Source organism: Sparus aurata, chromosome 15, assembly GCF_900880675.1.
Source record: "Sparus aurata chromosome 15, fSpaAur1.1, whole genome shotgun sequence".
In the NCBI taxonomy this organism is placed as follows: Eukaryota; Metazoa; Chordata; class Actinopteri; order Spariformes; family Sparidae; genus Sparus; species Sparus aurata.
In genome coordinates, this window is record NC_044201.1 from 16,769,920 (window position 1) to 16,914,098 (window position 144,179).

The 144,179-nt window shown below is 40.4% G+C and overlaps 1 protein-coding gene across 3 annotated transcripts; it reads left to right on the forward strand.

The window, feature by feature from the left end:
- Window positions 1-38,641: 38,641 nt before the first annotated feature.
- cfap46 (cilia and flagella associated protein 46) lies at window positions 38,642-97,849 on the forward strand. Of its 3 annotated transcripts, none has more exons than XM_030442692.1 (59): window positions 38,642-38,992; window positions 39,081-39,193; window positions 40,701-40,832; window positions 41,122-41,186; window positions 42,106-42,270; window positions 42,995-43,118; window positions 44,047-44,141; window positions 45,046-45,192; window positions 45,374-45,473; window positions 45,794-45,892; window positions 46,345-46,535; window positions 47,203-47,428; window positions 47,809-47,926; window positions 49,919-50,048; window positions 50,621-50,745; window positions 50,999-51,117; window positions 53,902-54,017; window positions 56,076-56,288; window positions 56,996-57,197; window positions 60,173-60,322; window positions 63,797-63,907; window positions 64,674-64,855; window positions 65,210-65,341; window positions 65,472-65,637; window positions 67,097-67,169; window positions 67,515-67,650; window positions 67,745-67,928; window positions 68,491-68,644; window positions 69,348-69,571; window positions 69,675-69,797; window positions 70,161-70,322; window positions 70,778-70,926; window positions 71,313-71,411; window positions 71,486-71,546; window positions 72,164-72,316; window positions 72,581-72,781; window positions 72,881-72,987; window positions 73,498-73,677; window positions 75,136-75,274; window positions 76,709-76,906; window positions 78,218-78,406; window positions 79,330-79,449; window positions 79,966-80,145; window positions 81,055-81,228; window positions 82,286-82,383; window positions 82,675-82,748; window positions 83,353-83,531; window positions 83,776-83,870; window positions 84,184-84,257; window positions 84,696-84,869; window positions 91,140-91,219; window positions 91,613-91,661; window positions 91,797-91,829; window positions 92,237-92,339; window positions 92,501-92,613; window positions 95,774-95,855; window positions 96,078-96,214; window positions 97,108-97,206; window positions 97,465-97,849. In XM_030442692.1, exons 1-59 carry the CDS (start codon window positions 38,944-38,946, stop codon window positions 97,575-97,577), a joined length of 7,779 nt encoding a protein of 2,592 aa, XP_030298552.1. In that variant the 5' UTR covers window positions 38,642-38,943; the 3' UTR covers window positions 97,578-97,849. The 3 variants fall into 3 exon arrangements, with proteins under 3 accessions (XP_030298552.1, XP_030298554.1, XP_030298553.1); XM_030442694.1 differs by having other exon boundaries at window positions 67,581-67,650; XM_030442693.1 differs by having other exon boundaries at window positions 45,049-45,192.
- The last annotated feature ends 46,330 nt before the right edge of the window (window positions 97,850-144,179 follow it).

Genomic DNA, 144,179 nt, shown 5'->3' on the forward strand with positions numbered 1-144,179 from the left:
ACAGTATGCTTGTTAAAGTCTTTTTTTTTTCTTTTTTTTCTCGCCTGCTTTTTTAGTTCCCTACAGTTAAATTAGGTGGTGATTATCCTCAGGCGTTTGTTCTGATGTTCCTAACTTTCTGGCTTGTTGCCTGTTAAAACAACGTTTAGCCAAAGAGTAATTTTCCCTCTCGGGTTCTTTCATTCCGATATTTAGTGGAGGACAGGCAGTGAGGCCTGTGTGGTGATTGTTATTTCACTTGCATGCCTGATGATCTGAGAAAGCTTTGATTTGTTTTTTTAACAGAAAGAAAGTCGTACTGAGATGAGAAATTGAAAGCGAGGGCCGACTCAGTAGACTGCTATTAAAATGTATGAAGTGACTGCTCCAGTATTGCAAAACTGCGATCTTGCATACCGATTTCTTTGTAGGCTCAGCACAACAGAAGTCAATGTTGATTAAACCGTGGATCACTTTTCGTTGCTTTCACACAAATTGCATTCAATTGCCACTTTTCCCCCAGCCCATTCAACAGGATTCAATGTTAGGCGTCAACCTTTGTGCGAACCACTTATACGTTCACATTTCTGCGTATCACAGGCAACATATCATACTGAGCGGGGTGTCAGGAGGTGGAGGGGATGGCGGTTTACTTACAGGTGAGAACGTTTGTCAGCCAGAAATCACAGTTCGTAAACCTGACACGGCAGGATATTTTTCAGGAAAATTTTGGACATCTTCAGTAGTGTTTCTGGTGCAAAAACAGGTATTTAAAGCCAAACCATGATGATTCCCTGACCCTGACCAAGTGTTTTGTGCCTAAACCTTACAAAAGCAACTACAGCAAGCAGAGAAAGTTAAAATTTTTCTGTAGTTTTACATTTATTCTGGTGTTTGGGTTGTCTCCTTCAACCTTACCGTTCATTCGACAACCCAATACAGGAAATCTTCTCTTCATTGAGGGGGGATGGTCTATAATCACCAGCCACGTGATCATTTGTCTTTCCTGGACACAGTGAAAGTTAGATGTCTGCTTAAATCTGAAGATGATTTCCAGAAAAGGATTCTTATTGCAAGACAGGACAAAAGGTGTGATGGTAATGAGAACTTGTAGCCAAATCCAAATACAGATTTATTTCTATATCTGTAGCTTTCCTATACATGTGTGTATAGTGAATATGTGTAGTTTTGTATCACACAACTGTTATTGCTTTAGTTTTATTTAATGCACGTGGAATTCTGTGCAAAAGTGTCAAACCAACAATAATTGCTGTTTTTATAATTGTTGCATTTTGCCTTTCTTATTGTTGTTGTATTCTTGTTGTTGGTGTTGTTGTCATGAATTCTTGGTTTATGCTAAATAAATAAATAATTCTTCAAAGACAATGGTGATACAAACTGCAACCTGTTGTTGGGGATTCAAGGTTTATTTGTGGTAATTATGTAATGAGTGACAAATGTGAGTCAGCACTTTTTTGTATGTAACATGTCTGTTATTTGGTTAGGTCTCAATCAAAGGGACAGTAGATTACCATAAAGAGACGCAAAGCAACCACAAAGAGAAGCAAAACAACTACAAAGAGACACAAAAGAACCACAAAGAGATGCAAAACAGCCATAAAGAGATACAAAACAACTGCAAAAAGACGCAAAATAGCAACAAAGAAAGAAAAACAAACACAAAGAGGCCAAACAAAGAGAAAGGGAGGCAAAACAAACAAAATGGATGCAAAATTAACCTTAAGAGAAGTAAAACAAAAAGGGACACTAAACAACTACAAAGAGATGCGAAATTACCACAAAGAAATGCAAAACTAACATAAAGAGCGGCAAAACAAACACAAAGAGTGTTGTGCTATAGAGAAATGTAAAATAAACATAAAGAGAAGTAAAAAAAAAAAAGAAGATATTTCAGCTTACACGTACGTGTGAAGGAGTCAGTTGTTTTCTCTTCATGGCTGTAGGCTATTTGGAGCTACAAATAGCAGCTATTTATGTACATTATTTTAATGATTAGTTTAATTCTGCTCAGAACCAAGATTTTAAAGTCTAACCCTAACCCTAACCCTAACCGTTCTTTAAAACTGCCCCCCAGTCATCCAAAGATGGCTGCCATATTGATGATCTTTAATCCAGCAAGATCATTTAGCTGTTAGTCACACCCGCCAGAGTTATTGATAGGCTGAAGCCTCTGACTGACAGCCAGAGAAACCACAACATTAAACTTTAATTATGTCCAATTCGCTACGTGCACATTGTTTGGCTCGTGCCATGGAAACCAGACACAGAAATATCGACTAGTGGCGTGCAGTCAAGATGTTCTCCGGGCCACCACTCTTTTTACAAATCCAAAAAGAGATGAAGCATCTGGGTACAGATTGGCGGAATTAGATCTTTAGACATCGCCTCCGTTAAACGTTGCATCCATTTTAGCATTTGAGGTTTTTTCATCCTCATTACGCAGCGCCTTCTGAGAATGACTTGGAAACCTCATGATATCAAAGCCACGTTATGTCTGGCTTCACAGGAGCGACTGTGCACCCTCATTAGACAGATGCTGCTGCCAGAGGGGACTGCGGTATCTGGGGTAAACTGTTAGTGGCGTCCTTGCTTTCCTTTCACGGGAACAGATGTCAGTTTGAGCAAGACTGCCTTGTCATTCCACCTGAGGTTTCCATCCTTTCATTTTTCTGGTCTATTCATATTAGATTGTTGTTGTTTGTTTTTTTGCGTCTAGTACCTCCTGACATTGGAGCCGTGATAACCGGAATAACCCCCTCTGCACAAGGCAGAATGATGTGTCACAACAGCCGCCTTGCCAGGGTGATGAATAAATCAAAACACGCATGTTGCAATGGTGTGTCATTAGCCAGGAAAAGTAATTATGAAGCTAAAAAATCATGTCACTCTCCGGCAGAATAACGTCATTTACTTTGCATAGCTGGAAGGGATTCTCGGGTCATTAAAAGTGTGCGCAAGTGTTTTACTTGCAAATTCTTTTTAAAGAAAGTCGTTTTAAACAGTATAATAAGTGGGGGGGACCATTTTTTTGTAAAAGACACTACCAATTCACGAGTTGTGGTGCAGGTAGAAGCACGCCAAGTTTAATTGGTTCCCAAAACACATTTTCCTGCTTTCTCCCTTCGTGTCACAATCTTTATGTCTCACTCGTCTCTGTAAATAATTCCCCCATTTGATCCTTGGTTCATTCAACCACGCTCTTCTGTCTTTGTCTTTCTCTCTGTTGTTCTCTGGTTCAGCTCACACATATAAGCCCACACGTACCCAGGAAAAGCTTGCCATTGCTTATCGAGCAGAAAGAGAAGCCAGGAATGTTTCTTTCTTTTTTTTTAGACTAGCATGAGTCAAGTAAGAATTTGCTACTAATAGACACATCTACACGGAGAAAAGAATAACTTTCTTTTGTCTTTCAAAAGCATCATCTTTTTTGTATAATTAATTTATTTCCTGTCAAAATAGCCAAGAGGTTACATCACCTGTCAGTCTTTCCGCTTTTTCATTTGATCGACTGGATGTTTTTGTCCTCAAATCAAAATTGACACAAATCTAAAAATCCATCAAGACATGACAACACGCTACTGTAGTTTGACAAACCCACAAGACATGACCTCTCCGAGACGGAGGTAAACAAAACACTATAAAAAGATGAGATGAGAACAAGCATAACACCTACAATGGATTTGTGATTGTATTAAATGTTTTCAGTGACTCATCTGGAGACAATCCCACTGTAAGCACTTGTACGTTTTGTTTGTTTCTCTCTGCTCCAAGTGATTATAGAAACATTTGGTCTGCCGAAAGCTGCTCTGTTACAGATGGCTTGCAAAAAAAACAGGTACTCACAAGTAGTGTGAGGAGCAGTGACTTGTTGTCCCCCTCAGGTTAGATTTTGTCAGTGAGAGCATGCCGGGGCGAATGCATCGCAGTTGATGCAATTCCACCTGGGGATTACGGTCTTTTCCGGGCTCTTCTTCTCTGGCGTTCCCACTGGTTAAGAATGCATTGAAAAGCGGTCGAACATGAATGTCAGCTCAGGCTCAAGAGTTGTACGTTTTAAGACGTCAAGACCAACTCCTTCACATTTTTCATGGGAACTTCTTCGAGTTCCCTTGAAGATATTCTTCAACATTTCTCTCCTCTCTTTCGAAGAGTTAGATCAGAAGATCTTTGAAGATGTCTGTGCATTAAGTGCAGAGCCAGGGGGCGATTAGCATAGCTTGGCATACCTTATTGGATCCTTGTTTTCACTGAAAGGTTGTCAGACGACTTAAAGCAATGCCGCACAAATGCTCTGCAAATTTTTTGTTCTTACAATTCTGGATGTGTGCAGATGAAGGTTCATTGTGCTTGTCAGTGTTTATAGTCATTTTTTTATGTCAGCTACATCTTCCCCCTTCACTTACATTCACAAGCATAACCAACTCCTGGCTTCAGTTCTATACCTAAAGAGGATGTAATCACTATTGTGACAAGAATGTATGAACAGTAAAACAATGTGATCATTCTAATGATGAACTCACTGAGAATTATTATCTGAATGTTGTGTTCATAACTTGGTTTCACTGCCTCCAAAGGGCCAAAAAACAACAACAAAAAAAACTGGCTTTAATCTTCTCATTAACTCTTCGCAAGAAAGTAAACCTTTTTACTACATTTTACAAAAAAGCTCTGAAAATGATGGAGCAGCAGCCGACAGACTGGCGCCATTGTATTCATTTTTTGTGAAAAAATAAGAATTTATTTAGCTTTGAGTATTATCAATACATTTCGCATTTATAGTCTGTCTATAAATGTCTATTTTAAAGTACGTGGATAGGGTTCCCCAAGAGCAAGTCAATTGATTAAACTCAAGACACAATATCAATAACATTCAGTCTTTCATGACCATCAGAAATAAAAACATTAACTTTTTATTGTATTATTTCTTTAATTCCAAAGCATTCTATACCAAAACAAAATAATGGCTTTATCAAAATCAAATCTATAAACACTGAGATGCATGTTTGTTTGTTTTTTTTTAACATACATACTTTTTTCACTTGAGTTCTTAATTGTCATTATCAGTCAATGTTGTTTCATTTACTTTTTGTGGTGTTTTTTGCAGCATTTGCATACATTGTGTTGTATAGTCAGGTTTTATTTAAATGTAGCAATGTCTACATGTACACTATAAGCACCATCCATGTCAAATAACGCCCTACACTGTAAAATAGATGCTTTTGTGCGTGTCATTATATTTGAAATCCAAATATTCACATTATATTCTGCAAAACTAGTTCAGGATTCAGCACAGCTGGATCTGAAGAAAAGCAAACTGTATTTGTGCTGAAATCTTCAGTGTTTGCTGCAGCCAGATGGATGGGAGAATGGTGCGGAAGCTAAAGAGATAACCTTGAAGAAAAAAAACTACTTTGAAGTCTAGGCTTGCATCCTGTTGAGGCGTCTTTGAGCAATATATGCCAATGTTTGCATGTGCAGTATGAGAAAAACAATTGGATACATAATGTGCGATAGAATTACTGACCTGTAATGGAGTAAATTTGATATATGACCCCCATAGATTACATTTCAGAAAGTGGCTTGGTTTATTCTCAGTTTGGAAACTTTCTCAACACGACACCGAGCATGTTGACTTTCACATTAGCTCCCTTTTCACCACAGTAAGCACACAAATATCCGATACAATGTCCTCAGCTAGCTCAGAGGGAAAAACAAATAGTTTAGCTGCACAATATTAGCGAGCACTCTCGCGATGTGTTTGCTTTTGTTTGACAAATAGACTAATTAAACACCGTAATGTACCGAGGCAAATGTACAATTTTGCTGTTGGTCCATGTAGGGTATGTTTTGTTTCCATGGTAACATCTTGAATATGCTGCTGTGTTTTCATGTCTGCAGGGAGATCGATGAATAGAATATGAAGAAAGGCTTTAAAAGCAACATATCCCAGCTCTGACCCCTGAACACGCTGGAGCTCCAACCCAGTGTGCAGGATGAGCCGATGCCAGCTTCATTCCGCTCTGCCTGGACCGTTGTTTGCTTTTTTCGAGCTGATTTTGGCACCTCGGTAGCGTTTGCGTTGCAGAGTGGAACTGTTTGGCTCCTCTTCGTATGTAGATCCACTTCCTCCCCATCTGTCTCTCTCTCTTCTTTTTACTTTTTCTTCGTCATTCCCACTCCCTCCCTCTGAGTACTCTCATGTTCGCCAAAAGAAGTTCAAATATAGTCTGAAAAACAAAGATATGTAGGACCACCGCATGTATTATTTAGAGGCTGCAAATCAATCACACACTCCGGGGCCACTCGGCTGTAAGTAAATAACAAGCTCCCAACAAAAACTTAAATATAAAAGTTATTCTCTCATACTGTAACTGTAAAGATGCTAAATATTTCAAACCCCCAGCTCAGAGAAGAAAGGAATGACGCTCGGCCTGATCGGGGGCCTTACTGTAAATAACTCTATTCTTGGTAACAGCCGACTTGAACCCGCAGGTTCAAACGGCCTCTGTAAATATTCATATTTCCGTCACAGAAAAAGTTTGCCGCATTAATAATAATCTCCCGGGAGAGAAATAACTTTGTGTCCTGCTGCCAGTTGCTTCAGTTTTTCATGAGATTCCCGGATGCTGAAATAAACAGCAAGAGGGCACCGAGAGAAATGTGTAAAGTAAACAGCAGTCAGCTAAGGGTCAGACACACACACATACACACACACACACGAGGGCTGTATCACACATTCGCCAGACATTGTTACAGTTTTTTGGACAGCAACATGGAAAGGTCAGGTCGTGTCAGAATAACAAGAAGCTGCTGCGGGACTTGTTATGGCAGACAAAGTATTTGTGTGTGTATACTGATGTGCCTGTCATGGAGATAAAAAAAAACAAAAAAAAAACGTAATGCAATGTTTTACAACCAAGTCGAGAAACACCAGTCTCAACGAAAATCATACATGTGTCATGTTTCAGTGGCATACCAATTGTTTTGGGTTGCATCATACTACAGTGTGAAAAAAATGTCTTGCCTCTGTCCAACAAGTGAGTGTGTATTTCAGCCTGAAGCCATCCAGAAGCCAGAGGCATTACAACCCCTACTTACAGTATAACCCCCATCCTCATCACTCTCCACTTGCACCCCATCGCCTTATTAGTTTAATCATGTAATTAAGTCCAGTCTTTATTTCTCCAGTCACCTATTGTGTTTGCCTGATCCTGCTGTTCAGTTATCCTGTTGCTGTGGTTTATTTTGAATAAACCATCTGCAACTGACCTGTTATTGATCACAATAAAAACCTGCTATTAGTTAAGGGAGTCTGAAGATGTTGTGATTATTCAAGGGTAAGTTGAAGCAGACGGCGTGTTCACAAACATCTGCTGCTGACAGGTTGACCGGCAGATTCCAGTGGGGACGTCTATGTTGCTTAACGCCACCTACTTACTTCGCCTGAGTGATCAGATCTTGAATGCATCCTCAATGCAACTTGGGGGCGTTCGCACCTGTACTTAAAGCTTTCTACTTGTGATCACAAGGAACGCATGCTGATACCGGGTCTGAACAAGGCCGTACACTGATAAAAATGATTCTTTAAAAATTATCCCTGAAAATATTACCCTGGTTTTGTGATCAAATTCTACAAGAAATTACTATATTTAAGCTTTTAGCTAAAATATCGCCTCAAAATGTTACTTGGTGTTGGTATGTAATTTTGAATTGTCATTTTGAAATGTAAAGTAGAACTATAGCACAAAGCAGAGTCCTGCACTGGTCTTATTTTGCGAACCCGCACCCACCCGTACCCACCATACTTAAAACACATCCAACCTGTTTTCCAACAGTAGCACAAATTACATTCTGCACCTGAGCCGACCCACTATAAATTGATGCAGCGTCACTAATAATGATTTTTATTTTTTTTTTGCACATGAGACCTTGAAAATGGCAATCGCAAAATCTGACCCGCGCTCTTCAGGTGTCCCACCCAATCCGCACCCGTGTCTAACACAGCACAATTATTTGTCACCAGTTTCATCCAAATTGTGCGGGTCACCCATCGGGTGCCGGTACCCGAACTCGTGCAGGACTCTGGCACAAAGTAATATTTAATAAAGTAATGTACTGGAGAATTTACACTCAGTAGGCCAGGATCTGTACCAGGATGGCTGACTTTGGCCAGATGAGGGCTTGGACACTAATTTTATGTAAATATTTGTGAAAGTGGACTCATGCTAGTGTGTTTATGTGCTTGGAATTTCTTCTCCAAAACTACATAGTGCCCCATTTAAATTTAAGAGAGAAGAGCCTTGATTCATATTACAAAAACATCAAATTGAGCACAGGACTGCCCAGGCTGGAGAGCCTTTACACTGGCACACTCGACTGCATTACTGTGTTAAACTTCATGGCTTTCAGGAGAAGGCAGATGATTTTTGCAAATGTGTTGATGAAAAGACACATCTGATTATGTTTTTCTCTCCCTCCATTATTCAATTTTATTTTATAACAAGATCCTATGTTTTCACATGGGAGTGAAATGTTGATAAAACTAATTAATCATGAGTTAAACTGAGTGATTGTGTCACATCAGCCTCCAGGGGGACACAGGGCCTCCTGGCCTTCAGTAACAAATGTGCTGGGATTAGCTCTGCTCTCTGGGCTTGTGACCTGAGGAAATGACAGAATGCAATCTGAATGAAATTACCAATAAACCACAAAGGATCTGGGCATAATGAAGGAGTAGTTTCGCATTGACTGATGGATGATAGATGATGATGGATGACGGTTGAGGTTACACTGGAATTTTTTACATGCCTTCCGCAGTCTGCTACGTCTAGCGTTGGGGGACTTCCCGCTCCACATTTGTAATTAGGACACAGTTTTTGCATAGTGCCACCATGAGGGAGAATCCATCAAAAACCCATACCATCTCTGTCAGCATGCTGTCAACACAAATGCATCATGAGACAGAGGGAAAGGCAGAAAGAACATAGCATGTATTTACACTACTGTGGGCAAGCATTCGTGAGCAAATGAATTAATTGTATGTGTCACAAACACATGCCAAATTTAGCAAATACAGTCCAGTGTGTACATTTGCATCTATGAGTAACACAGACATTCGCACACGTGAATAATAACTCAGTGAGGTTTGACTAAAGCACTGAAAATAAATAGACGATAACCTCAAGACTCACAGCATGAATTACTTCTCCAGAGTACAAGAAGTCTTAGAGTGCCGTGTTTTTGAAGTTGCTTTTCAAAGTGGCTAAAAATGTTCAAAGTTACCTAAAATAGGGTGTGAAAGGATATAAATATGCTCAAAGCAAATGTGAACAATTAAAGTCTCGTCGTCAAAAGCCTTTTGACTTTAATAAGGTAGAACGGCCTGCGAGAGTCTCTCCCAGTACAGGAACCCAAGAGAGAGTGGTCCGGTTGCAAGGACGCATTTAGAGGAAGGCAATAGCCTATATGTCTGTGCGGGTGATTAATAACCCAAATGTTCACGGAATGAGCGGGAGAGAGTCTTTATTGAGGGTATCATTGGAAGTAATTACACAACAAGCATCAATACACTCTTCAGCAGCTCCTTGTACTGTAAAGGGAGTAGATGTTATCAGTAAATGGGATTTCCACGCAGCAACAAAGAACTGGTATTGATTAATGAACACAGAAATCAATAAACCTTAGCTAGTTGCAAACTCTAGCAATTCAGTACGTGTTTATATGTAGAGACTGTGGATGCGTGACTTGGACACACACTGCTTTGAATGAATCCATGTTGACCTTCTCGGGTACATTGAACAAAGACTCTCACACAGTACAAGCAGCACTTGAAGATGAATGAGCCTGTGACAGTTTTATCTTGCAGCCTCCCCCGTGAATCCCCCACCTCTCCTCTCCTTTACATATGACAGCTCCAATTAAACAGATGATCAATTCAACTCAGTGGTAATTTAGGTTATCATGTTAAATGACATTTAATTAAGGCTACAATTAAGTGTAAAGTCGTGAGATTTGCTGCAATACAAACACAATCGCCGCTGACGCTGATGGAATTTCACTTCAGAGGCGGAAAGAAAGAAAGAAAGAAAGAAAGAAAGAAAGAAAGAAAGAAGTGTCGTGCCATCTGAGAAAACTTTTAAAAAACTAAATTTTGTATCATTTTGTCTCGTCTCCTCTATCCTGAGGGGGCTTTGAGAGAAACAGAGGAATGAATTCTTCTTAAAATCCTATTTTGCTTTTTGTAAGTTTCGTAAATGATCCAGACATTGTCTTTGCTGCACATTTCTTGCTGCAATACACTGGAGATGGATTGAGAACTTCATCTTCTCATTAAATGAATGACTGAATAACGGACTGCGTCATGTCTCCTCTGCTTCATGACGGTGCAGCTCATCTCAGATTTGAGCTTGTTTGTAGAGCCAAATCATGTTACAATGCAATTAAAAGGGCTTTAGAAACACATAAGAACATTTTGCAGTAAGTTTTAAGACTGAGTTTAACAACTGCATAATCATGTCACATCTACAAGTAGCTGAATGGTTTCCATTTCTAGCAGAAAGTTTTAAGATATTGACAAGCTCTTTAAATACCTTCCAGGTTAAAGATAAACTGCATATTAAACTTTTAGTCAGGATAAAGGATCTGTCAGCATGCTAACCTACTCAAAATGATGAAGCTAATTCTGTGTGCTGATGTTTAGAATGTGCTTTGTTAGTTTACCATGTTAGCTTGCCTGCCCAAAACACAAAGTATGAGACTGACGCCTTTATTTTTAAAGGTATTTGGTACCTAACGAAAGTTTTATACGAATTAAAGTTTGGCTCCGATGTGACTAAAAGTCATAAAGCCAACAAAGCTGTTACTGTCTATCCTGTGAGGACATGAAAATCTGTCTACATTTTATGGCAAACCATACAATTGTTTTTGATACGTTTAACTCAATCATCAGGGGATTGCCAGTCTCCATCCAATAGTTATTGATATTTCCACCATGGGCCAACAATGCTATCCCTAGAGACACACTGCTAGTGTGGAGTCTCACATCGTTTGGTGTCCGTGATCTTTTTGTGGTTATTTTGAGTTATAAGCCAGATATTTTCTCCTGAGTGGGACAATTATTCCCTTTGTCTCACTGTAATGTTGAAACAAATGCCACGGTGTGACAAGTGAAGGGTATAAATATAAGATCTATTTCCTTTAGACTGTTTTTCGTATGGAGTGTAACCTCGGCACAGGGCAAAAACATAGTTATATAAGACCTTTAAAACTTTCCAACCTGATTGCTTTGGAAAAAAGGTCACAGAACATTTGAGATTTTATATCTCGCAGTATGAAGTATTAAAGGCCTGATACAGCTTTCTCACTGCATTACTATATGTACATGGCATATATTCCAATGTCAGCTCTGAGGGTCTACTGGGATAACAATTCTATATTCTACACACATTGCTTTAGATTCAGTCTTAATGAACCAAAGAGGATGCGATAGGCAAAAAAAGATCTGTAAGCAAATGTATTCACAGAGGGGGGTGAGGCAGTAAGTGCCCTCAGTCTGACCTATCTTATGTTATGCACTTCAAACACATTTAAATAAGACCCGTCCTCAGCACATGATGTCTTTATCTGTGAAAGCAGAACAGAGTAGCAACTATGCAAACTGGGTTACAAAACAGCTTACTGTAGCAGCTGGGTTCCAATGTAAAAGTACAGTTTTTCCGGCATAATAAAAGTATATTAGATTTTCATATCTTAATTGGTCATTATAACACTATGTCAGGGTCTTAGTTAAATGGATTAAGAACAAAAGGATTAACCAATTAAACACCAAATCTGTATAATATACTGAAAGGCCACCATGATAATCTCTTATACTGACATTACTCTATACATTACCTCTGATCGTATATCGTTCTGGAGACACTCGTTGTAGCTGTGATTGCTGCTGTTCAGATTGCCAAGGCTGTGGAACATAAGCTTTTAATGGGTGTAAATAACATGTAGGAGGTGTGCAGGTGTAGTGAATTGGCACAGTGGAGTTAGCTGTGCTATAAATAGCTTCAGGCACAGCCTTATTAAGCCTTAGCATAGCAAAAGAAACACCCTAAGGTTTAGCTTTAGCCTCAACCGAGCCATAACCATAGGGCTATACCTGCAGCCAGTTAGGGATTTGTTTATTTTGAACAAGAGGGATGTTCAATGGAAGAATTCCCCTGCTCCCTTATTAATACACACACACTCTCTCTCACACACACACACATACACCTCCCAGACTGCATTGTTGCAGGATGCCTTAGTATCTGTAGTCCTGATGCCTTATGTCTGCTCTAAAATATCATGTTCAAGACCTGTCTTAGCCTGTCTTAGGGGGTGTATTTTTTCGCCACACAGTCACTGCTGCTGAATGTTAATAAAAATATAACTGGAATATTTCATTTTTATTTAACCTTTATTCAACCGGTAATGAAGTCTCACTGAGAATAACAATCCTTTTCAAGAGAGTCAAGGCCAAGACCGGCAGCAGCGTAGTCCCAAGGTTGCTGACAACAAATTTGAATCATTAGTTGAATCATAAAATATTAGAACAGCCATCAACATTCAAAACATCTGCAGCCAGATGGCCTTTCACTCAAGTTGTTTAGAGTCACTTTAAATGTGTCCAGTGAGACTATCTTCTGAAGATTGAGGAAATTTTGTAGCTGATTCCAAACAGAAGGAGGCAGCATACTCAATTGCCCTTTTTCAAAGTTCAATATGGACTTTATGGGCAGTTTGTTGAAATTGAAAACTTCCCGTATGATTTTGAAGGATGTTGTTCTGCAGGCAGAATGGAAGCATGCCATGTATGGCCTTGTAAATAAGAATACACCTCTACGAGTAGACAAAGGAGACTGGTGGTACTGGAGGAATACTTCAGGCAGCAGTGTGTCTCTATATTCCTCTCACCCATCTTCGACAGCACGTTGTCTCTTTGATCATGAAGGTGACACTACACTATGGACTACAGGCTACAAGAAATGAATATCTATAGTGTATCATTTATAGAATACAGGTCCTGTTGCTTTTAGTACTGTTTGCACACAGTTTGTTCCCGTTTGCTGCTGTGTCAAATTGAATTTCTCCTATGGGGCATCAATAAAGATACACCTTGTCTTATCGTATCTTATCTTACCATAGCCATAGAAGCAGACATTGCTACAACTTTATCCTTAGCCATACAACTTTGCTACAACTTTATCCTTAGCCATGGCACTATACACTGCCACAACTAAATACTAACGAGGATGCCAGGTAAACAAGGGGGATGCATTTTGGTCATTTTGCTCACAAGGGGGGATGGTTTCCTTCCCCATTCACCCTTTAAATTTCCCACAACCACACGTATAACTATAGCCATATCCATAGAAACAACCTTAGCTACGGCTTTAGCCTCAGCCAAAGCACTAGACATTGCCACAACTACAACTAGCAGGAATTGAAGGTCAACAGGGGTGAAAGCATTCTGGTCATTTTGCTAACAAGAGGGGCTGTACCCCCACTCATTCCCCCTCAAACTGCCTACTCCTACAACCACATCTATAACCACAACCATAGCCACAGAAACAGCCTAAGCTACAGCTTTAGCCTAGGGCATGCCACAGGAAAGTGCCACAACTGCGACTTCAGCTACCGACACAACCACAGCTGTTATTTTATATAGAGACAGTAGACACATTCACATTCACTAGCTATAGCATAGCACAGCTATTGGCATGGTCACTGTATAGCCCCACCATAGAAACAACCCTAGCCGGCTACAGGTGTAGCTATAGCTATAGTCTGTGGTCGGGCTAATGAATAATAAAGTTAACACAAAAACATAGCTCAGGAAAATATGTCATACAGCAACCTTTCAATGACTCCATTGTACCCTTACAGTAAGCAGTAAATGATCAGATATATGTTTTCTGTTGGCGGAAACTGGGTTTCAGTGTTTCCAGGAACGAGCACAATGAATAGAAATTCTCTATACGCTGCACCTATCTATGGTTGTCATTATCAATCATCTCCTCGAGCCCAGAATTTAAAAATAGAAAAACTTCCCTCTGTGCTTGGCAGACTCTGCCTTGCAATACATGCTGTATATAAAGTTTATGAGTGCTTGTAACTGGAGTTAAACATATGGCTTATCAATTCAGTGCAATGGGCAAGTTTTGTGTCTAAGCCAGCACACAATATAAAATGTATTGCCTCGCATCGCTCATCTATCATACATGCGCCATCTGTCTGGGGATTCATTCCATTCCTTCCCTCTCGCCTCATTTGTATTGTGCCTCTTTCACCGTCTGTCCCCCTCACATTGAGAAGCCGTCTTTTTAATATCAGGATCCCGCCAGTGATCAGGTGACAGGGTTGTACACCATGTCAGATTAGCAAGTCTGCCATATTATCCAGAAATGTGTGGGAGACTACAAAACCCTGTCAAGTGCCAGAGAGGCTCACTGTATAATCTCTCAGTACAAACTCTGCCGCAGGACACAGCGGCTGTTTTTTTTTTTTTTCCCCTCCTGCAGTGCCACAAAAAAGGAGAATAAGGGAGAGGGACTACTCTTTACTCCCAGATCAAGTTTGGCCGCTGTGGGTTTTTGATTTTTAACGGATAAAGTGTTACATATGTGAGGATGTGACCGGAGTGATTGCAGATGACTAGGCATAAGAAGGAGAGGGAAATATCATGAGGAGACGACAGATTCAAATGTGTCTCAGCCTCATCGAGCTGGTGCTGCTGCTAATAGACAAATCCCTCCTGTGGGAGGGGAGTACAGATCTGGTGTCGACTACTGCAGCATTGCATAATTTCTTTTTCTTTTCTTTTTTTCCAGCTAAACATGTCGGCAAATTATTGACGCTGTGGGCTATCCCACACCGAAGACAGTAAGCTATTTCCTCACAACATCTTTCAAGTAATATCCATCCATGTTGCTGGGAGTCCATTCTCCATAGAGATTTGTGCACTTGATGTTTCTTCCACACCACGAACACCATTGCACAGACTCTCCTTTCAAAAACATGGCCCTAATCAAAGCCAAAGACGGAGCGGGAGAACATCTAGAAAGTTCACGATGAAGAGGAGCTAGTTTTCACGGCTCCAAAACACCATAAATTGACTCTTCAAAGCTCAATGGGTGACCTACTTTTGTGCAGCCAATTATATTATGTCTCCCTCTCGCATCTTTCTTAAGTGGGTCAAGAAACACGAGAAATCTGAAAACAAAGTCTGCGCGCTGTGTACACAGAAGGTGTGGATTTGTGTTCTTCTCTTTCTGACTGATGATTAATAAATGTCTTGGGTTGTCAGGATCAATTAAACATGAATAAGTTAGACAAACAGAAAGCTGTTGGCATAAGTGGAAATGTTTAGGAAGAAGACATACTAAGAAATAACATAAAAGAACAATGTTATGAAAGGATGATGGGAGCTTCTGGCATGCTATGGGTCCTTGCATAGTTACCTTCAGCTCACAGGATTAGTTTTGTGTTTCCATAAAGGTCTATCAGTTGTTAGAATTTCTAAACGTTAAGGAGTCTGTAAAATAAGACAGTTCCTCTCTGAGTAACTACAGAAAGAACTATTAGCATTGTGAGCACTTCAGACTGAATGACAAAGACGGATTACTTCTCGGTACATGAGCATCCACGATAGCAGAAAAACTGGCAACCCCCAGAACAATCTGCTACTAAACAGTTGTCCGGAAATGATTAATGGAAGTCGAACAGCCGGCAGTCACCACCCAGCGTACTTTCTATGTACCTGTATGAGTCACATCGTAAGAAAAACAGCAGATTTAGCTTTCTGTTGATTAAATCCCAATGTTAGTGTTACAGTACAATAGATGTGGTGTTTGTCTGGATTCCATATTGCATAATACATATTGTTGCCTGTTATATCTATAGCTAGCAGTGAAGAGCAGCAGTGAATATGTAGAAAGAAAACAGGGAGATGTAACAGTCTCTGGACTCAGAGCACTCCAGCTACATGGTATGCTTCAAACCAGGTAAAATTACCAGATTATAATTAGCACAGTTCTTCTTTTGCACCCAGAACACCATCATCTGATGCATGTAAAGTGTGTGAAATGGTAAACAACTGGCGAATAAATGAAGGACCCCAAGAAGAACCAGAATCTTAAATTGAAGTTTTTAAGATCTGTAGATGTATGGCATTCGTCACAAAGTTTCAGAGGTTCACTGTTAAAACCTTTATTATTTGTTGCAAATTAATGTTCTCAGGGCAAGATGACATACAATGACATTTGTTGAAATGTTAAAGCCGTGTTAATTGACTTTATTGTTTCTTGTTTCTGACCCTCCGGGGCAGTGAAACAAGCTGTAAACAAAACACAGGCCTTTTATCACCATGTGCAATAAAGTTGATTCAGTGAACATGCTGTTTTTTCCTACTGTGCCTCTGTTTGATTGCCATTGTAGATTTAGGCTGTTGCTTTTAAACATGAGGAGTGAGACTGGTTAGTGTTAAAGTAAGAATGCCAGGGTACACCAATCTGGACAGAGTAGGGCGGTTCTTGGCAAGATAAGCACTGGGATCTGTACTAACACCCTCTTAAAGCAGCTGGCTGCTTTACTATCTCCGACTAAACGTACTCTGAGCTAAAACCAAGCACCACCCAACGTTACCAATCAGCAGGAGCGTTTATTTCTCTAGTGCCACGCAGTGCATTCTGGCTGTTGTTCGGTTTTCCACCCTTTAAGCAAAATGACTGATAACAGCGCCTCTTCTCTGTTTTCTCTGGCCATCTGGCATCAATTTAGAAAAATATATGTGTCTTTTCACTGCATAGGCAGCCTGGTTTATGCAGGGGCCATTTTTCCAGCGATGAAATGCATCCTTAGGATTTTAATTGCTCAACAATGTCCACCAGTTAATAGATCACTTTGTTTGTCCATGTGCACAGTGTATGAAACATTCTCATACAGATGCCGCCGTTTTCATATCGTCAACAAATTTAAGTGGTTTATGCTTAGAGTATGTAAGGCATCAGGAATTCACAATAACATTAGTTTTACACACCCGTAATGCAGTAAGTTAAAAAAAAAAAAAAAAGCAGCAGTGATCGTAAACCTTCACAAGTGGACTCTCACTGAGACTGATTCTTTTCACACCTCAATATGTGTGCTGTGCAGGTACGGGCATTATCTATCCAAATGGCATTAGACACGGGCTATCAATCCCCAGAAGAGTGTTGTCTTTTCTTTGTTACTATCAAGAATATTGTTTGCCCATCAGCCAAATGGAGATGCGTGTGTGTATTGCATAAGTGGCATGAGTGTCTCACTTTGCAGCACATGCACACAGAATACTGACAACACCTTCCTCTCTCGCTGCCTCTCTCAAACTCAACAAGTAAAGCACTGGTGAGCACACGAGACTCGCTGAGACTGAAAACTTGGCGGCGAAGCAGTCAAGTTCGCAAGTTTCGCAACTTTTTTGCTGTCCAAAGGCCCGACAAGACAGAAGACAAACAGAGGTCTTAGTAGAATTTCAAATACCGATGCGAGGCGTGAACCACGGGATAAATCCACTTAACAGCTCGTACCAGTTTCTATCTTGCTGAAAAAGCAAACCGCTTACACCTCCTCCACAGCAAAGCATCTGTCTTCTCTAGTCCATGAGTTAACAAGGCATGAAGTCTCTGTTCCAGCTGATATCTTACCTTCCGCTCTGTTGTCTCGCCTCTCTCTGACTGGATTTCCAACGTTATCTCATTCGACTGAGACAGGCTGATGGATGGGTGAATATTTGTTTAGAGGCTTGCACCAGCACTTTGTGGACTAAAGGTGCTGAAGGTTTGGACCAGCACTAAGTACAAGGAAAAACGTAACATTTTCAGGCAAAATCCTTCCTAAAAATAACAGTTTTTGCTTATTTGCCCACAAGTTTTGTTCACATTAAGTTTGAGGCTCTGTAAAATGAAATCAACATATGATGAAACAAATTAATCACAGCCACAGTATTACAGGTCCAGGCTTTAATAAAAATGCAAAACAATCTGTCAGCAAATGCAAATGGTCCAGAGTATCAGTCTAGCTCCAGTAACTGCGTGTCTTTGTGTGTTGTGTAACACAAAAGCATGCCCATGAGCAAAGATGGTCTCCAGTAATAGGCAAGCACTCAAGGCAAATTGGGAGGAATGCACAGCAGAACCCGAGGAGAGGAAAGAAGTGGATGAAGGCAAAACGCCAGCGGACACCCTGAAATAATCACTCCGTCCCCCATCACCCACACACTGAGTTCTGTCAGCACAAATGCAGCCACCCACTCGCTCTGTCCGAAGTCCTCCAAGCACTGCGGAGCCAAACCGACACAGTTCAGCAGGTTTTTGGAAAACACATATGCCTGGTAATCACAGCGGGATCCAGACAACGGCGGACTCCTCTGCATAGGCCGAGCAGGTCACACAATGTCGAGAAAGTAAACAACAGTTGCTCTCAAATGTTTAATGAGAATGCCTGAGTTACAGCTTGGGGAGAAATGCTGGCTTGAAGGTTGATGCTGTGACTTTAGTTATTAATGTTGATGTCGTGCCTTTAAATGTGACAACTGATTTATTATGACTAGACTTCAAGCACAAGAAACCCTGCTTTCAAAATCAAGAGTTTCCTTTTAAAATAAATATTTGTGAGTGAATGAGTAAAATAAAAAAAAGAAATTAAAGTTGGAAAGAAAGTATTTGTTTAATAATTAAATTTGCTTCTTCAAGACTGCGCGTGCAGTTTGATCAGGTTTGACTGACGGTGGCATCCCTCTGCCAAAAAAGTAAACACCCAACGACTGTCTTCAAATTCTGACTGCGATTCTCGGATTGCAACATTGCTTGTTGTCATCTACGTTTTCCAAAGGCTCACTTCAAACCTTAATGTCAGACAAGAATAATAATGTTATATAGTGGACTATTTTGTAGTTGCCATGCACTGATATAACAGAATATCAGTGCATGATCAGATGTGGTTGCTCAAAAATTTTAATTTTGTTGAGCTAAACTTAACTTATCAACATTCGGGGATGGACAGCTGGGTTAAGGACGATCATCCAGGAGAGCACTGTTTGTGTCAGAGAGATCAGTGAGTTATTTTAACTTACTAACTAACCCATAATGTATTATAAGTTACTTAATGTAGGTACATTTGTAACAGAAGCTACACAAGTAACGGAGTGATTTATTTCAAAAACCTAACCACCCTGCGTCCGTATGATTAAGGTCTGATTTGTGTGTCACTGTGTCGTGTTGAGTTTGGGGTGATATATGTCATTTTGGGAGAAACTGGCAATCGACCTTTTCAGTCATTTAGGGATAAGGATGTGTTGTTGTTGTTGTTGTTGTTGTCAGTTGTTGTTCTGATGCTATCTGGCAGTACAGAAGTATCCACTGCTATACTACAGAGCAGCTTCTTTTCTCAGGCTATGAGACTCCTCAATACATCCTCAGCACTCCTCCATAACATTTTCTTTTATTATTTTGGGAATAGAGAATATATATAGCCACTCTTCTCACTGATGGTCTTGTTTGCTTATTTAGAAAATATACAGTAGAGGAAACAATATTAAATTTATAATGATTTGGAAATAAACACTTCATTAAAGATAAGGAAATACTGACCTCACATCAGCCTCACAGTGATGATAGGAGAACAGCAGAGGAAATAGTCTGGCATTAACACATGTGGATGTGGTTCCTAGAAATACCATGCTGGGTGAAATAAACATATTTACAGGAACTCTAGTAATATTCTAACTTCCACATGTAATATTCAGTTCAAGTGGGACCCTTGTTTGTTCGCTCAGCTTAAGAAGCTTAAGGAAAAATAAGCTTTCAAGGCCTTTAATATGGAAAACATCATGGCTATGGCTAAGTGGTAACTGTTGCTTTATATGGAATGTCCGTGTTTTCCAGCCCAGTTGATCTCTGATGCTTTGAAGTAGTGACAACAGAACTAGACGGGAAAAACTTTACTGTCAGATCTACTTCGAAGTTACACGCTACCCCACCTATGGAGGGATGTTTCAATTAAAACACTGACAGGGTTCGAAATGCAATATGTTTTTGAGGGATTGTTTCTCTCCATCCCATTCCTGTGTGCATTGAGTGATTGACAGCAAACAGAGTGCAGAGTATTGCAGCACTGCACACAAGAAATGTGATGAAAATGAACATGATATGAAAACACTCAACTGAGAGATGTTGAAATGAGATTAAATAGAAACTTTGACAAAATCAAAGTAAAAGTAGATGCTTACTGTTGAAGTCTTGCTCTGCTTGAAGTTGTTGTCAGACTGCGGGAGAATGAATGACAAGCCATTCTAGGACGAAATTAAGTCCTGATATCTGATGATCTCACATATGATCAAGCACAGTGGTTTCGTTTAGAAAGATCACATCCTGTCTAAATGAAGACAGCCATGGGGCTTTATTTTTTTAGATAAACTGTGCTGAGAGCAGCTTTATGATTAGATTCTATGTAAAAATGTACCTACAATGCATGTCCTGAAAATACAGGTTAGAAAATAATCTTGCCTTGCAGCTATCCAATATGGGCATATATTAATATTACATTTATCTTAACTATTTTGTGTGTGATTGAGAAGGCGGGAGGGTGATGATGTGTGTGTGTGAGAGAACAAATGTGAGTGTAACAGGCTCCAGCAGGAGGCTGAGATTCACTGATCATTTTGGGATGCATATGGTAGGAGGACAGAGAGGGTGGGTGGAGAGAGTGGAGAGGAAGAGAGCGAGAAATTTTAATTTGCTCAGGGTTGCATGGCAAATATTTTGTGCTGATATGTTTACATAAAAACAGGCTGGCAAAAGACTTGCTGCTGTTTATGCAGCATTCACCAGTGTATTGTGTCACCAGGAGAATGTGTCACAATGCATAATGCTGCCACTCTAACTGTGGCTGAGGCATTTTTTTCTTACCGTACAGAAATGTCAGCTTTTGAGCAATTGTAATTTGAAGCATTTTCTTCACAAAAGATACTGAAGGACTTGGAGGTCGTCCCTTTGTGGCTAACTTTGACATGATAGCTGATGCACCACTACTGTCTGGAGGTTTGTGTCACACATCGTGCTCCACTGTACCATGGACGACTCAAACAAGTGTAGCACTTCAAGAAAAACACTAATGTCAGTTTGCTGCTGTGTGATGGCAGCTGCCATGAAAAGCGATGGTGGGGGAAGGGCATTTTTACAGAGCGTTGTCCAAGGATGATTCATGTCATATATGATAGTATCTGGTCTAGAAACACTGTGAAAAAATTAAGAGAAAAAAAAAATTTATAATAACAGTCAAAGTTGCCAAACAGTAAGACTACAGTAAAATACGCTAAAATAAATCATAATGCATTTCAGTAAAATTACAGTGTATACCTGTAAACATTATTTTTTGTTTTTACATTTAAATTTTTATACAGTTTCAAATTTGCGTCACATAAAAAATAAAGTCTATAATTTGAAGGTTTCTATCTTTTAAAATACAAAACTGAAATGTTATTTTACAGAACTGTTCAATCTACAACATGCATCTGTCAAAGTGCAATTATTTCAGAGGGTAATTCCACCACTTTCACCAAAAGTGTGTTTACAGTGTGTCTTGTGGAGCACTACTGCATACCTGAATAAAGTAGTACAAAATATTCAGTGATTCTAGAGAAAGCTGTATGTAATCTGATAAACTGCCTCCAGTGATGTCACTCAGTAGTTTTGTGGTTCAGTTGCACTATGGGTAAGGTAGGCACCAGGTTTTGAAAAGCAGTCCACTGGTCTGCATTGCAGTCCTAATGTTGGATTCGTTATGGACAGTATAAAAACTAATTTTTCTTTCTGTTCAAAACCTGGTGCCCACTTTACACATAATGCAACTCAGCCACTGGCAATTTATCAGACTGGAGGTAATTTATCAGATTACATGCAGCTTCCTTTGAGGCAATGCCAGTTGCATTTGTTGACAAATTTTTAACAACAGAAATGACATCTCTGTTATTACAGAAAGAGTAAATATAAAGAAAAAAGCCACTGTTATGTACCGGTACCAATAATTGTTCAAATGTCGAAATCCAACCCTAATGTAAACACAAGGGGCTCTAACTTAGGCCTGCTTCAAAGTCGAGCACAGCGTGATGCAAGTGTCATTGCCAGACCAACGCAGGTCCCATGTTGCATAAATAGCTAATTTACATGCGCCCACCTGTGCACATGTTTGTCTTAAAGTGAGGTGTGATCAGTCCCATTGATGCTGCATTGCTATATTTAGGCAAAGGATAACGACTATGCCATCGACCAGCAAAAAGCTGCTCTAAAGTCAATAGCACAGTATTTTTCCAGCTATTTAAAGAAGCATTATTCAGATAATAGATTTGCAGGTTCACAACACTCAAGTATTCTGATTTAATGATTAGAGAGGTTGCTTTTAATCATTTTAAATGTTTCCATGCATTCAGCAAAGTCACTTTAACAAATATGTTACATGTTTAAGCAAAAAAACTGAAAGCTGTAGTTGATGTGACAGGAAAGAGAAAACTCAGGCGACAGAATTAAAGACAGAATTAACCTCTGAAATAAATATTTTAGACAGCTCTGGTGGAGCTTGGGATTTATAGGAAGGTTGCTCATTTTGAATTGTTGTTGAACCATGTGTGTGACCATTTGATGTGTTGAATGAAATAGAACATTAATTAACATGAATTTCTGACAAATCCTCCCAACTGAATGCTGGCTCTCTTGAATGGAAAGACAGTTATCGTTTCTGCGGCAGGAGGATCACTGCAGGTAATACAATTAATATTTCCCTCATTAAAGATGTATTTTACCCACCAGCATCCCATCTGCTATTGATCAGATTGCTAACTTTCATGACCCCTGCTGCCTGATCCACGCATCACTACACATACATGCACAGCATGCTCCTGCTGAGTAAAATGTCAACGTATTTGCTCATTTGTTATCAAATGTAGTTATTGATAGAACAGATGATGAAATGGTAGAAGCAGAGTGACCGGCAGTCACAGAGGACATAACTGATCCTTATAGAAGACAAGTGCTGCTTTTTAAATATCAATGTGCCAGGTCCTAGCTTCCATGGCTTTTAAAGGGAACGGGAGATGACACTCGGTTTGGTTTAATTTATGTTATGAATGCATGACTTGTTTAAAGTCACTTAATAAATATAACCCCTTTGCTCCATGCTCTTCATCGTTTGTCCTGATTGTCTGCCATTTAACTAAATACACTTGCACCATGCACCTCAGACCATGTGTTAATTTAATTTAATTTAAAAAGGGCCTAAGGTGACAGGAAGATCATTGCTTCACTGACACAAAATATTTTTTTCACTGAAGAATACATCAGAAAAATCAAAGGTCAAAGAGTCCAGGAGACACAACTAAAACTTTTCTGATTTTGGTTGCATTCCTATAATCTTTGTCAGCCCAGCATTTGAGAACAAAACATCCCTCTCTCAGTAGTTGAAATGGAGAACATCTGCGATGGCACCTAGCGCAACATAAAAACAAAAGTACACAATGTAAGTTTAATAGGCTATAGCCAGCAGTGTTTTCAGTTTGATGTCTCTGCATCTGCTGTAAGCAGCAGAGAGGCTGTCTGTTCACAGGAGGTGTCTGCAACATCCTTTCACAACATCATACACATCAAGCTGGGATCTGAGCCCCTGGGATCTGTGGGGTTTGGGTGCAAGTTTCTCTGCAAGTTTCACACTCTTGAAAACAGCAGACTCTTTAAAAAACGAAACCTGAATCAGTCGGAACTGGTCCTCTGCAAAAAGACAAATGCTTGGAATGTTTTTCAAGGTCTTTTTTTGAACAGTATCACAATATGAATTGCAAGAATAAATATTCTATAATCCATGATACGAGTCTGGCTAACTACCAGTTGTTGATTTTTTTTTTTGTTGCTGTCAAGCCTTTGGATGCTCTGACCAAAGCCTGTCAAGAAACTGTTGGATGCCTGGTTCATGACTGAACTTCTCTGGCAACGTGAGAGGACCATGAAAGTTTGGCCAGAGTAACCCTGATCCAAAGAAACACTGAATGAAGAAGTAATGGACTGACAGCATGACCCTCAGACATCAATTTGGCAGGGGTCACTGGATGAAACAGGCAGTCAGCGCTCGGCTAGCAAGGTCAGTGTGTCGTAGAAAGAGAAGGAGGATAGTGGAATATGAGGGAAGTCTCTTTGTATGGCCGTGTGTGTCTCAGAACACTCACTCCCTGCAGGCTCCTCAGAAGAGTCAGATGACCGACAGAGTTACGGTCTGATGTGGACATGAAAGAGAGAGAGAGAGAGAGAGAGAGAGAAACAGAGAGAGACAGAGAGAGACAGAAAAGGACAGAAAGAGACAAGAGGGTTGGAGAGAGGGGGTGCGGATTGCCTGCATAAGGCTGAATTTAATGTCTTGGCTCACAGGGATACATTTTCAGGAGCAAAACAGCCCATCTGTGCCCTTACATAAAGTGGTTCCCTCAAGTTGCATTGTGAATTGAGAGGGAAATGCCCTAATCTGAGCCACTCAGTCTGCTGAAAGAAAAGCCATGTGAACCGTAAAAAAGCTGGGACCATCCTAAAGGGCATGTGATGACAGGGAGGTATCACACACTCCAAGCTCTGCTGTTCTCCTTTTTCTATTCCCTCGCTCTCATCCTTTACAAGGCTATAGTCGTGACCCTACTGTAAACACAGAGTACAACTGACTGTTCGATGACCATTAAAAGCTCCATTCATGAAAAGCACATCCAGTGTGGTTTTTTTCTCCACACTGGTGGAAGTCGTCTAAGATTTTACTTAAAGAAACAGCAGTGTTGGGTATAGTTACTTTGGAAAGTAGTTTATTAGGTAACAACGTTACCATCAATTAAAAGTAATCAGTTACGTTACTATGAATAAAAGTAACGCGTTAGAGTACTCATGCGTTACCAAAAATTAAAAGCCGCAACTTAACTGAAACACACACAGCCTCCTTTAAATGCACCACTGTTGTCGCCTTCTCCTCAGCAGGCTTTGCTACCAGGGTGATAGAGTGGTGCTTGGATACAAGATGTTTTTTTTAATTTAAAGTGGAATTTTTTGCGGTCGACAGAGGATTTTCACTAGAGTTTTCAACGGGTCGGCCCGGCCCGACAAACCCAACCGGACCCGCAGGTTCAGGCCGGTTTTGGGCCGAAAAAGTACGAGTAAGTCTGGCTGCCTGCTTCATGGGGAGGGGCAGACGCAGACCTGACGCCGCTGCATAAAGTTACGAACAAGTGTATGAGGAAAACAATGCAGGCGCGCGGGGAGTCGGGTTCCGACCGGGTCCAGGCCGGGTTCGGGCAGACAATTCATGCTGGTGTGTCGGGCGGCGTCGGGTTCGGGCTTAAAAAACCCGCGGGCCGGGTCGGGTTGGGTTGTAATTTTCAGGCCCGTTGAGAACTCTACTTTTCACCAACGCAGAGTGTGCATTTTACCGTTATGTTGTTCTTGTCCTTTTCGCTGGCGAATTGAAAATAATGTGCGTACTTCCACGATGCAAAAGCTGTCCTCTCTGCCATCTTGCCGGGGGTTCGAAAACACTCACACACACACACACACAGGTAACGTAGGTCAGCAGCAGGGCACAGACGCATCACAGCGCTGCGCCTCCGCTGACACATCCGCAGGTGGCACAGTACTGTCTGACAAAAAGCAGGCTGCAGTCGGGATTTTCCTCCTTTCCTTATCCGGAGAAATTCTTAAAATAACGGATTACTTTTTGAAAAAAATAACAAAGTTACTGATTGCTTGATGCACAAACGTTGCACATTACACGAAAAAAGTAATTAGAGTACTCTAACGTGTTACTTTGTACAATTCACTATAATGTGTATCGTATTATTGCATTAAGCTCTGGGATTGACTGGGTGCACCCCAACTCTGCTTAATGTCTTCTGGGATTGGCAGCACCCCGATATGACCCTCTGAAGGATGAGCAGGTATGATACATGGATATAATTACTGATGCATTAATGTGTACATTACTTTAGTGTCACACCTAGTAAAGGTAAGTTTACTATGACTTTTACATATATCTGCACAGCCTGTTAGCATTAAGCTTGTATAATGGGTGCAATTAGAAATAGTCACTCTGAGGGAGAGGGAGTATTCTAGCAAAAACAGTTTGGCCATAAATTCGAAGCGATGCTGGAAAGAACAACCACAGCCTCAGAGCCGTGGAGCACCAAAAGCAGTCAGTGTTTCATAAACACTTAAAATGGCCGTCTTAACTTTGGAAATATCGCAGCAGTGGTGGGATTGGTGAATTAACCAAAATCATTGAACACGCATGAGCAGAGAATAGTGAACTGTTTGTGTGCATAACTGCCAACTAGTAGCTTGTGTTTCTGACTTGTTGGCAAAGGGCATCTATTACAGCAGTATGTCTATATGTATCTTATATTGTCAGCCGCCCATCGACAAGATCTTGCACAAGAGATACTAGGCAACACTTTGTATTTTACAGCTGTCTTTATGGTCTGACAGGGTTCTTGTTCTCAAACGACTCAGCCGGTAACATTTAAAAGACAACTGGAAATTTTTATAACACTGAAGAAGCCTGCATTGGCAAAATTAGCTAGCTAGCTAGCAGAAACTGATAAAATAGTCGAGCAGCAGTTGCCATTCCGACAGTTTTCTTTCCCTCCACCTGAAATAAAAAAAACATAGTAACCATGATGCCACTGTTATATCACCTGTGTGAGAAAGAAATGCTTTGGGATATCAGCTCTATGGTAGACTTTGTTGTTTTAGCTAAATGTAGTGTTTAGGAAGACTACATTTGACTTATAATTCCACCATCCCACTCTTTTATTAGAAAAATTTATTTTAAAATGAAGTGTACCATAAAGACAGTGTAACATTTTTATATGAGGAAAACATGATTTAAAATACAAAGGAATGGAGAAGGCTGATTTATTCAGGCCTACTTTCAACATTCTTGCTATTCTATTGTGAGTTGCTCTTGCTTCAATAATCCGTGTCATAAGGGGCATTAAGATGCCTTATTTTGGCATGTGTCCTGAGGCAAGAGCCAATCTGTTGGGCAAACAGCCAAAGAGTAACAGAGAAAACACAGAGCACCAGGCAAATGTGTAAATATAATTTATGACTGACCCAAATTAGTTTCGCCTTAACTTTTTTCTTTGATGCATCTAAAATTTTTCTTTTTTTCAATTACATTGTGACAGTATTGTATTATTACATTTTTTTCAAGCACATGTCATCAAAGAGAATGAATGGAGAAAGAGTGACAAGTGAGATCAGGAGCAGGAGCAGGAGGGCGGCAGGGAGCTGCTCCCTCAGAAATTGATTTCATAATGCGACCGGGACGTGAACTTTGTCATCAGCATAGGGTGACAACCACACTCCGGCAAATATGTGTACTGTAAAATCATCAGTCTGATATGATTTGATAACCAGTTGCTTGCTGCCGCATGTTTACACATTTTTGGATGGATGTTAGAACACAGTTTGCTTTAAAGTATGGGAATAGGAGAATAGAGGACAGGAAGATAAAATTGGAATGTGTGAGAGGGCGGAGGGAGTTTTGGGCTGTTACCATGGTACCTGAGCTCAGCGATGTTGCAGACGTATTAAATATCACTGAGGGTCCTTTTTGCTTTAGATCCAACTCTTCCAGACGCAGCCTGCTCCCCCCTCCACATCCTGGCAAGACCAACACCTGGCTGGAGAAACACATCAGCCGCCTGAGAAGAGAGATATAATATTCACACAAATTAGTGCATACACACAAGCTGACACAGCGCTTAGCCTATAACAGCATGATGAAATACAGCTTTTCATTAGCAAAGTACGTCTTTCTGTGAATGACAGGTTCCTCCTGAAATATTCACAGAATGTATAGCTTTCATCTCTTTTTGAAAAGATGGTGTCAGACTTTGTAACAGCTGATAAAGTCAAGTCAGATAGGCTATCTCTGGAATTTGGAAATGGGATTTCCTTGACACTTTGTATGAGTCCACATTTCTTGCCTTTCACAATTGCTTACAATGTATATAACATTACTGGCCTGGCCATAACAGGACCAAGGAATATGTCTGACATGTCAAACTCTGAGAAATGTGCATGCAAGATAGACTCACAGTTCTTAGCCCACCAAAATAAATAGGAGGAATGAATATGTAGAGGTGACATAAAAGGTGACATCTGGTTGTCCAGGCAGGTTAAAGCCTGGTGCATCAAATCATACAAAAACCTATGTACTGAAAGCAGAGAACAGATCATTTCAAAAGCAACACCTGTATCATCGTGCATCACTCCTGTCCACATCAAACATATTTCCACATTTGGAAACACACATCGCACATGTCTGGAAATTCTGACATGAAACCACATGAAACATAATTGACGTATAAGTCAGCTGCCGTTGTCTTGTTTAGACACTCAGGCAAAATATATATATGAGCTAATTCTAAACTAGACAAGCGCATACCTCACACAGTCCCCTTTTATACTTACTCACAGAAACCAGCTACCTAAATCTGGCAGATCAGATCATTTTATCAAGATCCATGCATTCTTCCCCGCAAAAAAGAATGTTTGAAAACACCCTATCACGCAAAGTTAAAGAAAGAAAATCGTTTTTCTACTCCAAAAGTTACTAGGGTCTATTTGTGTTTTTGACCTATCCTTAATTCAAGTTTTGTGAAAATCTGTTCTGTAGTTTTTGTACGAACATGTTGACAAACCAACCGACAAGACTAAGGTGAAAACACAACCTCCTTGATGGAGGTGACAACAGCAACAAACCCATTAATGTATCAGCGAACACGTCACAGATAAATTACCATGCTTGCAATGCTCAGCCTTTTTTCTCTTGGAGGGCCAAAAATTAAACTTGGACCACGGCCCAAAAACAACCACTGATTGTTTTGTATTGGCTCCAAAATGGTACTGTATGGAGGCCCTGATGGCAAGTTGGAAAAAAAGAAATGATGATGGTGATCCATTTTATAAGTCTGATCTGAACTGTTTTCTCTCCTGTGTTTATGACTCAGGAACAGAATGTTCTGCAAGGATAATCTTTTGAAGTTCCTTTTTTTCACATGCCTCGCAGGGCTTCCGTAGCACTAGGACTCCAAGTTTCCATAATTGACTGACTTCCTACACAAATTGTCGCCTGCTGTGCTCAGATTGTGGAAAAAAATTAATTTAAGGATCCTTCACAAGCCTATTTAAAGAGCATTTCAACTCATAAAACATAAATCAGCATGAACAGTATTAGATATTCTAATTCCCTTTTCATTTCAAGGGCAAACAACCCATCCTGTCAGCATGCTAAAAGGTCAAACTACCACCAAACATACTAATAAACGGTTTACCTGTAACACTATCAAACAGTAATGTTAGCAAGGAAGTGGTTGAATGCTCACGTTAGCTGATGTCTAACAGAAGCTCATGCGTCATCAAATATGTTGTTCTACCTTGAAAAATGGCCCGATGTACCTCTGGATTTTCACCATCCATGGGATTCCCATCCCAGCATTATGTCAGATGAAAATGCTGTGTGAACACTTGTAAAATGTTGGCATTATACTTTTCTGCACATTACAGATACAATGAATTTGAACGCCAAAACGGGATCATTACCTAACCTTGACAAAGTGTTTTTTGTGCCTAAACTTAACCAGACCATTAGCACAGCATTGTCACAACATAAAACTGGACAAAGAACACAAAGAAACGTTGCACGGTTGCCAAACATTTATTCTGGTGATGGGGTTACATTATTGTACTTGAGCTGAGAGGAAATCAGGAAACCAATAGGCTGTGGAGAGATACAAGTGTTAAATCATGATGAGGAGATGCTATTTCCTATGGGCAGTAAATGCACAAGCTTTGATATATTTAGGTCAATGAGCATGAATGATAATCCCCTCGGTGAAGTGACTCAAGGTGCAGTTATGCTTATGAATATGAGTTATGGTTTATGTGCAGGTCAAGCTGCACTGACGCACTGTCAGGCGACACAAGATGGGAGCTAAAAAGTGCAACCAGCATGTGTCTTTAAGTGGTTTATTGAAGCCGGTCAACGGGGAACCAGAGTGTGGATAATCACAACTGACATACTGTCTCTCTGCTGAGGGGATGACTGAGAGATGGAGGTGTTGGAACCTCTTAACAAGATCAATCAGCCCTGGCTTATCCTTCCAGCAATCGTGATGGAAACATGACTTCAAGTCTACAGGCATGCTGCAGCGCTTTGGGGCTGTAATGATCATAACACATACGAAAAGTTGTTGGATGAAAAGTGTAGAGATGGCTTTGCTATTCTTAGATTGCCACCAATAGCGGGTTAAAAGTTTAAAGACAAAGGAGTTCATTTTGTTGCCACGGTTACCATTAGCTTCGAAATGTTACTCACATCTATTCAATATCCAAGTTTTCATCCAGATTTAACCACATTTCAAGAACATCTGTCAAAATAAATGCAAAATAAGGACATGTTTTCTTAGGGGGCAGGGTCAGCTAACTCTACAAGCAGGTGTTAATAAACCCCTGCGGAGCAACAGGATGTAATGAGATGACATAATTAGAAGTGCACCAGTAAAACATCAGACAGTGAAAAGCCATTTATGTTTTTGTCGTGTATTTATCTCCTCATTGGTCCACACATATCTGCTGCTGTCTCTCCAGTGCAGCTTCAATCATGTTTAAATCACACGCTTCATGCACATTATGATTTCTTTGCCCGCTCTGTTTCCACAGCATTTTGACACTCTTTTTTTTTAGCTCCATAAAACAGCTGGATGGAAACATGCTTACTGAGTGAGACTTTTTCGAGTGGTTTTGAACAGTTAAGCAGTCCTCAGACTCACTGTACCTCCAAAAGTAGGCTACGTACAAAATAAAACATACACATCTAAATTTCCCAACTCTGCGAAACTGAGTTTCTTAGCCTACTTTTGGAGGTACAGTGAGTCTGGGTGGCCGACCCAGCCAACAATCCCAAAGCATCAGTATTTGACGAGTTGGGAATAAAGCTCAAAAAACAACTTTTGTAAAAGTGGACCTTTTGAAAATACTTATCAAACAGTCGGTTCAAGTTAAGTTCCCACCTCTCACTTTGCAGATGCCAATTATACCTTACAATAATGGGCTTGCACATGGTGTGGCCAATCAGATCAGACCCCAATCAGGGGTGGCCAGTGCCACCATCTTCTGGAACTGTCTCTGTGAACTGGACACCTGCTGCCACCAACAGAAATACTAAAAAAAATTGGATGCGGAAAGCAATTTACAGGATCATCAAGCTTGTGTTGATTAGAGGACACAAAGTGAAATTGTTAGACTAGGGTGTGCTATATCAAACCTCACCACATCTTCAAGTATGGATTCGAGGATGAGTTTAGCTCTATATCGCCAGACTGGGCTCGTTAACTTTCATTAAGTGTAATAGTATTATTATCTTTAGCTACTGATCTTCACCATGCTAACATGCTAATGAAAGCACCTAAAAGATATTCCGTAGAGGTCAGCTGAAGTGTTTGGCAAGTAAAAGCTTGACCACTGTGTGGTAAGTAGTCTCGGTCTTGGTCGCGAACAAATCAGTTCGAAGGAATGACTCTGTAACGCGAACGAACTGACCTGATGCCTGTTTCACTTCTCTCTCCTTTGTTCATTCATTCTCACAGACTTGTCGCTGTGTTGTTCACTGTTTAGTTAGAGTGGTGTGGAGGACTGAGAGCCAGCCAATCGTATGCTGAGTCTAGGACACTGTTGTCGAATTTTAGCCAATGAGAAACAGGAAAGCATAGCAACCGTTTACATGAAAAATAAAGATTCTCATTCAGTCACTCACTCGTTCTTGGCTAGCAGGCTTGCTGTTAACTGTTGTGTTGTCTAAATTTACACATACGCTGCGTCCGAAATTCAATACTAACATGCTATTGAGTAGGCTAAAACAGTATGTCAGATTTTTTAGTATGTCCGAAACCTTAGTATGTAAGGTGCATACTATTTCTGGTAAAATTACAATATGCAAGCACTGGACACTACACCGGCATAAATATCCCACAACGCAATGCAGCAGTAACGACAACAACAACACAACAGACAATGGCTGACAGCGACCAATGCAGCTCTGGTGTAACGTCTAACGTTATAACACTTCAATTTAAGTTTCTAACAGTAGCCGTTTAATTAACGTTAGCTCCTCAGTTAACTCAGTTAATTACAACCACAACAGTGTGTAATCATAAGTGAAACCTTACACTTAAGTAAAAGCCAAATAAAACTAGAGTATTATTGCAGATTGCCGGTAGAGGTGAGGTTGACACGAGTTACCACAGTTACGCGTCTCCAATCCAACCGGCAAGAGGCTCTCAGGAAGTGCGTCACTTCCGCGCTAAGCAGTGCATCTGAAAAGATGCATACTACTGTTATTCACTCAAAAGTATGTTGAACGATAGTACACATATTGAGGATGTAGTGTATAGTATGGAATTTTGGACGCAACCATAATCATGAAGTTGCAGCTATGTATTTGCCTTGAACTACAGTGTTATGTTGACTGTTAGCACAATCGTTTGAGAACGAGGAGCTGAGAACTGTGCATTACTTGATTTACCGCTGAACGACGTTGTACCAGAAGTGCGAATGAACGAACAAACGGACGAACGACATGAACAATTCTTCCAGCCAAACTGACTGACGGGAACTGAATCTCGACATCGAACGATGAAATCCACCTCTAGTGGTAAGGTGATGACCTACCTGGATACTCCTACTGGAATTCATCCGTAAATAGACCAAATTTGATGGCAATCCATCCAATAGTTATGCAAATGGGTTGACTCTGGTCCAATCCTTTTGAGATTTCACTGAGATGACTGACAGGCCAACAAAGATGGCAGTCCTCCTGAAACGTATACCTCTTCTGTGGCTAAAAATATATCTGGTGAATGAAAGATGTGATTTATCTTCCATGCACTTGAGGGTACAACTGATTAATGACTCCTCAATGGATCGTGAACCTCGCTCAGATACATTAGGGCTTTTTAATCAGTCTGTTGAGCAATCACAGTAAAATGAAATGCTCAAACTGTCGAGTGATGATTTAAGTGTATCGGAGAAGACCTTGCCAGAGAGCAGATTATTTTTGATTGGGTACAAGATAATAACACCATAAACAATAAGATAACCAGTGAGCAAAGTGTAGTTTGCATTCATCTGCAGTGCTTATGGAATTTTGTATAGAATTTTTAGAACATAATATGCTTTTTGAATTATTTTATCCTTCTTTTACAACACTAAGTCTGTCCATAGAATATGCAATCAGCTTACATACATTAAATCTGACGTGAATATGACCTACAGCATACATGTAGAATATATCCAGCCATACAGCTCAAGAGAGATGCTTTCAACTTGATATTACTGACTAATCTCTGTGGAGTGCAACCAAATCAGCAAATACATGCTGTGAAGGATTGGGCATGGTGTCAGGTTTTGCTAAGTACGCATCCAGGGTGCCATCAAATCCAATCCCCACGCTGATGATGTTTAAACAAATCAGTAACATCCGTCAGCTCCAATGAGAGCGTGAGCAGTGAGTCAATACCCTCATTAGTTGTTTGAACACATGCTTGCCTAGATAAGAAACTGCGTGTCTGATGGTCCAGCTCTGACAGGCCAGATTATCTTCTAATGCTGAATTGTTCGAGTTAGATGATTGGGAAACTGCATCATCCTAAAAGTGCGTATGCCTATTGTGCATAAAGTAGGACGTTTGAGGAGAGCAGGACGGAGGAAATGCAACTTTGACACATTTGGTGGAACAAGATCAGATGCCAAGAGCTTTGAGGGAATCAAATGTCCAAGCAGAGAAACTTTAAATTATTTATGCTCACTGGTGACTCAACATTTCTTGGGAATTCTGCGCCAAATCTGCCTTTAGGGGTAAAAAAAATAAAAATACATGCAATGCTCCACAGCATGATTCACATCACTAATTACCCCTGTCTAAAAGAAAACCTCATTCCTAAGGAGAACTGAATGTTAATGTTTACTGATATATGAATGAATAGAGGTATTGTATTTTGCCACATTTCTGTGATTTCTGATTTCACATTAATAACCACTTGATTCATTGCCTGAAAGGATTTGAAATGGGCACCAGGGAAGAGCTTAGAATTTAGCCCGAGGTTCCTTATCCAATCAATGGTGGCTGTTACTGTACGTCTCTTTTAAAAACTGAGAGCTTTGGTTCATGAGAAACTAATTATACCCAGCTCAACGTGGGCTTTCTCATCAAATGCGCTGTGCATTTGAATGCATGCATTTTAAATCGCTAACACCTACGTCTGTTTGAAATTCTATGCAGATTGAGTTGTATCTTAAATGTGGGTGGTCCTGATGATTAGCTGCAGGAACTCGATTGTGCAGAAAAACAGGTCTTGTAGTTAAACTCTTTCTGTATGTGCATATGTTTCAATCGTGGTCAATCGTACATTTTTAAGTTCCAATATCCCAGCAACTGACGTGATGGCTAATAAGTCATCAAATGTGTCAGAGATTCGATGTCTTCATTATTCGGCAAATGTCTTTCAATGTCCGACTCGTATGCTGCTAAACTGCCCTGCTGCTTGACCTAAATTAGCATTATGGTGATTACTGTTGTTACTGTTGTCTTGTTTCTCATAATTGTCTCTGCTCACGGCTGTCTTGGCTCTAGCCTGTCCTTGCTTATGTCTGCTTTTGTAAAGTTGTTCTGTAACTGATGTGTCATGTTTGTACTTGTGTTTCCTTGTTGTGCTATTTGTTACATTCTGCTGCCCATGCCCATAACCCTTAAATCATGATTGTTGCGCCACCAGAAGGTTGAAATTCTGAGCTTTTAGAAAAAGGTCTTCACAACTAAATTCATTACAGCCTAACAGAGCCTGAAGTATGGGTGTAGATGCTTAGTGTTCTTTAAATTTCTCAGAGATGACACAAACCCTGATTCCCAACTGTGTAAACAAAAATTAAAACAGAATGCAATAATTTGCAAACGAACTGTGTTTACAGAAAACGTTTACGAAGTGTTCCTGAGCCCTTCATATCCTACACTGATGTCTTCCCCAAAGTGGTGAACCTCACCACATCCTTTCCCTAAGATCGCCCCTTTCATACCCAATCATAATACTATCACCTGTTACCAATGAACCTGTCTACCTGCAGAATGTTCAGGTGTTTTTGAAGCATTCAACAACTTTCACAGTCTTTTGTTGCACCTGTCCTAACTTTTTGAAACTCGTTGCTGCCATCAAATTCACAACGGGCAGATGTTTCCATAAAATAAATCAAGTTTATGAGGTAAAATATTGTCGTTGTACTGTTTTCAATTGAAAAAGGGATTCACACATTATCTCATCAAGTTTTACTACTTTTACAGAATGTTCCAACTTTTATGGAATCAGGGTTGTAGTAAGGTGATGTGCAATTGGGCAATGAAACTGACTAAGGAATGTGTTTTAATTCAGATCAGTATTAACCTTTGCATTAAATACAGGTGATACAACTGACCCTGTCAAACAAAACTTTAAAAAAAAAACTTTGTTTCAATGAAAGGCTATTTCTATGTATTTCTCACTATTGCAGTACGTTCTGCCATCAAAGACTGGCAGGGTTTGTAAGCATGCAGATAAAGATGAAGTGTTTTGTCTCTGAGGCCAAAGGCAACACAATCAGAAACTATGTGCATCTGAATAGTAAAAAATAGTAAAGGGACTTGCATGTGTGTATATGAAGAACCACTTTCGTACTGATGTAACCACAGGTTGGCTGCTGCCATTCTTGTGTATGTGAGCTTCACATGCGCAAAATGCTCAATAATTGATAACAATTTGAGAGCTGATCAATAATTTACTTGATCCTGCTGATTTAACATCTTAAGGATATGCCGGCATTGTGGGGATAGAGATGTAGAAATGTATCCCATCAGGGTGCCAGAGAATGCAAAAGACTTTACTGCACACACTGGCTTTGATTCATTATGAATGAGAGGTGAACTCTGCGTGAGTAGAACTTCACGCAAACAAATACATTTATGGAAGGTTTCATAATTGCTTGATATAAAAAACACACCCACCCACTCTCGGTGGCTGTAGATCTTGATTAATGACAGTGCAATATGTCGTCATTTCACAGCTTGTAGCTCTTTAAGAGTTTCTCGTTGATCAAAAACACTGGGCAGATTAGTCCTGGTTATGGAATTCAACACATTCACCACAGTGTGAGATACCGGCTAGCTGCCATAAAACTTGATTTTTTTTGTTAGCGCTATCAGCATGCTCCTTTTAATTCTTCTTTTTGAGACAACAGTCTCGTCATAACTTCTAAAAACCTACAAGGAAATTAAAAACAGCTAACAAATCTGCTCCACCTCATCCTGTTTATCTGAAACATGAGCTTCCTGGTGTGGAACAAGGGAGAAACAGCCTTGCGGGTATTTGTTTCTATTCATCTCAGGAAAACGGCTGGGGATGATTAATGTAATTTCACTACTGGTGGGGCATTGTTTATCTTTGTTTTCCACCTTTGTGTGTGTCAGTACTGCTGACAAGACTGTGACATGTTGTTATATCCTCATTAAATGTGGCTAGCGTCTGTGCACTGGCCCAAAGATAACTCACAGACACAGCTCATGGATTATCTCCTAATGGCATTTCAATTTCCCCTCTCATTTTATAAGAGAGCATGACCAAACACGCCACATCTCAGCAAAAAAGTATTTATGATGGTGTGTACACTGAGGCTAAATGGAAGTAAAATTATGCTATTGAGGCCCATCTGAAGCTTATCTTTTTTTCCATTGGATTGAACTTCAACTCATTCTTCAGTGCCTTAAATTAAATTCTGAAAAGAGTCCAGACTTGTTATTAATGTAATCCGCGACAGTTAAGTCTTTCTTTGTGAATATGAGCCATTCCTGGAGCTGTTCCACTGACAGTGAATTAAAGTCAAATATTGTGGAAAGACTAAAGTTGCAGTGGTTGTTTTTCCACAGGATATTGGCACACACTCCGCCTCATAACTGTTATTACTTCCATTTGAAAAAGATGATTTTGATAAACATTTCTGCTGTCAATAAAGCTTTGCTTTGACATTACAAGCCTTTATCCTCGAATGTAGATTTTCATCATGTATCTCATATACAGATAATGCCAGGATTATATGTGATTATAGCCATATGATATATTGTGGAAATTAAATTTTATACAAAGACGCTGCAGTTAAAAATATTGTAAGCTACACAGCAGGCAAGTGCATTGTTGTTGCCAGCCTGAGCAAACACATTAAGCATTGTACAAGGCCATTCATCATCATATAGCAGCATCTGGGTTGGCTATATTGCCTGGCAACTGGCTTTGTGAAGCCATCTACACCATCTTCCAATACACATTGATTATATCACTAACATAAAATGATTGGGATTACATCTCTGTCACAGAGCATTAAACACTTAGGTGTTACAATACAATGCCCATATTTGTCTCACTGATATCTGGACTCTTACTTTACACTTATGAGACATAATTTAGAATATATCTGTTATAAGGCCCACTCATAATGATTTGTTGATCACCTCTCTGAAATGTTAAGTGAAGCATGCAAAGAGGAGAATTTCTCTGCAGTGAGTATATAGTAAGAGTCAAATTAACTCACATTTATCAGCAAAAGCACTGTTGTTGCAGTGACAGAAAAAAAGCACCACTCAACTCCAACCAATAAGTAGGTCAAGTGACAGAAGAAAAATCTCTTCCAGAAAATAATTATATATTTTACATTTGAAGCCATTCCAAAGGGTGAATATTCTCTTTGAGTGTATATTTAGACAGATCCCACGATGAACCGCTTAACAAATTTGCTTTAGGGCCACTGAAGTGCTAGCCTTCTGTATTTACGCTGCTTTGAAATACTGGCAGGTATACATGATTCTGTCAATTAAACCTCAAACTAGGAACTCCATTATAGGGAGAGCCACAGCAGTTTGCCTTGACTCGCTTTTTTGTCCCCCTGTCACATCAATAGTGCTATGTGGTTTGACCAAGTAAATTATATTTGCACACTGAGTGGTCTGATTTCTAATGATGCACTTTGAAGTGAGGAAGCATTGGGACCGCAAGCATGAAGAGGTGCTTTTTTTTTTTTTTGTACCCACATCTGTGTGTGTGTCTGTGTGTGTAGGAGTAGAGAGAAGGCAGAGAGAGAGAGAGAGAGAGTGGGTGAGAGTGAAAGAGAGAGAACTCATCTTTCTTTTTTGTGATGTGTAGTCTTTAAAAAAAAATGTTCTTTTACTCATAGGCTGTGTATTTTCTCATGAAAATGCATTATGAAATGTGCCTGCAACATCAATACTAATGCCAGTAAAGCTAATTTGATTTAATTTTAGGGATTTTTGTTAAACTCCAGCTTGTTGACAGTGTAGAGAAATTGAGATGGCCAATAACTAGCCTCGAGATGTTTTTATTCATGGTCTTGGCTCGAGCACAATTCAACCAAAAGCCTCAAGCCTTTTGGTCCCTTTCGCTTACCGTAGTTCAAGCCCAGTCTCTGGTTGCCCAGTAACGCACCCTAACATCAAACACAGGTGGTGGTATAGTAAAGTTAACGTTAGCTTTTCCGTTGACACTGGGCTAGTTTCTTTTTACAGTAACTAATAAGTGGCATATTTACGTTAACACAATATCGCATTATTATTTACTGGCTAGTTTCACACACCTGCAATGATAGTTTTACTTGGGTTGTAGTGGCTGAAGTTTTACCGTAGCTAGCTAACGTTAGCCAACAATTTATGATTAACGTTAGCTTAAACGGCGCTAGCTTAAACGTAATAGCTTACGCTTGTTAACTTTCGCCCGACATGGACCTGGATATTCGTCAGTATCTATCCAAGGCAGATGGGCAACGAGGTTTGTAATGTATCAACTGAGGAACAATTACACTTGTGACGACGTTTAAATATGACCTACTGTGTTTAATGTCGTGTAATGTGTGTAGACCGTGAATCTCTGCAGTCAGCCTACCGCTTAATTAAGGACAAGGCAGCCGCTAGAACAGGCGGACGCATTGCCCCAGAGTTGTACGTCGTCTGTGCAGAAACAGCTCTACAGGTGAGACTGAGGCATGGATAAATCACTGTAGATGTGGTCAGCAGGGCCAAAGCATAGATTTTTAGACGTAAGATAAAAGGCTCTGAATTCTGTTGAGCGTGTGCCTGCTGAGGATGGATGCTAGAGGACATACTGTATTGTCTGATACAGCAATTTCCTGGGAACTAATGTGAATCCTATTATCCCAGATAAAAAAATAATCACAGTAGTACTCTTGAGGCATAAAATGCACACACAGCTTTTATGGAGAGGGGAAGATTTTGTTTGGTCTGTTAAAGAAACAACCAACTAGTGCTCACTAGATTAAAGATTACATTAAAGAGGAAATTAAATGACTACATATCATGCAATATAAGTTAAACATGCGTACAGAATCATGCTTAAACCCACACTGATGACGGCCAGTGTATGTGTATACATTTGCGAACAGTCAGCATTAGATTCTTATGCTGAAACTCGCTGTATGAAAGATTGATGTGAGAAAACACATGCTCTGAATGTGCCTGCAACTCTGCCTTCCAAGAGCTGTGAGGAGGGTTTCATGTTGTGAGGAGTTCACGACTGCCGAGATGTCGCATAAGACATGATGCTTCAAGCAGCCTCCAAGAATGAAAGATTTGCATCTGACTGTGGGAAAATGTAGACCACATTTATATTAGTAAATGGCTGCTACTGTAATGATATGTAAGCATCTTCTTTTATGAAAGCTCTTGGATTATAACTGGCATTATTGGCATATAGAGAAGATTCACTTGGTTCACTTGGACTAAATAAAGAATATCCTTTTGGAGTCTACAGGTACCGCTATGTAAAGTCATGTAAATAGAAACCTCTGCAGCCCCCCTCTGCTAGAAGAGTCTAATCACATATTTCATTACGCCACTGTTTTCATACAGTTACTTTAGTTTGCTAAATCTAGCTATTCTCCCAGAAAGGGATAACAAATACATATAGAAGAAAGAGTATTCACTAATGTAGAGTGAATTGTCCTAGGGCAAAGGAAACATATTTGAATAATGAAACAGTGATATTCCATGATGTGATTTGCAAGTATCACAAGGGAAAGTGCAGCTTGCCTTGAAGTCTCAGGCTTAAGTGACTCCACAGCAGATTTAGATCACAATTTTCTTTAGTTTTCTAGACAAGCATGAATATTCCTGAAGCATAAAGACATTTCTAATGCACTGATCCAATGTTCATTACTGCCGAGCTTCATTTTATGATCTTCCAACATGGGAGAAAATAAATACTTAATCATAACACAATTAAAAGCTTACAGTATACAGTTGAAACTTCTGTCACTGGATTATCTCCCCTGTCTCAAGGGCAACAGCCTGCAATTAAAATGATTGTTTGTCATGTGAAAAATTATTAATCACACAAACAGGAAGCCATTTCTGAATAGTTTCAATAATTTATCACATGTAGGAAAAAGCTGTTGGCACAATAAAACTGCAGATACATTTTAAATCTTTATTTTGTTTGCCCTCTTTCTCTGTGTTTTCAGCTGGGTTGTTTGGAGATAAGCGCAGCATGTCTAAAGATGTACTTTGAAGGAAATCCTCCGGCTAATCAATTTCTGTGTCGAGCCTACCTCTGCCAGGGCCAGCTGAAGCCTCTGCCGGCCACATGCACTGTGGTGAGGACAGTAAATTAGACACATCTCCTCAGGGGGTTGTGTTTATGTCTGTGTGTCTGTGCCAGTGAGGTACAAACACACACTCAGCTACTGTAGAGCTATACTGTATGGTGTGATTCTTTAAGGCATGTTTCCCTTTGTTTCTTCACAGTCAAGTGCAGTTTCAAGTTTGTTCTTGGTGTTTTCTCAAACTGTGGTCTTTATTGAATGGTTTGTTTGTCTGATCTTTGTATGTTTGTATGATCTGACAAGTTCTTACTTCCCCTTTTTGCATTTTTTTCTATTCTAGGAAGACTTTGAAGAGGCCGTGCAGTATTTTCTGAAAGCAATTGAAATCTCAAAACGTGAACCAAGGTATGTTACCTCTCTGAAGTGTGCTTGGCTTTCTTCTCTATCAAGAGAGTTGAACCATTTTTATGTCGTGTATTATTTATCATCTCTGATATTGTTCGGAAAATGCCACTATAGTACTGTCGTGCAGCTGGTAAAATATGTAATAAAAGTGAGATATTCACAATAGGGAATGTTTTTTTTTTTTTTTTTTTTAGCTCTGACAGGTTATGAGAGTTCAGTTTGCAGCACAGAATTATTCTGGGAGATGAAGGTTTGAATCGCAAAGAGCATTGTTGAAATATAACATGATCATTCATGCTTCACCCTGAACTCTTATTCACAAGTATATGATACGCAGCATGTATTCTTCTAAAATGTAACAGCTGACTGGAAGTATCTGTGAGCAGGTTAAAAAGGATGATAAATATAGATGTTTTAATGGAAACTGTGAAAGTTCCCTTGTTCCCTGCTCTGACAGATGTATTTGGAGATAGCAGCTTAGACTTTGTGAGAAATGAGCACTGTTTCTGTCTGCAAATTAACTCATAACCTGTCAATAAAGAAGCTGAATGAGCAATCCCAATTAAAACCAAAGGGAATACATATCTAATACATCCAACCCAGACTAATGCACAACGTACTCTCTGGTGAATAAATTAGCAGTGCTCAAACAGTCTGTTCACACGATTTCCTCTAAAGCAGCGCCTTGAATTCATAAATTTCACTTATTCCACATAGAAAGGCTCCTGCAGGGTGCTCTCTTGAGGCTCATTGGACGATGGTTAGTCCACACATTTGCAATTCACAGGACTTCTGTGAATTGCAAACCGTGTTGACACTTGGTCTGTATTGAGTTGTACAAGGAGATGAAATGCTTGCATCATATAGATAATTCAGCGTTCTCTGTTTGCTCCTTTTGCATGTCGTTTGTTTCTTTCAGATACTACTTCATAGTCTTCAATGCTTCGGTGCTGTACTTCCAGACAACGCGTCCTCTCCTGCGACCAGGGCAGTGCCTCTACTTGGTCCCTTCCCTCAGGCAGGTGATCCAGAGCCTGGAGGAGGTGGCAGACCAGGACCACAGCTGGAGGGCTGAACTCATGATGCAAGTGACCCTGCAATACTCTCTCAGTTGTCTTTCATGAATAAGTCCAGTCCTGATTATGTCCAGTCTCACGCTGGAGTCATGGGGATGATGCACAGAGCTAATTAACTTTTGTCCACAGATTCCCCGTTCCCTAGTTAATATGTTGCATTATTCTTCTCTATGTAATGGAGAATCAGTTCTAATGTAAGCTGTTTTATCATGTTCTCTTCTGACACCACAGGCGCAGATGTAAGTTATCTTTGTTCAGAGGACATAATGTACCATTCATGTAGAGTCTAATGTAAATACCAGGGTATTAATAGGATTTGGTAAAGTATGTCTGAAATCCATAGCTTAGTTTATCCATATAAAATAGGATTGGCAATCACACATGGCTTCTGTTCAAAACTCACTGTGTGGCTATTAAAATTCACTGCATGGCCTTTGAAATGTTGTGTTCCCACTGACCACCACCTTTTAGTAGAATACAGTGTGATTCTATAACACCACAGTGTCACCCACAATAGAATATTACAAGCTTTATAAAGTAAGCGATATTTTATTGGATTGTATTACATTGGATGTACACATGAGGTATACATGCACACCTTGTTGTAGGGCTTTGGAAATTGCTGTAGTAAAAGTCACATCATGGCCAATGTCGATATGTTGTGGAAATATCCCAGTAACCCTTTCCAAACAGACATCCAGAAAGCCTCATTTGCTCTCTGTTTTCATCCAGGCACCTGATCAAATGTCTGGTGGACTCTGAGAAAATGGAGGAAGCTACAAGTTTTGCCAGAACTGCAGAAGAATTCATCAAGTCACATACGCCACATCTTTATCCAAAACTCTTCACTTTAATGGTAAACAGTATTTCTTTGATACTTGGGGGCTCACGTGGAGTGTTTTTTAGGCTCAAACATTAGACAATTGACAATCTTTTGTTATAAACTGATACAATACACCAGATACAATGTCAATACAATACATATTAAAGATATATATCAATAAACTTAACAATCAAGTTAATTGGACATTGTTAATGCTACAGTATTATGGGTAATACATGGTATAGTCACCTGGTTGTTGACTAAATGTCAGTGTTTATTAAATTGTCTTATCTGTCTCTTTGATGGTTTCATAGATTATCTAACTGCAGTCTTAACTCTGTATTTATGTTAACCATGATCCGATGTTAACCCATGCCTTACCTGACCCTTTTTTATAAAACTTACCCCTGTCCTGCACAGTATTAATGTTTAACTGTTCATTCAGTTAATTGAGTTTAATTCGATTGTATATAAGTATTTTTATTAAATGTTAATTTTCCATCTAATTTTATCACATAAGTTCAATGTACATTTTCTATCTAATGCAAGGTTTTTCTAACAGGTTGATTCAATGTAAAACCATTTAAAATACTTACTCTGATTAAATTGAATTAATGCAGATTTACAAATAAAGTATATATGTTTATTAATTTTTTGCATGTAAAGTTGAGGGGGACTTCTCGATAAAAATAATGTGTTTTTCATATGTTTATATTTCAGTGTATAAACACATGAAAGTAATGCATTTCAAAAGGATAATTCTGTCTCCTAAATAAAGCACAGCTCATCTACACACGACCATTAATTTATACAGATGGTCTAAACGTGATAGAAAAACATTGAGTTAAATATGACCCTTTACATTGAACTTAAGTGAATAAGTTGGAAAATCTACATGAAATAAAAACTGCATAAATATTTTGCATACATTATTTTTAATACATCTGCTCTTCTCTTCTAGGTACATCGCAAGCTGACAGAGGGCGATGTACTCATTGAAATGAGCAGGCAGTGCTCTACCTTAGCAGTCATTTACAGAATACAGGAACTGAAAAAGTAAGGAAAGTTTCTGTGCTATATTTAAGAAAAACTTTATTTGTTCTGCTCTGATATTGCTGGAGGATTTGTTTTGCAAAAAGCATTGTTTTTGTGCTTTCATAGTGTCATGATGAAAGCCTATTCCATCTGTCTGCAGCTAAGATAAACAAGTTTTACAGTAGCAGTCATTGTCAAAGGAGAGAAGTGTTTTATCTGCTTTAATATTGTTTGCTCTTTAACAATTGTGGAGGAAACATTGTGTTTGAAAGAATATGTTTTATTGATTGATTGCATGTTGCCTTTTTTAGAATGCCTCCTGCTAATGATAGGGGCAAGTTCAGTTGTAAACGTTGTAATTTATGACCTTATTAATGGTCATACAGATGTCTGATTTATGCATTCTGTATTTGTAACCCGCAATGTGTATTTGTCTTAAACACCGTGTTTTCTTAAGCTGTAGAGCTTACAGGGGGATATTGATGTGTTTTTGATCCTGAAGCTTTAACACCTTCAGCTAACTTGGAAGCCCTTTAAACACTGACCCACCGGCCCCTCAGCTTATCCTGAAGCATCCTATAGCGGGTGGTTTTATCTCTCTGCCTGTGTACATGAATAGTATAGTACCATAGTTTCTAGTGTGGCATGGTACAAACCCAGCCCCAGCCCCCACCCGCTTTCTGCAGGCTGTACTCAACATGTCACAGCTCCTTATGGTTCTTGAGCTCAGCTATAAACGTTGACAGCATGACGCAGTCTGACCCAGCCATCATTGGCATCATATAGGTTATTTTGCCCAAGGTTTACGCATCAGTTAGTGTGAGTATATTAGGGGAAGGAATGAAAATGCAGATGCATGCATACTCTTGAATGCATAAGTGTACATGTATGCATATACGCAGGAAGGTTTTAATGTGGTTTGTAGCAGGTTGGAAGAAATGAAGGAGGATGAGTCAGCAAAAGAAGAGCTAGAGCATATTTTCCATCTCCTGGTGGACTGTGCTAAAGAATCCACTACGCTTGTGAACTCCAGCCCTCTTCAGAGCCCAACACCCATGCAACCAGCTGACAGGTCTGTGACCTAAAGTGCCCTCAAAAAATCTCCTCCTCTTACCTTTGTTGCTCTCTTTCCTCTTCCTAGACCTCACGCTACACTAAAACCACATATAGATATACCAAGGGCATTACATGGCTCAGATTACTGTGCTGAGTGTTGTGAACTGTATAAATTATGTTTTATCTGGGATTTGCAGAGTTGCCTTGCTTCTGGAGTTGGCACTGCTGGCCTTGCAAGTGAAGCAACAGAAAGTAGCTGCCGACTGCTTGAAAGAGCTGAAGTCGATGGGAGAGGCTGTGAGTGTCCGATATTCTGTTGAACCTCAGGCAGTAGCGTGGCTCCATACTGTAACTGTCCATATTAATGGAACACATGCAAATTTATGCATGGCATTTGACATCCCTTATTAAGCGGGCACTTGACAACGATGAGATTAATTAGGTGAGCTCATGCCCAAAAGCCTAAGAGGTTGGTGCAACGTGTTTTTTTTTAGAAATGTTCCATCTTCATTCCTGCATACTGAAGTAAAATGATAACATATCTATAAAGGATACATGTCATCCTCTCTCTAATGCACTGTTGACTCTTAAAATCACATGTGTTTATGTCTTTTTAGACTACTGGCCAGCGCATAATGATGGAATGTGTCAGCTGTGAAATCAACCTTCTGAAGAGAGAGGCGAAGATGAATGACTACTCCAAAGCCAGTGTTGAGGTACTCAATCATATGTCTGAATTATCAGTCAAGTGTTTCTGCTGCATTTTTTTCTTGCAAGCACTGGACCCATTGAAAGAGGCTTGACTATCAGTTCAATAATATTTTCCCCTTTCTTATTCTTTGTTTAAGGGTTTCAATCACGTGGTGTCCGTGCCTTAAGTAACCACTAACCCATCTAAGCACTTCATCAGTTGGAGTTTCAGTGGAGAATCTGAATTATCATATATTCATTGTAGTATATTTTTCCAATTTTACATGTAAAAAATCCTGAGGGAAGTAGGTTCATGTAATCTCATTTTGTACCATATTTTGCTATGAAAGCTGTCACATTTAAATTTGGCATTCACAAATTCAATCGAATTCAATCCAAGTACACTTGCCAAGTGGCAGAAGTGTTGTGCTGTCGTTGCTACCAGAGAGATTTTCAATCTGTAGTTGTTGTCCCACAGGCCCGGCTGAAGGAGATAGGCAAGCTGGATCAGTGGCTGCAGACTGCAGTTAGGGAAGGGGACCCTCAGGCCATGCAGGCAGTGTGTGTTACCCAGTGGAGCTTCTGTCTGCCCCTTTTGCAGCACAACCTCAGGAAACACATCAAGGCACCTCTGCTCAGTGTGGCCCAAGTTCTGGAAGACATGCAAAGGTTTCCAGCTTCTTTAAATTCACCATGATACATGATTATGTGTGTATATCTTAGGGCTTCTTGGTTTGTTTTATAGATGCACTTCCCTGCACATATTTTTGGCTGAGCTTGTTAGTTTTACACAGAAATGTTTTAAAGAAAAACAGGTTGCGGTCTTATTTAACATTCAAGAAGTCTACATTTAACAAGATTAAGGGTAGCTTATCTGGGCCTATATTCAGCATTTTCCGAATATTGATGGCAGTGATTTTTCTGTGAGATTGCCGATGAAATAAACTGAATAAAAAATGTGCTACTTTGGCTCTAATGCAACATCTTCTCACACAAAGTCGCGCCTACAACAGTATTTAACTGGTAACATGTTAAAATTGATAGCCTATAAATACTGAATAATCTGAGTCTGCAAAGTAACTAGTAACATTTCAATTTTTACAATTATTAACCTTAAAGCTTTATGGAAAAACGCATTTTACATTTGGATCAAGAAATTTTGTGATTTGCGGTATAATTAATTTTTGTCAGACCAACATTTAGATATTTAGGTATTTTAAGATGACAGACGCATCAATAGTATTTCCGAATTCAAAAATTTGGTATCAGATGCATTAATTTTTGTTCCTTTCTAGTATGTTAGTGATATTGAAACATCTGTGTGTTATTTTCACAGTACGTTGCTGGAGATGCGCTGTCAAGTCCACTCAGAGCTGGCGGTGATTGAAGAGGAGGAGGGACGCCTTGAGGCTTCTTTGACTCACCTCCAGAAAGCCCTGCTGCTGGATAACGGGACACAACGAGAACAGCTTTTGTCAGCTCTCCGCCTACTGCAGATCAGAGGGACCCTCTACCAAACGCCCTCCCGGACAGAGGATAAAGCCGCCATGCTTATGCAGCAGGTTCTCAGCCCATCTGTGTCAGACAGTCAAACATTATAAAACGTAACAAGTCTTTGAAGCTGAACACAGCAAGATTTTAATGCATGAACAGCAATCATACACAGCTACAGTGAAGGATAAGAGCCTCTTATGCCCCCAGAACTTAGTTGTTGCAAATCAGTCTAGCAGTTAACATGCTGTGTGCTGGTTTGATCAGACAAGAGTAAGTGTAATTTGTATGCCATGAGATAAAAAAAAAAAAAGAAATCTGCATGTTTTGATTTTTCTTGTTGTACTTAAAGTCACAGAGGACAACATAGCTGGTCTTAGGACTATAAGTAAACTGCATGACTACATCTTAATATCCAGTATGACATCCAACCCTTCCCTCTCTATCGCAGGTCAGGGAAATGAAGCCCCAAGATAAGACAGACATTCGTCCCATCCTGGTCACTGTGGGACTCCTTTTGGCCCCTGATGATTTCCAGATGATCCTAGATGCAGACAACACCCCTGAAAGTACAGAACCTTTTCTCACTCCTCACAGTTTCACACACAAAAAAGGATTCCCCTTATGCATCTGATTTACAAGATCTTCTCTTATAGGGATTAAGTAGGTTGAAATGCAAGTCCTTTATTACTATTAATTACTTTTGCCCCTTGTATCGGCAGTATGAATCACACATTTCATTAAAATTTTGTGAAAGGACAGTTTACTGGCCAGGAGGAATATACACCAGAAAACTATCTGGGGTACATTCTGCAGGGAATAAGGTGCATTTTTTTTCTATTATGCATGTATTAATTAAGAAAGGATTGAGAAAATATGATAAGTAAGCAACTATTTTATAGCATCAAACAATATGGCTGTAGGGATTGGTGGTTTTGTGCTCATAATAGTAACATCAATATAGACTTTGTAATATTGTTTCATTGATGAGACATTAATGGTGTGTGTTTTCTCCCCCCTCCACCTGTTCTGAGCGTCTGATGAACCTGCTGCTCACTCCCATACGTAGCTCTCTCTCTTCTCACTTTCTTAGCTTTCTCTGTTCTAATTGTGGTGGCTTCAGTACCACATGTTTTTGTGGGAGGGGGTTTTTATTTTCTTTGAAGATAATTTAATGAGTCCTGTTGCATTAATGATACAAATCGGCCTACGGATCAGGAGATTTCATAGATTATTAAGTAATAAAACATTTATGTCAGGTGTTGAACTGCACCTTGGGTAAATGTTTTGGGATCTTCTTCATTGAAGAAATACCGTTGATAGGACTGAGCTCTCCCTCACTCGCAGGATGCACCTGGAAGGCAGTCCTCTGCAGTGACTGTGTAATGACTGACTTTTTCAGTAGAGTAGGTACTGTCTCGGAGTAAAATAGGTATGCGCTGTCTTGTATGTAGATTTGTCCAGAATGTTCAAATCAGGACAGAAGCTCTTTCAGTAGCAGCATTAAACTTTGTCTCTTTGTCTAGGTTGTGTATTCTCAAAGAGTCGGCCTGTATTCAGTGCAGCTCACACATCGACTGTGTGCAGTGTATCATGGAGCAGAAGGGCCTGAGCTCAGGGAGAGTCTTTGATCTCAGACTCATTCCAGGCTCCTTGGTCCACGGCATCAAATGAACATTCAGCGGTCCTAATGACCCAGTGAAAAACTCCCCTCTGACAGCTAATCAAAGGGCTTCTTTTGCAGGCATGGGTTAAAAGCTACGGTCCCTGGAGACACCTCTTGTTTTTGTCCATTATCCTCAATCATGCTGTAGTTGACAGCACTTAAGCATTGTGTTCTTAGCTTCAAAGCCTACACAGAAAGTAGCTCTTGAGACTCGAAGAACTAATTAATTGTAGCAGGTCGCATTGCCACTTTTTAGTGTAGTACCTTTGATGTTTATCAATGAGAGGTTTGTGCATGAATAGAGAATGTGTAAGTATGTGTTTGACTTCTAACACAGGCACTGAAGCATTTTGCTTCTTTGAAACACTCCAGTGAAAGTCACAGACCTCTATTTACATTTCAGCCAATGAAACAAATGCTTGAATAACTGCGTAGCTGCCGAATGGCCTGAAAAACTCTGGAATGTGCTTCTGTGCTGTTTTTTGTTTTGTTTTGTTTTGTTTTACGTTTTTAGTCGTACATGTCGAGTCAGATTGCAGTCAGTATCATATCTGTTTGAAAGAGTTGGCATTGTTGGAAATAGGCCATTTACTCTTGTGAGTTTCTTAGTTGTGTTCCCTCTTGCTCACATGAAAATGGCATAATAAGGATACATTACGTAACTTCCTCAGAAGGATACCAAGCTTACTATGCATATGAGGGCACAGTTCCATGTTCCTTGAGTTTTAGACGATCATTTAGGCATAAGGAGTTGTGCAACAGAATGACTAGACAATTTGTTATGCAAACCAGCCGGGAATTTATATTGATTTATTATGTAGAGAAAATGCAGAAGCTTTTCCAACAGCATTAATAAAGTTTGACTCACGTATTCAGCGCTCCAACAATTGTCTAGTTCCCGTAGGCAGTCCTGGATCTGGACCAGCGGCTCAGCTCTCTGCTAAGGCTCAGCATCACTCTACGTCTGTGGGGAAGGTGGATGGACACCTGGCCCGACAAGGAGATGACACAGACAACACAGAAAGGTGTGTGTTTTTGGACATTTACATTTATTTTTTATGACTACACATACAGTATGTGAAAACAAGTCAGAGATTTTCTTCTTTCTGTCTTCTTGCCAGTGTTAACTTTTCTTCATAATTATTTTGAGCTGACAGGCTTTCCAGTAACCCAGTTGTAATATCGGCCATATAATCAGCCTTTTATGCCTTGTTGAATGTATTACTCCTTGCTGTTATTGAACATTAGATAGATAAATGCGTGATGTATTGGGCTTCTCTGCAGTTGAACTTGTGTGACTATAGGAATCTGCAGCCCTCTGTTACAGCTCCTTATTCAAAGCACATAATTGAGTTCCCCCACTCCAGCAATATCATTACAGTATAAAATGCGCACATCAGGAACGGCAGGCGTAATGGTCAGGAGAGAGCAGAGCCATCAGGACTTGAAGATTCCCCAAAAGAAGGACTTGTTATTCATGGCCCTGCAAACAAACAACTTTAGATCATACAGTATGCAGTTTGCCGCTGTGCCCTTGCCCTGATCTCCACCTTTGCAGAGAGGAATCTTCTCTGTCTTTATTTCTTGGCTGTTCCAGGGTGAAGTTGTGGGCGACACTGGTGAAGACAGCCAGGAAACAGGAAGTTTGGGACGTGTGCCGAGCTGCTTGTCGATTCTGTTTGCTGTACGATGACGGGAGGTGGGAAGTTGCCAACACTGACAGTAAGATGATGAATGATCTATAGACTGATGGTAAAATAAGAGAGGAATTCCTAAAACTGAGAGAGAGGCTATTAGAAAATTAGAATGATTTGAAGACTACAGACTTAGATATAGCCCCACTGATATAGAACTTTACTGTTATCATTGCATTATTATAAAATTATCTCAGCTCATTGTTCATGTGTAAATCACATTCATTATGATTATGGATCTGATTTTTATGAAGTTTAATTTTGTTAATGGTCTGATCCAGAGTGTCGATGCTCAGAGGAAGAGAGCTGTGCAGAATGTTTTCACGGTTGCAATGGAAGTCAAACCTGTGTAAGAGACTTGCTGCGCCTTTTGGCTGAAATCCATTTCATCAGCGCTGAGGTGAGTGCTTACTGAGTGCCTCCTAATACAGACATATGCACACTTTTCATATTTCTATTTGATAGTAATCCACAAAAAAAAAAATACATTTGATATTGATCCATCCTAAAAATTTACAGTATTGGTTTGTTTGGCAACACCTGGTGTGACAGTAGAAAAAGTGAATGCTGTGCAATACGAGACAAAACGCTTGTTGAGCAGTTATTTTGTTAAAAATACAACAGAAGAGTGACCAGTGTATGTATTTACAGTGAAACCAAACAAAGTGACATTGTTTTAAGTAGAAATAGACAACTTTTCAAGTTTCCCTCTCCTAGCATCTGCCTCTGATAATACTGTTTGCGCTGCTGCTGCAAAGATAGCATGAGCAGTATGGCCATTCCTAACAGTTTGGCTACTGTCCAAAGTAAAAAACAACCATAAGACTCACAAGTTGACCTAGAAACCGATCCGAGCGCCAAGAGAAGGCAGAGTAAAACACTCAATTGTATTAAAGTATATAGGTTTTGCTTCTCACTGACATTTTAGAAAAATTGCTGGGTTTGAACCGTCTTGATTCCGACTGGACTGCAGGGGAAACGCATCTCACAAGGGAACAGACTTCTAGACAACATGCTCTTCAATAAGTGAATTACTTTTCATTCACTATTGTTTTACCTCGGTTTCTATCACTCTCTCTGCGCACCATCTTTGCTTATGCCATCAGTGGTATTCTTTTTATTTTATAATGTAGAGTTTCCGCAGTTACTCCAGTTCTATCACCATTACCTGGGGATAGTGACCAGGGAAAACAATTCCTCCTCTTGTATTGTTGTGTAACTGCAGATGTGCTTCCTTTCTGCTATAATTCTTTCTTTTTTTTTTGCGGGAAAATCCAGCAAAAAGTTGTTTATTACCAGTTTTGTAAAGAAGTCAGTAATAAATGGGACTGTGAAAGGTGTCCAGCTTGTTGCTTGCAGCGCTTCATTTAAAGGCTGCTACTTCTTGTTCATTTACAACCTTCAGTTGTGTTTTATGGACTCTTTTAAAGAATGATTGTGGTTTGCACCAACAGCGGCTCGTGTTATGCCAAGGGAACGCATTAATGTGAAGCAACGGCAGTAAGATGGGCATTAACAATAACTCTAGACAGCTCTGATACATTGTAAAGAGAGAACACTGATTGTTATCAATGAAGTATGCTGAATTACATGCATACATGCACATTTCCTCCGAAGACACAGTCAGCCACTAAAAATAAAAACTACATTTTAGAGAGGTGATTACGGAAAGTCAATATATTGAATGACTATCGTTGATGCTGCCCCTCAATAACAAAAACAAATTTCTCAGAGTCACTCACACCTGCTCAAAAATAATTGGCCTTCCAACTCCAAGTTTGCCAGCCCTCATTAACACTGCCACCATCCGCAAATCGCTGCACATAGCCCATGACCCCCACCACCCATTACATCCATACCTTATCCTCCTCCCCTCTGGTCGAAGGTTCAGACAATTGTCCTGCAGAACAACCCGCTTCTGCAAAAGCTTCATCCCCTCTGCCATTACAGCTCTAAACAGCAGGCGGTAGATGTCGTGGTCTTTTTTTTTGTTTATCTGTATATGTATGTATGTATTTTTATGGTGTTGCACATGTGCTGGTGTTGCACGTGTGCTGGTGTTGGACGTGTGCTGGTGTCTTTGGAACAGAACTGTGAAAATGAATTTCCCCTCGGGGACAATAAATCATGAATCTGAATCTGAATCTGAAGAAACACTAAGTTGGTTCAAAATGGGGTTTGAGTTTATCAAAATCTAAAGACTTAGAACTTTAAAAGGGTTATGACGAACAAACATATATTCAGTGGTGTCTCTTCAAGGGATGTGAACACCTTTTTAATGTTTTTTATAATGATAGAAAGTTACACTTAGTTGCAATTCTTTGATTTTATTCTACAGATCAAACATCAAAACATTCAATCTGTCTGTTCTTTGAAACTCATCTACAGAATTTACCAAGAGCAGTGGAAATAGTACATTCACATTGTCTTGTCTATATCTGCTTTTTATTTCAGTATCTTTATGGCTGCAGAAGTTTTTGTACTTAGGCGTTCATGTTCTCAGAAACTACGTGAGCTTTCTTAGATCATAGGAATATTATATTTGATTTTTTTTAGCAGCTTTTTCTTTTGAGATATTAGATTAGGAACAAAGACTGCTTGCAGTAGTAAACATGCATTCTGGGATTTTTAACAAGCCCGTGAGGTAGATGTTGATTGGTTGGAGTCAGAGTCTGTTGTGCTTCTCATATGAGTTTGTCTTATTGTGTAATCCCAATTCCCATCAAGCCTGCAGCTCCAAGTTTTTATTAAGTCCATAGAGATGTTAACTTGAAGACACTTTGAAGAAAATGGAGACGACTATCCACAGAAACTAGATGACCCTGCCAAAAACTGACTCACACTGTAGCCTCGCTGCTTGTATCTCTGCCTTTGTTCCATGACACATGGGTATTATATTTTGAGAATACCGGTAATTCATTAATTTAAAAGATACCTGTGTCTCAGTCTGATGATGAAGACATGTTGCTTGTGTCTTACTTGAGTTGTCCTCCACTGGAGTAAAATGCTCACCAGTCATTTCCTTTTCTTTGATCTGCTTCAGCTGAGCCTTAACAGCTCTAGAGAAGCTGTCATCCAATAGTGGGAGGTCTTCTCTTATCCTTTTATTATGAAGTTGTCAAAACAGTAAGTCAACTTTAATATTATCTCTTGAGGTTGAGGAAATGTATCCTGTCTTGCTTAGGCTACAATCCAAAAGCTGCGAACAGAGGGGGTGCAGCTGAACAGCCCTGCTGTCCCTGTTCCTGTGGGAAAAGAGGTGTGTGTGTCTGAAGATGATCCACACTGGGTAATTTACAGGTAAAAACACAATATCAATAAACTAGAATATTTGTGTCTGTTTTGCATAACTTATATATATGCACTGTGATTTATTCTTTATTATTAGTTGCATTAACCAGATTTAATACATGTTTTATTCATGTCTAGTCTTATTTTGCATTATTAAATGATTTTCCATCTTGTATGAACATATTAAACAATTTAAATTTAAATTTGAATTTTATGTCTTGTTTATATAATTAACAGCTACCGCAGCAACATAAGCAATGAGAGACCTCAATAGAATCATACTTTCTTTATTGTGTTTACATTTTATTCACTTTTGTTTTGCTATCCCATGTTGCAGCTACAGAATTACAAATACTTGAGATTTGAGAAATCGTGATTTAAAGTGAAATTCTTGCCAAAAAGCAGCCAAGGCTTTATTTGTGATTGAATTAAACTACGGTAAATCTTTAAAATGCCTCTTTCGTCATAATTATGCTTTTACACTAAGGTTTGACTCATATTCAATCACAAATAAAGCCTTGGTTGCTTTTTGGTGAGAATTTCAAATTTTAAAAAATGTCATAAGGCCCCAAAAACTAAGGTCCCAAATAATGTTGGATGTGGGGTTTAAAGCCTGATGTTTGAAAAATTCTTAATCTAAGGCTGGACCTGTCAACAAAATCATAATAAAAATGAGTTGACAGCAAGTAAAAAAAAATATTGTAAAATGTTTTAACAGTTTTTTTATTTTATTTCATGGGACAAAATAGACTAAAAGAGACTTCATGTCACTTGTAATGAAAGTTCAAATTTCAAATGAGGTTGGGGTCACCTTGGCCCACAACAGCTTCTATGCTAATCATTTAGTCAGTGACAGATCATTACAGTAAAGATGTCAAAACAAAGCTCTTGGGCCATAATTCAAACCCGATTGCTGCAGCCACGACCCTGGGATCGGGACTTCAGGCTCCTCTAACCTAACCTCTCCAGCCCCCGCCCCTTTACACAATGCAATTTATTGAATTGACAAAACCTAACATATTACATTCATATTACACTATTATTACACTTTGCCTGGAATTTGCCTGAAACTTGCTTCCAGAACATCATAACATTATGAGGGCTGAGAGCTATCAGTGTGTATCCAGGTGCTTGATAAATGGATGTTGATGCCTCATTGGACATAATTTATTTGACATTGGTAGTAGGGCTGTAGCGATACACAAATCTCACGATACGATACGATACACGATATTCAGCTCACGATATGATATATATATCACGATATTCAGCCAACGATACGATTCGATACACTTACATCATTTTCTGAAAGATTTTAAAAGGGACAGTGTGATTTTGGTGACATCTTGTGAGTGAATACGACAATACAACCATTGAATTAATTGTAGGGCTGGGTATCACCAGGAACCTCGCGATACAATACCATCACAATATTTTGGCCTCGATAACGGTAATATCACGATACAGCGATTCTGCGATAATCAACATATTGCAAGAAATGAATGACAGCCAAGTAAACAAAGAGTATATTGCACAGTGTCTCTTCTTAACACACACAGTGACTACAACTATCCTTAAATATCTATATGTGTGGGTTTCAGAGCTACTTAAACCATTTTTTTAATTTTATTTGGTTGTATACCTATGTTTGAATAAAGATAAAGCTGTCCTCCGAAGTGGGATGGTGGTGGTGGGCCAAAAAAAAAATTATTTATTTTATTTTTATATCGATATTTGGCATCAGTGTATCGATAATGTACCTCAAGACGAAATATCGCGATATATCGTAGTATCGATATTTTGGCACACCCCTAATTGGTAGGGTGCGTTCCAGGCTCTTTTGTGCATCATGGAGAAAAATCTGCCAGAAAAGCATTCCAAGTTTATTCAGCTAATGGAACTATTCATGTAAAAAAAAAAAAAAATCATGCATTATAAGTTTTAACAAGGAACTTTTTAAAAATTAATTAATTGTGACCACTTTACTATCTTTCTCTCTTACACACAACAAAACTCTCTCCCTCTCTGTTCAACTACCCACTGTACCTTTCTGCCTCTATCGCCCAGGGACTGGATCCAGGCTCTGTCAGCCTACGCCACCTCCAACTTCTTGCGGGCAGCAGAGCTCGGAGCAGAGATCAGAGAGACGTGGGTGGTATCAAATGCAGCCACTTACCTGTGGAACTACAGCAGCTACTTGTTGGCAGCTGGGGAGTATACATGCCTGACTCCTACCTTCCAGATTCTGGTGGAGATGATCCGAAAGACAGAGTACACAGGGTAGGTCAGGTCCCTAAATTAGTATCAGTTTTATTCCAGGGTATTACTTGTTGGACAGAAGTTTGGGTATTTGTCCTGCAGTTTCTTTGGTCCAGCACCAAAAAGGTCCAAGCTGTTCCAAGTACAATGAATTAAAGATTAATTTGTGCAGTTTCGCTGATGTTGCACTTATTCACAAAACATCAACATATCAAGAATAGGAAACATTTTTTAAGCATTTTACCGCTCAGCAGGCATTCACTCAACCCTCTCTGGAATACTATGCAAAACACATCTTTTGATTCTGCTGAAACTTGAAAATGATTACCTTTTCAGCTGATACCAGCAATATGTACGCTTGTCCTTAGAAAAAGCATTTTAGGCATGCTCAAAGTTGACTTTTGAAGAATGTCTGTTTCACTCACTGAGGAGCAGTTTATCTCTACTTTTATTTCTGGCTATGGAAAGAAGCAGTGAATGTTTATGAAAACAGACCAAGCTGCCCTTGAGCACAGTGATAATTATGTGAATGTCAGTGACATTCTTCTGTAATAATGTGACCAAGAAGACAAATGTACACTATAGCATCCAAATTTGTTGTAAGGGTTCTGACTCTCAGGAAGAACATAAACATAAAAACAAAGATGTTTGGCCTTCAAGCCCAACTTTCAGTCCTTGTTTTTCTTGGGAATGTCAGTTTAGAGCATCCTTTGAATTGCATTTCCCAGGAATCGCACTCTGTTTGTGCTACTCTGCGATGCTGTGGCCCGGGGGTTGATCCAGCCTCTGTGTGGACCAGACAGCTTCGAGATAGCCCCTCAAGAAGACAAGGGCAAAAAGAGAGCTGAGAAGGGGATGCAGAAAGCTACAAGTGTCCATGGGATTTCCTTAGACCCTGCTGCCCTGCAGGAAGTCCGCAAGGCACTGGAGGTATGTCTGTGTGTGGCTTATACTAAAGGCGCATTCACACATGGCCCATTTGCATGTTATCTGATGTATTTAAGTATCGGTATCATAGAAGTATTTGTGAAGAATAGTGACTTGACTTTGTTAAGTCTTGATTGCATCACAGTAAAATTAGTCTTTGACCTGATAAAATGTCCTTTTATCGCAACATCATGTAAAATTTCAACCTTAAAAGAACAGCTTCAAAATGATGTTAATGCAAGTATCTTGTAATAAGGTAAATGGTCCCTCTGTCTCAGCCACTTATCATTTGTTACTGCTCTATGGAACTTCAGTGAGAGGATAGAATCACGGTGTTAACCTCCATACATGTTTAATTCAAGTTTTCAACACATAACATTGTTGTCACAATGACCTGGGATTTGTATTCGCCACTGTGGTGTTGCACTACTGTGGGGGGCACGAGGCCAGAGATGACTGTGACCTCACAAACCCATTTTTGGATTCAATGATTCAGAATTATGACATAATTTCAAATAAATATCTGCTAAGATAAAAATGATTACGTGATGACATTTTAGTCAAAGGTCAGCTTCACTGTGACATCGTAACATTCTGTAAAAACATTTTTCTTTGCTATAACTAATACTGTTACTCACATTGATACCAGATTAAAGATGTGTGTGAAGCGTCTTTCTCGTATAATGTAGCTTCTTTGTTTTCTGTCAGAATCAGCTTCATTGGCCTAAAGGTTGCCAAGCATGTAAACACAGAGAATTATGACTGTAATGTGTTTCTCTCAGTGAAATTACACACTGATAGAAAGCAGCACAGCAGTAGTCCACCACATGCTTATTGGTTTTGCTGATATTTTAGCTTCAGGTGATTGTTGTTGTACCATGTGATAAAGCTCTCAATCAGTCCTCTGTACTTCTCTGTAAAAATAGTCTCGATGTGAAAACAGCATGTTTCTCACAGGAGTCAAACATTCCAACTTAGTGATAACTTCGGTTTTAATAAGAACTACACCTATTGCCTTTCATTAAATTATTTCAAAGTCTTCGCCACATACTGTGTATGAGTCGGGACAGACGTGTATGCAAACTGCATAATGACTGGTGCATGGAGGCATCCTACCTCGAGGCAGTAATTCTACTTATGAAATAACCAAACTAAGCATTTTCCTATGTCACAACAAATTTGAGTAAGAGCTGCACACATCGCTATTCATTTAGATTTAATGCCCTATCTCACCATTAATTTATATAAAAATGCCCAACATCACCATGAATTTTGCAAAGCAATTCATTTAGTAATGGTTTTTGCCTACAGATAAAAAAGCCTATAACCACAAACTAATTACAAGGCAGCCATCTGGTAACACTCAACTGGCAACTGCACAGTCACTGATTCTGTCTAAAACTTTTGTAGAAGCTTAAAGAATAATCAACGCTGGCAAAAGATTGTTGAGGTCATAAGTTAGAATACTTTTCCCAAAGTTTAGAAACCTCCAGGTATCATGTAACACAAAATATTGACAACTTAGAACCCAGCTTTCCTGGGACCCAAAAACAAGTACAAGTAATGAAGACATGTTTACTTGGAAAATCTCTTTATTGGTTGTATTTTGTTAAAGCAAACATGGTTGAAGCAATTCTCTCCTTGACTTATTGTGGTGATTTGAGCTGCTCTTTTTTTCAGTTGCTGATCTTTCAACCGTGAAAACAATGACTGAATCTTCAGCATTCAAAGCTTAACAACAGATGAGAATCTCTGAAGAGATTGTGTTGAGACTCTCAATGGAGTTTGTATACAATCCCTGAATAAAGTCCACTGAGTCCTTTCAAAACCTTTTCAGAAACAGTTAGACAATGTAAGTGATTTGGAAGTTTCAAACTGTCAGATTCTATATTTTACTTTTCAAACTACAGCCCACTTTCAGCCTTCCAAATGTTCTCTTTTAATTCTATGCTTTATGATTGGTGAAACAGGTCATTGTCGTACAGATGCTGACCTGTTTTATAGAACAGATGGGAAGCTTTTTCTCATTATTTTGGAGCACACATCATGTCACCCTCCTTAAAATGTGTCTGGCAGGTAAATGTCTAGTACAAATACCCCCTTAAATGTATTTCACAGCTTAGTTGGAGAATTATTTTGTCAGGGAAAGGTATGGAGTTTACCGGAACAGACAAAAACACAAAGAAAAAAGGTTATTTTGGTTTCATACAGTACATGTCTGTGTCTGTAGAAAGCGAATCCTCTTTGACATGATATCATGAGAGATGTAAGAGCATCACAGATGAAAAGTTGAAGCTCTCTCAGGACATACTTTTTTTTTTATCTTGTTCTTACTTTGAAACCCATTATTCATCCAACCATGCATGCACACACACACATGCCTTCACACTCAAATGTAGATTTCATGACTGGCTTTCTTTGTGCCGTTGAAGGTTGATATCTCTGTTCTCTGTGCCGCACTTGTCAATTAAATTCTGTTTCCTTTCTCCTTTCTATTTAGAGGATCCTCCATGAGTATCAGCTCTAACTCCAGATGAAAGGCACTTTATCAGTGAATTATTAACTCAATTTCATCGTGTCTGTTTCCTTTTTGAAGGAAAGATACAAAATAATCCTTTTCAGTGCATTTTTTATAAATAGTCTACAGTACAGAAGGGTCAGATACAGTATCTAACTTGAACAAAGTCTCACTGAATTTTGAGTTTGTTGTGTATGTCCGTCGTGTCTGCAGCTGACAGGCCTTGGGCTATAGAAAGTCCAGGGTTTGCACAGTCTTACAGATATGCACCTTAATGAATGGTATTTGATTTACACTTAAATCCACATTAACATTTTAAACATCGTGTAGGATTATGTATAATCCTGACTATGTTAATGTCATGGTCTACTCATAGAGCTTCTCCGGCTTTTAATATCATATAAAATAATTCTAGCTGATAGAATGCAAGCTCAGTGTTTTTTTCTACACTTCCTCCTAGCTGTGTGACTATGCCCTGCACATATCCAACTGCAACATCCCAGGGGAGACCGTCCCTATCGCAGCGAGGAGGCAGGTGGTGGCAACATGGGTGCAAATAAAGAGGCTCCAGCAACAACAGATTGGTCCAAAGATGGACACAAAAGATGAGGTACCATTCTCCACATCAGCCAAAACTGTCGTTGACCCTCTATCGTAGGTTGATAATCCATGTTTAGGGCATAATCAACTTTTTTCTTTTTAGGACATAATCAACATTTTTTCATTGTTCTTACAAAATTATATCCTAGTCTAGCATTGGGTTGCACCAGGTATTCATGAAGACATACGTTTGAACGTGAAGTCCTTCTATGTCAGTAACTACAGAAACATATTGAATCACCCAAACCTTTCAGAAATTGTTCAATTTGTTGTCTTATTTTCGTGACATATAATTCAAAATATTTAAGATTTACAAACAGCATTTGTATATGACCATGTTGCCTGTCATATCTTGGCAAGCTAACGTTTATTTTATCAACAGTCTTGAGATGTGAAATGATCTGTTCACATATTTAGGCAAAAATGTGTTCTAATCTCTACCATCATGTCACTATGGTCCATAGCAGCACTTGTGTTTCTTGAGCTTCATGAACCTAGAGGTCCACAGACAATAGCAAATTCAAATTGTATTGTCCAACAGGACTGAAAAGTCCTGCTACATTTGCTTGCTGTGTTTTATACACATTGTTTTTTGTACAGTTTTCTGTTAATGCAGATTAATTGTTATGCTTGTTTAAACTACTATCACTAATGTAATTTAGTAAATTGTAACAATGTGAAATCATATTTATTCATAAATATAATATTTAACAAGTATTTTAGGTGCCCAAGCTGGCGAGCATGTCATGCCAACCCTTGGTGGTGTATACAGGCACAAGTTAGAGATCCAGTTAAAATCATAATGGGATGTGACATGAGTATGAGATCTTATTTTCAGAAATAACAAGCTGTATTTTATATGTTTGTTGTTTGTCGACTGTCCTGGCTAATTAAGTAGTATATTTTTAGAAGCAGTACTTGGAAGCTTTTTATTCTGGGCAGTTTTTGTCATTTATATAGTCATGTCTCCCCCGACATATGTTTTTTACAGAGATGGCTTTGTCTGGGGGTGTATTTTCAGCAGCACAGATTTGACTGAATGATCCTAGAAATATTGCAGGAATACCATAGGCAACAGTGTGTCATTATGATCCTCTCGCTCTTCCACGACCAAACATTGCCACTTGTCACCTTGGTCATGAAGGTGACGCTACACTACAAAATGGTAAAGAATTACATTTTTGCAGTGAATAGTTTAGTGAATATTTTAGATCAGAAACTAAGCTGAAGGTCCATGGTTCTGTCCATGGTGCTGCTACTTCAGCACCATGGACATAACGATGAATATATTCAACAACAAAAAAAACCTCTGCACTCTCTGCTACTCTGAGAGAGGGGTGTATAGCAGATTAACAAGGAGGATGCATTTTGGTCATTTTGCTAAAAAGGAGGGTGATGTTCCCTTTCAGACGCCCTCAAATAGCCTGCTGATTATTCGTCAAGCACAATGACTAATTGACTTACTTGAGACACTGACCAGAAGTAACTGCAGCAGCATTTGCTTTAAGTTTTTCTCTCTTGTTTTGGTGCATTGTAGTAACAAAACCCCTGTTTATACAACATAAAAACAAGAATATTGTCTTACCATTTGGATATTGGCAAATGCTTGCTCCACATGATGTTGTGTTCTCAAAAATCCTCCTACAATCCACAAAATCACACATTGGTGTCTAAGAATAAACACTGCATACTTTTTTCTACACACCACATCACCATTTAGTGGTGATAAACAAACTGAAGTGGAAATAACAAAATCATTTAGGCAGTATATCTTGGGTTTCAATCAGGCCATCCAACTTTGTCTTAACTAAGGTGGGTAAGCCCATGACCTCAGAGAGAGGTGCTTAACACCTCTCAAATTGAATGATGAAGAGGCCTTTGGCTTGCAAGCTCAAACATTTAAATTCTATACTGCAGAATCATGAATACTTAGATTATTGCTTACCCCTTGGTAACATGGGATGACCAACATTCCACAACTGACACAAAGTAGCCACCAAGAGAAAAGCGATTAAATCCATGAAATGTATTAGCATAAAGACAGCCAAGACACTAAATGAAGATTAACTGCCTCTACTAGGCCAGGTGAACCTTATTGAGCAATGAACCTTTTTCACAGCAGCCATAGTTACTTAAAAAAAGAAGGTAAACACAGGTTTAATTAATGAATATGAATTAAGGTTCCATTCCTTTTGCATCCCACACCTCACTGCTGCTTTTTCTGTTAAGTACCTGTGCATGTCCATGGGCACAGTGAATGAGCCAACACCATGGAAACAAGTTCACTCTTGAACTATGTCAAGTCACTGAGATGAAGAATGATAATTTTGTCAGAAGACAAACAAGTGGAATCTGAAACCAGTGTGTGCACTGAGGCTTATTTCTACAAATCAGGATTTTTTTGTCAAGGAAAGTAAAAAGACCTGAGTGGAAAGAACCAAAAATAGTTCAAAGTTTAGGAGAATGCATTTGAAATTGTAATCTCTCAACACTGCATTTGCAGTTTGAGAACACAGTTGGCAGAAGAAGTAGCAGAACAATGAAGGAAAACAAACAAAATTGGTTGTGGGTAACAGTCATACAACAACAAAAACCCTTTAGTATTGAAATTTTGATTTTGACATTTGATATGACAAGGATAATGCTTTTGTACTTTACTATTTCACTTAGAGGGCTGGTATCCTCTTGTGTAATGTATCTAAGATAAAAAAGGCTGCTTTGCATTTTTGTTTTATTGCGCCATGAAAATGTGTAATGTGAAGGAGGATGAGTACTCCCTGAGACAACTATATAGCTTATTGTCACAACATAGCCATGTCACATTCATTATGTATCCTGTATTGTGGTCTCCTCGCGGTCCTTCTTAAATGTGCTTATAATATTGTAGGTTTGTGATGTCTGACATTTTTATTAATCTTTTTGATGTGATACGTGTTGCTTCCGCCATATCCATATTTCAGCAATGTATCCGCTGCTCTGTGATCATCTCCGGATGTCATATTTCCCAATTGTGCTGCTTTACAGTGGGATAGAAATGTGGGCATTGCACTTATACAATTTGTCATTTAGAGGGGCTTTTTGATTAGTCACCGTAATCCTACGACCATTTGTCAGCCAAGATTTCTCCTGCCCTACATTAGTCCCATCAGCCTGATGTGCTTTTAGTCACAGCTAAATGAGGTTTGTTTCTTGCCATGCAAATTAAGAAATGCACTGTTAATATAAATGGGGAGTTTATCTCTAATCTCAATAAATCATTCATCAACTCATTTTCCACACAATAGGAAGTCATGCATTATCAACAAGGTCATCACTGCAGTAGTTGGGACATACAATATGATAATCATACTGCAGGTCCATGTATAATTTATAAACAAATAGTAATACATGTACTTGTCTTTTCTATAATTAAACTTAAGGGATTGGTGTACGTTTAGCAGAGGACTGCACTGAAGTGCTCAGTGTGCATTGTTCTCTTTCACAGTGTGAGAACGAGGAAGTGTTGGCGATGACGCGTGTGCTGGTTGCAGTGGAGATGCTCCAGTGCAATAGGAACCCGAGGCATATGGAGTTCTCGGTTCCCAGTCTCTCCACAGTATGTGCTCTCCTCTCTTCATGTTTTAATACGGTAGCTGTTGCCCTGATGGCAACAACAGATGCTAATATGACCCTGTCGTCATCTCATCATGTGTCATTTTCTTCTTAATTACTGTAGCTGCCTCAATTATCTCGCTGTGGTCAGATTATCAGAAACTTATTTGACATGAGGTGTGCTGTGCATTTTATCTGTAGAGAATCACTTTTTTGACACTTAAGGTACTTTGGCTTCTTTTTCACATATACTGTATATCGTTTTCTACTCTCTGTCATCCTTCTATCTCTCCTTGGCTGTCTTTTCTCCTTCTTTCTTTCTTCCCATTTTCATTCACTACTCCCTCTCCTAAATTCCTTCCATCGCTCCCCTCTCCCTTTCTTCCACTCCTGCTTAATCCTTCTCACATTTCATTTTCTGTGTACCTCCTTTCACTCTTCTCATTCCTTTGTGTCCGTCCTTAACTTTTTTTACTCTACCTACCACCTTGTCATGTCCCTCTCATATCCTTTCTTCATTTCCATCCCTTCCTTTTTCTCCTCCTTCCACTCCCATCACCATCTAATTTTCTCCAACTCCCTGCTTACAAGCCCCCCCTCCTCCATATTTTTCCTCCCTTGTTTTCATTGCCTTCCTGCTTGCCTCCCCTCAATTATCCTCCTCCCTCTTCTCATCTTTGTTCTTAATCCCCTCCCCACCCCTTCTCCTTTTCTTTTCCCTCACCATCTCCATTTTCCTCCTCTCAACTCATCTCTCTACTCACCTAAAGCTGGTGAGCATGGCGTCTGAATGCAGCTGGACTGATGCTGGGTTGGAGCTGCAGGTGTGGTGCCAGCTGGCTGCCTTCTGCCACGATGCCAAGGACCACAGTCTGGTGTTGTGCTGCACCAACAGTGCTCTGCAGCTGGAGGAAAGAGCAGCTAAAGGCCTCCACACTATGCCCTGTGTTTTGTGAGTGTAGTTGGCTGAATGCAATTTATTTAAACCAATATTTGAGTAGATCAGTTTTTTTCATCTTCTTCTTAAAAATGGACAGGAGAGTGTGTGATTGATATGAATGTTGTGTGCCTTGTTATGGAAAGTGCTTTTGCTTCCAAAGCTCTCCCAGGGCCAGGTGACATCTTGTGATTATTCAAGAGTATTGCAGGGGATATTAATGAGCCAGCATTGCTTTGCATTTTTCAAGTGTCAAAGTTTGTATTTAGTTGTAAGTTTCAGATTCTCCAAGGGTATGTCAGTTACACATTTTGGTTGATTGATTGGTTGATTATGATTGACAGTTAATACATTTCCTCAAATCCCTAGCTATGGCCTGACTGCAGTGAATGAAATGCTGAGTAGTGCAGCTTGTTTGAGGGGTTTGAGTTTGGTCCACGAGTCCAATGGAGACCTACACACCTACACGGAGGCTATGAAGGTGCTTCTTTCCAGTGTCAGGTGCTCTTTACACTCGGTTCATGTATTGATTAATGCCTCAGGCAGCTACAAACAATAAAAATAATATGAGAGAGATTACTAGATTTCTTACCTTATATGTACTTGCTTTCTACTTTTTTCCATACTGTAGCTATGCAGAAAAGGCTGAGAATCCAGCATTGTGTGTTGCAGCTGTCAGGCATTTCTGGAACACCTGTCTCCCCCTGACTAAGACTGCTGAGGGAAGATGGCAGCTCCAAGAGCCCCTGGAGACGATCCTAAATGCTCTGATTCATACCAACACCAGACATCTAAAGGTATGGCCTCCTCGACTAATCCAAAATCTCACTTTACTCAATATAGACTCTGTCAGTATACAGAGACCTTGATGGTCAAAACACAACAGTATTTCAGAAAACACAACATTGCGGGGTGCCGTTTAGCTCAGTGGGTAGAGCAGGCGTCCCATGTGCTGCGTGTCACTCCCCCTCTCTCTCATCCTGTTTCTTGTCATATTGTCAGCTGTCCTGTCAATAAAGCCAAAAGGCCAAAAAAATATATAACAAAAAAAAATTGCGTAAAACGAAAAGACATTTGAGAAAACACTTTTTTTTTCGTATCAAATACAAGAAACATTATCCCACCTTATCCGTTCTCTGTTGTTTTGTTTTGACCCTCTGGCACACCACATCAGAGAAATTACAAAATGTGTGTATAAGTTATTTAAATATTTGATTTTTTTTATTAAGAAAAGGGATACAACATCTTTCAGTTCAGATTTGGAGGCATGGGATCTATTCATTTTCCATTCGCTGAGTCTGTTATTCCTCACCTGGCTGCACTATTAGATGGCAGACAACTAACTTTTGACAACTAAGCATTATAAATAGTGCAAACTAACAGGAGTAATGAAAAGGCCTGGCACCAAGGGAAACCACACAAACTGCCCGTCTGGTATGGGAAATATTCCAGGCTCTCCCCAGCCCCAGCACCACACCAAGTCCTTCCCAAAACTTCTAATTTTAGTCATGCCAACTGCTGACTCCACAAAAGTTCAGCCAAAATGTACTAGCAACAAAATAAACAGCGAGTAAGCAAAACAAAAATTCAGTGACAGAAGTAACCTTTCATGTCAAATTTTTTTATTCTCGTTTCCTATTAGATTTTTTATTAATTTATCATTTTATTTGCATTAAAACAAGGTAAAATGGGGCGCAAACTTCTTTAACTTGCTGGTTATCTTTAATTGATGATAGATTCGATGAAACATTTTCTTGAGGGTGTTATGGGAGAGAACCTGTGGGTGTTCTTGAAAAAACATCTCCTCAGCACTGCCTGTGGACAGCAAACCAGCCAGGGGGATAAACAGTCGTTCAGCTACAGAATAACTTTAAATCCATAATTAAAGACAGCCAATGTGAGAATTCAGAATGATGTTCATCTATGCTGTTCCTTTCCAACATGACACTGTTTTTCAACAGAGGTGCAGCTCTGCTGTTTCTGAACAGAAAACACACGTTACTCAGTGTGAGCATCACAAATGACTACCTTACATGTATAACTGAACCTTGTGATGTTGCAGGCTCTTGATTTACAGATAAGGGGCCAGGGTCAAAACAAGGGCAAGGTCAGATAGCAGTTTTTCATATATTGTACATCAGTGAGCTTGAACTATGTGCGACCATCCACCACTACCAGCAACAGTCATATCACCCTTGAGGCTCAAGTGTTAAGGGTGGTAGTATTAAATATTAATCTTTTCTCATTCTATTTCAGAAACAAGGCAAAGTGGAAGGCTTGCTGACCTTGACAACAATGCCTTATGGGAGTTATAAACATGAAGCAACAGGTGAGTGATAAAAGGTTCCTGAAAAAGATCATCTGTGAAATATATTTTTGAATTTTGAGACTATACCCTTTGAAATTGACTATATCTGTTTTTTCTTCCTGTTATGAATCTGATTGATTGTTTTGCACCTCAGGACTACAAATAATGCATGGCACCGAAAGTGTTAATTATTCAAGGATAAACAGGCCTGTGACGTTTGCATTAGGATCGTCTATTTGGATCGCTGAATATTTTAGTCCACATGATTTCCTAAAACACGCACATGCTTGCATTTGATCACAAAATCAATCATCTAAATATGTATCTGTGTGTATTTATTCTGGATGTATGTGCCTCTGCGAGTAGATGAAGAGAACCTAACCCTGCGAGCAGCCATTTACGGTTTGTTGTTCCAAATCCACATTGATAAAGCGGACTGGAAAAGTGCTCTGCAGCTCCTGGATCAAGCTATAAGAGACGTTCCTCACACAAGACACCGCCTGTGAGTAAAAACACAACACAGTGGGGACTAAGGGAGAGATATGAAAGGGACAGAAAGTCAAAAAGAAATCTAATTTCTGTCTGTGTTTGACCAGACCTCTGCTGAAACAACGAATACTGGTGAAAGCACGACGGGGGGAAAGTGTAATGATGGACATGCAGAAGTTGAAAGACGAAGGGGAGCAGTGCTGTTCATTCATGTGGCACCATGTTGCACTGTGTGCTGGCAATATAACGCAACAACTCACCTGCTACCAGAAATCCATCACCTCTCTGTTGGTAATAGCTCTGTTCTGGCACCATACCCAAACCTGATAGATAATACACTTATGCAAATAGATCATGTTGGATCATGTAGGAAATTCTATTCAAGTTCATAATTTAATTTCCTGACAGTGTTTTTGCACTGAGCATGGATATTGTTTCTAGAAAAGTATCTAGCACCATCATGTGGAGATGTCATGCCATTACAACAGAATGCCCATTGCCTTGTCCTAACACAGAAGAAGGGCCTCTCCCCTAAGACTTTGGATTTTTTTTCTCCATTGTTTTCACTAGTTTTCACTAAAGAATGGTTACATATTCAAAAGTGTCAAATGATCAAATGGCTGGAATGAGGTTGTCAAAGGGCCACGTTCGGCCCACAGGCCACTAGTTGAATCCGTCCGAGCTAAAAGCTAGGCTTAGGATGAATGATATATTTTACCTCATTCAGAGGTGTCACTTTATACCAAACTCCAGGCCACATGTTGCTAAATAAAAGGAAAATAGCAAAAAATGTATCTTCACATCTTTTGCGTGTTTGTGATTGACTCCTGTTTGTGATGCAATTTGTAAACAGAGTGTAGCTTCTCAGTCGCAGAAGGTCAACCTCCTGTTAGAGTTTGGAGAGTGGCTTTACTGTCATAACTTCGCCAAAGCCGATGCCCAGCACCAGGTTCAGTGGGCCATAGACATCCTTCTACATACGGACATTGAACAGGCAGAAGGAGCAGGTACAACTGTTATTGACTCATCTTGTTCATTGTATGATGACACTGACAATGCGTGAATCACACACTACTTTTGTGAATTATGCAACAACTAAATTATTCAGGAGAAGGTGAAAGAATGAGAATTCCCCTTGGGGGTACGCACATGGGAATGAAATGCACATATCTCAGGTCCTTTTCCGTATGGACTCAGTTTGTGTGTGTTGTTGCACATGAAAACATGTGCCTGTGTACTTTTATTTTAGGGACTCCCTGAAGTTTTACTCTGTTAGTCTGAGGGGAATAACATCTGCTCTGTCTGATCCACAAAGGGCCATGCCACAACTTTTTGAAAGTTACATCAGCAATGTTTTTACTTTCATCTGAAAGTTTACCCTGTGTAAACATTAAAACAACTAAGTTGTTTAAATGTTCAGAGGAAAAAGAACTACCCAGACAGATTTCTCAACATCCCATGTGACAACCCCCCTGAAAATAGTTTACACTCTTTTGAGTGTCCTGCTAAGAGCCCTGTTAAACAATTCCTAAGAGACTAACTGAATACACAAATAAAAATGTCTTAGTTCTGTGTCTCTCTATTATTGGCTTAATTTGTAACTGTGAACAGTAATGTTGCTGTAAAAATGTCTTAACAGATTAATTAAACTACTTGTGTCCTGTTAGATTCTTGGTCAAAGTAAATGTTATTTGTGAATCTTTCCTTCAGAGACCGAGTCCAAAAAGAAGGATGTGGGCACTCTGAAGTGCGAGTCCCTGGTAGGAGTTCAGGGCTCCTTATTCACACAAAGTTTGTCTAATCTGAAAGAGGTGTGGCACCTTGACAGCCTTGTACGAGCACACACTCTGCTCGCTGTCATGGCAGACAGGACTTCATCTGAGCACCAGCTGAACCTGCTCAGAGCCTACACCTTTGTACTTCAAATATGGCGGGTAGGGCATCTTGACTCCAATTTTGATCCATCACTCAAATTAGACAATGTTGATGTGGCTAGTCTGAAAATGTTTTTTGAGTATGGGACATTTGTCAATCCAGGTGTCCATGGCAGTGTGTCATGAGATTGCCAGTGAGATGGGAAAGAGTCAGCCACCCCAGCCTCCGCTCTCTGCAGAATCTAAAAGAGGCAAAGACAAGGGGAAAGGCAAAAAAGTGAAAGATGTAAGTCCTCTAGCTCGAAATTGTAATTCAGTATTTTACTGATTTCCACAGTTTTCAGTGGAGTGTGTAACATACAGTACAGGGACATTGTCCACCCTCTTTTCTGTATGATCAAAAGAAACAATGGTTTAAGCTGCTGTCTTAAATTTTCACAATAAGTTAAACATTACATTTAAATTCAAATTAAGCCAGAAAGTTTGATATTTCCACATGGTACCAGATATCACATGACACCACTCCACCAAAATATACATGTCATTTAAATAAAGTGTTTTGACCAGTTTTAACTGAACTTAAGTTAAATAATAACAACAACAACAAAAACAAAAATATATGAATTCTGTGTCTAATCTGTTTGACCAGCCTACTCCTGCAGAAGAGAGACCTAAACCCATTGTCTTGGATCTATCACTTCCTTCCACCCCTAAGGACTGGGCTGGCTTCGTCTGTCCTGACCAGGCCAGGCAGATATTCAGAACCAACAGTAACCCTCAATGTATCAATACACACAGCATTCCAAAACAGGCAAGATAACATAAATGTCTGACATTTCTATCACTGTCATAAACTCTCATTTCAGCCTTGTTTTCAAGATAGCAGGTGCTGGCTATATGGGCTTAAAGGATCAGCTAACAAAAGCGTTTGGTATCAATGCTGCTTGAGGAAGCTGTCATTTGTAGATCAAATAGAATTGCATTTATTGATCTGTGAGGATCAAATTAAGATGTTGAGTTTGAAACTCCAGCATTCTGAATTAAGTATATGTTATGATTAATTAATGGATCTACTGCCAGAATGGGATAATATGTGATGAGACTAGATTTAATTAATTAGGAAATGGAGCAAACAGGTGGATTCTGGGCCGTTTCTGTAATGAAAAAAACCTGATTAGTATTGGTATGTATAATTTTTAAGGTGTAACCACACAAATCTGTCTTGTATTTCTTTGTTTTTCCATATGGTTGCATGTTTGTTTGAAGGCACAGAGCCTGTTTTATCTCAACCTGCTGGAAACAGAGCTCCACTCACTGTCACTCGACCACCTGAACCTGCCCATAATGCACCTGGCTGAGACCATTGCTCACGACCTTTCTGATAGGAGGAGCCTCTCCGACCTCTACCGACTGAGGTAAAAATACTGATCAATTAAAGGATAGCTGGTTACAGATATGATACGTATGAGAGAGACATTGCATAAAGCATTTTGTAGAGTTGGAAAATGAAAATCATCATGTAGAAGTGATCCTACTAGACCTCCTTGGCTCGCTCCTTATCGCTGCATGAGGCTCCAGGCTACCTATTCAAATTGTGAAAAACTGCAAGGGAGTGAAGTGAGCTGTTAAACGGCTGCTTTATTTAGACATCAAAAGAACAGAGGCACAGAAAACCTCTGAAATGATGAGTGTCAACTTTTCATGCCATTAGTTACTTTTAGAAATCCTATTATTACTCAATAACTTAACTTTGTGTAGTGGCTTTGTGTGTTTCTTATTGCTCTTTTTTTCAACTAATCAGAATTGTGAGGACCTGTTGTCATCTGGCCCTGGACACACATTCACCATATCAGGCGAAGCTCCTGAATTTGAGTAGAATCCAAGAACAAGAACAGATTGAGTATGTCTACTAAACTACAAAGTTTTAACGTTTTAACATTTTGCTTTATTGACCTATGATGATCATAATTGCAGGTGCTACAAAGCAATTGCTTTTTCACGAGAGAGGAGAGACCTTCACAAAGCTTCCAATCAGGTCTGCTTGCTTCTCAATGAAATATATTAAATATTATATCCACTGCTCCACATTTATGATTGTTTAGTTAAAGAGATGACCACTAAAATAAATAACTTTTAATAAACTCTTGGCTTATTGCTTCTTAGAGGAACCCACACAAGTAGTTGTATCTGTTATCTGATTATCACAGTCGAATTACTTGTCTCATAAAGGGAGTTTTAACTCTTAAGTCAGTTATGTGAGATCAGAATTTGTTTTTATTAATGAATAACTTTTCTTGTCCTTCATGTAAAGGATTGTACAATAGCCTATTATTGATGTGAATTTCATATTGAAATCTAAAATGCTCCTTCCATTAACACTGGTTGCAGAAGCCACTCTCCAAACTTCTAACAGCAGGTTGACCTTCTGCCACTGAAGCATAACACTTCTGTTGCACCCATTTTTTTGCTTGGTGTGTGTTTTTGCACTCACTGTATGCATGTGGATCTCCAGTGGACTTGCACATAGTACCCTGTGTCTGGAAAGAATCCAACCTGTTAATTGGTCGACAGCTTTGAAAAGCATTGTCTGTTCACAGTTTAAGTCAATATAGAACAATAAAGAATGTTCCTGTATCTTTGTAATTTTTTTAGGAAGTTAAAATGGACGAAAAAGCTTGTTCTGGGCAACAGAGTAGGGATGTGTGTGCTCAGGACATTTGGCTGGACAAAGCTGAGGCTTGCCTCACCATGGGGCTCTATCAACCTGCCAGGCAGCTCCTGGCAGAGGCCCACATGGTGGCTATGGTGAGTTGGAAGAAAAGACCTCAGTGTCAGACTATGACATTAAAATATAGTCCAATCAAAGGACAATATAACACTGAACTGAACCGGACTGAACCATTTTATACATTTTCACTGCTGACACATATGTTGTACAGTATGGTTGTGTATTTATTGTTCACACCGGTGGTCTTGCTGATGGTCGATAAAAAATTTAGAAGTATTTGCAGCAAAGTTCTGCTAATTTTCTACTCCATTATAACTCTCTTTCAAATTGTCTCTGTTAAGAAACTAAGAGACCAGAAAGCAATGGCAAGAAGTTTGCTCAGCCTGGCCATGCTGGCTTATGAAGAGCAGAACTATGCCCAGGCTGTGATCCTGCTGGACAAAGCCCAAAACCTAGGTGGGGATGAGGAGTTCTGGTACCAGCTGACCCTCTGCAAGGTCAGAGCTATGGTCGGCCAGAGAGAACATGGCACACACACTAAGGTACAGAATCACTACATTGTAGCAACACTCTACAGTACAATTATTTATTTTTTGTAGTGAATATTTTTTTTCCCATCTTGTTTTATTTTTCTTTCACAGTTGGCTCAAATGATAAAACAAGGCTGTGGAGCTCTGAAGCTACTCCTAGAGCAGCGAGTAAACAGAGTCCCAGAAATCACCTTCTTGATCACCTCATTAGAGATGAGGTAAACATAAACTTCTATGGTCAAACCTGCTAAATGTGTGATTTCTCCTCACCTGCAGTGCGCTGTTGTCTTTGATGAAAATGTGTATAATTTCTGAGCTGTAGTATTTAATTTGGGTAAAAAAAGAATGTACACAGTAATCATTAGCAAATAAGGAGTAATAAAAAGATACATGAACTTACTTCACAAAGTTTTTTTGTCGGACAGAGAGACTTGAGATTGGTTTAATTTTCTATAATAAAAAATTGTGAGTATACAAATTTTGTGGCCCTGACAAGCTCAGTAAATATTCCTTCTCGTGTCTTAATGTGTTATCAATAGACTAAGTATACTCCAACAGAAGTCAACTGGCTAAAACATTATCTTCAATGTGTGAAACATACTTTCAACATGTATATGTAACACATAAATACCGAATATCGTGTTTTAAATGTCTAACCAGACACATTTATGTAAGTGGTTTATTCTGGTCTAATGGAATGTGTTGTGTTGTGTTGTGTTGTGTTCCAGAGGAGCTATTGAATGTATCCATGCCCTTGGTGGTGAACCTGGAGAGACACTCAATGCTGAGGTTGTCCGCACGCTAATGGCTGCCTGTGATACACTCAGACATTGTGCCAGTGGTTTCACCAAACTCAGCTATAGACAATATGCAGCAGAGGCACGTGTTGAGTATGCACAAGGCCTAAGGTTAGTCAGCCAGGAATAAGACCAGACATCATTAGTCATTAGTCATTATTAATGGGATTTTCTTTAAACCATATAATATGCCATGTGCAAATACAATTTTTGCTTTGCCTCAGTGCATGTTGATCGACTTTAGCTGTTGAATCTCAAACGTCAGCACATAAAAGTTTAACTTAAAGGATAAGTTCACCTATATATAAAAATTAAGTAATTATCTAAGGGTGGCTGTAGCTCAGCGGGTAGAGCAGGTCGGCTAGTGATCGGAAAGTCACTGGTTCAGATCCCAGCTCCAGGGTGTACCCTGCCTTCACCCGGAGACAGCTGGGATTGGCTCAAGCAACAGTCAATGACATGACATGTAATTATCTATTCACCCCCATGCTGATAGAAAATCAAGAATATAAGAATACTGCAACGCTGTGAAGCTCCAGTAATGTTTTGCAAACTTCAACTGTATCTCCATAGGCATGAGGCTGAGTAGATATTGACTGACTTTTCCTCTTTGGGTGAATTTATCCTTTAAGAATTATGTCATACTACTATAACACCTACAACAGACTTATACACAGTCCATCCCTTGCAAGAACATTTCCATAATGTAAAAACTTACTTTAGCTTGATAAACACCACCTGTTCATGAGTAGGTGCATGTGCATTGGATTCGGTGATGAACACAATCGACACCCCTATCATTGCCATATCAGGCCAACTGTTCATTTTCACACATGGGGTTTCAAGTCCAGCTGTCATAAATTAGCAAACAAAAAGATAACAAGTTTAGCAGTGTCAGTCGATGATTAGAGGGCCCAAAACAATTAGAAAACATTTTGAATACAGCTGTAAATAGTGTGCCATTAGAGCAGCGCTGTAGTGTGACAGAACTGAAGAGTGAAATGTCTAACATAAATTCTGCTAAATGCCCTAGATGTTAATGTAAATGGATTTAGATGCTTAAAAACTGTCTTTCTGAAGCAGAACATCACTACGTGACTACTGAGGTCTGCATTTGGTGATGTTACACTGTCTATGCAACAGATGATGATACTTGACAATAAGAATTGGCCACTCCAGTTGTTCTCTTTTTTCAATTTAAATCTAAAATTCTTGCATGTAGCACCATGTTTGTCTTAGTTATAAAGTCATTATACAGTGTTTCTTTTGATTAATCTTGGTATTATATGCAATTCATTTATTCAAATTAGTGCTTTTTTTCTTACCAGTGGACAAAGGCAGACTAGCTGTCCATGACTCATTCAACAGGTTTGGGCCACTTGTGAATTGTGTTTGTGCCTAAGAGAAAATTCTCGCAAGAAAGTACCTCCTAAATAAGAATGAATTTGTTTGTAGTGGTTCTTGTATGAGACCCAATGTAGTCTTATATACTCAATATCACTCAGTATTTGTTTTCTCACTCACATAACCCCACTTTGTTTTCCCTCTGTTAATGATATTGCTCCACAGAATCCTAGCTAACCACACTACTTCTACAGAGGACAAACAGCGATTCCTGCTCGACAGCCTCTCCCAGATGCAGCAAGCTGTTACAGAGCAGGAACATGTGGTGCTGAATGCTCAGAGGATGCTTCCCTCACAGGAGGAGGTAGATAAAGTGCATGCCTGCTCCTTGAAAATCCATTTTTGATTGGGATGATAATCTTTTGAAAACTTTGGGAGGCTCTCGAAAGTTCTGAGAAACATTCTGTCTTCTATTATCCATGCTATTAACCAGTTAAAACCGCTTGACTTTCTTTTAAGGATGCTCATCAGCAGAGAATGTTGCTGACAATGAGAACCAGAAATGACTTACTTGGCAGAGGAAAAAGCATTACTACAGTAATTCTTAAAATAAATGCTGTGAACAATTGTGTAAGTGCATTTGCTTGGCTGTTACTTCTGGGTAGAATTGTTGGCCCATTATGGACATATGCAGATGGCAAAATGTTTGATCCTATTTAGAGAGCTATCTGAGCATGTTGTGAGAAGAAAGGGCTCTCTTATGAAAAGCCCTGTTCATGGCTAAATGACAGAGAGGCTTTGTTTGTGCTGTCTGCCTGTTCATTTCCTAAACAGTCTAATTGACCGAATCACAATTTAGCAGCTGCATGAGGTTATTAAGGCCCCGTTGATCCACTGTCATATTCTGTTGTTCTGGGCTGTCTGACATCTTTGCTAAATATCTGTGTGTGTATGTGTGTGTTGTTGTTTATAACTCTTATAGTTTAACTATGTTCTGACACAAACAGATAAAGCCTTCATTACTTTCACTTGTCAACAGCAGATGGGTGTTAGAATCATATTTTATCCAGACACAATGCAAGCTCTCATACAGATGAGGTTATCTGAGGGTTTCAGTGCCAGAGACTGACTGGCAAAACACAGGCTGCAGCCTTGATTTCCATGTTGATAGAATCATGAAAGATTGATTGAACAACTCTCACACCTGCTGCAAATTCTTCTTCTATTGAGGTTTTGATTAAATATTGAGTGGATATTTGACTCAGACATGTGGAGCTGGATTGTGACAGTGTGCTCTCAGCAGATGGTGCTGCTGCACTTGTAAGTTTTGACATTCAGCCTGCCTTAAAGACAAAGGACAACAGCTTGGCAGCTTATTTAAATTGGAACACATACAGCTGCGTTTTCTTTATCATTGAAACTTGAGTTGCTTGCAGTGGTAGAAATGGGGGAATGAGGAGAAGGCTGGCATTCCCCCAAAGATTCAATATTTTAATGGGTGCTGCTATCACTATTGAAGTTGAACTATTTTCAAGTCCAAAAGGGAAATTTAACACAGTTCAATCAGTACATATATGAACTTAAAAAGAAAAGAAAAATTGAACAGAAAAAGCCCATTTAAAATGTAAAATGACAATTTGAAAAAGTAAAGCGAGTGAATGACAAAAGTGACATTTAAACTGACTCATATATGCTCATGTGTATATTTGGTATGTGTTACAGTTTTCTCAGCATATTTGCCTTTAATTTTGCATTTTCTCATATTTGAATTTTATACTTGTACTTTCGTCCTTGTCAGAGTCATGGACTGTCTCTGGCAGCCATGCGGAGGCTGCTGCGTCTGCGACTGACCCTGGCAGAATTTTGTCTGGCAGTGCTGGAGGAGCACTGTGCTGAGAAGAAACGCCAAACTCTGGCCCGGCAGAGGAAGACTGCTGCTGAGATAGCAGTGGAGGAATTTACTTGCTGCACACCTGAACCTTACTCCATAGAAGAGGTAAGACTGAGCACACAGGCAGCTCAAACCTGGGTCAGATTTGATATCTTGTATTTGTTTAGACATAATCAAACTTGGCACACTTCAAACAGCACTTTAAGGGCATTTTCAAAAGATGTCATATATCTTTGTTACACTGAACATGAGCAGTTTAGGTCAATACATATGTATGAACTTAAGTTCTAGGGCTTCTGTCTTACTGTAGGTCAGAGGAGTGTGCAGGTTAGTTGTGGTTGATACCCACTTGGGAACACTAACAAGCTAAGTAACACCAGGCAATATTATGCCTAATTTTCCTGTTGAGAGCAAGTCCCTTGTGGCTAACCAACAATTAGCATTTATTTAGCTTCTCTGTTAGCTCTCAGGGCGTTTTCCTTACCAGCCCCACTCTCAATTTCTTCTTATTGAAATTGATTTATTTACTTTGAAAGAGGATGCCAGGACAAATAGTTTTCTATATTTATCACTGTTATAACCAGACAAGCACAGCAGAAAGCCAACTATCCAAGTCAGCTTCCCACTGATGTTAATTTGGGACACCACTGCTCAGGATTTTCCGTCATTCATATTTATTTAACATTTCTTAATGATGTGCTGGGTTTAGGAAACAATTGTATTCATAAAATGTTTGAAAAGTTGCCAAGGCTGGGATAGCAAACAATCACTGGACTCAGAACAACAGAGAACATGCAACATTTATTATAACATATTTCCCCCCCCTAACAATGGAATTTTGAAACAAAAATAAAGATTTCCCTTCAGGAACAATGTACCTCTTAGACTACCCTAAAATCATATCATGTGACAATTACGCTACATTAAATATTTTCTCCATTCTAACTGGACTTATTGCCATTAAGCCAAATAACATGTTAGCAGTTGAACAATTGTAACAAGCAGAACTCTAAATTGCAATTTGCTTTTAAAAATAGGTGGTAGTGATAGGTGGAATCATAAAGAGCTGATAAAGTTCTGTTATTTTTCATGTACTGTATATTTCCATGTGTTTTCTCTTTTCTACTCTCTCCATCTTCCTTTTTGTCTCACTTTGTATTTCTGCAACAGAGGATCAGTATTTGTTATGATAAATTTAAATCCAGAGTACTTATTCACGTTTTCTCCATGGACACCACTCCTCTTCCTCCTCTTACAATGCTGCCTTTGAACAGCTTTTGTAATAGATTTTCCTGGTGGAAAAAAAAAAAAAGAAATGTTAATCCAAATACTTGTTTGACAGATGATAGTGCAAGTAAGTACATTGCCTGTGACCCATCTCCTCATTTGACCTTAACTTCCCTGTGTGTTGTCCAGGAATGGATGAGTGTGGGCAGTACCTTGGGGCAGGTGGCTCTGGGCCAGCTGGCTGCAGTCACTTCTCACTGCCTGGACAACATGGAGACCAGGGCCCTCTCTCTGAGTCTGCTGGGAAAGTATCTCAGACTGCTGGCTGTACAGGAGGATCCAGTTTATCTGTGCGCTCTCTGGGACAGACACAAACAGGTAGACAACACAAGTACCCATATATACATTTACACATGATGGTCATGTATACTTGTCAGGGTTCTCACCAGCGCTGTGTTCAAGATAGAAAATTATAGAATTTGATATATTATTTAGCGATGCACAAGGAAATGTATTGAATTAATTAGATATGGAAAACAGACTGTTGGAAACACAAGGTGTAATCTGTTTTTCCGAGTCTATAAAATTAAATGACAATCTTCCTTGAAGTGTGGTCTAAACACGGACCTGGGATTTGTATTTGCGACAGTGGTGTTGCACTGAGAAACTGTAGGTGGGGCGCCAAATTGCCAAAATGCCAATTTCTACATAATGTTGCTTTAAGTAAAACTGAAAGTGAAACTGCCACTATACCTCTGTCCCTTTTTGAAGTAACTCTACTATCGACTGTGTACGCCTGACATAAATGTATCAATAAATATTAATAAGTTTATGCTGCCATCAGGCAAAAGTATCGACTGCCGTACCGCCGGACTACGTAGCAGCTTCTTTCCTCAGGCTGTGAGACTCCTTAATTCATCATTTGCACTCCACTTTAAAAGATAATTTGTTTTGTTGCATAAAGGGACCTAAACTTTGTTTCGTTTTGCAACCCTGGTGATGTAAAATGACAAATAGATGAATCTTTATCCATTAGCCTTAAGTAATAAATGACATACCAGACAGAAATCACTGAAGATATCCCCCCCCCACCCCCCACCCCACACACACAAACACACACACACACACACACGAATGGAAAGTTAACTGAAAGAACAGGCTGAAAGTCTTATTGTGGTTAGAAAGAGGGATTCCCACTTACGTAAGACAGAAAAGCCCAGGTTTTCATGGTTTATGGTCATGATGGGATTTTATTACTAATCACGATCACTGTTCTGTGATCTTGAACTAACTTTGTTCAGAAGGGGCCCCAGTCTGACCCTAAAGCTGTTTCCGAGGAGGAGCAGGAGGATTCAGAGAAAGACAGAGGATCAAGCAGAAGAGAGCAGAGGGTGACCTCTGCCAAAAGTGCTGAGCTGCAGGTACATACCTCCTGACAAGTGACTCTATTACTTTTGACTCATCTCTAATCTAAGGTCTTTATACTGATATTATTTTTAATATCGAGGTATCAAAATGGGATGAATGCCTTCACAGACAACTTTAATCAGTTTGTTTATTGTACTTTTGCCATTGGGGGACTTAAAAGTACTGTTGCCAGACATAGCAAACTTATCAAAGTATCATAAAACATTCCAGCCTTATCAGAAGCAAAACCTATAAATACCTACATTGAAGATTTAGGAAACAGTGTCTTATGGCCTGTGTAGTGAGGAGGAATGATTAAAGCGACTTATAACTCCATCAATGTACAAAATGAAACCTATCCGTTTAGTGAAAAGGAATAAAGAAAGAAAATATATGTGCCAGCATTTTACAGGTGACTTATAATTGTACATTTGAATGTTAGACTGATTATGATAGATTTGTACTTGCATTGAATTTGAAACAGTTTGAGGATGTTTATCTGCCTGTGCTTTTTGTGTGTGACTGAGCAGAGGAAGCATAGAGCCCAGCAGCTGTTGGCACAGGCCAGTAAGGCACTGAGTGAAGTCGTCAGCCTGTGTCTCCAACACACACTGCCCCTCTCTATCCTTGCTGATGCTTCTGTCAACATGTTGGAGTGTCATGGCCAGTCCGATCCTGCAGTGGCAGGTCAACATCTTGCCCTGTTTCAGGTATTGTGCACCAAATAAAAATGTGTGTTTTCTTACTACAGTGTGTGAGTGTCATGAACGTGCAGTGTTTGTATAATGTATAGAGATAACACGCCAATCATCCTGTTTGGTAACACTTTATAATAGCCATCATTAACAGGTAGTTTATACTTAATTAAACTTAAGTCAATTTTTTTTTGTTCTGTAAACAAACAATGAAATGCTTCATAAGCTATTCATCATCAGGTACAAGATGTAAGAATTGGCCTTCTCTCATTCCTACGAATAACAAGCAAAATATCACCATAGCATTCTGGTGTGGAAGCTTGGAGTGGTATAATGAAAAAGGCCAGGCTGGGGCTACCTGATTAGCATGCTAACTTCAGTAGATATCTCTGCAACACATTACTTTTATGTCAATACAGTTATCTGCTCACATTCAGTTGATAATTTTAGTTTTTAAACGTCTTCAACAAACTTCTTTTATATCACACCTTTAAGCAATTGTAAAGGTTTAGAAACATCAGTTGCTACTTTACAATAAACAATTGTTTAATAAATGGTTTATAAATCATTTCATTGTTTGTTAATAGTAAAATTACTCTTAACTAAAGTTTAATTAACCATATATTTACCATTTAATAATGATGGTTATTAAAAGTGTTACCCCAGGATTCAATTCAATTACATCACTGTTGTGTGCACTGTTGAAAGTTCTACATATAGTACATAGTATGAAACTGGAGTCCATACACTGCCACTGAGCTACAGCATAGAAACACAGGTTGCTCTATGCACAACACAGTCCCTTACATCAGTACCCACACATCATCCTCGCTCACTTAATGGTATTCTTTAGGATATCATCACCCACTATTATTCCAGCCATTACAGACCAGCTTCTTCATCCATCTTCTGTTTTACTCCCAGAGCTGCTGTACTGTTGCTACAATGGCTGAGGTCCTTAGTTCTGCCTGTGCTGACACCGGTGTGTCCCAGCTCTCTGCTTTGCTCAGCCTACACAGGAAACTGCTTGTCTCTCAGGAGGAGAGGCCCAGCAGCATGCTGAAGGGGGTCGAGGACTCCCTCAATAGCCTCTCTAAGGTACTGGGTCACCAAACCTCCCCTCTCATGATTTATAGATGCTGTCACACTCAGCTTGGTAAACTCCCTTGATGGGGAGCATGATATTGGTGCTGTTATGGCCTTTGCCGGCTGGTCTTCAGATACACTTTTTTTTTCAAAGTTTTTATGTCACATCAACATGTACAGTGGCTTGTATGTAGGGCAGCTTGGTGGCATCTGCAGCCTTGTGAAAGAAGTTACGTGAAAACTGCCCCCTGAAAGGCAGACACATGTTAATGTGGTAATGGTGACAATAGAAATGAATAGTGGGCTTATGATTAGTGGTGTATATTGTATCTAATTACATGATTATAATTAAAGTCCTCCATTTAACTCAAGTAGTTTGTTTAAATATTGTATTAACAGAAGCAATAAAACCTGAAAATCAAGGGCAAGGGCAAATCAACCCTGCACATTAGTATTGTTTAAGATGATAAATGTTTGGATTGAATACAGAACAGCTTAGCTGTAACTAATGAAAGGACCTGATTCTCTTTCAGGGAGCATTTTTCACCAGGTAATAACATTTGATAAATAGATATGTCCAAGCAATGATCAGGACTAGGCAAACACCTCCAGTTTAAATATACTATTAGTAATTGATGGTTTTATTCAGAAAAGCCATTTTAATACTTCAGTGTGTGTAAATTAGTAGTCTCAAAAGTAGAAAGCAGAATACTTACCGCTTTAAAATAGCCTTTCTTTCATCATTTATGATGCCAGTCCTACTATGAGTGCTTCAACGAGATATCCCAGTGTCTCACAAAATAGCTCATATTTTTAATTGTGAATCTTTTAAGATCCGAAAAATATTAGTGGAACAGTTAAGCAGCACTTTGTCCCCCTTTTGTCCATACCAAATCACTTATCCATTTTCACAATCCTTTTACATTTTGATACAAATAAATAGTCCTTGTGAATCAATTTGGAAGACAAATTCAAATAACATTCAAATATTCAAATAAAGCAAAGAGACTTTTTCGAAGGTATTTAAAATGATAAATGTGTGACCTGAAAATGTACTTCCTGTTTGCAGCCATTCAGCCATCTGACCATCAGTCCCAGCCACCTGAACATCCTTGCGGAGCTTCCACCCAACCTGAAGATTTTGCTGCTTCAGCACTCTGAGGATGGGTAATCTCAATTTTGTTCTCTGCTGTTTTATCACTATTTCTGTCCTTTTACCATAATGAAAATTCTGTCCTTTTCTTTCTCCAAACGTTTCATCATACATAAGTTAATGACTGCAAGTCACACAAGTCACATTAGATCCAGGCTACAGTCATATCTAGAGCAGAGGGGGCTTGCAATGTTTCATTCTTTCCACTAGAGGGCCAATGGTTTAAACTACTGTATTTTACTTGCAGATAGAGATAGACTGCATTTATGTTCTTTATTTTAAACAACCATGTGTTTTGGTTTCAGGTCAGAACTTTTTGGAGCCTTTTATGAGATGACCAAAGCTCCAAATCAAAAAGGAAAGACTGCGCAAGTTACAGGTGATGTGCTTGTACATTTTTAAACCGCCGTTTACTTGGACAGACTAAGTTGTTTATTCCACAGCCCTGGGGAATATGGTCCTCAGCACATATACCAGGCTGCATGTAGCTTTGTTGTCAGCATTTAAATTGAGCCAAATTAATTGAGCATTCCCATGTAACATTTATCTGCAGGGCAGATGAAAAGTTCAGTTTTAATGAAGACAAGGAGAGGGGGAAAGCAGACACAGTGCAGAGCTAATTTCCCTTTGACCTCTGTGCTACTGGCCTGGCATGAAACACCAGCTTTCATAAGTCATCACAGGGTATTAGCATACTGTAACACCTGCTTACATGACCTTTCCTGGGACTACTCTCACATAAGAAGCTGTAGGCATTGTGGAAAAAAGGGCTCTAAACTCATTGCCTGAGAAGTAGGACAAATTTATGAAACAGAGGAGACAGTCGGGGAAAAAACAAGATGAGACAGAAGAAGAGAGAGGGAGATCTTTCAAAGGGGCAGAGGGAGGAAAGGGAGGAGGAGGCGCTCACCGGGACCAATTACAAGGCCTGAATGTGTCTGTTAGTCTGCATGTCTGATTGTGTGTCAGTTCTGTGATTGCAGGTACCCTGGCGTGCTCTGGGGTGGCCAAGGTTTCAGTCTGCCTGCGGGCTATGCTGGCACTGAGGGAGCGGATTTGGGCCTTTGGCCAGGAGACTAGACATGCCCTCCTTAAGGAAGCCTGTTGGCAGGGAGCTGAGAGCAGGCTGGAGGCCTCTCAGGAGCATCAAGTTTTTCCCTGTGTATGTCTTGTTGAGACCTCTGAGCTTCTTTCACTCTATTAACATTATCCACTGCAAGCCTCATAAATAAACTCACTCTACTGTTATTATCATCATCTCATGCCTCTGCTCGCTTGGCTGACTTCTTCATCCAGCATTTTGATGCTGCGATAGTTGTGTTTGAAAGTAATCAGGGACCTGAGACAATGAATACTGCATTACAGCTACTGAACTCCCTTCTCTTTATTGTTGTTCCCTCTTACAGAAAACTGCTGCAGAACAAGCGTTCAGAGAAATCGTACAAGATATGGAAGACTATTTGAATCCACTCCTCAACCAGTTTGACTTCTCCTGCTTAAGGTGAAGTAGTGTTTATGCCATCAGACTCCCCAGTTTGTCCACTACAGAGACTTGTTAAATTTCATTTAGATTTCCTAGCCTAAGGAAGGAAACTTTGCTACTTTTAAGGGAAGATTTTGCCGCTGTGGCTTTTAAAAATGTCCACTGTAAGAAAAGTCTTTTCAAGTGTGAGTTCAAAACAAAGAGAGACTGGTTTCAATGTTCGTCTCTGTTATACATGTTTTCACATCATGCCTCATCTGGTTCAATCTGGCATTCTTGGCAGACATAAGGCAGTGCACTGATCCTCGTCTGATGATCCTTCCCTCCTCAGGTCCCAGGACTCACTACCGGGCTCTGAGATGACCAAAACCAAAGATAAAGAAGAGAAAGACAAAGGGAGCTCAGGTAAAGGGAGAGCTTGTTTTGAGCTTGCCTGTGTCTGTGATGGCCTGAGGGCCTTATGGTTATCCATACAGTGTATCACACAGACTACCATTCAAACATCTGCTGTGATTCTTGTCTGTGTATTGGCACCCTTTCAGTAGGTTCCAGCTTTCGCTATTCCAGCGAGCTGCAGCTCACCCCCCTCTGGCCAAAGTTGTTGCTATATGTGTGAAATAATGTGATACAGTTTTATTTCACACAAAACACAGCAACTAGGTAGATGTTGTAAGAACAAGTCACAAAGTCATACAAGTCATAAATTATGGCCTTGAGAAGTGAAGCAATAGATCCACCTGACATATATTGTATAGTTTATGATACCTTAAAATATTTTTTGGGTGTTATGAAATATGCAATATATATCAAGATTTATGTGCTTTGTATGTGTTTGTGCATTAGTAAGATTACCAGCAGAGCCAGGGGAGTACTTGGTGTTGCTGGCAGACAGGAAGTTGCTGGAGTTGCCGCTGGAAGCCTTGTCAGTCCTGCAGGGGGAAGGCCTGACTTCTGTGTCACGAGACTTCTCCCTCCAGCTACTCCACAGTCGCCTGAACAGAGAAGAACCAGAGAAAGGTACCAGAGGCAAACATTCAGACAAAGTTTCTAACATTTTTGCAAGTACTAGCTGAGGAGTCCGAACCAGTCCAATAAACATGCACCTTTAAAAGGGGTAGTGTGTAACATATGGCCAGAATTGGCCCCGTATGTTCAGCTGGAAGATGTATGCTTGCAGCAAGTTTACTACATTTCACAAGATTTCTTAGCTTTTTTAGTGTATTAAATAAACAAAATTTAATTAAAAGATGTCAAGACAGGAAATAGTTTTACACCTATGTTCCTTATTAAACAGAACTAAACTTCAGTCAACTTCTGTAATCATGTTTCTCTCTCTTATCAAACTGATTAACTTAATTGCCTTTCTAACTCATCATAAAAAAAACACTTGGTTCAAACTTCAGAAAAGAAAAATAAATAAAAACTATCCTGGTTTGTCTTTCCAGTGTTCCAACAGTTGTTATTTACTGTCTGGGCAAATTATTTTTTTAATTCACCACTCTAGATGCTACTTTTTCAACATTGGAGATGACCGCCCTTACGCTCACTCCTCTCCTGCAGCTAGTAGCTAAAGCCATTGATAGCTACTGCAAAGAATGTAGTGAAGAATATAGCAGCAGTTACTCTGGTTATATCTTCCCTATTTCCCTATTCCCTAGTTATCCTTATTTTTATAGTGACCTCTGACACTTTGCCAGTTCTTACACATTTCACCTTTGACATGCTGTAGAGCAGTTATTCTACTAGACTCTGAGTCTGATGATCTTGTATTCATATAATTTAATGGTTCTATTACTAGGTCTTACGCAATCCAGTGAACAGTTGCATTCAGTACTAAGTGATGTATTTTCCCTCAGTAACATTGAATCTCTCTATAAAAGCAAGGAATCTCTAGCCCTTTTTAGATAGAAAAGGCGGCGCATTTGCTCCAAGGTAAAGGTGTGGCAATGAGCCAGCCTGTCTTTCTAAAATGGAGGCGTAATATTACTCCTTTTCCAAAAGCCGCCTCTGAGGAAGGCGTAAACATGTGACGTGACATGAAGCTCGAAGTTTGGCTGTGAACAGTTAATAAGTTAATAATAAGAGCTTTACATTGCACCCCATTGGAGTTTAGAACTGGGTTCTTAGCGGGGGGCTTTTAATTTGAAAGTAGCGACTGGTCTCAGCTTGCCGACACAACAACAAGCTAACACAACCAAACAGCTACAGAGACCGAGGAGACGCTAGCATCTCCTGGATCTCAACGGCTGTCCAGTTGCTCATCTTAATGTCCGTGGATTAAATGATGGACTGGCTGTTGTGATCAGCTGTTTCTTGGTTTTAAAACTCCCCGGCTGTGGGTCGCACAACAGTGCAGGTCATTGACACCTCTGCCCACCTCATGCAGAGGCCGGCACATTGCTGCCTCGTTTTTAGATATCAGACGAGGCGGAAATAAGTGTACCCTCCAAGGCGGAAAGTCGGCGGACCAAAACAGACCCCCAATTTGCCGGCCTCTGTCTAAAACCACGGACCGAGCCGCCAAAAGGACGGGCAAATTGGCAAATCGGCTTCTGTCTGTGTGTGTGTGTGTGTGTGTGTGTGTGTTCCTCAAATATCTCTGCGGATCAGGATCAGACTGACCTGAGACTTACAACATGGCTGCTGCGTGGTTTAAGGGTGTGCAACGTCGCATTTGTTTGGACTGCAATGATACCGTTAATAAATTACTTCATAAATGCTTTACGAATTTCGCTAGCATTGTCAACCGTAGCCACCATACTCACGTGCGCACCAGAGCCAATCACTGCACACCGTAGCCACGTGCACATCAGAGCCAATCACTGCAGAGCCCGACTCCATGACACACCTTAAGAAACAAGCTGATTTATACCTTTAGCAGCGCGAGCTGGATCGGGATTTTGCCGGCGGTTCCATTCCGTTCTGTGCATCTAAACTGACTGTTGTGGATTAATGAGACTAAACGAGTCTGTTCGGGTCTAAGGAGATCCGGATACGCAAGGACAACAAACTGGAATAGGAATCTGTGGATGTACGTGTGTAGCTAACGTTAGCTGCTAGCCCACCCACACGGCCCACCTCTCGAGTCGACGGACGCGACGGCACGTCCAAAACCGGACTTACGGTAAATAATGTACGCCACGCTTTTCGTGAAAAATTGCCATTACGTTTGAGTTGTGTCTGGTGCGGGAAGAAACGGTTAAAATGGGCTTTTGTCCCGAAAGTGTTCGCAATAGAGATCACGAGTTTTGAGAGTTGAGAGATTTGTGACATATAGCGTGGAGTGTATAGTTAATGTGTTATGTAGTGTTCGGTGTAGTGTGTTTAGTGTGTAGTGTGGTCGTTTTTTTGTGTTGTGAGTCAAAGCAATGAGGAGACTGCTGAATGTGGAGCGGGCAGTGCAGCTCTCCATTGAGCTGGAGGAGCTCAGGCAAACCTGAGCCTGAGGCATTGCCTGCATTTAAATGTAAATAGTTAATATAACTTTGTACATTTCAAACACTAATGCACAAATTTAGCAAACAACAATTTATATTTGCATTATAAGTAATAAAATGGTTCGTTAAACATATTTGTGGTCCTCACAGTAAAAAATCTCACTTTTTCCTACTCTGATTTTATGTTTTATGTGATTTTAGGTCCAATTGTGTTAATACAGTATGTCAAAATGAAAAAATAACTGTACAGTCACACATGTGAGGTTGTGCTGAAAATAATGACACCAAACAAGACAAGGTAAATTGTTTTTAAGGTGAAATATAATGGTAAAATCAAAAGTAGTCAAAAATGGCCAATTATATCCCTGATGTCCCACCTTCAAACACAGCCTCATTTGGCCATCCATGAAACAGCTACTTAACCTCCCACTTTTCTATAGAAATACATACTTCCTACGGGCAATGCACTAGTGTCAACTAACACCAGAAAATGCCAGCCACTGTAGAGTTGCAAATTAGGCATTAGTTAGCCCTGAGTGCTGGAGGAAGCATTAACTATGTTTGTTCTGTGTGTTAAACATAGATATAACTTGGCATTTCATAGTGACCACACAGAAGGCACCCAGAGACACACATGGTTGCCGAATGCATACATATGAACATTCAAAAATACAACACGTAAATGATGCAAGATCTAGTTATTCATGTAGACAAAAGGCATGACTAATACAGTACTTTATATAACACAGGTATTATTAGAAATCTGTTTAAATATGGAAGTGCATATGACTTGACTGGCTGGCAGACGTCATTTCAAACACATCTTAAAGCATCAGGAGAATTCCTGCTCAGCATTAATCTGTTATAACTGTCCTAATTAAACAGGATTTCTAAAATGCTCCTTGTCTAACGAAGACATATGTGTAGTGCTTTTTCATTAACCTGCTCATATTTATTTTTGTTAACATCATGAAAATAATTATGTAGTGATTAAAAAAAAGTTATTTAAAGGTTACCTTTTTGTTTTATATTGAACAAGAGCGAATGTGAAATAGACAGTGACAGGTAAAGAACCATCAAGATATGGCAATGAACAACAATCTCTACAATTTAAAAAAAGGAAAATTAGCTTATAATGCATTTAGCCGCAGCATCAAAGATGCAGGAGAAAAACTGATTGTTGTTGTGGGAAATTTAAGACAATGCAGTTGAATCATCTTATTTATAAAATTGTTAAGAATTAAAATGGTCATTTTTTTTTACAGTATTAGTGGAGATTTGCCTCTCAGAATTCCTCATCATTTTTTAGTAAACAATGTCTTACACTTTAGACTGCAGGCAGCCATCCATAGAAATGGAATTTGTTCAGGAGAGAAAGGTCATTTCACATCCTGCTGCCATGCAGAACTTCATGTGGACATCCGTGAACGCCTCCGCCTGCTTCACTAAAGTGGATGTCCATTAACTGCGGCCATTTCACCCTGCCTGCTAAAGCAATTTAGAGTCAGGACTGTAAAGATACAGTATATAAAATACACTATATGTAGGTGTTGACTAATCACATGGAGCTTTAAGTTGAAGTGACCAAACTGGTGTAAAAAAACAAATAGTGTGGGTACAGCTGAAAAGCATCATAATGACTCCTCTGCCTTCTGAGGTGTTGTAGATTCACACTGATGGCCGGCTGAAATTCTACTGTCAGATGCAGACTTTGTTGGGAAAAAGTTTTAGTTTTATAAAAAGCAGACTTTAAATGTATTCCGTTACAGTCCATCTGGGACCTATTAGTGGCTGATGTTTTTATGTGTTGATTCCTCTCTCCTTTACAAAAATCCCTAGCCTTTATATTGTGAAATTAAAAAAACGTATGCAGAGAAAAGCAGTGTTGTGTTATGATGACATTCTGGCAAGAACATCTGTCCTTCGGTATAAGTTCAGGTTAAATGTTGCACTATCACCATTTTCATCTTCACAATGTTGCTGTATATTGCAGTTATTATTTACTGTAATTATTTACTTTATCGTAAACATCAGGGAACTTTTCAATGCGTAAGAACAGAATCTGATTAAAAGACAATATTAGCCGTATTGAAAAAATGAAAACCAAAATGAACAAACCTAATTTTGATTAATATTATCCAGAAAATTGTGATTTTGAGATTTTGTTTTGGAGGTTTACTATGAGTGTAAAATCCCAAGGAAAAAGAACAGTGTTTTTTGGCAATAATGCTTCAATCCTTGGGGGAATTCTCTACAAGAATATTTTGTGTAGAAAAAAGAGGGGGCAGACAGAGTATGGAGTCTGATGCTGCAGACACTTTTACCTTTTTAAAGGTTGGATCATTTGCATAACTTAAATGAATGTTCAAAGGTTGCTGTTAAACTAGTGTATGTGTGTGTGTGTCACTTGACACTTACATATGCCACAGATAGGAAACTATTGAATATGTATTTCCTAATCTAATTTTTGAATGTCTTGATCTAACACATTGGAGATGATGAGACCAGAAAGAAAGTGTTTTTTTGTTTGTGTTTTTTCTGGACCATCATTACCATAATTTTGCCATATACAGTTTACCATTGTGTCAAGAAGATATAGTGCCTGAAACCACATTTGAAAGGGCTATTTGTTATTCTGTGCAGTGCTTTGCATGAAGTATGCACAGGACAAATTAGCACAAACTATAAAAAGGCTGCCTTCAGGTAGGAAATGTTTGCTTTTGTCTGGATGTCTGTTCTTACAGCGTCAAATGTGTCTTTCTCTGTATCTGGAGTTGTTGAGTGATTCAGCATGGGTTGTGATTCAAACAAATTAGGATCAAATATATATCATTAACATTTTAGGAGTGACTTGGGATAAGAAGCAGAACAAAAGTACAATTGGTTATAGCATACAAAAGCGGGTCCCATGTTTTTCAGGCAGAGTCATAGAATTGCGCTTGAAGTGGCTGGTAAATAAAACACAGAGAGCAGGTGACGAGGGGGTCAACTGACTTAGAGTGAAAAAAGCTTTGCTGTAAACTGACTAAAGCTTCAGACAGAAAGCAGAACTCTTATCCTGTTACTTATTTATATTAATCTAGTGTTTTTCCCTTTTCTAGTGAAAGAAAATTCACCCCTGGCATTAGAGATTGGCACAAGTAGTAGGTTACCTTACTTACTGATTTGTAATGAGGACAAGCCTTCAGTTATGTCTGTTTCTTTTCTTTTAATGAATTAAACTCTACAGTTCTGATATAACTGAGGCTATAGCAGCATCTGAGCTAACCTCATTTTTATGAACAGCCGCTTCTTTCACTTTTGGCCATTACACCATGCCCAGAGCTGCTGTCTCCAGCTGCCAGTAGCTTCTCAAAGGACACTGGTTCACCACCTGTGTGTTCGACCAGCATAGCTTGAAGCTTGGCAACATGGAAGTGCAAGATCACATGATTATATATTCTCGCAAATCCATACTGTATATCAGCCGAAAAAGACATTTTTTGCAATGAAAAAAACTAGGAAATAGTGGCAGGATATTTCACAGTTTAACATAAACAATAATAATATCGATAAACCAGTCGGCCAATATCGGCCAACCGATCAGTCCAGCTCGAGTTTAAATTCAGTACTATTCTAGATGATGTAATTGAATTAATAATCAATGCTTAATCAATTGTCAGAGATTTCATTTGCAGGGGTTTATAAATGTTGTAGCTATGAGGAAACTTTCAGAATAGTTCTTCAGTTTAAGTCACTAGTAAATGTCATTGACTTTGCAGATACTGAGTTCCCCCCCCCCACTACAAATGCTGTGTAATCTACCCCGCAGACAAGTGTATGTATTAATTCTGCTTCCTGTTTGTGGCAGTTGAAAGTGACAACAAAAAGGAGACCAAAGGTGGCAAAGGAACTAAGGCAAGGGGAGATCAAAGCCAAGCCATCAAAGTGGTGAGTTCAGTAAATTAATCTGGGCCTGCCAGATACAGACAGCAATATTACTTTTACCTGCTGTCAGCACTGGCAATAATTTAAGTTCACCTCGCCTCCCTTTTAAGTGTGGTTTTTCTATCAATTACATAATGTGTTTTCATAAAGATCCTATTTCGGGCTTCTGAGCATTTATCTTCTGTCATGCACCACTTCTTTTTTTTCCACCCGCTCCTTTTCTTTTCTGCCTCGATTTCTTTTGCTTTGTCTCCTCTGTCTAAAAATCCACTCTCACTCTTTGACACCATCAGTATTTGCAGATGTATATGTTATAGACTGTGTGTGTGTGTGTGTGTGTGTGTGTGTGTGTGTGTGTGTGTGTATATATATATAAACTTTAATGTATTTGCCCAGATGCCGCTGCCTTCAAACACCTTCCCAGTGGACACACGTAACTTCAAATGTATCTTTTTTGCTCAATATAAAAAGTTTTTCTGTTTGTTAAGCTGGTTGTTTGTACAAATGTTCATGGAATATGAGATAAACAATATCTATGCACTCTTTTTCATTGATCATTATTCTTGACACCCCTTCACAGACATTGTTGACCCTCACAATGAAGGCCACTTTGGTAACTAACTACTTTCAATTGTTGGAGGGACTATTACATAATGTACATTATGTATGTACATAATTGAAAAGACTACTGTATATTGTAGCTATCTCTTAGGGTAGACATGTTTGTTAATGAAAAATTACAGTGCTGAAAAGCTGTAGCTGCTTTTGTTTTAGGTTCTGTATGGGTGGTGTGTTGTGGACTCTTTTGGGAGTGCTTTTGTGATTTATGTCCTCTGTAGGTTATGTTATTCTCAGCTTGTAGCCCTTAAAGCATCCTTATTTTACAGTTAACTATTATACAATATCTTAACTTGTGCATGAGTTGCATTGCAGCTCCCAGTTAGCGTCACAACTTTTGCAAGTTTAAATTTAAGTTTTAAGCTTTCATCATCTTTTTGTGTCATTGCCTGTGCGGCACAGAAGGGACCAGTCTGAGCATGAGGATGAAGGAGATTTTGGAAAGACACAACCAGCACTTTACCCATCTGTGGGAGGGCTTTGTGGGCAGCAAACAAAAGCCAAGGTAAGAACCTTTAAGTAGACCAAAGCAATGCAATCCAATGTGGCATGTCTTTGCTTTGTTTGGACCTTGCACTGAAGATACAGAGAACCAACTCTAATTGTTACATTGCAGCACACTTGATAATGTCTGTGCTGCTAACCCTTCCCCAAATGTGTATCCAGCCTGTCTGAGGTGGAACAGCTGCTGTGCAGGTGCAGTGCCTTTATTTACTTGGGGATGGAGCGCTTCATGGCAAACATCCCACCTGCCAAACTAGCAGCCCTCAACCTCTCTGGTACTGTATGCCCAAACACTACATTTACAATCTACATTTTTTAATAAACCTAAGAGCATTTTTATTTGATTTAATGTTTGTGTAGATACATTAGATATTCACAGTATGCTTGTGATATCTACATAATCCTGCTGTACGACCACACATCCAGACATAACACCAGCAACATGGACATCTCAGAATATGCCCATCACTGTTACTGGCACCACTCCTCTTTCTGTTTTTCGACTGACAGTAAATACATCAGTTGGGGTTGTTAGTAAAAACATGTGTGCACTCTGCGTTGCTTGGCCTTATTTCTGTGACCCCATTCACATTATCACTGTTTGTAGGCCCTCTCCAAAAAACAAATATATCTACTATCAATAGAAATGTAACCATGTCACAAAAATTTCACAAACTGATGAGAAAGATATACAATCAGTCTATGTCATCAGATTTCTTGAGCGTTGGATGTCCTAGTAATGTACCAGCTTTTATGAAACACACAGTTTCTTGCGTCAAAAAGCCTTTTAAATAAGGCAAAATACTGTAATGAATGAATGATTAAAATTTGGAGCAGTGCTGTTTAGGGGTTATGTAAGCAGTAAATGGAGCAGTAGGCTTAATCTCTTTAAAAAAAACATCAATCTTTCATTCTCTGACTGGGTATATATATAAATTTCCCTGTTCTGCAGTGAGAAATCAATGAGTTTTCACTGTCAGATGTCTGCTGTAACAAGTAGACTTTCTGTTCTTTCTTCACCGAGTGCCTGTAAGACTAATGAGGAATACTGTACTAATTTTACTGTCATATAATCCTACCGACTAATTATGCATAAAGTCATAGAAGATAACACATCTGTAGTATTTTCAGTCGGATATCAGCTGAATTATTTCAGCCTAAAGTCCAAGTCCAAAATCCCCATCACATTGCACAACACCCTCTGTCTTTGGACCCTCGATTCAAGTAATGAAAAACTCCCCCAAGGGGAAAAAATGGAAGCAACCTCAGGAAGAACTAGAGAAGGGATCCCTCTCACAGGATGAACAGACGTGCAACAAATGTCACTTATATCGAACAGTCCAACAAAATCACTGAACACACAGATAGCAATGACTAAATATCTGCGACAAGTAAATTAAAAAATATATGTGAAGAGTGTGGATCCAGGAGAACGAACGGAGTGACTCCAGATATATAGAACTAAGAAATTGCTGCGTCTATTTATTTTCAGTGAAGGATCCTCTTTGATAAAACTACAAACCCACCCCCTTCTTTTAATGAAAGGAGGGCTTTTCCTCCCTCTTCACTCTTTAAGGGTCCAATGTGTAAGATGTAAGGGGCTCTAATTGCAGAAATGGAATGTTATATTCAAATCTATGTTCTTATTAGTGTATAATCACTTTAAACTCAGACATTTATGTTTAAGTTACCTTAGAGGGAGCAGGTCATCCTCCAGAGTCTTTTGTGCTGAACAGACAAACCGAACACTGGCTCTAGAGAGGATCTCTTGCATTGTTACTTTACCTGAAGGACACTAAGTTCTCCTACAGGCCTGGAAAGGGAAATAGGATGGGAGGAGTATTCACTTGCTTGCATTTTGTGACTTCTCTACTAGATGCCACTAAATCCTTCATACTGGACCTTTAAATCTGCCCGAAACTTTTTAGCATGTCACACTTTACAAGATATTTCACAAAACAAAAATGGTCTCATATTCACGACTTCTTCCTACTCTCTCACCAGCAAACAAAGGTAGTCTGAGGATTGGTGGACTTCCAATGTGACTGACAGAGTGTCAGGATGGCCTTATGCATCGCCCCAGGCCAGACATATGTGCCACCCGCTAGCCTGGCATTAGTGCTGCTAACTATAGTGTGACTGACACCATGGTTTGAATTCCAGCTGTTACTTCACAGCACACCAGATCGGTTCTACCTAATTGGCCATCAGGATATGATTAGGCGATGGCGGATTTGTATTTCTCAGAAGAAAAAAAGGTGTCATGCGGGACATGCTGCACCATCTGTACTCATATCTTATTGGGGAATTGTGTTACTTTGTCACTGCATCTTTATCTTGTTGGGGTGATTACATTACATCTTAACGTGGCTCAAAGCTCGATGACTGTAACGCCACAGTGACAGTGACTGAGGCTCACACCAGAGAGGACCGCCGCTCTGGCCCCAGGCAGCTGGATATAGCAAGGAGGGGGAGGAGGGAAGGGGGTCAGCAGTGTCGTGGGTTCAGACACAGACATGATTGTCACTGTATCGGAAGTAAGCCAATGATAGCTGCGAGGCACAGCCTGTCCTTGCTGCAATAGAGAAGATGGTAGACGACCTCACTGACACACACCTGGTGACTGAACCAAACAGCATTTTCCTCACACCTACAGGTCTTAGTGCTCGTACAGTAAAAGCTTGTCGTCTGTACTAATCAATAAAGGGACTGTGTTTAAATAACTCTTCCTATATGGTTTACACTGTGTTAAAACAGTCACAATGTCATGTGTAAACAATATTAGTGGTAATAGAATTTAAAAAACATATGTATGTTGAAGAGAAAGTGTAATCTTTCTTCTGACTTAAAGTGAGGGACTTTGTGCTCTGTGTGTTTTCGTACCACCAGACTACAGAGCAACAATTTATCCTCAGCACATTTCAGACATGACTTTTCTCAATCATATCATTCATACTTAAATACGTTCTCCCTGCATTTTTCCCCATTCATGTAAATGGACAACACATAAAAAAATAAATAGTTTTAGGATTTATCCGACCAGGCACCAAGAATAACTACAAAAACTATATGGAAATGGCCAGTCTTTTTCAGTGTGAGTTTATGTAGGTCGTACGTAGGTAGGCAGCTGAGAGCATCTCTTTTTGTCAGGGGCAGAACATGATGGACATCCTGGAGGCTGTGCTTTATGCTTCATTTGGAAATGTATATGAAGAAGTCCAGAGGCACAGGTGCACGCTGTGTGCATTTAAGCATTAAGAAAGAACACGACATGACATAACAAGACATGACATGACATGACCAGCCACTGAGGCACCTAGCAGTATGTGTGTTGTGTGTTTTGTTTGTGAGGAGCTTTATGTAGATACATATACTTGTAAAAGAGCTTAATTTATAATCCTGCAAGATAATGATAATGATTTTTGTTTTCCTCAGAGTGTCGCATGGCTCTGTTCTTCGACATGGTTCAGAACAACGCCAGTGTTTTCCGCCAATTAAACTCTGACATGCACAAGAGGTAACAAATGAGCTTTATTGAATAAAGCTCTAACTCAGTTGTTCAGATAAATGTCCACTTAGCTTTAGTCCCATTTATATCTGTCTTTTTACCGTAAATGTGTTTTACTGGATTCACTTGCTGGAGTGATAATTGACATTTTTGTCTTTTGTCTTTGCCAGTATTTCAGCTTCCCTCCTATCCCTCTGTCTTTCATAATCTCACCATTTCTCTCCTCTCCAGTTCGGAACAGTTTGCCCTGGAGAAACCACTGGAGACTGCTCTGCTGATGAGTTTGGGTGGTGTCGACTGTATTGTCGTTAACCAGTGGCAGACTAGCCTTCAACAGAACACACAGAATTTGGCCAAGGTTCTAGACAGTAGGTGTTGGACATACTTTAAGAGCAATACTAATTTTCCTACATTTGATAATCCTACAGGCTCAATCTCATGTCCAGTTTTTACCCCTACACATTATTTTCCAGTGCTCCTTTGCCCCACAGAACAGCGAGTTACAAGAGGTAGTGGTTCAAATCTCCCCTATAAAATGGGACAACCATCATTAAAGTCACCTAATAAAAAGAACACTGCTTCATAACCTGTACACTAGCAGTGCTTTATTGGCTAACATTAGCAACCCGGGCTCCTACCCCGCCAGTTTGCACTTATATCAGTGGAGCTGTACCAAGTGCAGCAATTTTACTGCTGGACATAAAATTCAGTCATGTACGACATAAAAATAAATCTAAATGCGAGAATGTCATGCACGAATGAAGAAAAACAGTGTAAGGTTGACTAGTTAGGCAGACCTCAGCAATCCATGGATCTGACAAGGGAAATACAATGACAGAGGAGGAGCCCTGTTCAATCATATGAAAGCTGCTTATGATGCACTAAACAAAAAATGCTACACTTCCCAGAATTACCCGGACCTTGACTGTTGTGGGGGCCATAGAGTGTGCACATGAGAGACTTCCACTCAGGAGAAGCTAGCTAAGTTCAGGTTTTGTGCCCAGCTTACCTCAATGTGGATACAATTATTTAATTGTGTGGATCTTCTAGAAGTGAAATTTCGCAGGGTTTTGACACTCTGGACCCAACCCCCAGATGTGAACACATAAAACAGAGAGGCTAAGTGGTAGAGACAAGGGCTTTAATGGGTTCAGTCCTTACTATCAGCCAAAGACTTAATTATGCCTCTGTTAAAGACTGACTTTATTCCCATGGTCATTATTAGCAGGTACAGTAATACAGCTGTCACCATGTGTTGCAGATCTACTGAGGGAGAGACAGACCTCTGGCCAGACCATCCATGCCCTGCGGAGAGGGGACAGCTCAGAAATACCATATCACAAGGTTACAGAATCATATGGTACTGTATATCCTACACATTACCTCATTTAGCCTCACATTTGAATTTCTATGTACTGTAAATAACATTCCATGTGTTTTTTAATGGTGCATCGCAGACGCCCACACATCTCTCTTTCTCTGTTTACGAGGCTCGGATTGCTTTGCAAAGGGAAAAAATAAACGTCAAGCAGAATCATTCGAATAATGAATCCAACTAAGCTGGATTTCTATATAAACCTCAGATTTAATTATTGTTTTCTGTGGTTTCCCTCTGCAGATCAAGAGCTCCTCACTGACTCAAAGGAAGATGAAGTTCATCACAAAATGACTCTCACATCTTCAGCCTTCAACTGCATTCTGTATGGACTCCCTTACTTAATTGTCACATAATTTACTAGTGAGAGTTTTCAATATTGTTTTTTCAATCCATAGCAGATGTTAAGATACACTCTGCATATTGAGTGAATAGAGTTACTCTCCAGATCAGTCACCATGATTATCAATAGTGATTGATATGCGTTTGTAATGGACTTGGAATCAAATGGATAAAAACTGTAGCTAAAGCTTTTCTATTGCCTTGTTTTCTTGTGGCTATTTGCTCAAGATTTGTCTATTGATGTTTTCATAACAAGTAAATGTAATAAAATTAATCTCCAAGTTGAGCAAAGTCGACCTCTCTTTAGTTGACTCAATTTAAATGTAGGCTAATTGTTTTTGTTCATTTTAATTTGCAGAATGCCTTTATCAGACATTGCAGTACTGGCTTAATCCTTGTATTTGTTGCCATGTTGCACCAAATGTTAATTCAGTAAATTCCTGTGGTAAACACACCCACTGGGGAAAATGTTCTCACTGTAAGAACTGTGTAACCTGAGGTTTTAAATGCTGCCCTATTTATTGTAATTAATTCATTATGAGTCAAACTTAAAATTACAAAGAGAAAGTGGTGGTCACCATTGGCATTCCAGTGCTTAATTCCTTGGCAGATGTGAAACACACAGATCAAATTAGATTTTTACCCTAAGGTACTGTATGTAAAAATGGGGAGATTTAGATTGAGATTGTTGGTGTTACACTCAAAGGAAAAATCTAAGGAAATACACCTACAGTAGTGTGTTGGATGGCATTGGTTCCCTATAAACCTTGCTGTCACTATATACAATTATGTCTGCCAACGGGCACACAGTCACCTTGGTAAAGGAAGATTAACTGGTGATCTATTTCTATCATAGACTAAATGATTGAATAGACTCACCTTTTGTCCTGTGTTCTTGTTATTTAGCAACTCTAAGGAAAATGGAAATGATCCAGCTGTCTTTGCAACAGCGGTGCCAACAATAATACCATTTGGAAAACGCAGTGGGAGAAAAGTTGTAAGTTGCCACTTTAAATTAGCATAAAGACAAGAAACAGGGGAAAACAACTAGCCTGGATCGGTTATTAAGTAATGAAATCTGCCTACTAGCACCTTTAAAGCGCACTAATTAACACAATATGACTTGATTGTTTAATCCGGTTAAAAAAACGATTTGAGGCATAGTCTGGCACGTAAAACCCCAACTTATTTTTACGCTTTGGTTTTTATATGAATTAAAGAAGACGTAGTGTGTCAATTAGTGAGATTCAGAGGGGCTGGTATAGGCAGATTTTATTACCTTAGATTTTTCTGGGTTCAGTCAACACGAGATGCTTTGTGCAATATTCAGACTCATACAATTGGTTTGAAATGTTGCTCCATTTTCCCAGTCAGACATTGCTGATGAGATTAGAGCTTCTCCTGTGCTGACACACAGAGACTGTAGGGCTGCTGTGGTGCTCATAAACGCAAAGAACTGTACCCTTTAGAACAAACTGCTGATTATCAAGTAACATTTAAGAAATTATTGTCTCAGCTCCTATCTGCATCGCTGATGCCTGGACAGCTTGTTCTTTAGCTGATGACATTCAGAGCCAAGTTGCTGGATACCACTTTTCTTGTTTCCCATATTCTGATGAATGACTGATGCAGACTGTCTGTCTCAGCAGCTTGTTTGTCTTTGCACCAAGGGACAACTGTGCTGTTCAGCCCTCTGGGCAGCTAACAGATGTCTCTCTCAGTAGCTGTAGAGCTCCCAAAGTACAGAGACCGTCCATGTTTAAATAGTGTTAATATGGAGATATTTCCACTCAAAGCCTTTTGACATTAAAGTGTGCATCAATATGATTTTTCTCCCTTTAAACGTCATTAAAGTAGCTTTTTAGCCAAATGTATTAATGCCCTACTGCCATCAATCAATGAATAAATTGAAAAATAATCTAAAGCTTGTGGTTTCACGAATTTGTCTTATTTATAGGTGGTGTCTTGATGAGTATTGAAAACAGTAGCATGTAGAGCACACTACTACTGCTACGCACTGCTATTTTCTTCATGACTTTGTTTTGTCCTCAAGGATTGAAGTTCACATTGTAAGTGCGTCTGTTTCGACCAAACTGAAGGAGAACTACAGCCAGAGGACGTTCTCCTGCAGCCTGTCATTTGACCTTTGTATGCACTGTATGTATGTAAGTAGGTCAGAGAGAGCTCTCCGCTGTGCTGCACATTTATTACACAATGGATGCGGCAGAGGCAGGAGGAATGAAGGCAGGGGCCCAGGAGATTATACTACTACATCTTCAGGATAAACCCTGTTATCAGCATCATCGGGATGATGATATGAGTTCTGGACGGAGCCTTGCTTAGGTAAATATTGGCATAGCAGCAGGATATCAAGGGAATGAACTGCAGTCCACGTTCAATAAAGAGGAAGAGTTTGGGCTCTTACATGTGTAAGAGAGAGCGAGAGAGAGACTGATAGTCTTGCATTTACTAGATCCACAGTAGGTGAATAGCGTGAACAGGTGGTGTTGTGTCTTAAAAGGGACAGACTGGAATTGCTGTGGAAAATAAAGCTTCAATTCACAGGTCAGGTTCAGCCAGGTGGAGCTGTTCAATACATTTAGTTAATCAAGAGCTGAGTTTTATGTATCACTACAAAACCTCATGTTTGCTGGACAGAGTGGCACAACACATCTCCCTACGCGTCCACTATTTCAGCTCCCATTTCCTGACTGGCTTAACAGTTGGTGATACGTAGCACTCTACATTATATGTACAAGTATACCATTGTCTGGGTGAATATTCGATTCTTATTGACTGCAGGGTTACAAGTAACTCCAGAGCCAGAGAAACTGCGCGCGGCTCTGAATGCACAATAGCCTGTATCCGGCATCAGCTGGCTGCAGACACAAATCGACATTAGAAAATAAATTCAATTAGAACAATTCTGAATGTATTATTTACAGGTGTAGTCCTTTGTGTCATCCTCCATTGAGATGGCATATAGATCTCACACAGTGGTCAGATGATGAATGAATGAATGCCGAGTGAAATACTGATAATCCACCAATGCACTCTCAAGTAATGTCGGGCTGACCTCTCCCTCGCGGCATATTGATTGTTATTGTGTAAGTCTATCTTAAGGTGCACCTCAGTTCTCTTTTATCATCTTCCCCATCCTTTGTCCTCGTGAGACCGGAGAATCAATCCAGTTTCATCCCTAAGTACATCTCTCTAAACGCCACACAGGAGAAGGGAAGCTTCCTGGAGGAGGCCTCTGAGAGGATGCAAAAGATGCATCTCGTGTGGAAGTCGATTATCAGACAAACCGTTCATTGGAAATCTTTTGGTGAATAAATACAGCAGATGACACAATAGGTGTATTGTCAAGGCGATCATTTCAATAGCTACTGATACATTCTAGTGGACATCATTAGTTTTTCATTAGTATGTCTGCACAGAAAAATGGTATTCATTTTAAAAGAAGGTGAAAATATTAAATGATGATAGGCTTTTTTTTTAGACCTTAATAAAACTATTGTTTGAATCAAAAGTCAGGCCCACACAGTGTCTGCATGGGAGAACTGTAGCCCTCGGACAGATATAGTTGATGACCCAGTATGCAGTATCATAAACTGCTTCTTGCCCCAACATCGACTTAAGGAATAACAATGTGAGACATGAGATGCACCTCTTGTTTGTGTGACCACGGGCTGCATAATCAGAGCGATGTTGCATGTCAGGCAGTAGGTGCATGGGCAGAGATACAGAGTAATGACAGCAGGGTATCTGATAAGTCCTCATACTAGCTCTGATAGTCCAGCCCACATTTATTTCCTGTATCTAACCACAATGTGTAAGTTGATGTTGCCTGACTAATTTTCTTTCAAATACAGACTTTCCCCATAATCACCCATTTTTCAACCATGTCATCCAGTCCATGTACAGTAAGGCAGTGTCGAGCTTCATGACTGTGACACACAGCCATTCTGACTGGTAAGGTTGATTGATGTAGCCCTGTGAAGTATCCATGAAACCTCTGCTTCTTTATTCAAGGCCTGACCGGTCTGCTTGCTAACCACGGATGCCGAGACAAAGCTCTGATTTATGGTAATGCTTTATTTGAGGGCCAGCTTTCCTTTTGTTCGGGGGATTTATTGTAATTCACAGTAGAGACTTGGGAAAAGGCCCTCATAGTGCTCGTGTTTGGTTTGGCAGGTAGATGTTTTGTTGTTTTTTTTAGTTTACCTTGCAGCCAAACCCAAAGCTAACTTGTATGTTCCATCCCATATAACCACTAACTGAAAAATGCTTGTGCCATTGCCAAGCAAAGGAGACTTGTTTGATATTTGCAATGTTAAACCCAAATGAGACTAGAGGGGAGGGAGGGAAATGGAGTAGAGACCATATTCCTTAAGATGAGAAGAAATGACCCTCCACCCAACTATTTCACAAGCTTTAGAATCATTTATGTACCTTTGGATTGGAATTGTTGCCTACTCTGCAACTAGTTTTGAATATCTTAAGGCTGTCAATTTTTTGAAAATTCAATTTCAGTGTCATCTTGTGGTGGGACTTAAATTGTTATACTGTCTTCAGTTCTTACAACTGAAACAATGAGGCATGTCCATAAATATTGATTGCCTTTCTTAGATCCTCTAGCAAGGGTCCTCGAAAATAAGGGGCCGTCCAGACGGGCGAAAACAATCTTTTTTTTCTCCGTCTTCCTCGGCATCGTATGAACGGATCCACTGAAAACGACCGAAAATGCTGTAGTTCATATTCCAGGCCTATAGGTGGCGTTTGACATTCACCAAAAACGGAGAAGAAGACACGGAGCATGCGCATTAAGCTTGCGCGCTGTTAACAGACAGTAGACGGAGAAACCAAACACAACAAGAAGAAGATGAAAATGGCTAGTGCAAGGAAACCAGAATCGTTTGTGTGGACCGTTAATGAGGTCGAACTGCTACTGCGACCAGGGGCGTCGCACCCGTGGTGGGTGTGTGTGTGTGTTTTAACACCCACACTTTTCCCGGTGAGAGGGTTCAACACCCACACTTTTTCTGTAGTTTTTCTGCAGTTTTGCACAAACGCCTTAAGTCTGCACTCGCTGCAGCTGCCTCCTCTCTCCCTCCCTCTCCTGTTGCTGCTTCAAACATGACACCGCTTTGGGACTGACCGGCTGATGATTGGCTGTTCTGCCTTAAGTCCCGCCTCTCTTGCTAAGTTAGATTTATTGTTCAGCTCGTGCTGATGAGGCGGGATCTACCGTAAAATACCAAATAATAGAGCTCAACAGTGAGGTTTCGGAAGTGAAAATGCCATTCATATTCTGCATATAGATTTTGATTATTGGCCATAATGTCATAACCATCCAAAGTAGACTTACCACGAGCTATCAGATTGTCAAACGATGATATATGATCCTTAAGAAGCCACAAGTCTGTATGATATCAGTCTTGTTTTGAGAAAAACATGTTTTATTCGCGATGTCATGGATAAGTACTACACTACCCACAATCCTATAGTGCAACAGCGACGTCTCTGATTGGTGGAGCTCGCTGTTACCATGGAAATGTTTACCAAACCTGCGAATTTCATGTTAGCTAGTTACTGCTAACACTGAACTCTACGATCGTTTACCACAGAGCGACCATGATTTCACTTTCTGACCTACTGCGTTTATTTAGTGATGAGGAGAAGAGTTTATTAAGGGTTCAGCCGAACATGAAATTTGCGGGTTCGGTAAACATTTACATGGTAACAGCGAGCTCCACCAATCAGAGATGTCGCTGTTACATTCGCAATGGTTTATGGGATGAGTAGTTGCTTTACTCTTAAGATAATTATGTACACAGTCTTGTACCTTTGCTTTTTTCTCAGTTTTCCAACATTTTTTTTGCGCCGAATTAAATGTTTTATGGTCACGATTCATCTGCTAGCTGATTGGCTTGGTTCCAGGCCTAAAACTCTTTATATAAGGATTTTATGAAACGTCAATGGAGTAAATGAATGGCAAATTCACTTCCGGAACCGGAGCCGTTAAAAAAGTGGGCGGTCACTGTTGAGCTCTATAGCCCGGTGTGTATTTGTCTCAACCACTTAACAGACCAGGCGTTTCTTTGGGGGCAGGCGCTTAATTATGGAGCCAGAACGGTGACTTTAAAATTTGGCATCCAAAAAAAAAATTTGCATTGAAAACAAAACCAGTACTGAAAAAAGAAATTGTCATTGAAACATTTGTATTGAAAACAGTTGTATTGGCATTGAAACAAGTATTGGCACTGAAAAAAGAAAGTAATTCAAATTATTCAAATTATTATATTTTATTGGGATTTTTTTGTATTTCTCAATGACAATCTTCAGATTTTTGCTTCATGTCATTTTTATTTCAGTGACAGATTTTTTTTACAATGTCATTTTTTTTCAGTGTCACTGATTTTCATTTTCAACTTTGTGTCACTGTTTTGGCGTCGAGAGGGAGGGGCCTGAGGGGAGGGGCAAGTAGAGCGTGGTTTGCATATCATTTGAGAAGGTAATGGCAGCAGCCTGCGGGAAGGCGGGGCTGGACCGCCAGCCACAATACCGTTGTAGCCGGCCGTCTCTGGGCAACACAGAGTCCAACTACTTCGCGTACTTTTCTTCAAGCTCTCTCCTGATGTGTTCAAGTCTCTGTGTATCTGGTTCTGTCCTGGAGCTCCCGAGCTCCGGTCTCTATATGCGTATGGAGTGTGGTAGTAGTACCGGGGCGCCGAGCACAGAGCATTAGCCACAGTTATGAACATTATGTAAACAATTTACGTTGATGAGAGAGGTAGGGCTACTTCTCCGCCCCGGATCACACCCCACATACCTCCAGCAAACGCCTCAGCAAGGTGGAGACACTGCGGGCGGGTGAGGTCACTCGGACACTGCGCAGTTATGCGCGTCTCCATCCCAGACGCGTTCAAGTCCAGCAGGCCCCGCAGTTGTTTGATATAGATTACTCCTTCGAGCCTGCGTTCAACCGAAGTTGAGCGCACAGAAGGAGAGATTGAGAGCAAGAGTGAGTGATCTGCAGCGCAGCCAGCAAGAGTTTGTGACAGCGCAGAGGTTATTATTGCATCTTAAAATGCATAAAAGCAAACATGCAAACACATTTATTGAGCACAGAATATATTTCTGTTTCCGCAAATGAAATGTATGTTTTACCCGGGGAAAATCATATTCAAAATATAATTTATGTTCAAGTAAAATATATTTCTCTGTGCTCAAAATCTCCCATTGCTCCTTCACGAATGTGGCACAAATATCACGCCATAAATATGAAACATGTCATGGAATGGGAAGGCAGAGAGTAGAAATGCACATCAAACATGAATATTGTTTTTTTTTTTATTACTGTTGCACTTTGTGCCTGTGTTATTTTTATTGAATGATGATTTTTGAGACGTCATTGCACTGAAGTAATTGTATATCACTCAGGAATGTGAATGTTTTGTCTCTGTGTTAAATTGAGAGATTTAATGATGGGGATACAATGTCCTACTGGTGGAAGTGTGCGATTAAAATCTGGCTGTCGGGTAGTGAGGATAACATTTTTGTGGCCCTCTCTATCGTTAAAGTTGCCCATCCCTGCTCTAGAGGAGGCAGTTCACAGAGAAAATTAAGACCCTAAAAGAATGATGTGACATCCTTCAGAAAGATGCTTATAAACTTGCTGAGCAGGCTAAGGGAATCTCTGGATCTCTAATAGATTAGTTTATAAATGTTTTTTCTTAGGGCTAAACGCTGTGACCAAATCAAATACAGGGGAGTTAAGTAGATTTTTCTCAATTTGAACCGGGAGGGTGAAACAGCCAATCCGTCATCATTTCTTTACCAACATTTCCCCCTACGGTTTTATAGCATGGAAAGATTTGGGCTCTTCACATGTGGCCTCTATAGTCATAATCATATTAACCATGCTAAAAAATTCAATTAAGCAGTGAAATCACATCAGAACAGCAAGGGTAGTAGCTCTCTCTCTGAGCAGACATGCTTTTATTGATTTTATAATTGAATGTGTTGAGAGATGCTGTGCTGTGTTCTGATGCGACTGAAGTTCGACTACTTTATGTCCAGGATTGCATGACTAAAGCTATGAAAGTTTTCATGCATGGAAAAGGGAAAGTGCAGAGTGTCATCATTTTATGCCTCAGACACTACAAACTTTTCCACAGACACTGAGTGAGACATTTGATGAAACTACTGCACAACAATAATGTAGTTTATGGATTATGTTATTGCTTTGGATGACAGTTTTGATGGTAAACAATAGTGGTGTCAACAATAATCGATTCGATGATGCATCGCAATGTGGGGCATGCACGATTCAGCATCGATGCGGCAACGTGCCATAATTGATTATGTCACTGTTTATTTTCTGGCCTTGAGTGGACAATAAAGTTGTGAAGTTTCAATTACTTCCGGGGGCATTTCCGGAGCAACGTTGCAATGACATGCGCAGCCTGTAGCTACATGCTAAGCGGCAGCACTAGCTAGAACAAATGTTCGCTTTACCAGGTTTTAACTACTGTTGTACTGGGAAGAGAATATTGACAAAACAATTAAGGTAGCACAACAGTCTTGCTGGGTTCATTTTCATTAAAGTTCATACTGGTGTGTTTCCACATGGAACACAGCTTTCTCTGTTTGGCTGCATATCTGAGATATTTCATAGCGAAGATCTATTCAGAGGGGAAGATTGGCAAGAAGTAGAAAAAGGTCAGACTTTAAAGAGCAAGAGAGAACAATGCAGAAGCTTTCTGTGCATCTCGCACAGGTTTATTTTCTCTTCTCATCGTTTCTTCGTCCCTCAATAGCACTTCATGTTTGACTGTGATTGGTCTTTAATGTGTTCCACTTTAATAACTCTGCCTTTATTATTTTTAGTTCACTTCCCATTTGCCTCTTCTCAAGCTGTCTTTAACAACAATGTGGTGTTCAGCGGGTTCTGGCATTTCCACACTGCACTGTAACTAAATTGAATTCATTTTGCATCTGATTTACATTCCTCACAACAACCTATCACAGTCGATTTTCCGTGAAGACTGCCAGGCTGCAGGTGTTGGTGCAGTTCTGGGTTTTGCAGGTCTAGATGCTCTTCAAGGGCCCACCCACCTCTGAGATTATGGACTTATCCTTTATATTGTTCCATCAGCATGACAACCGGGCCTCTAGTTTCACGGCAGTGAACTTGTACAATCAGTTATTTTTAAGGGAATCTCCCTTTTGTGCCTTTTCAAACTGCCCGAGGTGTGCTGAGAAATACACTGCCTGTCGCGTACCACCTGGTGGATCCTTATTTCACAGAGTAATTGAAAACTCTATTCAGAAGCAAGATCAAATATCTTACAACAAATGTCCCAGGTATGTCGCTAGTGAAGTCATTATATTTGCCTCAGACATAAGTGACACAATTATAAAGGATCGTGACGCACTTTGATGATGCTCACAATGATCTCGTCAATCCAAGCGGTCATGCAACTGAAAGAACTTCCATAATAATGACTGCTGCTAATGTACATCATCACAGTGTCATGGCAGTTCAATGTGCAATTCCCCGCACATATTGTTCGATTGTTCAAGGAAAGAACAGCTAATGACTCCAATGGACAGTCTTTGACATTTTCAAGGCCAAAGTTCGAGCTCTTCCTGTTTATGAATACTGTCGGCGTCGGCATGGACGTGAAGGTTATGAGCACATACAGCACTCCAAGGCCACTCTGTGCAAATATCCACTGTTTTCAATGAAGTTGCAAGGGAAAAGTATGGAATAGATTCTTGTCACTTCCAGGTTTGGATGTACAGAGAGGAGACGTGTGTGTATGGATGAATTTAGAATTGTGAATAAATTGATAACACAAGCCAGATGATTGTTTCCGTGGCATTTGGAGCAGACGGACAGCGCAGCACAAATGTTCACCGCTGTGTGAAAGAGCTTGATTTTTGTTGAAATCAAGTATGGCAAAACATACTTCTTCAGAAAAGACTTGTCTGCTTGATGCCTTTATGACTGCATTTATTATCATTTCCATGGTGACAGTGAATGAACATGTCTATATGAACCCTGTGAAAATTAAATTGTTTAAAAAAAGATGAACTAATTTAACTCAAATTTGGTTCCCAATTAAAACGAGTAACCGAATAACTCGTAGGAACAGCGAAATGAGTATAGGACACAGGCTACAGAGATGTTTCACAGTTGTATGACGTCCCACCAATGGCCACTATGGGTATATGCAAGTTTTTTGACTGTTTATGAATCTAAAGCCTGTCTGGTAATGAATTCCAAATGTAAAATAAAAATAACAACTTTCTATAAATCAGTTCTCCAACGTGGCGAGGTTTAGCGTGCCCTACAGCAGTGTTTCACGAACTGTTTCACGTTACAAACATTTCAAAACAAAAGCAGTATGTATCAAACTGTTTGCCGTAGTTTGCCACGCATCTTAAAATTTCTCAAATTCACGTAAACTGAGACAAACCAGCCCCTCCTCCCTCTAACAGCAGTGAAGAGAATCAGCAGAGCAGAGGATGGAGGACAGAGGACAGGAGAAATTACTGATACTGACTGACGCCTGTATCCTTCATCCACTCTGTATTGAGTTGTCAGGAGACATATTTATTTCACTGACATTAGATTCGTTTCCAGTGACATGTTACTGAGCGTAAATAGGGACTTTGCTTTTGTGAACATTATTGCTGCTATTCTATAAATAACATTTGGTGATTTATAACATATAAACAAACTCCAATTCTGTTCTGAATCTGTCCTTTTTAAAAATAGAATATTTCTCAATTGAGCAAATATTTTGTTACGTTACATACTCATTACATTCACGAGAAAAAAACATTTTGTCACTATTACACTGTTAAAAAAAAAGAGAAAAATAAATTCTCTGAACATTATTTCAGCATTAGACGCTCCAAAACTTTCTTTAAAGCCTTTCATTCTGAAAATGAAGGTCTTGAAAGTTGTGGAATTTTGAAATGGAAAATGTGTTGGAGTCCTGCATTTAATAATGCAACAGCAACTCATCCTGAAGTTTTGGTTCTCTTGTATGGAAACATGCCAGAATGCCTATCTGTATTCCCTCTACACAGTTACCTCTGCTTCCCCACGCGAGTTTATTCTCGCCTGCCTTGTAGGTTCTCCAAGTGAGCAATGTTTTTCGAGTGATTAGCGCAATAATCTACACTACACTGGGCCCTGTAAAATGTACTCATAAACAAAAACAGAAGTGGGTTCACTGCAAATTCACTCTATGCCACTACTGGTATGAAAAAAGCCTGTTTTTCTCTCTTTGTTATTATGATATCATGCTTCTGTATGATTACATTGTCCATGGGGCCGGAAAGAATCAGTACACGATCATATGTTTATTATCATGTAGTGGTTGTCCTAACCCATTGCATGCAGTAGGGCTACATCTTTGAAAAACCTATCAACAGCTGCCAGGGAAAGGGAAAGGAATGGAGAAACATAACATATTTAGATGCTTCTATACAGGACATGAGGGGTCATTGAACAGTCTGATGAGAGATTGTGAATTGTAAGACGTGGCCCTCACTCTTCACCACCTTCATGAAAGCATTTAACGATGCAGCATCTATCTGGAGGGATGCTCTCCATAACTCCAGTGGAGTTTCAGCGACTTGGAGAGTCTTTGCCAAAGCACACTGAAGGGAAGACGATGGGACAGATCTGACTTTGACAGCTGCAGCTGTAGCTGCAAGAATGGCTGAGCTCTACAGTGTAGCCAGCCTGTCATGGGAACTTTACTTACAACCGCTGTTTATTTTTGCCATGCACATGGTCAAACAACAGCAGTGTTGTGACGGGAATGTAGTGGAAGGGGGAGAAGGAACACCATATTAAGTGGTTGAATGTTTATTTCTAAAACCTTCAAAGTAAGAGAGCTGCAGTGAGAGATACTTGGTCCATTAGAGTGAAGAGCATTTCTTCTGGAGTAAGCTAATTAATGTTGTTTCTAGTGTATACTGCACTGCCAAGGAGGGGACTCATTGTGAGCCATCTTTTTGTGCAGGACTCAACACCCACACAGCAGCAGAGGAAGATGTATCCGACGAAGTCACGGGACACACTGGCATGTGATGAAACCCAATCCCCCTCTCCTCCCCTTCTGTCTTTTCCCTCTCGACACTTGCTTGATTTGCTCTCCTCGGCTATCAAACACTTATTTGGACGTTTCAGGGTCTAATCTGGAGCTCTTCAGTCCAGATGAGGGTTGGACTTCATTTAAGTAGAACTCAGTCTCCCCTTTCAATCATGCTTTGTATGCTACTCAGGTCTCATGGAGGTATATCAGAGGCAGCTGACGCACATTGGTCCTCGAAGCAAGGCATTGTTGTCAGGAGTGCTCATATATAAGCAGTGACTCTGACATCCCTCCATGAGAGGGCTCTTACAGAGGTACTGTCAGCACATGATCAGTGGATAAAAGCCAGTAAATAATCATGGCAGCAAGATACGGGAACGGCAGCATGTAGACAAAATGGGAACATTTCCTGCTGGAGATGAACACCAAAAAGCATTCCTCAAACATTGCATCTGCTATTTTCATTTACCACAGAGCCAACAGCACAATGCAGCATATGTGTCCTGATGGATTTCCTAATCTTCAGCAATAGGAGTACAGTCACATGATGGTATGGCCTGCAATATATCTTGCTAATTCACATTACGGAAGCTGATCTTCACTCTCCCTGTAGACCTCTACATTCAGCGAACAGTTTTTTCAGCACATCTGTGTCAGCCTCAAGGCTATTGTCCCATCACTTCAGAAAAAATCCCTGATTGCTTCGATCAGTGACCCTCAGCTTGCTCATCTTGTGTTTCTGTCTTATTACCGTGGGTGTGTTTGGGAAATAATGATTCTGATTGAGAGGGCTGAGCTAAATAGTATCTCCTGGCATCTCATTAGGAGAGTGAAATAGCTACTAAGTCAAGTAGAAGAATTTCATTCACTGGCAGCTGACTGTGTTTCATTGCCCCGTGTGGTGATTGCATTCTCATTTTGCTAACTGCTCCCCATTGGCTGCAGGGGTCTGCTGGCTTTTACCTCCCTTTTATCCATCTGATCCCTTGATTGCTTGTGTAAGCCTGTGAATCCTAATGGTTGCAGGTGAATTTTTATAGACATGGTATATGCCTTGTGTTTATTTTCAGTTGCATTTAACTTATAAAATATTACTGAACAATCATCGCTCTGATTGCAAATTCATTTTTTAAAAATGTATTAACTTTCCCCATTTCCCTGTCAGTCGGTCTGCTACTGTATTTCAATCTCTCTCGGTAAATACTATCAAAGGGCGCAGATGAAGCAAACTAAAAGATAATGATAGAAACCTTTCATATTTCTGCACTTGTAAAGTGAAAAGGTCCTCAAAGGTTGCATGGTCAGTGTAGCCAGCCTGTAGCTCTGACTATACTTATAACCACTGTTTATTTGCTATGCACAGATTTTGTAGAAAACAAGAATTAAAAAAAAACTAGGGCTGTCAAAGTTAACGCTGTAGGAACACAAGCCCTTTTGTCCTGTATCTTAACGAGGTCCTGTTCTGCGATGATTATCTTTGACCCAAATTGGCTTCTTCCGCCAGCATAAGGGGCCTGATAGCCCCCTAACCTCTTGACCTGGCAGGTCTTCTCTTCTCCACAGAGTGGGAGGATGATGTTTTCTTGCTATAAACAGATCACCAGAGACCTTCTGTTATAAGTTACAACAACTAAGCACAATAGAGTCCTCTCACCTCTCAACCACATGACAAGATTAACTTAACAAACAAAGCCTATCTGTTTGACTGAATATTTGCTTCCCCCCACCCCCTAAAGGAGATGAACTCCTTTTTCCTCAGTTCAAACGAGGTCAAGCACAAGTCTTCTCTCTCTCCTCATCAGAAAACAGGGAAGAAGAAGTTGGTTGGGTAAAGGTGACCCAGTCCCCCCCCTCACGGGTCAAACCGTTTTATGATTCTGTCTGTGACATTCCAATCCCACTCTGTCTCTATACTTATCCAAATTCCAATACATTCTGAATAACTATTAAACTGCAATTTCATCTTCTTAATTTTATCAGATTCCCAAATAGCCTAAGAAGGTCATACAATAGATCTTTCCCATGTTATTGTTATGTTTTCAGTCTGCCTGTTGCAGGTCATAAAAACAGAAAGGCATGCTCTGCTCCTTTCTTCACTACTTCACTTCTCTCCTCTCTGTTTCTCTCTCCTCTGTCTGCCTTCTGTCTGTCTTCTGTCTTCTTCTCCTTCTCTCTTCTCTTCTGCTCTTCTCTTCTCTTCACTTCTTTTCTTTTCTTTTATTATTTTTAAAGTAATCTTTACTTTTATTTTTGCAACAAGCTCTAAGAAAAGCAAATTGAATCACTACTTTAAGTGTTTTACTTTTATCCAAGTTTTTGATAGAACGAAATACTTTTCTTTTTGATTTTTGACTTTAATATACCGTTAAAGTATCACCGCCTGATCCAGAAGAAGTTGAATTAGTTTAAGGATCAGAACTTAAGAACCACCACTTGAAACAACAAAGAAAAAGTCTTTTTCAAGACTGTGATCATTTGATGAAGAACGTTGCAGTCATTGTCTGCTTCAGAAGCCTTGCAAGGAGTCTTCAACAAAAGAGACTTTGTGTGCTCCCAGCCGAGACCGACTCTGCCCCAGCGCTCCCAATGCGGAAACCCCACTGGGCCTTCGGACCAAGAGTTCCTCAACAGAGTACCTGTACAGAGTCTTCATACAGCTGGATCCAAACACGTGAGAATGAGTGGTGTCTAAAGTTCTGACTTCTGTCTAGGTTCTGACTTCTGTCTAAATTCTGACCTCTGACCTTAAGAGAATTGAGATTAGGGTCTCGTTAGTAATAAAAATTACTCCCGTAATATTTAATATATAAAAACCAGACCCTTTAACTTTACCATCTGCCGATGGTCACATAACTTTATTACTTTGCTTATTACAGTCTTTACATTTTCTGTTATCTGTTGTTGTTCATCTAAAATTGTCATTTCATTTATTTTACCCCAAATTATTTAGTCAATAAACGTATATAATCGTTTGTCTTTGTCTGGAACTTAATTTTAATTTGGAGAACCGATGGATACGTGCAAAGAAGTCACTGCTTCAGAATATTGAGACTGAATAAATTGATTTGAAATTGAACAAACTGTTCAAGTCAAAGTAGTAGTTAGGTGTTTGGAATAATTTTCTCCGGATTATTCCAAGAACTAAACAATGGAGGTGGTGCCCCATCTACGAGTGTAAAATTAATCACCAGTGATTAATTACCCTTATTATCAAGCAGCTATATCCCCTACAACGCGTTAATAACGCGTTAACGCAACATCCTCTTAATGCCGTTAATTTTTTTAATGCACGATTAACGCTCAGTATTGAAAAAAAAAGAAACGCGCATTGTTTCATTTACGGCCGTCGATGGCACCTGTAGTCTTGATCCAGAGGGTGGCAGAAGAATAAGAAAGGGAGTCAGAAGAAGAAGAAGCAGGGTTGGCGGTTTGGGAAAAACATGAAAACCGAAAGGAAATGGAGAAAGGACTTATGAACGGCAAATTCACTTCCACTGCCAGATGGTTCAGTCGATAGGACAAAAGTTATCTGCACGTACTGTCAAAATGAAATGAGTTACCACTGAAGTACGTTGAGTCTCAAATAGCATTTGCAAGCCAAACACATGGCAGATGCAGAGAGCCCACTCCTCACCAAAAGCAGACATCACCATGTTTTGATCCCATTTAGGGTGAAGGGATATTTTTTGAGCCTTTTATTTTCCTGCATGATTTGAAGTGTTGAATAAACATTTCCATAAAGCAAGCATATTTGTCTAACTCTTTCTTATGTTGTTAAAAGTATTAAGAACATGAAAAAAATACATTAAGGTACATTTAGAACAGAAAAAAAGTGCCAAAAAAATGCGATTAATTTGCGATTAATCGCGAGTTAACTATGGACAAAATGCGATTAATAGCGATTAAAAAAATTTATTGTTTGACAGCCCTAAAAAAAACCTTTGGCATGGGCCATAAACAATTCTTTTTAATTGACTGTAATCTTGGGTTTTATAGAATCGTCCTAAATGACATTTCTGTCTGGTATTCTGTTAATCTGCTAAGGATTTATCACCAAAACGTCCCACTGCAAGAAATCAAATATCCAGTTCTTAACATCTTGAAATGAAACACATCCAGAGTCAAACCTGGACAGTAACTGGATTTGACTGAAATGTGTAACAGTGTGCTCTCAGCCAGTAATGACAGGAAATGTCAGGTATCTATGTGACCCAGTGGTAGTAAACCGTCCAAAGACAGAGGCTCGGGGTACATATCCAGCCCGACCAGTCCGACACAAATACATTTCATGAAGAGGACCGAGCTTCTCTCAGTTGTCCCAGTTCATTAGGATAATGAAATGTATGCAGTATTAAATACTTTAATTACTAAGCATTTAACCAATCTGTTCATAAGTTTGACAGTGTTTCAATATTGATCACACAGTAAACTAATAATTGGCCTCAAGAAGATGAGACCAAAAGGCATGATTTCAGAAGAACCTGTAAGCTTTGTCACTTAAAACAGATTTTTATTTCCAACAACCACATGAGACAGGAGGTGGACTGAAATCCTAACAGGAGTGACATACGTATACTGTAGTAGGAGAGAAAAATACATACATTTGTCATTTTGCTAACCATTACTATTTTATGGAACTGGGAAACATATCCATAGAAAGCAAGGATGTCATTGCATCATCCTGGTGATGAAAACCCTCAGGCAGTGCTGACTGACGGGCTGGGTCAGTCTCACTGATTAACCGGCAACATGTCAGTCACAGCTGCAGAGAAACACACTGATGAATTGCGGTCGACACTGTGCGGATGGAGGAGTGGCCCTCAGGCAAAGAGCTGCACTTGTGTCGCCCCTCTGGGGCTTTAGACTCCAGGTGTTGGCAAGCAGGCAGGCTCCTTCCTCCTCCCAGTTTGCACCCCACTACAAGGGCACGGTGAGTCATGAGAAAACCCGGGCTCGGCATGCATTTTAATACTGGCTGGGATGACAGTGAGAACCATGGGACTGCAGCTATAATAGAGGAAAAAGAGGGAAGAGGGACTGGAGGGATGGGGAAGGTTTCCAGTTTAGATTGGGTAATGTAACAGTTCTGACCCATTATTTTTTTTCTTTCCCACAAGCAATTATAACCAAATACAAGTTGCTACAACTAATACAGTTAGTTTGTCTAAATGTTATAAAAGGAATGACACACTCGTGGTTTTGCCATATTGTTGTTTTATTTTTGGTGCTAGTTTAAAGCTAGTGGTATTACCATCATCAACTTTTTTGGAACAACATCTCAGTAATGTGTATATTTTAGGCCCCATTCTGCCTCCAAAATAGCATTTAGTCATACCAGAAGAGTCGACCTGCTAGTGTTGCCAGAGGAACAGTCAGAGCTTCTCTAAAGTCCATGGAAAGATTCTTTGAATTTGTGTGACAGATTTCATTACCATCAGCGCAATCTCTGGACCAAAGTGATGGTGGACTAACAGCCAGAACATGGCCTGCATACATAAAAACTAAGGCTGTGTCCATTTTGGTTTTAAACAAACATATTGAAAAACACATAATTTGAAGCAAGACCATGCAGTGCTACTTGTGTCACACTTGTGCATGCAGGAAAAGAGGAGTAAACATGATAGGGCCCTGATCCAGATGCTAGAGTTCGAATTTTGACAGTTAAATGATTTAATCACACAAAAGTCCCAGAATTTAGAAGGCTTCAAAGATGGTACGGGCGGCAAGGTTCAAAACATGAGAAAGGTAATCCAAACAAATCCATCGAGGAACAGGCAACTGGCAAGGTCCAGGAAAATAAAATACAGACCCAGAAGAAGAACTGAACCGAGGAAAAAAGGCTGAAATGGCAAACACACAAGTAACTGGTGCGGATTGAGGGGAACACACACACCTCATAGACAAGAGGGGGAAGGATAACAAGGGGTAGGTGAAACTAGACAGGGTGTGGCACACAAACAAACAGGCGGGAAAAAACACAAGGCAGGAAGTTATCTGTGACGAGGGGAGAGGTGAAAAACAACATAAAGAGAAACATAACCCAGAGAACATTGGTGGATGTGACAGCTTCCATATTCTAGCCGTTTAGTGTTTGAAGAAACCAATGAATGGCACAGCCTTTTAAAGGGGCATTTTGCTGCCTTACTCGTAGAAATTATCCTTAATTAGGGGTGTTGTAAATGCATCACGGGCTGTGAAATCTGTCCCCATCAAAAGTTTGCCTCTTGCTGTGTACTGCTCCTAAGTAGCTTTGCTGTTGGAAAGCTGCGGTGCCTCATTAGCTGAGAAGAAGCATGGCTTTGTGTCAGCAGTACACAGCGTGAGCAGGGAGGTAACAGGTAACATCATGTCTTCATCCCTGAAAATCATTCTTAATGTCTTGTTCTCAAATTTAACTCCTCTGGTTTGCACCACATTAATTAATAAATAAATACATTATTAAACACATTACTTCGGGTAGCAGTCACCATCTGCCGCCAAACACTGGATTATTTTGTGGGACAGCATGGGCAGTTTACACAGTCAAAAGTAGGCAAGAGTGCCAAGCACATCTTGTGTACTTTTGTTAGTTCGACTGTCAGAGTTGTGCTCTACATAATAACAGAGGAGGATTATTGAGAAACATGCTTATAATGGTCCTATCAAACCTGACTTTGTCACTGAGCCAAAACTGCACCTTTAAAACATGTTGGGCCATTTATTTATCGAATCACAGTGAATGCAATAAGATTTCAAATAAAAAAAAATGTCATATTCCCTCTTCACCATGACACGCACCTCTTACATCATTAGCTTTTAAAAAAAAGAAGAAAATGTGCAGAGCCTAGCTGTAACTGTAACTGAGCTATTTAGAGCACCCAAAGTCATGAAAGATGTTTTTGATTTGTCTTATCACCATCTCATTTTATTTATTTAGACATTTTTATTCAAACGTGGGTAAAATATAATAACAATAATGATCCCAAAACCTTCAAGAGTGAGGTAGATTTCAAAAGAGTCCAACTGAAAAATTAAACCCATCCTTTCAGGCTTCCCCCAAAACACACTGCACTGCTACACAGACTGCCCTGTAGCAGTTTTTTTGTAGTCTAATAAATACACAAATTAACAACTCTGTTTACTACAAGAACCATATCAACACTTAAGTAATAGCCATCACGGGTCCAAAAAAGCTGTCCAGCTCAATAGTTTCTGCTCACTGTTGTGGGTGTGTGCTTTATGCTAGCGTTGCTGAATAAGTCTGTTGCTCCCACAGCTGCTTGTCATTCGGCGATAAGTACATGTACGGGTTTCCACGTTGTAGAAGTTAGAGATAAGGCTGGTTGACGAATCTGTTAAAGCAGCTGTCTAACTACACAACTTCATCAAACCTGAGGACTCGAGCCAAGTGAGGCAGCAGAGGCGCCAGAAACTAGGGGAGCAACCTCAACTGGACAACCTCAACCTACTGCCTGCTTAACACTGCACTCATTCTCATGCCCCTCACCAGAAAGCTTGTAAAAATGCCCTCACCAAGAATAGGGCTAGAGTCATCTGTAAGGATATCTGGCTTATTGGTATTAGAGCCATGATATGAAAGTCTGAGTCCATAGTCCCCGCCTTCACTACCTCTCAATCAGTCAACAACTTTGATGGTACCTGGGATTCAAGCAGTTGAAGCTGGAGTCAGAAGGGATGAGTTGAAGCCAAACTACATGATCCTTAACAGGAGACGGGGGGAAGCTGCAATGTTAACACGAAGGGTGTGAGAGCTGGCAGTCGCACACATACAACACTATCTTCTATACACAACTCAAATACTGGGTTAGACATGCAGTGGCTCCCACAAACTGCTGGCGATTAAGAAGCCATCATGTTTTCTTATTAAAGAGACCAATCACGACACATTCCTGCAGCATCTCTTCTCTGTGCTGTACAGACTGAGTCTTCACCAGCCAGGCTCCCAGCCCTGTCACAGATGTATTGTGAGGATTACCGTGTTTGTGTTTATTCAGCCATACACCACAAACACAGCATGTAGGTTGTAAAGATATTCCCTATGGTGTCTCGTGTGATAAAAGCAGCTTTCATGCTCGGTGTCAGATAAACACACTCTTGAACGGGGAATCACAATAAAAACAAGTCGCCACTTCACAGTTGCACTGTGTTTGTTGCCGGTTTTCACAGTTCGTAATAATTACCGGGATCACAGTCAGTTTGAGATAAGAAAGCAACGATGCACGCCAATGCCTCATATTAAGAAAAATGTAATGTGACAGTCGCAGATATTGTGGCAAAACTGGCACCGTCAAGAAAACGTCTCCTCAATTCCTGTGTTTTTCTCATCTAACCTGTGTTGTTCGGTTCCGGTGCTGTTGGAGAGGCAGAATGGTCGATGAGACTACAACACATCTGGAGAAGGACATGCTATTTGGTGAGAGTGTGCACCTTTGTCTTGTGCATGTTCTATAACATATTTGTGTTTTCATTGGTGGTGTGTAGCAGTCCCCCTGTGTCAGGACTGCTGTCTTTCTTTGTTCTGGACTGATTGCAGATCACCTGTGCGCAGGGTGGGGAGACTGACTGCTAATATATGAGTGAAAGCAGCTTGGTGTGTTACCGTCTCAGCCAATCAGGGTGTAACGACGCCCTTCAGTGAAGGCTTCCGAGAGGTCAGGAATGGGACCCAGGTTGGAGTCTCATTCAGAATCTGTCCAAGACAAGGTGCATGGTGGTTTACTCGTCACTATACAACACAGGGTTGCATAACAAAATTAAGGTTCTTAAACTCCTTCATGCTACACAAACACTGAACAGCTATACAGTTGTTTATATACATATGCACAAGGAAAAGTAACTGTAATGGCTCCCAAATTCTCGCAACCTATCTGCCAAGTCAGCAAAATGTAACATAATATTTCATTTTTTTCCTATGATAGCTGTTCTCGCAATCTGATATGCACTCTTTGCAAATAACACTATAAAAGTTGAATCAGGCTTTATGTTTAGGCAACTAAAAGCACTGCATTAACTTTAGGGATGATCACAGAATACTAAAAGTGAGTTAAAGAATAAGACACAACATGTCTACTCATTAACATTTAACAAAAACGCACAGTCTAACCGTAGCCAAAGTGCTCGTGTTGCCTGAGGCCTGCTGCATGCTTCTTGTACTGGCCTCTGCAAACCTATGGGACTGCGGGGCCCAGTCACTTTCTTTTTGGACCTTTTGCAAAACACACCGGAAATCAGATGTATTTTTAAAAGGACCAGAGTAAAAAAAAGTTGCCACATTCAGCCACTGTGAAAGTTTGGGAGCCTGGGACCTGTACTGTGTAATCTACAAAGAAACACAAAGTAACCCTTCTTAGACTGGCTATGACCATGTTCGTCTGCAATCTGCGTGAAAAGGCCTGACTCTGTTTCATATCTGTACCTGAGTTTCTCCTGATTGAACCGAAGTAAATCTGGTTCAAGGGTACTCTGTGAGTGCTGTTGATGAAAGAGATGAAAGCTTTCTTATCATTCACTTCCCCCACGCAGGTTTTCCCAGTCAGTCCAGTTCAATTTATCAACCCTCCAGCCATGAAGTCATTAGCCCGGTTGTCTACCTTTTGTCATGGCAACTGTAAATCAGTCACTTATGGTGAAGATGAGAATTGGTCAAACACCAAGCTCCGACACAATATTTCTTCTAGACGTTCTTTATTGCTTGCAAGCAAGAGTCACACACCAGCGGAGCACAGATGTTGATTGAGGAGAGGCAGTCTGTCCTCAGCCTTTATAATAAATAGGAACAACACATTCAATCTTTAACAGTCCCAAGAAAACATATGATGTCTTTCGAAACACTTTTTCAGTCATCTCCACCTCCATCTCATGACACACATACACTTTTTACACACTTCAACCATTGTTATGTGTCATACGTCAACCTAAGATCAAAATACTTATACACCAAAGAGACTTCACCAACCTCTGTCACACCGCGGTGAGGGGTCCTGTCTTGGGTTTTTGTCTTGTGAATTTCATGTTTTATTTTGAAAGGTAACTCTCCTCTCGTTTCAGGTCACTTGCCCTTCCTCCTGTGTCACTGGTCTGGCGTCTCCCCTAATCCTTGATTGTTTCCACCTGTGCTCCCTCCCCTCATGTGTATAAAGGCTGTGTCCAAATTCAGGGGCACCATCCTTCGGAGTGCGTATCTGAAGTGTAATTATGTCACTAAGCTGCGCAAAGACTGTCCAAATTCAAAGTGTGCTCCAAATGCTCCCCACAAATGCCTCCTTCTTTTGCCTGTTCCTGGAGGACACACCGCTACTATCCTTCGCGGCTACAAATTGCCCAAGATTCATTGCGCGCCTAAAGAGAAGAAATAAATAAATAAATAATGGCGACCTCAAGTGGCGCAGATCTCGCATTTAAATGTAAGTATTGGGTCTATACTCAAAATATCAGTTAAAATACGCTGGTAATGCTCAGCTTAATCATGCCTTTTACTGTCAAACATTAGACGTTCAGAGGTTGACTTATATCTTATATCGTATTGTGACTGTGGAGTTGTTTTAGACTCGATTTACTTTATGTACATAAATGGACCAAGATGAACAGATTTAGATCAGGCTGTGATCCCTGTAAAGTCTAGTTAAACGTTGGAATAAAGAGCTATGTTTATGATTATCCTTATGATGATTATATATTTTTTGCTGTATTAGATCTCTTTTGTCTGTTAACATAACACAAAACATCTTTTACATTTCATCGTGTTTTAGGGAGCAAACAGAGACGCTTCATCGCTGTCCGAGGTCAGAACAACATTTGTTCACAGGGCGAAACATTCCGCCGGCTGGATGGGAGTAAGGCAATAATATATAATAATAAATAATAAATAGACAATTTGTCAGTCCTGATGTCACTTTTTGTAAATCTTTGCATCCCTGTGTTAATGCGATCTGATGTTTACCTTTTCTCTTGCTTCAAGGATGAAGGAGGACATGACGCTGCAGAGAGGATGGAGAGGCTCTTCTCTGCTCCAGAGGACAATCCTGACATTATTTCTGTTATTTAGTTAATTTATGAGTAATTTTTAAACTATTTGTTCATAATTTTTCATTTTATATAATTCATGAAATAAAATATTGTTCTATTGTTACACGTTGTCTATTCCATTCAGTATTTACAGCTTAAGTGCAATTTATAACAGCAAACAGCATCAAGTGCTACTTTTCAGGGACAACAAGGGATTGAATGTTTTCTTTTATTATTAAGGTCTTAACATTTACAACTATTTACAAAATTACAGCATAAATAACTATTTACAGATTATTATTAACTACAAACAAAAAAAACAAAAACAATTATTATTTAAAACAATAACTAATAAACAACAACTTCCTGAGGAAGCTGAGATCCTTCAACGTGTGCAGCAAGATGTTGGAGATCTTTTATCAGTCTGTGGTGGCCAGTGTACTTTTCTTTGCTGTAGTTTGTTGGGGGAGCAGCATTGGAGCCAGCGACACCAACAGACTCAACAAACTGATCAGGAAGGCTGGCTCTGTGATTGGCTGCAAACAGGACACTCTGGAGGCTGTGGTGGAGAGGAGGACACTGAAAAAACTTTTATCCATCATGGATAATCCTCTCCACTCTCTCCAACTCACACTGGTCAGACAGCGGAGCACCTTCTCCGGAAGGCTGCTTCAGCTTTGCTGTCGTAGCAACAGATACAGGAAATCTTTCCTGCCACAATCCATCACTTTATACAACAACTCTCTCACCTCTGCCTGACAGAGAACTCTGGTCTCTCTACTGTTTTGTTGTATATATTATTATTGTTATAGTATATTTTGCATATTTTGTTTTGTTGTATATATTATTATTGTTTATTGTTTATAGCACACTGTGCACTGTATATATACACTATGTATATATTGGATTTTATTTATGTGTTTTAAGTGTTTTATTTGCGGACTCACTACTGCTGTAACAAAATAATTTCCCAGTCTGGGATCATTAAAGTAATTCTATCTATCTATCTATCTATCTATCTATCTATCTATCTATCTATCTATCTATCTATCTAAAACAGTTAGAGATGATGGACAGTAACAGGCTGAGCAGGAGTCCCTGCAGTGCTGTTGGGCTGGATGGTGTCAGTGGGACATCATCTGGGTCGGTACTCAGGGTGTTTGGGGCTCCAGTCTCCTCTGTCCACCACATCGTCCGTCAACTGGGTCTGCAGTTCTGACTCGATCGACGGCTGCCATGTCATTAAGAATGTTTTAAGAAAGAGGCAAGAATTATAATTTCATACTCTTATTATAATAATAATAATCATAATAAATTACAGCAAACAAAACTATCTACCAAACATTTTAAATACAATGCCTTTAAAATCATAATAAAACCATATGTGGCGATCAGCAGTTTATATGTCAGCATTAACGTAATGTATCGGTATGTTAATGACCCCAAACTGTTAGTTAGCTAATAATGATAATATTGATAACATTACTGTGGGATCAGTAACAGGTTTACCTCTCCACGGTCCTCTCAGCCAGAGATAAACCAGAGCCGCTTCTCCTCTTCCTCCACAAGCAGGAGGATTAAAAAGGAAATCAGGAAATCCCAGAAGCTCGAACAGATCTGACAGTCAAACTTTTCTCTTCTTGTCACTTTCGCGGACCTTACCTCACCAGAAATAATGAGGTGCGGGGCGGGGTGGGAACATCTGGTGACGCCACCAGGAAATGCTGCGAAGGGTAGACTGTCCAATTTCACAACAGGCTGACGCTGCCTGCAGGTCTCTCTGAAGGACCCTGCCTTTGCTGGCGGCGAAGGATGGGTCCTTGAAGGATGCTGCCCCTGAATTTGGACACAGCCATAGTCTTTGTCTTCCCCTGTCCGCGTTGCCAGAGTATTTCGTTCGTCCTGTCGAGTACATCCAGCCTAATTCACAGCCTTGTCTTGTCTTCAAGTTAAGTATTGCCAAGTTTTGTTTTCTGTAAAAGTATTCCTCTGAAGAAGAGCGATTTTGAGTTAATAGTCTTTTGGTCAGTCATTTGTTTGTTTCAGACTGTTTAATTTCATAGCATGTTGCTTTCCCTCCGGTTGGAGTGTTTTTGTTTGTAAAATTTTTCAGCATAGAGAGAGTAGTTAATTATATAGCCTGTGTGCTTTTTCCTCTTTTGAGTAATTTTTGTTAAATTTTCATAGAGTATTTCCTTCTAGATCAGTGTAGTTATTCCTTTGTCCTCCTGCGGGAGTGTTTTCTGTTCTTGTTGTGATCTGTTCTTGTAGTGTTGTCCTCTGGACATTTAGTATTTCATAGCCTGTTGATGTATCAATCTGTCTAAAGAGATACTATTCAGAAAATAAAGCCTGTCTTTACTGCTGCCATCCTGCATCTGAGCCCTATTTGTCTGCCACAGTCTGACAACGTCCTTCAGGATGAACTCCTTACCCAAGTTGCTTTATGTACATTTTCACAGCGCATTAGCCCACATACAATACATGAATGCATCCATTCACACCCTGCAACCACATAGGTGTCACGAGACAGAACTCATGGTGGATGCACACCAACAACAAGATTTGACTTTACCTTATATAATAAAGTTGTATCTATTAAGTTTCCTATGTAACCACAATATATCATAAGAAGGGACATTTGAGAATTCCACTCACACTTTCCTCCGTGGTAATGAAATATTAAAGCAGAATGCAGTTATATAGACGGTGTGTGTTACATTCTAACACTTCTGGATGGATATGTTTGTGCTCCCTTAGCCTGCTGTCACATAAAGGACTGACACATCCTTTTAGTGAACACCAGCTTTGTTACCCGTCTAAGCATCGAGCCATAAAACTACCAAACAGGTGCAGGCGGACAAATTCTGCACCTGAGACTCCTGTCAAATATTCCACCATTCACACCTCATCCAGCCAGCACCGGTACTAAAGCTCAGCCCAGCGTGTCTCAGTTGTGTACAGTAACACTTAGCTAAAAAAAAAAAATGTATTCAGACAGCCCCGGGCATTATGAATTCAAGGACAGAGGTTGTTCATTTAGCTGAGGCACCATATGCACTTGAGAGATACACACCTTGAAAATTGAGAGTGAACCCACAGACGGAGACGCCGAAGCCGAACTAAGGCAACTCTCGAGCACCCCCGCGTCCTCAATTTAATCTAAACCTCAAGCAACGCACTCATTCCACCTGAGAGCAAGCTTCAGCGTTACCTGTTTACATTTACATTTTTACTTAGATATTTATGGGGTCCCGGCAAAGAAAAGTAGGTCATCCGGGATGCAATCATTTCGGAACGCTGCACACGATAATGAGGTCATGATTTCTCCTCGCAGCGGTGTCTCGCGCTTAACGGCCACAGTACTGTGCCACATCAAATCAGGGTATTATATTTGGTTGTTTTTCAAATCAATGTTTGCAGAGGAGTTAAAGAAAGACGGCATGAAAAATCACAGATAAAGAAGTAGAGGTAGACTGTGCTGTGTCCCCCCCATTCTTTTTCTTTATAACAAAGGTCAAATTAATCACCTGATTACAGTCACCTGGCACAAGAGGAGTCCAGCTAAACCACTCTGATTGCACTTATATGTATGTCCTCAGCGTAGTTCGCCCGGTCAACTTAACACACCCATCATGTGATTTTAACAGAACACGATATGGAATACATTTTGCTTAACCCGTGCGTGTGTATGTGGAAGAAGGTGGACAGAAACAGTAGTATAGTCTGTTCCACACTGGCTGCATGAGCTGTGCATGGCGTAACCTCTTTTCATTTCAGCGTCTATGTTAACAGGTTGGAGCAGCCACACACTTCATCTGGAGATGCCAATTTTTACTGCAACACACACGCAGTTCTCGGCATAAACGGAAGTTAAAATGACCTGTTGGCCTTCACATTGACATCATACGAGCCTGTCAGTCATGAAGGGAATTCACACAACAGGTGAAAGGAAGGTATATTCCTGTGCACTCTTTTTCTTTCTTTCTCCCTCACGCTTTCTAGCTCTTTCAACGGGGGTAAAAGGGAAAATCACTTAATCGTTTTTTTTATTTATTTATTTTTTTTTTGATCATCCTAAAAGGCAGACTCCATGTAAACAGAGGAGTGAAGCAGGCAGGAGCCAAGTGTGGCAGCAACACAGCCGCCACACATTACACAAGCAGCCAAGGAGGCCAGACTGTTGCTTTGTGAGCAGATCGGTGTGCATTCCACCTGCCCACTCGAGCACACAAGTCATCAGGCAGGATTTAGGGGATTACCTTTATTATGTACATTAAATGAATGTGTGTGTGTGTGTGATGCCATCCACGTCTTGTAACCATGACAGCGGGGAAAACGTGCCAGTACTCTGCTGACCCTCGGCAGTCCTGGGCTGTATGTGAGTGCGTTTTATCAATTGATCCTGACACATTGGCAGATGGTTTGTCTCATCAACTGCTAAGTACTTTCTTTTTCCAAACAGGCTCCACCGATTTCTCTGATGGTTCTGTGTAACAAACTGTATGAAGCATCATGTTACCGGAACCAGCCAGATGACGAAATCAAATCAGCTGTAATCACTTCAACAGGAGCTTCCATTTATTCTTTGAATTGCTGTTTAACAAACAAAATCTTGTCAACATCACAAACAAACCAGTCTGGGATCAGAAAACCTTTACCTCTACCTAACCCTCCATACTCCATACTCCCAATGTTCTCTCTATAATAAGATACACTTTCAAAGGATCCCATAATCAATCAATGACATTAGATAAAGAATTCCATCATGCCAGCAAGTCAAACTACATTACTGATTAAATATGTGATAGATGAGTCTAGCCTTGAGCCTGCCATGAGGAGACTGCATGGTACACTGTCAGAGTCCCACTCATTACATGCCTCTCTTTGGTGATGAGAGATGGACACAGTGTGTGGTGGCAGCGTTTTGGCTCGCTGGCTGACCCTTTCTCCTCATCTCGTGCCGTCTTTTCCGCTTTTGCCATCTGTCTTAGTTTCGTTCTAGCCCTCTTAATCGTGTGACTCACTAATGGCTGTCTGTCAGAGATCACGCTCCATGTCTCTCCCCAGCAGCTGGTGTCAGTCAGGGAGTCAAGCAACCACGCTGGGTAATAACGTGTGGGACTCACTGGGTTTATGATTGATCCTTTTTTTTCTGAAAAGATTGGTTTGCGTTGATTTTAGTGTCTTTGCCAACTTTATTTTGCATATAACAGTAAGCAAATCTTAATTTCTCCATTATGATTTTACAGTGACCAGAAACAAACTACTCTTTGTGACATTCAATGCAAACAATATAGTTTATCCACGCATGGCTTTAACCTATTAAAATACAGAGCTTTGCTTTTCACATCTAAAAGTGTTGTTCAGCTCAACCAAGAATAGACTTTTGCAGCCTTTGTCTTTTTATTTCTAGTTCTCCTACATCTTGCATCAATGGATTTTTGCACAAATCATGGGGATCATGGTTTGTGAAACAGCCTTTGATCCATGACTCTCTGTCCATAAATCATATTGTACTTTCTTTTTCACATCTATTTTGAGACAATGCATCCACTATCTGAAAGTCAATTAGATGTGGAGCATTAAAACACTGACTCTCTGGTTCCGGTGGGGCCACAGAGGCAGATCATATTCTTAAAAATGTTTTTGGTTCTACCAGGCATGCCAAGGTGCATTTCAGAAGCGTCCAAGAAGCAGCATACACATGTATGACACAGGAAGGACATAGAGCATTCGGTCAGATTTCAAAATAAGATGGGAATAACAAGTGCTGGTACAATTAAAACCAACAAAAACATTTTTTTTAGCCTTCTCTCCCATGATAGATGCACAGAAATCATGGTGGAAAAAAGACTGCACAGTCCAGTTCTGAAAGTCTTCGGGTGACGCATGAAACCTTGTGGAGATCAGAACAATACCAAATCGCACGCGTGCCATACACACATCAAAGTGATGTATTTTCAAAGTTTTACATCCTGTGACTTCGCTGTATTGATTCAGCTTAGGTCTTCTCATCAACTTTGTTTTCCAAAATCGTTGGCAATTGTTAAAGTGTAATGTTTTCCTGCAAATTTTGAAACCAAAAATGAGCAAAGTCAGGTAGAAATATTGGACTGGAATTCATCAGGTGGCCAGAAACTCCAAATGATGCTCTGTTTTTGCTGAATGTTTAAAAAGGCATCTGTTTGCTAACACACTGCTCAATATTTTAAAGTGGATAATATCTGATTTCTTTTCAGTTTACAGCTCACTCCACTGAAACCAAATAGCAACAGGTTAACATAAAATGTGTCTCAGTGTATGGATCTTGGTGATTTGTGAATTACACGTTGACTCTTGTGTATTAAATACTATACCTTTCTCTAAATGGAGAATCGAGGACAAACAACTGTCGTTCTCATGGCATGCCATCTATTCTCATATTACTATTTAGTTAAAGAAATTCAAGTTGACATTGGTTGGCTCAGGAGTATTGAGTAAATCATTCTGAAAGCCAATCGGCGTCAACACCACATCTGTAGGATTACCGAGATGTATGTATGATCAGGATGACGGGAGCCCTTATCCGTGTTTTCCAGTACCAAACAATCAATTGAGAGTGATTCTGCAAACACTTGACACACACTTGACACTCATTCTCACACCAAAAATGGCACTCAGAAGCAGGGATGTGCACATGATTATAGAGGTGCAGGGGTTCAAAGTCAGAAAAGGGCAATTTTTTTCAGGCCTTAATAACACAATATATAGACAAATGAATGTAAAATTAATAAAAAAAGTACTTATAGAAAGCTAACTACTTGACTGTGTATCCTGTGTAGCTGTGAGTAATATGCAATTGCCATTCCTTTTGTGTCAACAAATTATTGTCAACATGATTTTATTCACATTATCATAATACTGAGGTTTGGAAGACATGCAATTCAGCTGCAATTCTTAAAAAGCAATAAAACACTGGTTTATTACTAGGCTATTTATTGGAGGGCAAACTAGAAATACAGGCTACACATCTAAAATTGTGACAAAACCAAGAAATGACTACTGTGACTGTTAGTAGGAACAGCAATGTTTACAACAGTAAAGTCGCAGTAAACTCAATATCTGGAAGAAGTTTAAGATTTGTGGCAAGATAAACAGCCGACACAGACAGCTGTCAGATTATTCCTAACTCTCATTAATAAGCAGTTAGCTTAACAAGCACAAATGGGCGCTCTTCTGAAATATGACTCACTTTTAAGCACGTTGAATAAGTGGAAGGCGACTTGTTAGCCCCCACCAGGAAGTTATGTTAATGGTTTTATAACTCACAAAGGTTCAAGTCGCTCTACTGTCAGGTTTCATATGTGCTGGTAGAGTTCTCGATGAGGCAGCTTTCTCTCTCTCTCTCTCTCTCTCTCTCTCTCTTCTCTGTGAGAGACAGAGCAGCGGACAGAGAAGCGGCTTGAGGCTCAACACACTCCCAACACCATATTACGTACGAAATGCGGACGGCAGATAACCGTGGCGTTTTTATCCTGCCGTTTTTTCACATCTCTATGCACAACAGGAATGTATTTATTCATTAAAAAAACATACAAAAAGGGCACTTTGTAATACGAGGCAAAAGGGGCAGGGGCTCAAGCACCCCTTGGGCATTATGTGTGCACGTGCCAGCTCTTTCTTGGATGAGGTGGTAGTTGCGAAAGCATGAAACACATCCCTGCTGTCATCTCAATGTGTGCAAAGTTGAGCTGCTCCACCGGTGCCCGTAGGCTCTGTAGGATTACTTAAACTGCCGCCTCAACTAATCGTCTTTGTATATTAAGAAATTCAGGGCGCTTTTTTTTCACTGCCAATGAATCAGTTAAGAGATTTTTTTATAGAGTCTTTTAGCTGATTCTGCGACATGCATCCCCAAAACAGCACTGAGGAGTGGGGGAATGCACTTCGTTGATAAGAGCATCTTAACATCACTGTGTGGAAAGGGTGATTCAACATCTAAAGTTACTGTAACTGGCTGCAGAGGTGGCAAGTAACGAAGTAAAAATACTTCGTTACTGTACTTAAGTAGATTTTTCAGGTATCTGTACTTTACTTGAGTATTTATTTTTCTGACGACTTTTTACTTTTACTCCCTACATTTAAAAGCATTTTTTTGTACTTTCTACTCCTTACATTGTCAAAACAGGCTTGTTACTTTTTCAACCTCCGCGGATGACGACACAACGTGTAAGACGTAACTACGTAGAGAGGGAAAGTCAACCGCAGACAGAAGAGCCGTGAGTTACAGGATCTATTTCGACCTCACTCAGACCGTCACCACGGTCTTCACCTTGAATGATACCATCATCTCCCTATCCTCAAGACCATATAACAACAAAGTCATGTGACTGACCTTAAGGAGGCTTGACTCGCCGCCTACAAAAGCATTCGGGTGAGCACGCCTCTCCCTCTTTGCCTCACTCGCCTCATCCGAGACCGCAGGTAAGTAGCGTTTTTTGGACTCCACAATTAACAATCCGTCACTGCGGTGCAGGTGCCTTGCGCCCCTGAGGATTGTAGGTGGATTGTCTCCTTTGCGCATTTGATGAATTGTAAACATGACAGAGGTTACGCCACGTGAAGCAGAGCGTTTTAATCTCTCTCTTTGTTTCAGGTGATTGTCATTAGAGACCCGCAGCCTGTGGTAAGTGGTTTCGTTTTCACAGCGTTTTCTCCTTCATAGGTGTGAATTATCAAGCAAATTAAGCGTGCTCAGAAACCGCTTCCTCCTTCGTTTGTATTAGTGTTGATTTCCCCGTTTAACGGGTTAGGGGCTGGTGAGCTTAAGTTGGTCGTGGGGTTGCTTTCTTCCCAACCGGTTTATTGGTAATTAAGTTAATAGGCAGCCCCCTTGCCTCTGTGCGCAGTAGGCGGCTCGTTTAATTTTCTCCCGTTTTTGGGTCACTTTCTGTTAAACTTAAAGCTGCAGTAGCAGAATTTTTTATTCGCCCTAAATCCCTGCTTTTTGCAGTAGGTGGGTTGTTTTCCTTTTACTGGTTGTGTGCAGCCTGGTTTTTGGTTTCCCTTTGACCAGCTATTTGTAGCGTTTGGTTACATAGAGGAATGGCCTCTCATGCCTGCCGCTTTTGCCTGGGTGTTATGGACCCCCGTGATGGCCATCGGGAGTGCCCCTCCTGTTTGGGCATTGCCCATGTGTTGGAGGATGTTGCCAACCCCTGTGCAGCGGCAGTCGAGCTGCCCAGGGAAGAACGGGCTTGCAGGGCCAAACGACTGGAACTGTCTGTTCGTGCAGGGGCTGCGCAACCTGACCCTTCCCAGTTCAGTGAGGAGGGTGTGCATGCTCCTAAGACACGCTCTCGGAAGCGTAAACATGAACGCACCCCTAACCGTAAGAGAAGGCGTGGCTCTGGTGAGAAGCAGGCGGTCCAGCCCCCTGATGAGCCTGTGGATGCTACGGGTGGCCAGGGTGCCCAAGGAGACACCCAATTGCAAATCCTGGCTGCCATACGTGGTCTGTCAGAGAGATTGGGCAGAGTGGAGGCCCAGTGGCCCACCATGACAGGCACACCGGGGGAGGGGCACTTGAAGGAGCCCTCCCCTGATGAGTTGCCCTCTGGTCAGGGGGATGGAGGTGATATTCCGGACGTTATCTCCCTGTATGCACGGGACTCAGCTTTTGGGAGCGGCGAACAGTCTGACACTGCTGGTTCAGACGAGCAGCTCAGGTCCTCTGCGGTTGAGGGGATGTCTAACCTCAGTCCCGCTGGCGGGGGCGAGTCTTCTGCCATCGACATAATTTCCAAAATTATGAGTGCAGCGAAGATTGTGGGACTCAACATCCCAGTTGTGGCACCTGCTCCGATGGATGGTGTATGGGCTGGTATTTCCCAGTCTCAGCACCCCATATCTGTTCCTGTGGCAGCAGATTATTTGCACATGCTCAGAAAATCTTGGAATGCCCCGAGTGGTGCACCTCAGTTCAACGCTGGATGCCGGAGGCTGATGAAGGTCATGTACGCTCCTGACACTGGCATGGGGGACATGCCCCCGGTTGAGAGGGAGATGGCGGCCCTTACGTCTCTAGGCCCAGAACAGGTGACCGCTAACCCTCGCTGTCTTGTAAAGGAATGCGAAAGACTGACTGCCTGGTGTGTCGCTCTTACAATGCTGCCACCCGGGCTGCCCGCTCCGGTAATGCGCTCGCCATCTTATTGGCGGCCCTCAGGAGGACAGCTAACCCAGAGGATCAGGACACTATGAGCCTGATAGACTCTGCTCTTGTCACTCACTCCCAACTTACAAGGGATGTTGGTGTAGTGATGTCATCTGCCATGATGTCCAGGAGGCAGATTTGGTTGGCGCAGACATCCCTTCCAGAGAACATTAGGAAGGAGCTCACAAACATGCCAATTGCGCATGCACGCATTTTTCATCCTGATTCTCAGGGCGTGTTGGACAAAGCTGAACAGTCTCGCCGCACTAGAGATTGTGTGCGGCGCACCTTTAGCAGAACCACGGCTCCCAGATATGGTTCTAGGGGTCCCCAGCATTCAAACCATCCCCCTGGCACTCGCCAGGAGCCGTGGCGGCAGCATGCTGGTTTCCCAGCCTCTGGTAATACACAACCGCCATCACGCCGGCAGCAGCGGTTTCAGCCCCGTCCTCCCGGTAAAGAGGTGTCCCACAGGAGACGCCCCCCCAGGGGTACGGGACGACAGGCCGCAGTTTCCTCCCAGCTTTGCCTGGACAGCTGGGAAGAAAGGGTTTTGGACCCCTGGGTGCTGGCTACAGTGTCCACAGGGTACAGGATCCAGTTTCGGCGGCGACCGCATGACCACGGTCAGGGACCCAGTCCAGGAGAAAATTTTAGCAGGGGAAATTTTGACCCTTCTACAGAAGGATGCAATTATGAGAGTAGAGCCAAGCGAACAGCTCGCTGGCTTTTACTCTCTGTACTACCTCGTGTCAAAAAAAAGATGGAGGCCTACGCCCCATCTTGGACCTCAGACGCTTAAATACCTTCATAAAGGGTTTGCCCTTCAAGATGCTGACCACGAGTCAGATCTTGGAGGCTGTGGAAAAGGGGGATTGGTTCACATCGGTAGATCTAAGGGACGCTTATTTCCACGTGCCCATCTGCCCAGACCACAGACCTTTTCTCCGCTTTGCCTTCCAGGGACGGGCCTACCAGTTCAAGGTCCTCCCACTTGGCCTTTCCCTCTCACCAAGGGTCTTTACCAGGGTGATTGGAGCAGCTTTGCGCCCTCTCCAGCTGTCGGGTATGAAAATCCTCCCGTACTTGGACGAATGGCTGATCTGTGCCCCGTCCCGCGACCAAGTTCTACGGGATACGAGTTTGGTTCTCTCCCACATCCAGTCCCTGGGGCTCTAAGTGAACTGGACGAAAACCAACCTTGAGCCAGGTCAGCAGGCAGTCTTTGTCAGGCTACGACTGGACTCTGTCGCAATGTCCGTGTCACTCAGAGGGTGGGGAACATCCTGGCCCTTCTGTCCCATTTTTGCCTCAGCAAGCGGCTGGAGTTGGTCCAGTTCCAGAGGCTGTTGGGCATGATCTCGGCTGCAGTGGCCATTGTTCCTCTTGGTCTCCTCAGGGCTCGGCCTTTGCAAAGATGGTTCAATGCTCTCGGCCTCCACCCGAAATTGCACAGACGTGCAAAGGTTTGGGTGACACGCACGTTTCTCTGGGCTTTGCGCCCATGGAGGGACACGAGGCTCCTTCTCCAGGGTGTTCCCCTTGGCAATATTCCTTTGAGAAGGACGGTGGTAACCACGGATGCCTCCCTGACAGGGTGGGGGGCAGTGTGGGAACACAGGATGGTGCGTGGTGTCTGGGAACCCCCTTGGGGGGAGGAGCACATCAACGTCTTGGAACTGAGGGCAGTTTTCCTGGCATTGAAGGCTCTCCTTCCTTCCATCCAGGGCAGGCATGTCCTGGTACGCACGGATAGTTCCTCCACGGTGTTCCATGTGAACCACCAGGGGGGCACCAGATCACTGCGTTGCCTCCAGGTGGCGCAGACACTTCTGTTTTGGGGGGCTCAACACCTAGCTTCACTCAGGGCAGTCTACATTCCCGGCGTTGCGAACCGGGCGGCAGACCTTCTGTCCAGGACGGGCCCTCTCCCAGGAGAGTGGAGGCTTCACCCAGAGGTGGTGGCCCTCCTGTGGGCTCAGTTTGGCATAGCCTGCGCCGACCTGTTCGCCTCTGCGGAGACAACACACTGCAGGATGTGGTTCTCCCTAATGGGCAGGGGGGGCCCTCTGGGTCTGGATGCTCTGTCTCACGAGTGGCCGGACTGGTTGTTGTACGCTTTTCCCCCACTCCCTTTGATTTCCCAGGTGCTCCACAGGGTCACTATGGGCCGTTACAAGGTGCTGCTGATAGCCCCTCGGTGGCCGAGGAAGCACTAGTTCCCCAGGCTCCTTCGCCTTGTCCACGGTCAACCCTGGGCCCTACCGGGCAGGGTGGACCTCCTCTCACAGGCGGGGGGCCAGATCTGGCATCCCAGACCTGCTCTTCTGCAGCTCTGGGCATGGCCCCTCCTCAGTCCCGGCCTCAGAGATTAGATGAAGCTGTTCTGAGGACTATAGGACATGCCCAAGCTCCTTCCACCCGTGCCAATTATAGCCAGAAGTGGAGTGTGTTCTTGACATGGTGTCAACGCGCACAGGTTGACCCATCTACGTGCCCCATTGAACTGGTCCTCCATTTTCTCCATTCTCTCTTGGACTCAGGGAGGGCCGCTAGCACCATTAAAGTATACACTGCTGCTATCTCTTTCTTTCATGAGGCAGTGGGTGGGGTTACCGTAGGCAGGCACCCTTTGGTGTCGCAGTTCGTTAAAGGGGCCTGTCTCCTGCGTCCGACCAGGTCCCCCAGAGCTCCATCGTGGGACCTCCCGTTGGTGCTGAGGTCACTGACTCAACCCCCGTATGAGCCCCTTGATCAGTTCACCCTCAAGTTCCTGTCCCACAAAACAGCTTTCCTCTTGGCTATATGTTCAGCTAAACGAGTGGGCGAATTACACACTCTGTCTGCGAGTGGGGATTGTTTGAGGTGGAAGGCAGATGACACTGGCGTGTCTCTTTGGCCAAACCCTGCATTTCTGCCTAAGGTCGTAAACCCTCAGACAGTGAATCAGGTTATTGAGGTCGGTGCTTTTCGACCTGACCCTAATTTGTGCCCTGTGCGGGCACTCAGCACTTATATTGCACGTACTCAATCTCTTAGGAGCTCGCATTCACAGTTGTTTGTGTATTTCCATGGTGACAAGCTGGGCCTCCCCATGTCAAAACAATGTCTGTCCCGCTGGGTTGCCAATACTATCTCTGAGGCGTACTCTATGCAGGGCCTCCCGGTCCCGGGAAATGTGGTTGCCCACTCCACCAGGAGTGTAGCCACCTCCTGGGCTGCTCTGCAGGGGGTCCCCTTTTCTGACATCTGTGCAGCAGCTTCTTGGAGTGCTCCCTGTACCTTTACTAGATTTTATAGGGTCAACGTGGCGTCGCCCTCTCCACTGGGCTCCGCCGTGCTCGCGGCTGCTGGACGAGGAGGGGTGGAGTCCTCGGGTTCCTTGCGACGCTGATGGTACTAGTCTTCCAAGGTGAAGACCGTGGTGACGGTCTGAGTGAGGTCGAAATAGATCGTAAGTTATGACTATAACTATGGATCTATGAGACCGAACGATGACCGTCACCATCTCTTGTCGCTCAGAACGGGCTGAGGCGTTCCAGGCAAGAGGGAGAGGCGTGCTCACCTGGATTCTTTTGTAGGCGGCGAGTCAAGCCTCCTTAAGGTCAGTCACATGACTTTGTTGTTATATGGTCTCGAGGATAGGGAGATGATGGTATCATTCAAGGTGAAGACCGTGGTGACGGTCATCGTTCGGTCTCATAGATCCATAGTTATAGTCATAACTTACGTTATGTTACAGAGAAAACTTGCAGCAGCGACATGGAGGAAGAAAGTGAACCAGGGAACGAAAACGCATCATAGTCGGAGAAGCAAGACCTTCCCCACCCTTGACCTTATTTAAGAAAACTGTGTGAGGTTGTCGGCTCATGGCGAATGCGCTGAGTCCTGTGCTAACCTAAAAAACACGAACTTCTGGCGTTCAAGAACTCTCCGTCAAATCTGAATAAACACATACAGGTATGGTGTATTTTCAGTTATCATTAGCTCATTTAGCATTTCTTGTAGGCCAGTTTACAATGTTAGCAATTCTATGACAACACATTGTTTTGATAGTATGGAGCTAACACTAGCTAGCGCTCGATTGAAAAAAACAAAAACTCAATAATCCTCAATTAATTGCCGTTTTGCCACTGTTGTGAGACGTTACTCTTCAGGGCTCTATGCCAGAAAGCCCCTCTTGGGTAGATTTAGGGGTTGAATGGTCATTTGGGTTAAAATAAATACATTTTCTGTCAGAAAAGGCTTTTAAAAGCCGAAGGGTCTGAAGGCTAACGTCCCCTGTGTGCAAGTAGTTGTTAATCATCTACATCAACTCTGCACAAAGACATTTATCTAACAGTTCTGTCAGGTGAACCACTTTTCTCTTATCTTTGTGTACGTCTGTGTCTTATTTGTGTGTATTGTCACTCCTACAGAAAGCATGTGAGTCACTTGGAGAGATACAAAAACCTCACTGCACCTTCCTTGAGGAGGAAGTCGACCTCGGATGAAGGCCCAACCAAGCAGCATAAACTGTAGGAAACCAAGCTAGAGTCCTACCTGGCCTGCCCGGATGATACCATGGATGTCCTGAAATCCTTCCCAGCAGTCTGCAACTTGTCACTGAAGCTCAACACACCTCTACCTACCTCAGCTGCCTGCGAGAGGCTTTTTAGCACTGCAGGACTTATTTTCCGACTCAAAAGTACATGCCTTGATTCAAAGAACTTTGAGAACCAGCTTCTGCTGGGGCTAAATAAAAAATGTTGGGATTCCTGTAGAGATGAGTGAATATCTCACAAAGAAAAACAACATGATTAAACTAGTTTCCATGTTGATCATAATGTTTTAAGTTCTGTTGCTGAAATGGAAAACTGATTTGCACATTGGCGTTAAGTAAGCCTGTCAAAACTTGGCTAGTTTTTCTATATAAAGTGTTAAAAGATACAAATTATGTTAAAAGTAATATGTTAAGTATATAGTGGAGAGTACCAAAGCTGTTAAAAGCTAAATTATCTAGGTGCTAATGCAGGACCTCTGGTCAATTCAGTCTTGATTATTCTGTCTGAAATTTAACTTGCAGCAAACAGACTGTGTCCAGTGATTTATGTTTTTTAACAGGTTGTTAATAAAAAAAAAAAGTTCCTATTTTGTGTGCAACAAATTTTTCGTTTTGTTGAGTTATCAAAAGAGGTATTGTGTATTATTGACGGCAAAAAATTAATTTTTACTTTTTACCTTTGTACTTAAGTACATTTCAGAGCCTGTACTTTCTTACTTTTACTTGAGTAAAGGAGCTGAATCAGTACTTCTACTATCGAGTATTTTTTTACACAAGCATCCATACTTCTACTTAAGTACCAAATGTGAGTACTTTTGCCACCTCTGACTGGCTGTAAGCTATGTTATGTATCAATAAAGTGAAAGAAATAACACAATGTAAGCATTTTACATGAATGTCAAAGGCTGACACTCCTGCTCGCTTCATTCGATGACACAACATTTGCCCTCACAAGCTTGTGAGAGTAAAAAATAATTTAGTGTGGAATAATGTTGCACTCAGTTTGGCTGCAGGTGTTGGAGCACAAAGCAGAAACATCGGGTCAACAGCAGTGAAGGCAGTGAGATGGTGGAGGAGCGCAGCTGTGCACACACAGTAAAGTCAGCACCTGAGCGCTCGACACCCTGCTTCCACACTGTGATTCTAATTATGATTTAATCAACCAATCAGTCGGTTTCGGTCACAAGCCAGTACTTAGAAGCCTTATTTGTCCTGATGATGAGAACACTTTTGAACTTTATTTTCGGCCACGCTGTGAACCAATCTTCTCCCTTTTTTCTGCCGAGTTTCACCTTCTCGTCCTCTCTTTTCATTCAGACTTCTCTGTGCTGGACCATCAGCTGTCCTTTGAGTTTTCTCTCTGTCCTGGTCGTCCAGATGTTTGAAATTGCATTTTTGACCTCTAGAATATTCAGCCTCTCCTCTTGCTTCTCTCTCCTCTCTGTGTGCTTGTTCCTTTCTCCAATATGAAACAGGGAAAAGCATCAAGGTTGTTTTTCTATGATAGGGCCCCTGCTCTCCATTGTGGAGAGGAGATTGTGCGAGTCAACACCTGGAATTTGTTTGAGCGACTCCAGGATCCATGTATTTATATACGTTTTACAAGTTATATATACTCTTCCTGAAGATTCTTCCATTTTGTTTTTTTTCCGGAGGGTGCCATATGCTGCACAGATTGTAAAGCCCCTTGAGAAAAAATGTGTGATTTTTGATATCGTTCTAGAGTATGTACATAAAATTGATTTGTCTTGACAGTAAAAGACAGCAAGGAGCTATAGATATGATATGATATGATACATTAGTGGATAACTCTATTAACAAGCCTGAGCGGATAACTAGGCGTACTCGGGCTGATAAAGCCTGTAAGTCACAGACATCTGCACAGCTAGTGATGAAATCAAAGAGATTTTCATACAGCTCTAAATTTTGCTGTGAACTCATTTGTAATTAGATATATACCAAACATATTACAAAATCTAGTATGTATAGATTCTGTATCATTCACAAATACAGTCAAATGAACTCAGTAAAATACCGTACCAAAATTACTTGTGCGTTGCAGCAGGTAAAAGAGAATATAATAATAAAATCTCTCAAGACTAATTATTTTAGAGCCCAATTTAGCACATATTTAAGCGTATCACCTATTCCAGCCAAAATCTATCACTGACATTTGGACTTATTTTTAGTTTCTATCTGAATCACTGAGAGGTACCAACAACACAGGGCCTTTTCATTCGGGCTCATTTCATCAGGGTTCACAATTTTCTGCCTTTGCTTTTTTTCCCCCCTGAGATTAAATATTAACGCTGAAGCCTTGACAAAATGATGACATCTTATCAATTAATGATGGGTTTAAAAGTGCAGGGGAAATAGAAAGCCCTAATGTCCTTTTTCATCTTGTGGAAAAAAGACTGATGTTGTGGAATATTTATACACCAGCAATTAGAGCCAGGCTTTTAAAGAGTCTCAACTCTGACAAATCACTCGTCATGTGAAAATGACATTCAGTGTTGTTTTGTTCAGCTGAGCTGCCTCTCTCTCTCTGACTTATGAGAATTACATAACTTCCAGAGAGAGTCCCATGTCTTTCAAACTGCTTCTCTTCACTCTCCCTGAATCAGCTCAAATACATTTTAAAATATGACATCACCCAAAGAAAGAACTTTGGTATTGTCTGCCCGTATTCGTGTAAAATGAAGAAATAGTTTTCTAACATGTTCACTCAACAACTTTATGAGATGATAATCAGTCAGTTCGGTTCCAACCTTGTTGTAATGCCCTCAGGTGGTCAGAGTAGCAGCTTGTTACTCAGATGGGAACAGCTGGTCTACATTAAAGGTCAGTCCACCTCAAGTGAGCCTGGGTGGAATTTGAAGCTAACGCCGCGGATAATCCCATTCACTTTAAAGGGGCACTATGTAGTCTAGGAAGAGAAATTTGAACTCTGAATTTTGATATTCACACAATTAATGAGGTTTTAAAACAAACCCAGAAACATTTGCTGGAGGTTTCTTTTTAACTCTGATAACATCGTCCTGGCCAATGGACTGTGCAAGCAAGACACGGCTGGGCTTTATTTTGAGGAGCTGTAGCATTTATTCACCAACGGACATCCTACACACACTGCACGCCTTCATACCCACTGTCACACATGCACTGTCTTTTTATATCTCATGACTGCACACGATTTAATGTCGCGCGCACAACCACCACGCTGACTTGTTTCTGAAAGGAGCTGTAACTAGTCCAACACATTTTAGTTTGAAAAAAATAATAATGTAAAAAACAATGTAGTAAGGCTGCCGGTCTTGAATTACAGAGGAATGAAACCCAACTAGTGGATGCTCCTCAGTCACCTCAGGAAATGCAGGCGTTGTCAGGCCTTCTTCACATTAAAATCAGTATTTGATGTCCAGGAGAGGTCCTCGTCGAGGTCCACTATCAGTCTCGGAGCATGTGGGGACGATAGACCGGGTTAGTGAGAGTTTAGCGATGCTGTGACCTCCTGTGTTACGTAAGATATCCAGTTGCATTATGTTAACAGTGCTTTTTAAAATTCTTATTACAGCTTTCAACAAGACCCATTTTTCATCCACTGTAGCTGTTTCAAAGAGGCTGACATGGAGCCGTGCCAGCTAATTTGATGGCTGTTATGTTTGCTCTGCTGTGAGCATTATCAGCTGATACAGTATGTGTTAATACAGACAGCATTTTTAATTGGGTGCAATATTCCTTTAAGCTTCTTATTCATTTTCCATATGTATATATATATATACATATACATATATACATATATATATATATATATATATATATATATATATATATATATTAGAGTCCAAAGATTAGAATGAATGCGTCACCAGCTGATTTTACCTCTTGTCATCCATTGCATAGTCATAGTTCTGATATACACCAACAGACACAATAACATGGAGTTGACATCATATCTCCCCCATTTAGCTGATACTACTCTATGGACAGTATGCATGTAATTTTAGGGGACAGTGATCATAGATGTAATATATAAGTGGGGGACAGTAAAAGCAACACCTGTTCTATGTTATTTAATACCCGGGGAATAGATGTTACCTTTGTACAGCTCATGATTTCAAAGGTTTTCTGAAAGATGTTCTGAATAAATATTTGAAGGGGGCCTCTGATGGTGTTTGGTGGAATGTTCTTCACTGTAGGGGGAAGGTCATGCCTGCAGGTGGATGGAAGGGGACATAGGTTGTGTATATGCGTAGAAATGTACAGTTAAAATAATTTTGTGTCTCCCTGAAATGATTGAAATAAATCACCTCAGAAAATATTTAGCTCTGTTTAGACTTAGTAGTTGTCCATTTACTCAACTGGGGAAATATTTCAGTTGTTTGTTTAGTTGTATGTACAAAAGAGCAGTGACCTTTTTGGAGGAGTGATTTATTTGCTTCACTCCAACAGGTGATGATGATCAAAGTTACTTACTTACACTGGTAAATGTTCAACCTTATTTGGCTTGTTTGAATGAGATCTCAACTCTCTGACTGCATATTGCTGCATAACATTAACATTTAAACCATTAAGAATACAGCCTCTGCATTTCACAAAGTTCCACTTAAATAATCTAAATAAAACCCACCCAAACACCAAGGTGTTTGGGTGGGAAACACCAGTGGAAACACCAATTCTCAAGAGAGAGAAGTGATAAACTTGTAATGTTTGTGCAAAAGTTCACAGCAAACTATCCAACTGTTGTGGAGATTTTTCAATACAGACCAAAGTGGTTGACAGACAGAGTTTTCCATCCATAGAGCTATGCTGTATGACATATCATGACTTTGAAAACATTTTGGGGCAAAAAAAAATAATTAGATAGAGGAAAGAAATTATCATAGAAAAAAAATGAATTTGTTCAAATGACCTTCTGTGCCGTGTCCAGACCTACATATTATACACAGAAAGTGGTTGTACTAAGCCATATATGACTTTGGATAGTATTGTAGACCTAGTTTAAGTGTGGGTGTGTGCTCTAGTGTAACAATTTTACTCCACAGAGACTCATAGACAAGAATGCCAATGAAGCACAAAGAGGATCATGGGAAATTAAATAGTTGCTACTGTATATCAGTCATGCTCCTGACATGTACAAAATTGCATTTACCAGGACAAACTGTGTTAGCAGCTGGGGATGAAATTGATTTCAACTGAAAGGTGAAATGAGATGAAACTTCTGTGGCTGGATTTGACAGCCAATTGACGTCAACAGCACGGAGAATGAAGCTTCACAATTTAAAAAATATTTAATCCTTGCACTTATTTCCCACTCGTGGCATTTACAGGCTTTGCTGGCTTTAAACTCTAGATATATACTGTGGTCTTGTACTGTCATGTACTTCAGAATCCTGCCTTTTGATTGCTGTTTACTGTACTTTTCAGCTTCCTCCCACTTTTATCAGACGGGCAGTATGTAATTAAAACCCAGAATAGAACACATCATTCTGCCATCACTCCAAAATCATTTGTACACAGTATTTAAAGTAACAGCTTATTAGGTCAAAACTGCATTTCAAACAGATGGCTCGAGTTGAATCTGTGGAATTGGATGCATATATTAGTCTTTTTAATGTTTTTCCCCACTAGTTGCCTCAGTTCAGCTGCTTTGTGAATGATGTGCCCCCTTGACACAACAGCATCACTCTGTCATTGGTGAGATACAGTTTCATTTCGCTGGCAGTGAAGGATATGTTGTGAGGAGCTTAAAGGGGAGACACACATCTGCCATAACGGCATGAACATTGCATCACAACTCCATGAGGCAACCAAACAGCCACTGGGTACGAAATTTGATGACCATATGATCTGGTCCAATCATCTGAGAATTCTCTTGTAGCATCTAAGTGCCACAGTGGAAGGATGAAGAAAGAGCAAAGTGCTGTCATTCTGTCATCAGGGTGAGTCTGATGCAAAGAGGAGCAAAGGGATCCTTAATCACCTGTAAACTGCTTGCTTGTAAGAAAGGCAAGGCATGGGGCTCAGAGGTTCAATTGCTCAGTTGGATCTTTGGGCTCCAGCTGAGAACATAATGACACCCACAAAGTCCTTAAATGCAGCTGCCAATCCATTGTTACAGGAGAGCCCCATAATTAGTGAGTCAGAAAAGAACAAATTGCCTGTGATAATTTCCTCATCCTTAGGCTCACTGATTGATTTTATTGATCAACATCCAGGTTACCACTCTCCTTGATTTCTCTATCCTGTCCAGTTGAGTCTTGAGGTTGCTCTCTAGTGGTGAATGATCAATCACGAAGTAGGCAGTAGCTTGTACGCAGTGGGAGCCCCCTTGATGGATGATGAGGTATTGGATTTTGTGTTTTGACAGGCCCAAGGGTGCACCCAAAGCCAGACAGCTATGAATGATGGGATGGTCACGTGTGTGCCAGAAATTAGAGAAAAGTTGGGTGTCAAACTTTTTGACCCGTGTGGATTTATTCTCAACACAAAAACATGAATGGTGGAGTTGTTGAAATTTTTGGCTTATGGTGGAGCTAATTTGAGTTTTGAGTTATTATTAAGCCACAACAGAGGATTCCCATTATGTGTACAGAAATTCATTATCTCCAGAGGATGAATCCTAACAACTGATTCCTCTTGCACTACGGGGAAGACAAAGTTCTCATTTACTCTCCGAAACAGCTCCACCTCTACTTGATAGAATGGCGCAACATTTTGTACAGACATTCATGCTCCACAGAAGATGAATCCTCTTCCTTAAGCACCACAGTGAGACTTCCACCTGTGGTTTGGAGTGGAAATTTCCTGACAGACAGGATTAACTCTGATTCCAAAAACATTGGGATACTGTATTAAAAAAATAAAAACAGAATTTCATAATTTGCTAATCCTTTTTGGCATATACTCAATTAAAACCAGTAAAAATGTACATTGGTTTCTGAAATTCATCATCCAATCAAAATTTGAATGTGTCCAATACTTTTATTGTCAACGACCTGCAAAACTAATGACATTTCCATCAAGCTCAGCTTTATTTTTTGTTTTCTAAAAGCTAAAAATTTTAGCATGGTGACACACTAAGCTAAGATGGAATACTTGGTTAAGATTTCAAACTTCAGAATGTCATTGTGTGCATTTTAGCAAGCCATTAGCATTTAGCTCAAACTGCAGTTGTGCCAATGTATAACCTCACAGAGCTGCTAGCATGACTTTAAGTCTTGCTTAAAGGAAGAGTTCACCCAAAAATTTTAAATCAGTCATTATCCAAAATCCCAAACTCATGTGAAAAGATGTTAATTACACCCTTCTTTGTAGCTGCTAAACTAGAACAGTTAACGCTCACCCTCTCTGAAGTGGATGCGTGAGCATGACCATTTGTCGAGTGTGTAAATAAAGTATTTTAAAATCAATTTGGGATCTCAAGCCTTCCAGCGACTTGAATTACACCTGACAAGCAGTATTTAGCCATTTTATGTTTTCTTTTAGTTGCCTTTTATGTTTTGAAACAAGTTCCAAGCTACATCAGTTATTAAAGAGAATGCTATAATGCTGTTTTGCTGTAATTATCCAGAAATGTTTTGTGGAGTGTGAAACTTTCTAATGGAATGATGATGAGAAGACAAGGACAGAATTGTCATTTTATGGTGAACTCATCCTTCAAGCAGGAAAATGTCTACATTCAGCATTTTTAAATGAATCAGATGCCAGGAACCTAAAGTCTTTCTGCATCAAATGAAATATCCCTTGGCTTTTTGATTGAAGTACAGTGTTTAGTCAAACCTGAAGGCAACCTGATGTTATCTGGTCCAGAAAGACATATGCATTTGTGTAAGCCAAGAAAACAGAGGCCCAGAAAACTCAGCATGCGAGCTGGGTGAACCACCTTCTTTGCAATAACTCGGACCACTGTATCTAGTACAAAAGACTGCTGTTTTTCTAAGCCAGTGTGATGTCTTAGCATATTAAGTAGAGAAGACAGATGAGATGAGAGATGCTGGCCATAGCCCTCACCTTCCCTCTCCCTACTTTTTGTCACTGGACTCACATTTGATGGACAACTCCTGTCAATGTTTTGACTAGATGAGAGTATGGGCACTTGTGGTGATTTATGAGAAGGTTACAAAGTTCCTTATCTGTGAATTATTAAGTAAGGGAGAATGTTTGGGTATCATCATGAAAAGAAAAAACAGGAGATACCAATGAAATTGATATTTCTTAATTGCCTCTGTTCATAATTGCATGTGGTTAGCTTGCTTGTCATATAGCGGTGTCACTAGCTTTTTGTTCTGTACACTGTGACTTCACTGTCCCTTCTTCAGAACTTGGTTAGCTCAGGCACACGATATGAAAACTGTATTTAAGCTGCACTTTATCTCAGCAACAGATCAAACTACATGTATGTGAAAGGGGTTGCCGATTAATAAGAACCCAAAGAGGATTATTTCCCAAAGCCACAATTCCACAACTTTACTGTTTCGATGCAGTGACACTGCTTTCATTACCTTCATTTACAGCCACAAATAGAAACTATTTTTAATGGAAAGAGCCCAGATAAACCCACAGTGAGCAAGCGTGCATCTTTTGGAATCAAGGTTGTAACTGTGACCCCTTCACTTTTCATGTAATACCATCATCAGATCAAAAAATATGAATGTGTTCAATATTCATTTATTAAATGTCTCCAAAAGTAATGAACTTCCCTGCACCCTCAGCTGCATTTAAGCATTGTGTTAGCATTTAGCTCAGC

Excerpts from the sequence above, each read along its gene's own strand:
- cfap46 (XM_030442692.1), top strand. The coding sequence starts at position 38,944 with ATGGACCTGGATATTCGTCAGTATCTATCCAAGGCAGATGGGCAACGA. Across the intron at positions 46,536-47,202 it reads GTTCTGGAAGACATGCAAAG|TACGTTGCTGGAGATGCGCT; the intron begins GTTTCCAGCTTC and ends TTATTTTCACAG. Across the intron at positions 65,638-67,096 it reads CCAACACCAGACATCTAAAG|AAACAAGGCAAAGTGGAAGG; the intron begins GTATGGCCTCCT and ends ATTCTATTTCAG.